The 144,179-nt window shown below is 44.5% G+C and overlaps 2 protein-coding genes across 2 annotated transcripts; one reads left to right on the top strand and one right to left on the bottom strand.

The window, feature by feature from the left end:
• The first annotated feature begins 48,597 nt into the window (after positions 1-48,597).
• On the top strand, positions 48,598-122,434 carry LOC144761559 (uncharacterized). Its single transcript, XM_078646865.1, has 3 exons — positions 48,598-48,787; positions 121,139-121,288; positions 121,908-122,434. Exons 1-3 carry the CDS (start codon positions 48,598-48,600, stop codon positions 122,357-122,359), a joined length of 792 nt encoding a protein of 263 aa, XP_078502991.1. The 3' UTR covers positions 122,360-122,434.
• A 726-nt stretch (positions 122,435-123,160) lies between these two features.
• LOC144768830 (zinc finger BED domain-containing protein 6-like) lies at positions 123,161-125,770 on the bottom strand. The gene is made up of 2 exons (XM_078652813.1): positions 123,505-125,770; positions 123,161-123,228 (listed from the first exon to the last, which is right to left on the bottom strand). The coding sequence occupies exon 1, from the start codon at positions 125,702-125,704 to the stop codon at positions 123,833-123,835; it is 1,872 nt and encodes a 623-aa protein (XP_078508939.1). The 5' UTR covers positions 125,705-125,770; the 3' UTR covers positions 123,161-123,228; positions 123,505-123,832.
• Between the last annotated feature and the right edge of the window lie 18,409 nt (positions 125,771-144,179).

Raw genomic sequence — 144,179 nt, 5'->3', positions numbered from 1 at the left:
CAAAAGCTAGCAAATTTGGGAAAAGTTGGAAAGTAACCATATACACTGATAGGCAGTATGGTTACTGGGTTGTGCACTACTTTGGACAGCTTTGGATGCAAAGTGAGTTTCTGACTTCTTCAGGTACTCCTATTAAAAATGGTCATTATGTAAAAGATTTTCTTGAAGCAATCCAATTTTGCCAAAAGAAGTGGCTGTGGTCAAGTGTGCTGCTCGCCAATCTGGAAATGACAAAGTGCCAGCTGGTAACCGATATGTTGACCAATTAGCCCAACATTGTGCCAAATTTAAAATGGCTGTAAACAAGAACATTGAAGCGGGTGGATACAGCTGCCAACTTGTGTTGCTTGATGGTGTGAGAACGTGGGAAGAAGTGAGAGATTTGCGAAATGAATCTGAACGAAAGGAAAGGGAAGATTGGAGAAAGATAGGTTGTCAGAGAAGGTATGAACATGGTGTCATTGTTTACCTTGATGGTCGGCCTGTGTTACCAGACTGTATGCTTGCTCCTATGGCTAGGATGTACCACGGAGACTCTCATTTGGGAAGAGATGCCATGATACGTTTGTTCAGACAGTCATGGTTCAATACGAAATTCAGGAACATAGCAGAAGCACTTTGCAACAGGTGTTTAATTTATCAACAAATGAATCCTGGGAAGAAACCTGTAGTGTTACTAGAAAAGTTTGGGAAGGCAGAGGGTCCCTTCATATGATTACAGATTGATTTCATTCAGTTACCCCCTTTTCGAGGACTAAAATACACTCTTGTCATTGTCTGCCTATTTTCAAAATGGGTGGAAGCTCACCCCACACGTAGGAATGATAGCATCACTGTAGCCAAACTCCTACTCAGAGAACTCATACCTAGATTCGGTTTTCCAGTAACGATTGAATCAGACCGAGGCTGTAATTTTAATAATGAAATAATTGGCCTAATCTGTGAAGCATTCAACATTAAGCAAAAGCTGCATTGTGCATACCGCCCAGAGGCTTCTGGAATGGTAGAACAACTGAATGGCACAATCAAGTAAAGATTGGGGAAAATGTATGAGTCTACCTGATTAGAGTGGCTAGATGCTTTACCTCTTATTCTGATGAGATTCAGAAGTATTCCAGATCGGAACACGGGCTTGAGTCCTCATGAAATACTGATGGGAAGAGCAGCGAGGCAAGCATGGGTGCCAGGATGCAAGTTGATAAATATATCTGATGATTTAGTACTGGAGTACTGCAAAGAACTGGCTGACCAAGTGCCTTCTATCTCTCACCAGGTTGGGGAAGACACTGTCGCCAGACAAGCAACCCCAGCACATGACCTGAACCCAGATGATTGGGTAGTGTTCAAGAAACACACTCGGAAATCTTGCCTTGCACCAAGGTGTGGAAGGCCACATCAAGTAATCTTGGTTACCACCACAGCTGTAAAGTGCGAAGGAGTTCCACACTGCATTCATGCCAGTCATATGAAAAGAGTGACTGAACCTGATGAAACTGAAGCTGAAGGTTGTGCAGCTGAGGGGTCTCAAGATATCCATCCTGAAGTAGCTGGAGAGGAACAACCGAGCATCACTCAGGATGATTGGATTCCAGTAGTCGACATACCTGCAGAATACGTGAGAACCAGAAGTCAGACTTATCTAGACAGTCAGAGTGATAGTGAGGACGAGATAGATCTAGAAGAACGTACTCAGATTACAGAAATCCAAGCCAGTAGTAATTCTGAGGATGACCAGATAAGGAAAGATCAGAATACTCAGACAAACAACACTCCACCAAGAACTCCAGAGTCTGAGGGGGGACAGATAGGTAATAGTGCGAGCGCTCAGGCAGTAGAAAATGAAGGGTTTGAAGAGCTTGAGCAGGACCAGTGTAGAAAAAAGTGTTCAGGAAGAAGTAGGTGAAAAACATGAAAATCAAAGTCAAATTCAGCAGACACCTGAACAAGGCCAGATTAGTAACCAGGCAGAAGAGACATAAATAAGACCTGGACCTAGTCAGATAGAGAGGGATACAGAAGACAGCATTGAAAATGATGTGAGACAAATTAATGAAAATAGGAGAGCACTTGAAGAAGGGCAAAGCACAGTGCCAGCTAATAGACTCAGAAAAGGAGACAAGTACCCAAGGTTTGTCAAAGACTGAAATTTCGTCTAAAGACAATAAATGAAGAACCAGAACAAGTAAATGAAATAACAAGTCAAACTGAACAATCTACAGTACAACCAAGAAGGAGAAGTCCATGACTGAAAAGACTGAATAACAAATTCAGAGGACCTGAATGGACTTACATCGTACTTGAAGATTTCGAGAACTTAGAAATAAGTGCCGAAAGTGATGACAAATTAATTGCTGATCAGACTGACGGATAAGTGAAACCCACTTGAGAAATTTCACAGGTAAAAAGACTGTGTAAAAGCTACAAAGAGGGGTTATTCTCCTTGGTCAGAAATGGCTGATCATACTGTTAATATATATATATAAATAAATAATACCGGATCTATTTTTGAATGAATGAATGAATGACAGATAGCTCAATAAATAAGAGTCAAAATTCGAGGTAGTAGGAGTTTTGCAGGTTTAAAACAGCATAAGGACAGGAACGGGACAACCTGCATAGGAATAGGATGACAGGGCCCAGCAGCTGCTGGGGCTGGGTCTGGGATGAGCGCGCTGCCTTTTAATAACAATACATGAGCATATATACATAACGCAAACACATAGCATTACATTGCAGTAGGCGTAGCAGTGGGTGGAGCAGAAGGCGTGACGCGTAGCAGTCGCGAAAGATAAGAGTAAAAAGAAGGTGTTACTCAGACATGTGATACAAACGTAACAGAATATGTCATGAATGGGCGGAAACATAGGAGGGGGCTACCTAAGGAGCCGGGGCCTCTAACCTGGTGGTGCGCGCAAACTGGCAATGACGTGTTACGAGGAGAAGCTGGGGGCTATGAACTCTGTGCTAGGAGCAGAGACTAAAGTCTGGAGGGTCGGAGCGACATGTACCTAAACCCTATCTAGTATCTGATGTTTAGGGAACATGTTGATATAAACTAGAAGTCATGAGGGGAAAAGCTAACTGACTCTAAGACTGGAGCATGCATTTATTCTACATGTAGTGCGTGATGAAGAATATTAAATGACCATTAAATACAGTATTTCTCTTAACATGGAGCCGCATAGGCTAGACAATGACGGAAACTATTGATGTAGTTCAGTAGCTTAGGAATGCAGAGAAGGAGGACTAAACTGATAACTGGAATCATAACATATTCTTGGCAGACTCAGAGACTGAGCCAAGCTGCACCGGGCACTGCGAGGCAGGAAGTAAGTGAAAGGTCGAGGATACAGGTGGGGGCTGGATCGCTCCTCAGCGAGGGTTCAGGAGACAGGAGCTGAATCTGATGTCCGGGCCCTGTTGAGGCCTGGAAACGGGGACTTTATAATGAAATAACGTGCACACTGAGAAACGTGGCAACGTAGCTTTACATAGGCCTGATATTCGTAATATTCACGAGGACTGGAAACTGGCATACTAGAGGAGGACACAACTGTAATTGCGTCTTGAATCGGACATGGGGAATAACATATGCATATTGGTCATGCACACATAACATATGATGGATGACACGTAGGGACACAGAACATGACAAAATTTACTTTTCCACATTCCCTCCTTGTCACTACGTTTCCATCAGGAAACATCAATATTCATGATACCATCTATCATTTCATACAGTACCATTTGTTCATCTCGAATTGTCTTGGAACGGGATTTAGAACGGGGCTTGGGACTAGGAATACAAGTGGTAGCACACATGCCGCAAATCGCAGGGCCACATTGTATACAGAGGCAGCAGCTGAATATGATCGCTACTGCGATACCTAGAAAGGACAGGACTTTCCATCCCCAGGCGGAAATTATATTCCAGAACCAACCGGACCATGTCCAGGTGCCTGGATCCTGGTGTAACAGATGGGCAATTTTATGGAGTCTGGTTATAGCTGAATAAACAGACGGCGCGTTATTTGGAATGAAAATGCAACAACTGGATCCGATGACTCTACAGGCCCCGCCCCTATCGGCCAGTATGACGTCAAGGACGAGACGATTCTGGAGCACAACAATTCTCATAAAGGATTGCTCTTCGGTTAAGTTACCTAGAGCGGAGGCAGTCTCATCTACTACAGCTTCAAGGGTTCTTGTTAACCTACGGATTAGCTTACTGTTTACAACTGTACCTAAATAAGGGAACACACCTTTATCAATATCAATGAATTGCTCTGCAGCAGTTTCAGTATAATCGACAATCGGGAGGTTTCTCTTGTGTCTAGTATGTACTAGGAAGGAATTCCTATGGTAGTCAGGTGGGGCTAGGAAAACAGGTGGCAGTAGGAAGGCAATGTAACAGGTTCCCTCCCAATCGAGGGGCAGACGAACATATGCGGTTTGACCACAAACAAAATAAGAATGACGTGAAGCTTTAAAAATAGATTTCCCACTGTCACTATACTGGATAATAGTAGTACAATCACTATGTCCTACGTGTATAGAACCATAATTACGGACACATAATTCGCCTTTGACTGGTAATACTGAAATAGCAGGTGAGTCTGGAGTAGTATCAGACTGAACATTCAGGACCATGAAATTCGAAGAATAGTTACCTAAATTATACACTTCATTTTCTAGATCTAAACCTGTTCTGTGGGGGAAACCTTGCTTGTCTGGGAAACATGTGCTGTTAAGAAAAGACATATCTGTTAAGGATGACGTTAACGTGGACCATGCTCCACACGAACCATTATGTGAAAAAGGATAAGGAAAAAGTGGCAGAACTCCCTTTGACGTCTGGAAAGGGGGGAGTCGACCACACACCCAACAATTAGTGGCATTGCTGGTCTGGTGTGAGTAATGTAACATGCGGATAAATGTATTGTTACGCATAGCGAGGCGGTATGAATATTCGTGAGGAGGCAGATCACTAAACGTGTGCTCTACTGTAACATTAGAAGGCTTATTTACATGAGGAACTGGAAAACACAGAAAAAATGCGTAACTAGTGCAGGAAATCAAAAGGCTGAGAAATAATATGAAACTTAGAAAAACGATACATCGGATTGAGTTTTGACTAACTCTCTCACTATGGGGGTCTATTTTATACATGTCAGAAACAGTCTAACCGTTTCACCTAGGGGAGGACTTAGACAATCAAACTGGCTGACTTATTTTACTAGACCTTAATTTCTGTTTATACTCCTGTTGCGGAGTTTTCTCTAACAGGGGAGGGGTTGTGTCAATGTCATTTGCGGGACAGTCCTTAGAAACAATGTTTTGACAAGTCTTGATATCCTGGGAAATGTTCTTGGAGACCGGTTTCAATCCGTAGAATTTCTTGACGTGCGAAAGGTGCACCCAGCCACGGCGTCCTTCCAGTTTCACAGCTGTACGGGTGGTGAGGAGGACCTGACGGGGCTCCTTCCAACGTGGCTCCAGCGGACTTGATCTGTCAAAGTTACGTACGAGCACCATCGAACCTGGAACGATTTCATGCGGTGCCACCTCGGTATTGTCTGGAAATGTGGCGGCAACCTGTGAACGACATGAGTTGAGGGCAGACATCAAGGAAGCTAGGTAATCTGTCAGCATATTACATGAAACATCAGTAATACTTCGGGGTCTAGGAGTACCCCACATGTTAGGGGGGCGGCCGAATACGACCTCATACGGGGACAGACCTGATCTGGAATGTGCGACCATGCGCATATAAAACAAAGCGACTGGCAGAGCTACTAGCCAGTCCACACCCTTATCTTTACATATTTTGGCAATTCGAATTTTCAGAGTCTGATTATGTCTCTCGACTAGACCGGCTGCTTCAGGATGGCGTACACAATGAAACTTCCACTGGTACCCCAACAACAGGGAAACGTGCTTCATCAATTCAGATGAGAATGGCTGACCGTTATCAGAATATACGACTCTAGGGAGTCCATATCGAGGGAAGAATTCACGAACTAACTGCTTGGCAGTGGTCGCGGCTGTGTAATCTGGGACTGGATATGCTTCTGTCCACCTGGACAAAGCGCATACAACTACAAGGACATACTTGAAACCTCGACATCGCTCCATCTGAATATAATCCATCTGGAGGACCTCAAAAGGGTGGTCAGGAGGCTGGAAACCACCTTGTTCCACCGGGACACTTTTACCTGGATTAAACTGACAACATATCATACAGGTACGGACTTTCTGCTTGGCTGCAGCTCGTAAATGCTTGTTGAACCAAATGTTCTGGATACTGTCTAACATAGCTTTTTCTCCTAAATGTGCTGGACTATGTGCGGTATTAATGATGACTTGAACCATAGAGTCGGGGAGAAACCATGCGGTCCTACCCTTCGTCACCCATCCTTGATCTGTCTGGACCCCTCCTTGTTCAGACCACTTCTTGGTTTCATCGGGAGTAGCATGTAACTGGATATCTATGACATCTTGAGTAGGGTCCTTAACTGTCATACATGTAGTCGGATCTGGAGTATGTGTCATGTTAACTGGACTGTCTAGAGTCTGTGCTGTAAGCTTGGCTGTGCGATCTGCTAGATCATTACCTTGAGAAATAATGTCAGTGACTTTCGTATGTGCTTTGCATTTCATGATAGCGATAGATGTCGGTAAATGTATTGCATCTAACAGAGCTTGGATAAGGAAACCATGCTGAATCTTGGTTCCATGAGAAGTCATGAAACCTCTCTCCTGCCAGAGCACTCCAAAGTCGTGTACAACTCCAAATGCGTAACGTGAATCTGTGTAAACATTAACTTTCAGGTTCTTGGCGTGTATGCAGGCTTGTGTCAGAGCAACTAGCTCTGCTGCTTGAGCGGACAGGGTATCAATACGGTGTGTTTCAATAACTTCGGTGTCAGTAGTCACTGCATACGCGGCGACTAGTTCTCCTGTACTAGTTCTCATACATGAACCATCCACATAAAGTGTCAGGTCAGGGTCTGGTAACGGAATGTCTGTCAGGTCTTGTCTTGGCTTTGTCGTAATGTTGACTACTTCCACGCAATCATGTGTGGCTGGATTTGAATTAACTGATGGTAACAGTGTAGCAGGATTCAGGATGTTGCAGTGTCTAATATCTATGTGTGGCTGGAACAGTGTCAATTCATAACCTGTTAAACGTGCAATTGTCAAGTGCTGTGTTTGTGTTCGGTTTAAAAGAACTTCCACGGAGTGTGGGACTTGTACTGTCAAGGTATGTCCTAAAACTATGGAATCACTTTGTCTGATAGCTAGTGCTGTGGCTGCAACTGACTTGAGGCACGCAGGCAGAGCCTGGGCTACAGGATCTAGTGTGCTCGAAAAATAAGCACAGGGCTTGTATTGTCCTGCTTGATCTTGTGTAAGAACAGATAATGCTGTACCTTCGCGTTCAGTAACGAAAAGTGTAAAAGGCTTACTGTAGTTCGGCGTAGCTAGAACTGGAGCTTGACATAAAGCTTTCTTTAACTCGTTGAAACTAAGTGTATGTTCAGATGTCCAAGGGAGGACAGTCGGTGCGGCTGCCTCCTGTGTCGTTAACTGTATCAGTGGCTTGGCTAGATATGCGTACTGAGGAATCCATTGTCTGCAATAAGAAGTAAGGCCGATAAAGGCACGTACCTCCTTCTGGGTCCTGGGCTGGGGAAGACTCACTATTAACTGGATACGGTCTGGTGTCAACTGCCTACCCCTCTTGGACAGTAAGTGTCCTAAGTAGACCACTTGCTGGACACAGAATTGAAGCTTCGAAGGGGACACCTTGTGCCCCATCTCGGCTAGAAAATACAGAACCGTCAGGGATGCTCGCTCGCAAGCACGTTCAGAACGGGCTGTGATCAGTAGATCATCGACATACTGGAGCAGCGCAGTGTCAGTTGGCATGTGAATATTATCTAGTTGTCTCTTAAGTGCTTGACTGTAAATACTAGGGCTTTCTGTGAAACCTTGAGGAGCTCGTGTAAACATATAGCTCCTTCCATTTAAACAAAATCCGAAAAGAAACTGGCTGTCTGGATGGATGGGAACACTAAAAAATGCGTTCTTGAGGTCGATTACTGTAAAGAACATGGCTTCGGAATCAATGGCAGTTAACAGGGAAGAGATATCTGGGACAACTGGGTACTGCGGAATAATACATTTATTAAGTTCCCGTAAATCAATCACTAATCGATATACTAGGGGTGCATTTGGATCAGTACGTTTCATAACTGGAATGATCGGAGAGTTACATACATTGGAGTCAGTTTCTACAACTACTCCTTGAGCCATGAGCTCGTCAATAATTTTGGATAAGGCTGCTACAGCCTCAGGTGGCAATCTATACTGCCTGATTCGTGGTAACACTACACCTGGTTTGAGAGTCACACGATGGGGTGTGATTTGCATGTAACCTACATCAGTTGGACCTTGCGCCCATAAATGCTGCGGAACTTTAGACAGTCTGGAATCAAAATCTCGTAATACATAGTGACCCTTAAAGTCACGCAGGAACAATCGTATTCCCTCTGGGGAACAACATATAACTGCACCTAACTCTTTCAGTGTTTTAATGCCTAATAGATTTTCTGGACATGACTTAGTAAGTAACAGATCAGTAGTGCGGGACAATGGACCTACTTCTAGAGTAACTGGCTTTGAAATCTCATTAACGATAGGCTTTCCTGAAAATCCAAGGGAAACATTTCTTGAGCCTGAGAGCGGAGCCCCTGGAACTTCGGCATGACTAATTGTGGTCCTACTTGCCCCTGTATCAATCAAAAACTTTCTGTCTTTCCCTAATACTTGACTGTGAACATAGGGACCTTCTTGATCTACAGGTATCTCGATGAGAGGCAAGCCTACCTCCCTCTCTAGGCTGTTTCATGAATATGGCTGGTACTCTGGATACTCAGACTGTGCATACTGGTACATCTGCGATGTAACATGCTGTGTTGCAGCAATAGGCTGCGGTACTGTAACTGTCTGTTGTGCATTCTGTGACGGAGGAGTCTGTGAAACTTGTTCTTGTCTAGGCGGACGTGGTCTTTCTTTAGTCTTACCAGTAGCTATGTTGTGTTTCAGAACTGCACACTCATTTATAAAATGACCTGGCTGTTTACAATAATTGCAGTTCCCTTTAACGGGAGCTGCAGGATGACTGGCTTGATTCGGACCCCTCTTCTGACTGTCTTGAGGAACAGATTGTGCAACTAGTACTTTCATTTTCGTGTCTTTCATACGTTTTCTCTCGTGTTCTTGCTCTTCCCTGATTCTATTCTGGTGGTACTGGAGCATCTGGAGCATCTGGGACGGAGTATTTGCTTGCCAGGTGCTTTCGACTTTCAAAACTCGGTTTTTAACTTGTGGGCTTGAATTCTCAACTAATTTAGTAACAAAAAGGTGAGGGTATGACTCACTACTTGTCTTGAGGCCACTGTTGATACTAAAGCACTTTTCAAACCTAGAATAAAAATCACTAATATCTTCATCTTGTTTCTGTTTACAGGCTGAGATTGCATCCCAGTCTTCTTTTCTCGTTGTTAATAATCTGGGTAAAACTTGAATCAATAATTCTGGTAATTCTTTACATTTCTCTCCAAGACCAGTACCTGGTACTCGTATCTTATCTTCTGCTTCTAGGACTGCCCAATCTATCTTTTTCTCTCCCACCTCCCATTCTTTTTCCTTTAGCTTTTCATACACCCCTGCGGGTAGCAGAACCTTTAACATTTTAATGATATCTGGGTAAGTGTATTCTCCCATACGGAGCATGTCTTTTAATTCTCTATGGAACCCTGCTGGATCTTTGTCATGACAGGGAATTAATTTCTTCATTTCGAGGAGTTCCATCTTTGTGATCGGAGTGTATACAAACACTCGCTGCATTTCGCCACCCGCTCCTCTGACTGGGTGGACTTCTCGTAACGGATTCTGTCTGTCTATGTAGAATGATTTACTTTCTGGGGGTGAGACATGAACAAAATGCGGGTTTAAGAATGTTCTATATTTGTGGCGCTGTTCTAGAATGACACTAATTAAATCGGTACCTAGACCTCTTCATTTGTACTGGAGTAACTCGTTCAAGATATCATGTAACGGGCCTGGATCAGAATGTTGACCCTCATACAGAGTAATGAGGTGCTGAATCATATACATACCCACCAGTCGCTGCTCGGCTGGGGGCATTTTCAGAAACATTTGTGCCACTATTTCGTCTGGAAAAGTGGTAGAATCAGTAATCCATCTGACTGCTGATCGGACTAGTTCCTGTTCATGCATAGTACTTAACTCACTATAACCGATTCGTGATTTCAGAATGTGATCGGTAGCTTGAAATACTTGTTCTAGGGAACCTTGTTCTGCTGCTGAATGATGGAAAGTAGACTTGTGTTCTAGGCGTAAATGGCGATCTGGAAATCTAGGTTTTCCTACATACGCTATTCTGGCAGTATTCTCGTCGTCTTCCTCTTCAGGATCGGAGGTACTTTCTTTCTCGCTTACTTGTGCTGCTTTACGTTGTTCGTGTATCTTTATTATCTCTCTACGGATTTTCTTGTACATACTTTCCATGGCACCAATGGTATTGTGCTTTCCTTCGGCTATATTATCACTCCACTTTGTTAGAGTTTTCATTTCTTCCGGGTCTTTAGACGGGTAATCCTGTTCTCTTATTAGACAGTTAATTAAGAACTTTAATATCATGCCCTGAATCTCGGTTTTCCTTTGAGACATGGCATCACTAATACTTTGTGGGTCATCCCCTGTACGGATGAAACAATATATCCTGTCTAGATCTTCTTTCATATTCGGCAGGGTGACTAGATACTCGGTCACTCTCCTTACGCGTACGGAATATAAAACCATATTAAACTCGCCTGGAACTGGGTCATAGACACATTCGCCAAGGGTTTGCCTGATCTCTGCAACAGATTTATTACTTTTAGGAGTACGCTGTGATGCTTGAGCATGTAATTCGAGTGCTGATAAACGCTTGTATGGCGGCGGGGTTTGAGGAAGACCTCCTCCTGCGGCCCCTAAACTAGAATCATCAACTGATGCTTTTCGTCCTGGCAGGGTCGGTAATTGTAACGTGGGCTGGACTTGTATGGCGGGCTGACCCGGGGGGGCTGTTAAGGGCACCCCGGTGTCTGGAGGAGCAGGAATTACCTGATTTACAGGGACTGGCGGAGCGCGGACAGGATTTGCATATTCAGGGACTGTGTCGTCCAAATAGGACGAGATAAAAATATCAGCTGCGGTCGGTTTGTGACGTAGCTTGGTCGGAACTAATGGTGGCGGGAAATTACTGGATGCCTCTGGGGTCGCTTTTGGCAAGCCCTCATCAAGAAGAGGATACATACCCTTAATAAGGGCATGCCTCTGTCTGTCTCTCTGTTCAGTTTTGACTTGTTCACCTATCTCGATCAATTCTCTTTCTTGGGCTCGTTCTTGGGATTCTCTACTTAATTCTGATTTTCTGATTTCTTTTTCGGTTCTCTTATGAGCTTCTTTGGGCCATAACTCGATGGCATCTTTCTGTGACTGTCTGGCTTTCTTTTTCCATAATGCTTCCTCTACTCGCATGATGCATTCGGCATCCCATGTACCCGATACGGGCCATCTATACTTTTCTTCTAACTGTTTGGTATATTCTACCCATAAATCTAGATACAATATGGCGCTTATTCCATGCTTCTGATACATAAAGTGACCTGGACTGTCCCTGGGCGGGACGGGAACTGCTGCTTCCAGCAGACCCTTTCTAGTTTTTAACTGACGTAACTTGGAAAATATGGGCATGACTGAACTGTAATCTAGACACAATACAATACACAATAAACACGATACTTATTTCCCATTCATACCACGACATTAGAATACATGAAAAACATTTAAAATAACAGTTCGAACAGAATACTACCTGGAAATACTTGAAATTTCTCGAGAACAGAACTGACTAGAACAGAAACTAGATGCACTGCTGAAACAGCACGAAACTTACCGGTCTCTTTAAAGAGACACGTCAGGACCCGCATCCACCGAAGTGGACACTTCGTTTGTGGGACTGTGTACCACCAACCCACAGACCAGAGTCAATTAAATTGACCCTGTCTAGATACCACCCCAGTAACGGTACTCACCGGGCAGCAAGAACGGAAGGCCTCGGACTGGACTGGACTGCTACGACGACGAACTTCGGACTTCAGTTACGGGTGGACCTCCGGATACCTCGGACCTTGGACTCTTGGCTTGGGCTCTGGTCGGGACTCGCCGCGTTCCTCCACCGTCTCGTTTGGATGCTGGACCGCCTCCTCCGTCTCCTCCGTGGGCCTGAGGGATACTTGAGCAGAAATATCTGCCACTGCGCAGAAGAGTTCCGTCACGACTGCAGAGGGTCAGGGGGTCGGCGTGGCTTCACCGACGCGTGGGGAAAGGGCAAGTCCCTATTCGGGCGCCATTATGTGGTATATAAATAAATAATACCGGATCTATTTTTGAATGAATGAATGAATGACAGATAGCTCAATAAATAAGAGTCAAAATTCGAGGTAGTAGGAGTTTTGCAGGTTTAATACAGCATAAGGACAGGAACGGGACAACCTGCATAGGAATAGGATGACAGGGCCCAGCAGCTGCTGGGGCTGGGTCTGGGATGAGCGCGCTGCCTTTTAATAACAATACATGAGCATATATACATAACGCAAACACATAGCATTACATTGCAGTAGGCGTAGCAGTGGGTGGAGCAGAAGGCGTGACGCGTAGCAGTCGCGAAAGATAAGAGTAAAAAGAAGGTGTTACTCAGACATGTGATACAAACGTAACAGAATATGTCATGAATGGGCGGAAACATAGGAGGGGGCTACCTAAGGAGCCGGGGCCTCTAACCTGGTGGTGCGCGCAAACTGGCAATGACGTGTTACGAGGAGAAGCTGGGGGCTATGAACTCTGTGCTAGGAGCAGAGACTAAAGTCTGGAGGGTCGGAGCGACATGTACCTAAACCCTATCTAGTATCTGATGTTTAGGGAACATGTTGATATAAACTAGAAGTCATGAGGGGAAAAGCTAACTGACTCTAAGACTGGAGCATGCATTTATTCTACATGTAGTGCGTGATGAAGAATATTAAATGACCATTAAATACAGTATTTCTCTTAACATGGAGCCGCATAGGCTAGACAATGACGGAAACTATTGATGTAGTTCAGTAGCTTAGGAATGCAGAGAAGGAGGACTAAACTGATAACTGGAATCATAACATATTCTTGGCAGACTCAGAGACTGAGCCAAGCTGCACCGGGCACTGCGAGGCAGGAAGTAAGTGAAAGGTCGAGGATACAGGTGGGGGCTGGATCGCTCCTCAGCGAGGGTTCAGGAGACAGGAGCTGAATCTGATGTCCGGGCCCTGTTGAGGCCTGGAAACGGGGACTTTATAATGAAATAACGTGCACACTGAGAAACGTGGCAACGTAGCTTTACATAGGCCTGATATTCGTAATATTCACGAGGACTGGAAACTGGCATACTAGAGGAGGACACAACTGTAATTGCGTCTTGAATCGGACATGGGGAATAACATATGCATATTGGTCATGCACACATAACATATGATGGATGACACGTAGGGACACAGAACATGACAAAATTTACTTTTCCACAGGAAGACCGAAAAGAAAGTGTCTAAAGACATGCTGTAGAATATGCACATGCAGTATAGTAATTGTACTCGTATTATGGTTAGGATTGACAATAGCTATCCCCTATCTAATGAGTAAACATGTACAGAATGACACTAACATACATGAGACGGTAGATGCACTTGAAAAGATAGATACACATGAGAAAGCACTTAGCATTAAACAACAGAAGGTAGATTTAGAAGCATCGGATGAGGAAGCATTACATCATACTAGAATTAAAAACAGAACTCACTTAAATGTATTTGCAAATCTATTAGTACACTATGTAGAAGCTATGGAAATAGAAGATTGTTATGTGTGTATGAAATTACCTACATCAGTTGCTGAGGGAGTTACGTATCATCATTTACCACTAACATATGGTATTTAATGTAGTATTTTAGCTAGTTTATTCTATAAGAAAGGACCTTTGCAGTATTACTACTCTAATTCAGATGTGATATTTTCTGAACTTCCTATACGTAGTAACCTGAATCCTGTCCATACTAAAAGTGATGTGACACGCTACATGGGTGAATATTTTCTAACAATAGGTACAATAGATATAGCTGAAGCACACAAGAATAATTTAACATGCTTATTACGTGAAAAAGAGAAAATATTTTTGAATAAGGTTGAGAAAAGGAGAGAGAATTTCGAAAGAAAGGCAAATGATAAAAATCATAAAATTCCTAAATGGGCTTAAAATATAGGGTTCACCCCAAATGGCAAAACTCATGCTGCTATGTTGCTGGATTTTGAAAAGAAAGAGAAACTCTGTCTCCACAGAGAAAGAACGAGTTAATATAACAATATATTCATTGGTTTCAGTGAATGTGAACACAAATATAAGGTAATTGGGGGTTGGGGTTTCAAAGATGGAACTGAACCTGTGTTTCCTGGAATTTATTTTATATGCGGAAACAAGGCTTATTACAAACTTCCAGATCATTGGTATGGGAGCTGCTATTTTGGAATAGTATTCTCAAAGATATATCATGTAGTGGAGAAGTGTGGCTCAATGGTTAGAGCGGCAGACCCATCGTAAACAAAATCACTGGAAACAATGAAGAAACTAATGGATTAATACGTAGCAAAAGAGCTAGTTTTGGAGAAATAGTAGGTGATATATTTAGTGCATTAATACCTACAGTGGGAGTGGCTCTGAATAAGCAAAGAATTTGAAAATGTTCTACAGTAGTGGATCGTTTATTGACTGATACTGCTGGAGGGTTCTTAATGGTCAATACCGAATTGGTTGCGATCAGATCAATGGTTTTACAAAATCAACTTGCTCTTGATACATTATTAGCAAAAGAGGGCGGAGTCAGTAGAATGTTGAAAGTGCAACATTGTTGCACTTACATACCTGACAAAAGTGTAGAAATTAAGGGATATGTAAGAAATATTACTAATTTGGAAAAAGAGCTTAAACCACTGGAGGTTGATAGTGCATGGAAGAGACTTACCAATGGTTTCTCTTCTATAGGTAGTTGGTTTTCTAATGTAGGAAAAAGTTTTGTAGCTAGAATACTGATGCCAATGGTGGGAATAGGCCTACTAATTTTAGGGATAATGATTTGTTGCAAATGACGTAAACACAGAAAAATACATACAGTAAATGAAAGAGGAAAGAAAAGAAACTGCAATGAAATGGAACTCGAAGAATTAAATGGGAAAATATATAAGAAAATGAAAACCTTTCATTTAAATAATAAGAAAAATCCTAGAAGAAAGATTGAAGAAACTGAGTTGGGTGAAATGTGAAAAGTTGGCATCTGTTTAATTAATTAGTGATTATATAAAATATCATCAAAGAGCGGATTGATGGAGCAAGGTTGCGTATGTAAAGCGACTTGCTCATAATCAACCCTCTCTTTAATAACTCGTAATATACTAATCAACCTGTTTGTCTTATTAATATTATATTACACGACATCTAAGTGAAGCTTGCATATGTGCTTTTACTAACAATAATTCGCTTACACTAAAATGGCCGCTGCTATGCGGGATTCTTTACTCCGCATGCGTCTGTCACATTCACGTGACATGACGTACTTTCTGCTTTGGAGGGAATCTTTTGCTTCTATGTCCTCACATGCAAGAAGTTTGCATCGCTGCTTTTGCCAAGCTGTTCGTCCTGCCTAACCTCTAATGCAATAGTTAACATAAAGTAATGGGAATAGAGTAGAGATAAGTGGTATACAGTGCATTCAAGTATTCTTAGTTCTAAAACCGTTTCTTTTTTTCTACTTTACTATCAGCTCAAGTTTGGGCCTCAGATGTAACCGTGCTTCCTTTTTGAAAATCAAGCCTGCACATACGCACCAGTTTGCAGAAACACTTGAATCATGGTATTGACTGAATTCCAAGGACAGCCTCGACTGAGATGCGCCTTGGAAGATGACCTGCTGAACTTTCAAGAGAACAACATTGTTGAAATGCTAAAACAATGTATTTACTATTAGAACATTCATTGCTGGGTGGAATAAAAGTGCATGGGAAAATAAATTGATGGGCAGGAATGCAAACATTAATATTCATTCTAAAAGTTTCATTTTGGTATGGTGTGATGACCTCTCCTCTTCTTTTGTCCAATCAAAATTGGGGATCCTTACACTTGCAACATTGGGGGGTGTTACACTTCCCTGGAAAATAGTATACCTAGAGTATGTTTAGTTAGTTAATTTGTCCGACTTGTCCGAATAGCTGACCTGTCACTGACCCATTGCACTCAATAGGTGATCGTGAGCAGAGGTGGAGGCGGAGCACTCTGTCAGAAGGTTCGATAACCCAATCGGGGTTCGGGAGTAATGGTGCTGTCGGAGAGAATTCGATAACCCAATCGGGGTTTAGGCTGTTAGCTGCAGAGAGGGTTGTAGCGCTGGCGTAGCAACTTTAACTGTGGGGGCCGGTCTTAGCCTGTGATGGTCCTGTTTTGATCCAAATCTGGTTGCACCTGTTCTGATTTCTGGTCGGCACCTGTTATCTCACTTGCACTTTCGGGGTTCTATCCTATAACTGACCCGTGGCCAGGGTTAGTTCTTCACACCATTCTAGGTAAATATTCTATGTGGGTATGTCATCGTACTGTTTCCTTCTCTCTTCCCACCCTAATGTCAAATGCGTAAAGACTGCCTTATAAAATCTCTGCATATTTTCATTCTAATCATTATTTTCCTAATTGAGAATTTTCTATTTTTCAATGCTTGGATTATGATATTTTAAATAATTTAGATAAAGAGTTTAAACCTTTTCCCGAGTTTGTGGTTATTTTATGAGTGCAAATTATATTATTCTACCTATTAATCTAACACCTTTGATGCCTTAGGACTTTAGGTACCGATGACAAGCCATTAGTAAGCCAATGGTATAGGTCCTAAATGAATTTTATATATCCCTGATTACAGCAAGTGCACAAGTTACCTGATTAAATCTCATCATATGTTGTTTTATGGGCCCAGGTGAGTTTGGTAAACCGAGTCGGGTGACCTGCGCTCTCTATCAGGTCCCACAGTGTGTAAGGCTTTACAGGCTTGTGTGATGAGCTTGAATGTGATTCTTTTGTTGACTGGGAGCCATTGGAGGTCTCTCAGGTGGCTGGTGATGTGGCTGTGGTGGGGGATGTTCAGGATGAGTATGGTGGAGGTGTTCAGAATGGTCTGCAGGTTCTGGATGAGGCCCGCGTAGAATGCATTGCTGTAGTTGATTCTGCTACTGATAAGTATGTGGGTGACTGTCTTTCTGGACTCGGTGGGGATCCATTTGAATATCTTTCAGAGCAGGTGTAGTGTGGGGAAGCAGGATGATGAGACAGCATTGATTTGGGAGCTCATGGTGAGCAAGGAGTTCAGATGATCTTATAAACATAACTGCCGCTGGAAACAAGGTAGAAAAATAAAGTTTAGTATGTCTGGACTCGGAATGTTAAAATGCATCTTTTAGTGAAGATGATGTTTACATTCTGTGTTTGAAAATACGACTTTTGGAAAGTTGGTATTTTGTTACTCAGCCATCAAGTGTGCCTTTGCTTTGGGATGACAGGGGATGGGGAGGAGCATTGGCTCCCGAGACTATAGATGGGCAAAATAGACCTGGACTGCATTCAGAGTAGTGGGAGGGATTTTCAATAGCATCTGAATAGGCCTGGTCTGCATTTAGAGTATGGGGAGGGGATTACTTTCACAACTGAATGGGCCTGGTCTACCCGAGATAATGCTGTCTCCGTCTCCTGCTGGGCAGCTACACTGAGAAGACAGAACTGGTTCTGGCTGTACATATGGATTCTTTGCCACCAGAGAACACAGGAAGTGTGGGTATAAATACTGGGGCCCAGAACTTTAGAACTCTTTTGGAACCAAGAAGACTGCCAAGAAGAAGAGCTGGAGAAGCTGTGAGGAGGGACCACCACTTTGCTGTCTGCTTTGCTGTGTTGGCCTGCAGTGGCTTCTTCTGCCTTGGGCAGTGAAAGGACTGGATTGAACTTTCTTCAATTTCTATTTGTGTGTCTCTCCAAGGGCTTGATGTAGAGCTTGGCCCCTCTTCACGAAGTCTCAGGAAAAGCAAAGACTACAAGTTCTTTTGCCCTTATCACTGGGGACTGTGTGTTTTGTGCTGCAACAGAAGAAAAGTAACTAGATGCCGTCTACCACGCCAAGGGCATCGCAGAGGGCACCACCACAATGCCGCACCACAACCCTGGTCTTACCAAAAATGCCACTTGATGCTGCCACTGAGTCGCTGCTTGCACCACGACCTATGGGCAATGCGCTCGGCCTCGCTTCATGACGCCGACTTTATATCCCTGACGATGACGCTCCACACCACCATTGATGTAGTTGATTGCACTGGGGTTCGAGGGCACCACTTGTAAGTTACACAATGAACATCCCTCATCCCGCACCGCAGCCTTGTCCTACCGACGCCGGCACCATCGACTCCAGTTTGCCAGCCGACTTCAGCAGCGATGATGGCACTGCTTGCACCATTACCTGCCATCACCGTGATGAGCACTACATCACTTCGCATCGCAGCCCTGGTGTCACCGAAGCCGCTGGATGAACGTCACCGAACCACTGCCTACACCACGACCTGAAGGCACCTAACGCCGCACGGCTGCACTTTGCACCGTAGCACCAGACGCCTGCTGAGGCCGGCACTCCTGACTTCAACCACAAGGAGTTCGATCTGCAATGCATGCGCATGTGACTTCAAGGGCCTGATGATTCCTACACCGAGCCGCTGCCTTGCAGCGAGACCCTAGGTCACCACATGCTGCACCACTGCACTTCGCACCGCAGCACCCAACACCTGCCGGTGCTCCCAACTTCAACCATGAGTAGTTCAATCTCTAACGCGTGTGACTTCAAGGGCCCGACAACTCCTGCACCGACCTCCAGAACCGACGCCTGCAGACGCCTTGCTTTCGGAGCCCAACGAGAGGTCATCAATGCTTTGCATTTTTAAAGGTACTGTTTTGCGGATCTTCCCAACACCGTAGCTGGCCTGCAGTGCTGCGGTCATTCAGAACATTTTTAATTTGTTGTGAACTACACCGTGATATACCCAGACGGAGCTATCCACTACAAGGAATATTATTTCAAGTTTATATTGATAAGTGAAGATTTCTAAGTACTGTATTGTGGATTTTATATTATTTGTGGTCTTGTCTTAACTCCCTTATCCTGACTAGAAGGAGGGGTCCCTACTTGGACAAAAGTGCAAACAATTCCCAAATAGAGAACCCCATTTCTAACAGTGGGTCTTAGGGAGGAGTCCTGAGGCACGCTGCAACTGTTCCCTGTGGTGTCTGAGAGGAACAGATGTAGTTTGACTCTCTGATGTCGGGGGGGTGAGGAAGGGACATTCCAGGGCTTTGTTGCGAATGCCGGCGTCGTGGAATCTGGTGTATAGGGTGCAGTGAGAATGGTGTTTAAGGTGGCAGATAGGTCCAGGAGGATGATGGCTGCTGTTTGTGCCTTGGTTGAGGAAGGCGCAGACTTCTTCTGTGGCAGCGAGGAAGGCGTTCTCGGTGTTGTGGTTGCTTTAGAAGCAGTATTGGGAGAGTTCCAGGATGTGGTTCACTTCGATTGACTTGGAAAATTGGGCATTGATGGCCTTCTCCATGACCTTGGCTGTGAAGGGGAGAAGGGAGATGGGTCTGAAGTTCCTGAGGTCTGTTGGGCCGGCAGAGGGTTTCTTCAGAAAAGGAGTTAATCTCAGCATGTTTACAGTCTTCCAGGAAGGTGGTGGAATTGATGGAGCAGTTAATGGAGCACCTAAGTTTGGAGGTGGTAGTGGTGCCTGCTCTCTTGAAGATTTGATGTGGACAAGGGTCCGAGGGTGCTCTGGAGTGTATGCTGTTCATGGTTTTTAGGGTGTCATCTGCGGTGAGGAGAGTCCAGGTCTGTCGGGACCTGGTGTAATAAGGTATGGTGGGGTGGGAGGGTTTTGGATATCGAGGCTGTCAAAGCTGTCATATACCTCCTTGATCTTGCGGTAGAAGTAGGTGCTGAGGTTGTTGCAGAGGTCTTGTGAGGGGGATATCAGCTCTCTGTACTGGGTCTGGCAAGTTATCTGACCGAGGCAAAAAGTTCTTTACTATTGAGTGCTTTGGTATTGATCCTCTCTTGTAGGGCCACTTTCTTCATTATTCTGATGAGGTGGTGGTGTGCAGAGACAGCGGTTTTGAAAGCTGAGTGGTCTTCCGGGGTCTTGATGCGCCTCCATCTTTTCTTGAGCTGTCTACAGGTGTGTCTGGACTCATGAAGGGTGGTAGAGAACCATCTGGCTTTCTTGGAGGGTTGTTTGCTTGGGGCTTTCTTTTAGGGGAGCCTGAGTTGGCCCAGTCGGAGATCCATTGGTGGCGGTTGAATGCTGAGGTGTTGGCGTATGTGGATGACGGTGGAGGGGTTTTTCTGAGGGTGGTGGTGAGCTGGATGCAGCAGGGGGTCTGTCTACTGGAGATTGGTGATGTGGCTGGTGTGGAAGATGGGGTTGACCTGTGTACTGCTTTGAGGGTTGGGGAGGTGACCAGTTGTCAGACGGTGATGAGGTTCTCTAGCAGGGATGAGGTGTTTTTGTTTTTTTGTTTTTGGAGTTGTCCAGGTGAAAGTTGAGGCCGCCGAGAAGGATGTAGTCTGTGGCAGCAAGAGCATGGGGTGCGATGAAGTCTATGATGGAATTGTGGGCATGGTCCAGGGGTCTGTAGATGAGGGTGCCACTGATTGTGGTGCTCGGGTTGGTCTGGACCAGGAAGTGGAGGTCGAGGAGTTGTCTGTGTGGGTGAGGCAGAGAGTGTTTTTGTGTACAATTTCCATGCTCCCTCCTGGTTTGTTGACACAGTCCTTGTGGATCATTTTGCAGCCATATGGGATGGTGGTGGCGATGTCCGGGGCAGAGGTAGAGTTCATCCAGGTTTCTATGAGGAAGGTGATGTCAGGGTTGATGGAGTCGAGCAGGTCCCAGATCTCCACAGCATGTTTGTGGTGGGAGAGTGTTTTGAGCAGGATGCAGTTGAGGTGGCCGGGGCCGGTGTTTGTCGTTCATGCGCTGGGTGGGGCTGATGAGCGGTGGCAGGAAAAGGTGCTATTGCAGTTCTGACATGAAAAATAGCGTTGGGCGTCTATCGGTGATATCCGGCAGCAGGCGGTGTGGCGTCTGGTGTTGAGGGCGTAGAGGGTGCTGGTGTCATAGCTGTGGATGGTCCAAGAACCAGGGCCCATGGTGCAGGGAGCAGTTCAGGCGTGGAAGGATGCAGACAGGTTTGCCTTTGGCTGCCATAAGTGGGGGAGTGCTGGGCAGATGTGAGACAGGAAAGTAGAAATTAGCGCTTGAGGGTGGCACAGCCACAGGGAACGTGCAGTGGCAGGGTCATATAGGAAAAAGGTGCAAAATGAGGCAAGAGGAGAAAAAAGAAAAACATGAAAAAAGCAAAGAAAAATGAAGAGGAGGTGAAAAAAGATCAGTGGGCAGAGAGAAAGAGGGCAGAGTAGCGGCAGAACAGAGACACTCAACATCTAGACCACCAGGGTTGAGGCACAGGAGGGAGCCTGCGGGCGGAGGAGGGCCTCAAACCACTCTCCAGAGGACCAGCAGCAGCTACGGGGCAGTAGCTTCCTTAGCCAAGCTGGTCAGGGAACGAGCAGTCCACTGACAAGATAAGGGATTGAGTATCCTGTGGCCTCTCTCGATAGTGGAAGTACTATTTTTCTTTTCAGACATCAACTTTAAGTCCAGAAATGAGAAAGACACTGCCAATGACTACCATTAGGCAAAGGAGAAGCAGTTCCAGATCTGTCAGATTGAGAATATTTGTATCAATATACAGCATACTTTCAAAATCACCGATTGGGGTGCATATTTCTTTAACAGCGCATGCTTGCCATATGGCAACTGAGAGGAAATCCAGTTAATGCAGAAACAAGAACTAGGGAGCTCCTGTTTATTTCTCCTAGTTTTTTCCTCTTTCTATGTGTGGTGCATTTTGGAGCACACATGGAAAGAGGAAAATGCCTCTTAGGATTGTTTCTGTCCAGGAAGGTTTCCCTTCCTGCACTAAAGCAATCATTCATGAAACAGAGGCACCCTTGCACCATGGTGCAAGGGTGCCTACTTTTATACTAGGCTGACAAAACTGTACCAGGAATGCACAGTAACGCACAAATACAGTGCATTTCTGCCCTTACACTTTGGCGAAGGGCATCGCAGCAAGGTGACGTGCTGCCCTGCTCTACACCAAAACCCCGTGAATGAGGGCCTGGGTTAGGTAGCAGCTCAGTGTGTGGCCTTTTACATGGGTAAAACCTTTGCCATAAATCCATTGCAGGCAATTTGACTAAAGGGTGCAAATGAAAATATAATAATCTTTCCCCAATCTATACAATGGAATGCCTTTTCCACATAGGAACCCATATTCCTAGCACCCATATTTTCTGGATTATCCCCAATTTTCCATTTAATGTAGGAGATAGTGCATAAATACAATTTGATGGGGACAGATTCAACTAAGAATCATGAATAGGATTAGGGATTGGCTGGAAAAATCAATTTACTAGTACTTTGGCCAGGATTCTCACTTACCCATCAATGTAGGAAAAAGAGCAGTACGTTGAGTGTTTCTAAGATTTTTATGATGGTTCTATTACCTTAAGCTGGTGATTTCTGCCTCTTTAAAAGCAGAGTAATTTATATTGAAATAGATGGCCTGTTCTTTTTATAAAAGTTTTTGGGTAGGATGCCATGTGTGGGGCTTTACAAGTGTCCATATTAGAAATCACTCCAGATGTTCCTTTAATTATAAATCCACCTTTAAGGATTGGTCTGCCCTTGTCTGTTACGGTTGGTAAAGTAATATTTGTAAGGAGTGATTCTTTAGCAAAATGATCTTCTCTTCTATTGTCCTGATTAATAGAGGAAGTGGAAGAAAGAAGGAGCAGATTTTGTCACATTGCTGGGGTAGGCAAAAAGGATGTGAGTCGCTCTTGTGGTCCTGATTCACAAACTGGATTTTGTAATACGTTTGGTAGTACTACAAAGTATGCTAAAAAATGCAATTACAAACTGCATGCATAGGTTTAGAACTCTGCACTCCCTATACTTATGGGTCCAGGGAACTCCACTCACTTATGTATAGGGAGTGCAGGGTTGCAATACTCTTCATGTAGTTTGTGAATACTGAAAAGTAGTACACTTAAACATAAGTGAAAGTTTACATTTGTGAATCAGGCCCTGTGTCCTCAGTTGTTTCTAGTAAGCAGTGTGCCTTCATTCCTTCCTCATTTTGTCACTGCAGGGACATATGTGACTAGCTCACAAAGATATTTTTCACTGTGGCATGCCTAGATCTCTTATGTCGCAAATTAAAGTACGTATTAAAATCCTAATATTTTATATTGGGAATTGGACTAGCTAGAAACATAATTATGCAACTATTTAAAAGTTAATTTTAATAGGTATTAAAAATCCAATTCAATGTCGAAGTCGGGTTTGTAATGCATATTAGGGAAAAATAACTTTTAGAAAGTTAGCCTTTTCACTACCTGAAGTTCCTGAAGGCTAATTTGAATTTTCTATCCAACTTATCCCAGCTAGTGATCTGCATTTGAAAAGGTGTGAATGAAGTGTGAAATTCATCCCAGAAGCTACACAATTGGTCAATGTGGTTAACAGGTCGAATGCAATGGGTAGAGATCAGTCATCTGAACCTCACAGAATCTGTTGGCTGGGTGTGTGCAATCTTTTTGACATTACAGTGGCAAATCCTACCGGAGTGTCAATCTTGGTTGATAGGTATGCTAAGGTGTACATATATTACTTGGGACACACTTTAAAGGAGGAAAACCAAATGCCAGAAAATTCTTGAGTATCCAGTATTTGGTGGCTGGATAACCCTGATGTCGTCCTACCAGATGTCTGTTTCTGGGTTTATTGTGGGTGCAGCGGCCATCCCACATTGGATTTTAGAACATAGCTGTGGAAGGGTACTAGGATTCCATTAGTGCATTTTCCACACAGACCCCCAGCCCTTAAAGCACAAGTAAGGCTGAAGACTCTTGTCAACTTGAAAATGCCCAAAGTGGATAGGAGTGACTCCATTATTGAGGGCATGCCTAGGATTCATTCCTACTTCACAACACTGCTGGACCTGAGGACCCACTCTCAGTCACCTGAAAACGACCCTGCAGAACTGCATAAACTCCTTCTTGTACCCAGGACAAGGAAGTGGACACCAAGGTTCATAAGACTGACCTCTTGTTCAAGCTACTGGAATATAGCAAGCTACAAGAGACATACCTGCAACTGCCCAGCTGACCAGTGGGGAGTGGGCCGTCGATTGGTCTGTGATCTTGGGGCTTTAGAAGGGTACTCCTGTGAAGGATTGGGACATAAAGAACTAAGCCATAAGGCAAACCCTTTGACCAGGATGAAACTTGATGGTGTCTGCAACCCATGCTTCATCAGGTTCAGCATTAAAAATGTGCATAGGTACTGTCTAAATCAACCATTGACTATTTTTAGGGCTTTGTGCTTCTTGGCACTATTTCTACTTAACAGTTTTGAAAATCATATCTCGGGTTCAACCTATTTAATTCTTGTCTTTTTGGTGACATTTGGTTAACTATATTTTACTAAATTTTTCTAATAAAGTTTGGAATTTTTATTGTTTTGCATTTTGACTTCATTAATGTGTTGGTACTCCATAAATACTTTGCCCTATGTTGAGCCTGTATGCTTTGTGCCGTAGCTACCAGGGGGCTGAGTTCAGGTTTGATTTATTAATTTAAAAGTTTTATATAATCCGAACTTCACCCAGGTGGGTATCAGAGCACTTTACAATTGTGGGTGGGTATTATAAGAGTATACATCATTCAACAAAATAGTCATGCAACATAGATAAGGTATGTGGGATCAAGACCAAAGAGATGAAAATTTGATAGTCTTTGCAACAAAAAAATGAGCAAGTCAGGCGAGTACTGGTATTCAAAGGTGTCTAGCAATCTCATTGTAAATCAGGTGGTAATTAGTGTACAGTGGGCCAGAGCTGTTTACTGCAGGAACTTGGCCACTGCGTTTTTTTTTTACTTCCTTTTTGAAGGTAGTCAGGGAGGAAATTTGTCAGACTTTCCGGTGGAAGAGAGTTCAACATCTTTGGGGCTGCGCCTGAGAAGGCTCTGTGACTCGTTCTCATTTTTTGAAAGATCTGTGATTTTAAGAGCCATGAACTTGCACTTCTAAGCTGTCTACAGACAGTTCTAGTTTTTGAGCCAGATACGTGGGAGTCCTGAGATGTAGGGCTGTGGAGATGTGCTTGTTTCTTTTTGAACCAGAGAGTAGTCTAGCTGCTGCATTTATGGATATTTTAGTGGTGCCAAGCTGTATTTGGGGAGTCCATAGAGCATGAAACTACGATAGTCTAGCATAGGCAGCACCAGGGCTTGCATAACCATCTTGAAGTCCTTTTGTGGAAGGAGAAGTTTTAGATTCCTTAGGGTATTCATCTGGTGTTTGGCCCCCTTGCTTCAATTGCTAATATGATTCTGCATGCTAGGGTGCTTATCCAGTGTGATTTGGAGTGATTTCGCAGAGTTGATAATGTGGGGAGTAGAATTGAAGTCCGTAAGATGATTCAGTTAGTGGTCGATCTTTGCTGGTGTGATTAGGCAGTGCAATGAGGAGGAATTCCATTTTGGGGGTGTTGAGCATCAGATGGTTTTCCTTTAAACCAGTTTTGAGTATCCAAAAGGGTAGAGTTGAGTGAAACAAAGTCCTCAGGGGAGGTGATTTCCTGATAGAGTTGAGTGTCATCTGCATGCATATGGAAGAGGATGTTTGCGACATTCAGGGCATTTGCCAAGGGTTCTAGAAATAAATTGATGAGTAACGGTGATAGTTCCGACCCCTATGGAACCCCCATCGAGACTGAGGAGGGCTGGGATAGGAATTGATTCATCTTGACTTTTTGTGATCGATTATGGAGGAAGGAAGTGAACCATCGCAATACCAGCCCTGAAAAAAACCATCATATGTTCAAGGTTAAAAAAGATATTGTCATGATTAACAGTGTCAAAGGCTGAAGAAAGGTCATGTAGAATCAGGAGGCATGATTCATTGTGGTCTAGCATAATCAAAATATCCTCCAAAATATGAGTGAAAGTAAATTTCGTGCTGTGGTCTCTTTGAAATCTTTATTGATGTTTATCCAGGTTAATTTAGTGACTTCGAGTGTTCACCCCAACACAAATTATATTCTATACTTTTAAGTGGGTGGTCTCCCTCCTCAATTATTACTCCAATTTCTTACATTTGCCACTTCAATGTGTGTAGGGCTTAGTTGGCCATAGAGGTGAAGAGTGAACTATGGTAAAAAATATCCATTATTTGCCCACATTGCCTTTCTCTGAACAAGCTGACATCCAGAGGTGGGAGAATTTCTATTCATGTGACCTATTATTACAACCTTTTCCACCACCCTTAATGTCTGGGATGATGAGACAAAGTCTTTATTTAGATCCAAAAACATGGTGAATCGAATTACAAGGAATATTATATTTTGTTATGTTGTGTCTCCACCTAATTGATGGAAAAGTAATCATACCCAGATCTCTGTAACACAGCACCTATCTTGAGAGGCTCCATGAATAAAACAGAGTTATGCCCAGTTTCTCATGCTATGTATTGAAAATCTGCAGACAGAAGGCTCCCCAGACAAAAGATCCTGAACTTGAGATTCATCAATAAGCAATATTGGTAGAAAAAACATTGCTTCTTGATCCTCTCTAAAACTGAAAACTGTTGTAAGAGACTTTAATAACAGGGTTTAACTCTTCGCCAAGTTATTTTCTAATCAATTAATATGACAGTAAGATACAGCCTAATTGCATTCTGACAACTGCTTTCAGAAAGGTTTATGTACGGAATAAGATGTTCATTTAATTCAATGCTTATGGACTTTTACTATTGACATTTGGTTAGAATAGCCTAAAGGAAACCTTCATAGTTGAGAAAGAGCTCTTTGTGTTTGGAGGCATCATTGAACTTCCAGCAAGTAGATCTGATTTATTAAACAAATTAAGGTCCAGATTTACTGAGGGCTTGCATCACCATTGTGCACACAAAGCAACAGCAGGCTTCAAGTCAGATTTGCTATGCCATGTCGAACCACCTGACGTGGCTCTGGTTAGCATAGTAAATCTGGAATATTGCAAGGCAGCACAAGTAGTTGCCTTACGTTACTCAGCACTCATAAGGCATTCCATGGGAGGAGCATGAGTGTTCCCGCACATTTACCCACTGTTTTCGGCAAATTCCCAGATTTACTACCTCTAGTAAACATATTAATGCTAACGCATTAAAATGCTACGCCTTCCAAGGTGAGATGTAGCAAGGAGAAATATGTGTATTTCTCCTTGTTGTTTCCTCTTTCTGAATGTGCAGGATTCTGTAGCTTACATATAAAGAGACACATGCCTCAGAATACTATTTTTCGGCAAGAAGGTGCTCCTTCCTGCACAAAAACGATCCTACCTGTAAGGTACCTGGGAATGACCCTGAGGATAGTGATTCAGGTTCTACCGATCAGAAGGAGGGGGAGGTCTTCAGTGACCCAGAGAGGTCCCAGAATAGTGGGGGAAGAAAAGGTTGCCATATCCCTTCCAACGATAGGAGTAGAGATTCTGTTGGGTGGTTGCCCAGTGCACCCCCGATTGCCTTGATTGCCCCCAGTTGGGGCACAAGCAAGGTAGCCTGATCTGTACTCTACAGAAAGCTGAGATGGATCAACTTTTTCAAAAATGTTTTGTGAAAAATATATATGTGTGTGTGTGTGTGTGCATATGTATGTACATATATGACCACCAGTAGGTAGTTATATTTACGATCTAGTTTCAATAGCAAAAGTGTTTTTTGTATTGCCTTGATCTATAGCACCGTATGATGAATCTTCACAAAATGTTCCTTCAAAAAGTGTTAAGTTGCATCTTGTTGGGCATAGAAAGGTTTGGGGTGATCTCTCAAGTGGGGACTGAGAAAACGGGGGTCAAGAAAAGTGAGTTTCCCACGTTGATTCCCATTGAGATTTTAGACACGGCTACAGCCCGAACCGCTGAACAGAATTACACCACATTTGACAGAAATGTAGATGTTGGTCTAGAAAGTGAACTATTTGTAAACTGGTGTAAACCTGATTAGTAATTTTTGAGCTATTAGGGAAAAATACATTTGTATATATATAGGGACGTAGATACTACGAGGATCCGACAGTCCCGGTGGTGATATCTGAATGGCTGTCACTATTTCATCCAGAAAGTGTTGGCAGCCAATCCTGGGACTCGGCCTCAGCTGAGCCCCCCATAAAAGGGTAATAATAAAGAGAGGGGGGCTTGGTTGGAATACCCTTAGCCCCAGGATCTGGGGCTGGGGTCGGCTAGGGCAAAAAATTAAAAAAAATGTTTGCCCCAAAATCATGATAAGTTGTGAATCCAAGGGAAAAAAATTCAAAAAACAAATGTAATCTCCTGCAATTGTTTTTATTTAAGATCCCAGGTGGGCCAGGTCCCGGGGGCAGGATGTATCATATATTTTGATCCCCCTACCCATGGCCAATCTTGGTGCAGGGACCGCCACCTCACCAGGGCTGGCCAAGTTTAACAAAATAAGAAAGCAGGTCTGTGAAGCCCTCCTCCTGAAGCTGGAAATACCCCAGGCACCTCCACCTCCCCAGGGCTTCATGACAAAAAGAGCAGGGGGCTACATGCACCCCCTCAATACCCTTAAAGGCCATGTATATAATAGAGGGAGGGGGGCCATACACCATCTCTCCTGGGGTTTACCTTATGTTTTACAAGGTGGAGACGACATCGCACTGTCCCCCTCCCGGGCAGTTATTGGCCCAGCGAAACACCATCTCCCAGAGGCAGGACCTTGAAAATTAAAGGAGGATTCCCCTCCTGGAGCCATTAATAAACCTGGGTACTGCCACCTCCTAGGGCAGGCTCTCTATGTACCTGCGTGCTCATCCCCGGGCCTTAGCTGTTTGCTCTGACCATGTCATGAGTGATGTAATATGTGAGGTTATAAGCAGTGCATTGCAGTGGTGTATGTTATAGTTAGCTCAGGTAACTATAACTGCTGAATTTCACTGCTTTTGTACAAGTGAAATCTGAGCCTAACTATAACATCTCTCAAACCTTTGTTTTTTTCAGTGGATTTCTAAGGCTTTTTAAAATTCTATTTTCTAACTATAATGTCCCTCTAACCTTTGTTTTTTTCAGTGAATTTCTACTGATTTTCAAATTCTATTTGCTAATTATAACATACCAGTAACCTTTATTTTTATGAGTGTATTTATATGGCTTTTTAACTATTAGTCACGTTTTCAGAGTGATGGAGAAAGGGAGTCAGACCTCAGACCAGCTCTCAGGTATCCCACTGAGTCGGACTTACTGAAAATAACAAGTGGGCTTCTTGGCCCCCAAGGACCCTGAGCATCCAAGAGGACTTCATCCCCCTAAAAGTAGTGCACCAGGAGGCGTGTTTGCAGAATGGTAGAGAAAGGGGGTGGGACCTCCAACCAGCTCCTTGCGATCCTGCTGTGTGGGACTCACTGGGAGTAAAAGGAGGGGTTCTTGGTTCTGAAGGATCATCAGGCTTCACTGGGACTTTATTCCCCAATCAGCAGTGTGCCAGTAGGCGCATTTGCAGAGTGATAGAGAAATGGGGCAGAGCCTCAGGAGACCTCTCAGCAATCCTGCTGTGTGGAACTTACTGGAGGTGACAGGAGGGCTTGTTGGCTCCATAGTCCCCTAGTCCCCTCAGCAGCCAAGGGGAACTCATCCCCCAGCCAGTAGTGCACCAGGAGATAAATAAGCAGAGTGGTGCAGAAAAGGGGCATGGCCTCTGAAGAACTCCGAAGCCCACCCACACCACGGGGACCACCACCTCCCTAGGATAAATATCAAATGAATGCAAGGGGCCTGCAGGACATCTGTGCAGTCCTGGGGGCCATCACCTACCAGGGGCAAGAAATGCAAGGAAGAAGGGGCCACACAGTCCCCCTCCAGGACAAGCTTTGACAGCTCCCCCAGGTCACAGCAAACACTCTGCTTTCAGCAAGGGAGAAAAATGCTCTTGATTACTGGAAGTGGATATTTCATCTGTTTTCCTGCCCACAATTGTTGCATTCCTCTTTAGGTGGCCGTATATAGGTTTTCCTGAAACCTGTCCTTATATAGGCACAATTCGCATTGCCCTTATATAGGCATACTATCCCAGTCCTTATTTAGGCATTAGCCATGCTATCCAAATACAGGCATGGTCGCCTTAATGCGTCCACCCCAAAGTCACAATGAGCTCTTAGAAACCAGACCCTTAAGCTCTTGGGGGTTTCCACTAGCACAGGATAATTGCTTTCTCCAAGAACTCATTTATTATGCAAGAACCGCTATCCCTTAATTGTTCATTCCTGGCGTCTTCCTCTGCCCGACTTTATGTCAATGCTAACATTCCAAGGCACCTACCAGGTTTGAATATACCTTCCCTTGCCCAATCAAGTAGGGGGAGACCTCAACTTTAGAAGAGCCTGTGTATCGGCCTGACGCACTGACAATAGACCCTGTCATCCCTGCTCTCAGAGAATCCACTTCGAATGTTCTGACTCCCTTCGTGTGGTGTTAGAGTTCGAGACCCAGAAAGAGATTGCCACCTCTCTCATTCTTAAGGTATGGACCTGACTAGAACCTAGAGGGACTCTTGGCGTACCAGACTTTACAGGCTATAGCATACCTTAGGTGAGGTACACTGGGGTAGAACTAGTTAGTAAAGCATCTTCTGAGTACCCATTTTTAGCTTATGGTATTTATGTATATGAATATATGTGTCATGGCTAAAAGATAATGCTGTGCAGTCTTATTTCTTTCTACTGCTTAATCTGTACATAATATATCTTGCATACTGTCCTCCGATTCTAACAGCTCACATCTCTTACACGAGAACCAAGACTGTTCAATAAATCCTTTTATTGAAATGCCTGTCTATTCTTTCTGTGTAACTCCGAAGAAACTAAGCATGTAGGATTTGCTGAGTGAAACTGTTATCTGTTGTTTCCACGATTCTGAGAGTGTTCTGATTCTAAAGGGAAACAAAGTTGTCATGTTTATGCGGTTGCCCGAAAGTACTCCCTTCTTGTTTGCAAGAAGTTTCTAGTGGCCTTTGAGTTAGCTGGCACACAAAGTAATTAAGTTTAGTACACTCAATAGGGGCATACTGACCTCAGTACTATGTCAAATCTATAGGGTATACTATTTCAATGCGCAGAGCCTATTAGGGAAATAGGAACTACACTACACTATCAAGCAAGCAGGGAATCAGTTGAATTGCTTTCACACACATTAGGCTGTATATTTACCAGTTCCCTGCGTGTCAAATCAATGCCGATTCCAGCAGCAGTCTGGAGCCAGGTGGGACCAGAGGGGTCTTGAGGCTCACCTCACAGTCCTGGGGGAGGAGGAGAAAGGCAAAATAAAGGTCAGAAACAAACAGAAAAAAGCAGAATAAAGGTCAGAAATAAGCCAAAGATGCAAAATTAAAGGTCAGCAATGAGCAGAAAGAGGCAAGATAAAGGTGAGAAACAAGCAGAAAGAGGCAGAATGGTCAGAAAGAGACATAATAAAGGCTAGCAACAAGCGGAAAGAGGCACAATAGAGATCAGAAATTAGTAGAAAGAGGCAGAATAAAGGCCAGCAATGAGCTGGAGATCAGACAAAAGAAGAAAGAGGTAAAATAGAGGTAGAAACACGCTGAAAAATGCAAAATAGTGATCAGTAACAAGCAGAGACAGGCACATTAAAGGCCAGCAACAAGCAGAAAGAGGCAGAACGGAAAAAAGAAATGAGCAGAATAAGGCAAAATAGAGACCAAAACAAGCAGAAAGAGGAAGAATGCTGGTCAGCAATCAGCAGAAAGAGGCAAAGTAAAGGCAAGAAACAAACAGAACGAGGCAAAACAGCGATCAAAAATGAGAAGAATGAGGCAAAATAGAGGTTAGGAACGAACACAAAGAGGCAAAATAGAGGTCAGAAACAATCCGAGAGACACAAAATAAAGGCTCAGCAAAAAGCAGACAGTCTCAAAATAGAGATCAAAAAGAAGCAGAATAAATGCCAGCAATGAGCACAAAGAGGCAAAATAGAGATCAAAAACTAGCAGAACGGTACAATAGAGGTCAGAAACAAGCAGAACAGGGGAATATTGTGGTCAGCAGTGAGCCAAAAGAGGCAAAATAAAGGCCAGCAATAAGCAGAAAGAGGCAAAATGTATGTCAGAAACCAGAAGAAAGAGACAAAATAAAGGGCAGCTATAAACAGAAAGTGGCAGGATAAAGATAAGACATGAGCAACAGGTTAGACATGAACAGTAATAGTCAGCATAAAGGTCAGAAACATGCAGAAGAGGCAAAATAAAGGTAAGAAAACAAGCATATTATGGTAAAATAAAAGTAAACATCAAGCAGAAAGAGGCAATATAAAGGCCAGAAGCAAGCAGAAAAAAAGTAGAACAAGCAGAGAACAAGCAGAACAGACTCAGGAACTCATGCACCTACTCCCGGAACAACTCTCGCACCCACTCACATACCCAGTTAGACACCCATGCACCTACTTACAGACTCATGCATGCTCTCTCTTACCCACTCACAGATCTGCTCAAGATCACCACAAATCACAAACCCAATCAGAGACTCAAACACTCACTCACAGACCCACTCAGAGACTCATGCACTCACTCACAAACCCACTCAGACACTCATGCAGTCACACACAGCCAATTAGATACTCATGCACGCACTCACAGACCCATTTAAATACCCTTGAATTTCTCACAGACTGACTCACACTCTCATGGGAGGCAGTTGAAAACCCATACACAGACCTACTCATATACTCATGCACCCACTCAGACACTCACACACCCACTCACAGACCCACTCAAACATTAATTCACCTACTTACACACCCAGTTAGACAATTAATTAGCTGCTTCCAGGCTCACTCTGGGCCATATGTATCAAGCTAATTAGCATTCGCAAAGGCCGAAATTCTGGGAATTTCGGCCTTTGCGAATGCTAATTTGACAAATGGTATGTATCAAACATGTTTGATGCAAAATAAGGAATAGCAAAATTTGCAATTCCTTATTTTGCGATTGCACTTAAGGAATCGCAAATTTTGCGATTCCTTAAATGCAATGTATCAAACAAAAAATATTCAAAAAATGCCATTAAGGATTCACAAACTACCACCAACTTCTAGTTGGTGGTAATTTGCAAATTCTTTTCAAAAAGCTTTTTTCCAAAAAACAGAAGGTGCCATATGATGCCCATACATGCCCTTAGGGCATGTATGTGCGCCATATGCCCCCAAATGTCTTTTTGAGGGGTGCAGCAGGGTGTTCTTGAGACACCCCTGCACCCTTGAAGAAATTCCTAATTTGCGATTAGCTAATTGCTAATCGCAAATTGCACCTTCATTCCTTTGGGCCTCCTGGCCCATAGAAATGAATGGGTAATTTGCGATTTGCAATTTGCGAATCGCAAATTAGGAATAGTAAAGAATCGCTATTTAATAGCGATTTTGTACATACATACCGTTTTGCGAATTCCAAATAGCGATTCCTTAAAATTCGCTATTTGGAATTCGCAAAACGGTAGTATGATACATATGGCCCTCAGTCACTCATACACCAACTCACACACATTGAGACACTCATACACTCTCTCGCACACCCTCTGATACACTCATGCACTCAATCACACACTCACTCTAAATGGTTACAGTTAGGAAATAAAATTAAAAAACCTTGGAAATTAACTTTAAAAAAAGGTTACCGGGATGTTATTGTTAGGAAATAGAATCTTAAAAGCCTTAGAAATTCACTGAAAATACAAAGGTTGCAGGGGTATTATAGTTAGATTCAGCTTCTACTCCTACAAACCAGTGTAATTCAGCAGTCATAGTTACAGTTACCTGAGCTAATTATAACTTATGTGTCAGAATCCGTGCTGCATACTTTAAGATTCAGCCTCCTGGTGTCAAACGCTTGTCCGCAAGTAAAGCGGCTTTGACTCATCCTGTTCTGAATTGGAGTCAATTGGTGGCACAGCAGCGTATGGCTTAGACCAGGTTGGTTCCTGGTTGTGCAATTCCGCATTCCAGTTCACGTTCTAGTGGCCAGCGTCTAGCGGCCATTTCATGTGCGCGAGTGCCTGGCTCCGCGCACTTCAACTGAAGAACTTTGGCGGGCAGACGCGCTTCTCGTGTGCGCTTCTGTGTCTCCGCAATTCCTCGCATTTTGAAACCCAGTATTAGCTCTGTAAGGCTCTTCTACAGCAGCCTCATTTGTTGGAAATAATTCTCGGCAGCTAGTTATCTGTTCGTCGAGTTCTGTTCCTGTCATTCCGAGTCCTGTCATCATTTCCTGAAAGACGTCCTGTGCAGAGAGTTACCGGCTGGGGCTCCTGTTTCCTGTCAGCGGTGTTTCAAGTAGGATTGAACCAATTATCTTTTTGGAAGTCTTTGTGAAACTCTAGTGATATTATTCTCGTTATAAAGACTTTATGACACGATATTTACATATTAATGATAAAGAAAGACTCAGTGAATGTAATATAGTTACCCAGAAGCCCCTTCTTATCTCTGCTGGTCTATGACAAGAAGCTTGAAAGACTTTATTTCTAAGACTGTTGTTTGGCATTCTGCAAGTGATAATTCCCTACGCCAGTTCCTGGGTGTACCTGCGCAAGCAAGTGGTATTTACAAGGAGTGACTCAACTTCTGGAATACTATCTGTATTCGCAACGCAGAGCTTCAGTTAGCACCATAAACTGTCTTCAGCAGCACGTAGTAGAACGGGGTATTAGATTATATGCATATGAATAATACAACTGTTTACCAACAATCTTCTAAAGGTTCCTGGAGCAACTTCTTTGGTGCATAAGAACTATATTGCGAATACTCTTAAATACTAATTTTGGAGAGAAGCAAATTCCACACTAGTAAAAGGTACAATAATAGTCTGGGGAAAAAAAGGTATTAAGAGAAATCAGGAATTCTGGGGGGAACTGTATTAATCTTGTTCTTAATGTTCTAGGTGCAATTTCCTGAATAGAAGATTCAGAAGACACCTGTGTGGCAGTCTCTCTTTTGTCTTCCACTTCCCCTTTCCCTTTCACTCCTGGCCTTAGAGAGATCTGGGTCCAGGGGAGTGGGGGAATTGGGAAATAATCCACAAGGGCCTTCCTTCAAGTCGTCTGCTTCTACGGAACTACTGGAAATTCAGGTACACTTCTGACAGATTGAAGTGCTGTGAAATTTCTTCCGTCCGAGCAAGATGGCTGAAGGTTTAGATGTTAAGGCATTAGCCTCTGTCTTGGAAGGGTTGCAGAAACAACTTAGTGAAACCAGGGAAGAGGTTAGAAAATCTAATCAGGAAGCTAGTTACCTGCGTCAGAGGTTAGATCAGATATCAGTAAGTCCTAGTCCTAATTTTGGGGGTCTAAGGGCGCCAGTTTTTGATCCCTCTCCAACTTCATCCTCAGCCCTTACCACTCAGGTTGTGCATGCCATGTCCCCCACCATTCCTTTAGCAGCCCCTGAAAGGATCCAAGGTGACCCACATAAAGCCCAAATCTTTATGACCCAGTGCTCTTTGCATTTCCTTTGTAAGCCCATTCTGTTTAAGGAGGATCAGTCCAAGGTGGCTTTCGTGCTCTCTTACCTGAGTGGAGACGCCGCAGCTTGGTCCATGCCATTGGTATCCTCTAATGATCCGGTGTTGTATAAGTTTGAAGATTTCAAGGCCGAATTTTTACGGATTTTTGATCGCAGAACAATTTCGCAAGCCACCGACAACGAGTTGTTGGATCTGAAACAGGGCAATAGGGAGTTGGTGGCCTATCTGGAGCAGTTTAATAAACTAATTGTGTAAACCAACTGGCCGTCGGAGAAAAGAGCCGCCATTTTTTATAGGGGTCTCAAGGATGAGTTAAAGGATGGGTTATCTCAAATTCCAAAGAGACCTACTGATGTGTCAGAACTCATTGATCTTGTGCTGCAAATTGATCAACGTCAAACGGAACGTCGTGGTGAGAAGAGAAGAGAGTTCAAGCCTTTCCCGCCTCGCTTAGACCGATTAAGAGTGGAGTCAGTAAAAACTTCGGAAGGAAGTGTGGTAGAAGAACCTATGCAGATAGGAACGGTCAGAGGTCCTCTCTCTAAGGAAGAGAGAGAGAAGCGTCAAGCAGGAAGACTTTGTATGTATTGTGGACAGCCTGGTCATTTTGTCCGAGATTGTACGAAGAAACCAAAGTCCAAGCAGTGGGTAAAAGACAGGCTCCACCAGTAGACGGAGTTGCTCTGGTGGGAGCTCCATTCGAGTCAACTCCCAAACTTCAATCTCTAGCTAACACTCATCAGTTAGCCGCTCCGCATCTGATTATATCTTGTAAGATTTGTTTTGGAAAAAAACGAGTGGAAGAGGTCGACATCATGTTGGATTCAGGTGCTACAGGGAGTTTCTGCGATATTCAGTTCGCTAAATCTTTGAAAATTCAGTTCGAAAAGAAACCCTGTCCGGAACCAGTTCGAGCAGTGGATGGTACCAGTTTATCCTCCGGTCCCATTATCTTTGATACCGAGGCCATTCAGGTACTAGGTCCAGGAGAACATCGAAGTGAAATAAGTTTCAATCTCATTGATGCCCCTCAATTTCAGATGATTCTAGGATTACCTTGGCTTACTGAACACAACCCGCATATTGACTGGGCTATGCGCACCGTGGAGATGAATTCAACCTTCTGTAAAGAGCATTGCTTTCATGACCGAATCGAAGGAGAGCAGACTACCTTGTCATCTAGTCTGGCAGATCAAATACAGATGATTTGTGCCATTGAGGTTCCAGAGATTCCGCAAGAATATCGGGATATTTCAGAGGTGTTTAATGAACAAGAAACTAGAAAATTACCGCCTCATCGGGATTATGACTGTCGAATTGAACTGGAACCTGGGGCAACTTTACCTTGCAGTCGGATCTATGCACTGTCCGAACCAGAGAATTTGCATTTGAAAGAATACATCGAGCAAAGTCTAGCTTGTGGATTCATTCGACCCTCACAGTCACCTGTTTCTTCCCCCCTTTTCTTCATTCCGAAGAAGGATGGCTCCTTGAGGACCTGTATTGACTATAGGGCCTTGAATCTGGTGACCAAGAAGAATCGCTACCCCTTGCCTCTCATTTCCGAACTTCTAGATCAGGTGAAAGATGCTTGCATATATACCAAGTTGGATTTGAGAGGAGCCTATCATTTGGTGAGAATGGCTGAGGGAGAGGAATGGAAGACAGCTTTTCGGACACGGCTTGGGTTGTTTGAATATCAAGTAATGCCATTTGGATTATGCAATGCCCCAGCCGCCTTCCAACATTTTGTAAACGACGTCCTTCGAGAATACTTGGATCGATTTGCTGTTGTATATATAGATGACATCCTGATCTTTTCCAACAGCCTAGAGGAGCATATCGGTCATGTTCGAGTAATTTTGGAGCGTCTGTTGGAAAATCATTTGTTTGTGAAATTAGAAAAGTGTGTTTTTCATTCGTCAAAAGAGGAATTCTTGGGATTTATTCTGTCTCCTAAGGGAGTTTATATGGATGATTCTAAGTTACAAGCAATTAGGTCCTGGCCTGCTCCAAGATCCGTGAAGGAAATACAAAGTTTTCTGGGATTCGCCAATTTTTACCGAAGGTTCATTCAGAATTTCTCTGAGAAAGTCAGTCCCATCACTCGATTGCTAAAGAAGAATGAGCGATTCGTTTGGGCACAAGATTCTGAAGAAGCCTTTCAATCGTTGAAAGAAGCCTTTGTTTCAGCTCCGGTGTTGCGACATCCTGATTTAAAGGAGCCTTTCTTCATTGAAGCGGATGCATCCAATCTGGCCATTGGGGGAATCCTTTCTCAACGGCATAAGCAGACAGGACAGTTGCACCCAGTCGCTTATCATTCCCGAAAATTGTCTGCTGCAGAAATCAATTATTCCATAGCCGATAAGGAATTATTGGCAGTGAAGGATGCCTTTCAGGTTTGGAGACATTATTTACTCGGAGCTAGACATGTGATTACAGTTTTCACAGACCATCGCAATCTGCAATCCTTGAAGTCTGCACGAACCCTTACTCCTCGCCAATTGCGGTGGTCACTGTTTTTTGCAGATTATGATTTTGTCCTGACCTACAAACCAGGTTCTGCTAATGGAAAAGCTGATGCCTTATCTCGACTCAGTTTTGAAGGAGGCGAAGAGAAAGACTCCGAAGGCTTTATCATTCCTCCCGAGAAGGTCGCAGCAGTGGTGGCAGAGGATCATTTAGGAAACCGAATCAAAAAGGAATTTCAAGGAGAAGAATTTCAAAATTGGCTAACTGAGGGTCAGGATCGAGAAGTCAAGGATGGAACACCATATGTGCAAGGGAAGATGTTTGTTCCCAGTGTGGATTTGCAGATGGAGGTCATAAGACTGTTTCATGATCATCCTTTGGCAGGGCACAAGGGAGGAGTCAAAACCCTGGAACCGGTGAAGAGGACTTATTTTTGGCCTGGAATGGAAACTCAGGTGAGACAGCACGTAGCCACTTGTGAGCAGTGTATCAAGGGAAAAGTCTCTAGGCAGTCTCGACAGGGACTACTCATGCCATTGCCTTCAGCCCCATCCCCTTGGCACACAATTTTTATGGATTTTATTGTAGATCTCCCATCCAGTCAAGGGTTTTCTGTAATCTGGGTAGTTGTGGATCAATTCTCAAAGATGAGTCACTTTATTCCTTTAAAATCATTACCCACAGCTCCGCAATTGGCCACCTTGTTCATTCAGCACATTGTCAGGCTTCATGGAATCCCGAAGGTGGTAATTTCAGACCGGGGTCCGCAATTTGTTTCTAGATTTTGGAGGTCTTTTCTGAAGGGTCTAGGGGTGGATTCTCGTCTGTCTACCAGCTTTCATCCTGAGACTGATGGACAGACGGAGAGAGTAAACCAAGATTTAGAGCAGTACCTTCGTTTGTACTTGATGGATCAGGAAGGGGAATGGCCTTCTTTACTCAGTACTGCGGAGTTTGCTTATAACAACTCTAAACATTCTGCAACTGGTTTCTCCCCCTTTTTCTTAAATTCTGGTCGACATCCTAACATGTCAGTGGGAAGGGAGGAGTTGGAGGTCCCCGCTGCTGAAGAGGTGATTCGGAGTTTGCAGAAGACTTTTCAGTCAGCAGCTCTTAACCTTTCTAAAGCAAAATTGGGATATAAGAAACAAGCAGATAAGAAAAGAAGAAGGAGCCCAGTTTTCAAGGCAGGGGATTTGGTTTGGATATCTACCCGTCATATGAGGCTAGTGGGAAACCGTAAGTTTCAGCCAAGATTTGTAGGTCCATTCCCAGTGGAGCGCATGATCAATCCAGTTAGTGTTAAGGTAATCCTTCCAAAGTCAATGAAGATTCATCCAACCTTCCATGTCTCTTTAATTAAGTCTAATCCACCAAATGTTAGACGGCAGTTCCCACCTCCGGCAGTGCAAGTGGAATCAGCTGAAGAGTTCAAAGTGAAAAGAATTTTGGACTCCATATTGAGAAAGAATAGACTGTTCTATCTGGTAGACTGGAAGGGTTTTGGCCCAGAGGATCGTTCTTGGGAGCCTAGTTCTAACGTTCATGCTCCAAGATTAGTGGCAGAATTTCACAGGACTTATCCTCAGAAACCCAGAGAGGGGGCTTTGGTGGGGGGTACTGTCAGAATCCGTGCTGCATACTTTAAAATTCAGCCTCCTGGTGTCAAACGCTTGTCCGCAAGTAAAGCGGCTTTGACTCATCCTGTTCTGAATTGGAGTCAATTGGTGGCACAGCAGTGTATGGCTTAGACCAGGTTGGTTCCTGGTTGTGCCATTCCGCATTCCAGTTCACGTTCTAGTGGCCAGCGTCTAGCGGCCATTTCATGTGCGCGAGTGCCTGGCTCCGCGCACTTCAACTGAAGAACTTTGTCGGGCAGACGCGCTTCTCGTGTGCGCTTCTGTGTCTCCGCAATTCCTCGCATTTTGAAACCCAGTATTAGCTCTGTAAGGCTCTTCTACAGCAGCCTCAGTTGTTGGAAATAATTCTCGGCAGCTAGTTATCTGGTCGTCGAGTTCTGTTCCTGTCATTCCGAGTCCTGTCATCATTTCCTGAAAGACGTCCTGTGCAGAGAGTTACCGGCTGGGGCTCCTGTTTCCTGTCAGCGGTGTTTCAAGTAGGATTGAACCAATTATCTTTTTGGAAGTCTTTGTGAAACTCTAGTGATATTATTCTTGTTATAAAGACTTTATGACACGATATTTACATATTAATGATAAAGAACGACTCAGTGAATGTAATATAGTTACCCAGATGCCCCTTCTTATCTCTGCTGGTCTATGACAAGAAGCTTGAAAGACTTTATTTCTAAGACTGTTGTTTGGCATTCTGCAAGTGATAATTCCCTACGCCAGTTCCTGGGTGTACCTGCGCAAGCAAGTGGTATTTACAAGGAGTGACTCAACTTCTGGAATACTATCTGTATTCGCAACGCAGAGCTTCAGTTAGCACCATAAACTGTCTTCAGCAGCACGTAGTAGATGGGGGTATTAGATTATATGCATATGAATAATACAACTGTTTACCAACAATCTTCTAAAGGTTCCTGGAGCAACTTCTTTGGTGCATAAGAACTATATTGCGAATATTCTGAAATACTAATTTTGGAGAGAAGCAAATTCCACACTAGTAAAAGGTACAATAATAGTCTGGGGAAAAAAAGGTATTAAGAGAAATCAGGAATTCTGGGGGGAACTGTATTAATCTTGTTCTTAATGTTCTAGGTGCAATTTCCTGAATAGAAGATTCAGAAGACACCTGTGTGGCAGTCTCTCTTTTGTCTTCCACTTCCCCTTTCCCTTTCACTCCTGGCCTTAGAGAGATCTGGGTCCAGGGGAGTGGGGGAATTGGGAAATAATCCACAAGGGCCTTCCTTCAAGTCGTCTGCTTCTACGGAACTACTGGAAATTCAGGTACACTTCTGACATTATGACACCACAATGCACTGTTTATGATAAAACATTAGATCACTCATGCCATGGCCAGTGACATCTCAAATGATATCACTGATGCCATCATCCACAGGACCACTGAGACACCCACTCACACCCCCATAGACCTCTTATATCCCTAGTTCCCCTGCCACACAACACCTCACATACCCATTCACAGACCAATACCAGTATTCACAAAACCAATCACTCATCCATAGAGCCACTCATATATCAACTCACTCATACAGCCACTCACACACCTACTACCCCACCCATACAGTCACACAAATAGCTACTCACTCACCAATATAGCCACTCACACATCCATTCATACAGACACTTACACACCCACACATATACCCTTACAGCCACTCACATATCCACTCAATCCCCCATACAGAAACACACACAGCCACTAACTCACCCATACAAGTACTTACACACCAACATACTCACTCATACAGCTACTCATACTGCCTCTCACTCATCAATACAGTTACTCACACAACAACTCACTTACCCATACTTCCACTGACTCAGCAACTCACTCACCCATTCAACCACTCACACACTCACATAACCACTTATGTATCCATTCACACATCCATACAACTATTCACACACCCACTCATTCACTGACCTATATATCCACTCACACCCACTCACTTACCTATACACATGCACTCAAACAGCTACTCACTCACCCATACAACCACTCATACACCTATGCCCTTACCTATGGAGCCACTCACACATCCACTCAGTCACCCATACACTCACACTCCTACTCACACACTATTCAGACATTCACCCACCCAGTAACTCACCTATACTGCTACTCACATACCCATTCACTCTTCAATACAGTCACTCACACTCCCACTCCCTCACCCATACAGCTACTCACATTAATACTAACACATATATACAGCTACCCACATACCCATACAGCTACTCAGACATCTACTCACACACTGATACAGCCACACGGCCACTCAGATGAGATGTTTTAGAAATAGTATGACTAGTTACTAGTACAGAAGCAATAGCTATTTAACTCATTCTGTAGCTTAGTATATATCTTTAATTCTCAGAAACATTTATGAAATACCCTCATGGGATAATGTCAGCTGTAATGTCTTCAGTGATGTCATTTGAGATGTCATGAGTGATGTCATCAATGATGTCACTGACCATGTCATGAGTGATAAATATGTGAGGTTATAAACAGTGCATTGCGGGAGCGTAAGTTATAGTTAGTAAAATCTGTGAAATTCCAAGGTTTTTAAAAATCTATTTCTTAACTATAATGCTCCTGTGACCTTTGGTTTTTTCAGTAAATTTCAAAGGTATTTTAAATTCTCAATTTTAAAAGGCTAGTCCCTGTAGCCTTTGTTTTTTTAACTGTAACTATATTGTAAGAAATTATGGGCGCTCCCCTTGTGTCATATCTGGCATTTAAACAATTAAACCTCTGTTTATCCGAGAAGAAGAATTTGTATTTCTTTGTGATTTTTTGATATTTTAGTCCTTGCTAATTAATTGTATGTAACATTTATTGTTTAGTTAATTGAAACTATACCAAATAGACATCAAATCATTAAATTCAGACTATATGAATCACTTCATCATCTAGAACTCATTAATTGCTGTAGTTGCAATATGCCATTCTTTAAATAACCTATACAGTACCCTAAGTAAAATACCAAGGGGCAGATTTATGATGCCCTTGCGCCTCCTAGCGCCGCAATTGCGTCACTAAATGTGACGCAACGGCGGCGCAAACAATGTGCCCTATTTACAACGTGACGCATCTAAGAGATGCGTCACGTTGGAAAGCCCTGCGCCATAAGGAGGCATTCCTGCGCAGGGGGGGGCGTTCCTGCGCAGGAATGCCTCCTAAAAGTGGCTGAGTGATATCTATGAGATTTCACTCAGTCACTTTCTACGTCAATTCCTTTCGCCTGCTTGAAGCAGGCGTAAGGGTGACGCAACATGCAATAAATAGGAGGCTCCTGTGCATTGCAGGAGTCATGTCGCACTTGCGACATGACTCCTGCAATGCGCCGCCCGTACGCCGAGAGATGCGTCACGCATCCTCACTGCCTTGCACCATGGTGCGCCGCATCATAAATGCGGCGCACCATGGGTGGCGGAGCAGTGGTGCACTGTGGCGCATGTTAACTGGCGCATCCCTGGGGATGCGCCAGTTAACATAAATCTGCCCCCAAATGCCTTGTTCTATTCCAGTCGAACAGGGTCAACTCCATCAGTAAATTGAGCACACCCTCATTATCATTAAAATACATGTACAATATAACATAATCCTAAAACAAAGTCAGCTCTATGTACACAGGCTAGGTTATAATAACTTGGGCTCAACTAAAGTAATGTGGTAGACTTTACTTATGTTTTATTTTTTTATTATTGATTTTCATAAAGTCTCATACAGCATACAGTTGAGGAGAAAAAACACAGCATTTGATAAAACCATATGCAAAGATAACCAAAAAGAAAAAAAACAGCATGTGACTGTAAATTAAGCTTACATGAGAGAAGAATTAAACATACTGACATCATTACATACAGCGTGTGGTACGTGTATTCACAGGGACTCATTATCAGGGGGATCTGGCTGGGCAACAGAACGCAAGTATACCAACTACTCCTTTTTGAGTAGTGTGATGATAAGTGCCTCGCGGGGAGACAGTGGTAACATACCTAAATTGTACGCTTTAGCATACATTTCTAATAAATAAGGGGTGAGTTCCTCTGCATAGGCTTTGTAAAAGTTGCAGGGAAACTCGTCTGGGCCCAGTGCATTCCTATTGGGTAAGGCATTTATCGTCATTCGAATATCTTCCGCCATGATCGGTTGATTGAGGTAGTCCCTCTGACCATCTGAGAGCCATGCAATGGCTATCTGCAAGAGATAATCATTGAGGTTGGCAATGTCACCCTCACCTTGGGAGGTGTACAATTTCACATGGAATTGCCGGAATTGGTCTGTAATGTCTGGAACATTATAGTGGTCTTGGTGTGCATCGTCCGTGATCTTTGTAAGGACCTCCCTCTCCATGCAGTGCTTTATCTTAGTAGCTAAGTGATGTCCCGGCCTATCACCCTCTCCATAGGCACGAGCTACATGGCGTTTGGAGACATACCTCGTCTCTTCCCCTGATAATTTCGCATGCTCAAGTGGGGCATCTTTAATAGAAGCTAGGGTCGCCTCACAAGGCACCGCTTCATAATCCTGCTCCAATTTCTCCAGAGTTGTCTCCACTTTAGCAACCTGTCCTCGCAGGTCTTTTACTGTACCAGCTGCCTTGCATATGCTAGTGCCCCAAATAGTGGCTTTAAATCCCTCCTAAAGCACCCCAACACTATCCACAGACCCCTTGTTGTGTGCAAAATATTGTGTGATGGCCTCACAAACCATCTCCATGTAGATAGGGTCCAACAGCACTTCAGGTCAAAAGTGCCACGTGAAGAACCTAGGGACAGTTTGCGGGATAGAAAGGGTGAGGCGGGCAAGACAGTGATCCGATAGTGTATGCGGCAACCCAACCGCATCCGTTATCCAGCCCACTGCCCCCTCCCTCATTCGTCAGTAGTCAAGGCAGGACCAGCTGCCATGTACTGTGGAAATATGTGTGCCCTCCAGAGTCTCAGGATGTCTATGGTGCCAGATATCCAGCAGTCCCAAGTCCGCCATTACATCTTTGATTGCATGAGCCGCCCCAGGAGAGTGACCCTCCCTGCCGCTGGATTTTTCCTTAGTTGGATCCAACTGTGTATCTAGGTCCCTCCCCAAAGTACTATAGCTTCGGGAGCCCATGGCGAACTGCAAAATACGCTCATAAAGTGCAGGGTAATCTATGTTGGGACCATAGGTATTGACAATAGTAACAAGTGTTACCATCATCTTCCAATGTATAATGGCTTAGCGACCTGTAGTGTCGGAATAAGTCTGGATTGTGTGAAAGGAGGCCTTTTTGACAAGCGTGAGAACCCCACAGCTATAGGATGAATAGGAAGAAGCAAGCCGGTAACCATCCCAATGACTCCCCACCAGCCTATCAGTAGTTTGTGTCAGGTGCGTTTCTTGTATAAGGGCAATGCTAATCCCAAGTGCGCTATTAACTGACAAATTTTATTTGGTGTGTTAAACCCCTTACAATCCATGTTAAGCAAGAGATGGACATCACATTGGTGTGTATAATTGCAGCTAGTTATCGTGATACTAAGCCTGGGCGTAGTTTGCATAGCAGCACTACACGTAGCTTCACGTAGTATACTTTAAACTTTGCGTACACGTAGTCTGCGCAGCGTAGCTGAAGACACTGTGAACTTGTCTGTACTGTGCTAAAATTGCAAAAAGCTTCCTGTACATGACCAGAAATGATACAATAAGCTTTTTTATCTTTATATGCTAAAGTGCATATAGTACTGTCACAATAGTGTATATGAAAAATTGGCAAGCAGTAGGAGATGTGATGATTTTGGGATCCTCCCTAACCTAGGGAGAGTACCAAACAGATGCCTTGAAAACAAAAAAGCACATCTTATTGAACGACTTAGTTGTGGTCCCATCCTGTTAGGACAAACCCAAACAGTTATTGGAAAAAAGAAAATTCCCAACCAAAGGCCCTGCAAAGCATTATGGGATGAAATTAGCAGTGGGCAGTGAATATTATATAGTACACAATATCAAAAGAATTCGACAAAGAGCTGCAGTTCCAATGGTCCTCCCTAGATGACCCTCACCAGTCAAATGCAAATGCTTGATGAAAGGGTTTCAATGGTTTTGCATTTGACTCGTGAGGGACATCTAGGGACGACCAGTGGAACTGCAGCTTGATGTAAGAATAATTTCAATGCTTTGCATTTGACTTGTGAGGGACATCTAGGGACGGCCAGTGGAACTGCAGCTCTTTGTAGAATTATTTTGATATTGGATACTATAATATTCACTGCCACTGCTAATCTTTGTCCCATAATGCTTTGCAGGGCCTTTGGTTGGGATTGTTTTTTGCCAATAACTGTGCTTGGGGTGGTCCTAAAATGATGAGATCACCACTGAAGTTCAATAAAATGTGCTTTTAGTTTATGCTCTTTGTGTTCAAGGCATCTGCTTGGGGCTCCCCCTAGGTTAGGGGGGACCCCAAAATCATCAGCTCTCTCATTACCTAATGTTTTCATTGTAACAGTTTGTTTTACGTGTAATTCGCAAAGTGCAAATTAGTACAAACTTTGCATGCTTTGTCAGGGTAGCAGTTTTAAGCCCAGGGTTACCTGATACAGAAATTGCCCAACTCCTCAAAACAGCCTATCTCCTCCATGTAGGTGAGTGATGAAATGTTTGTTTCATAGTGCACACATTTATCCTTTAAAAGATTTAGAAAAGAGGCAATCATGTCAACAGCCCCCCACCCACTAGCATCCCCTACCCACTTCAGTGGCCCCAACATTGCAAAAGCTTTCCAGTTGTGGGGAATACTCATAAGGTGGGCACCTGAGCACAGTATCCCTCCCGGTGAAAAAGTAGGTGGCCAAGCCATCGTGATGACACTCGCTGGCTATCTGTTGATTTTACCTTGCCTAAAAAGCAAAAAAGTCATCAGCGCAGAGCAAACATAGCAAAAACATCATAGTCATCAATATATCAATACATGTCAAATATCAACAGCACTGGCGGCAGAGTTCAGTATGGCAATGTGGCTGATGGACGTCATCTCAGTCATAAAAGTAACACAAGAATCTAAATCAGAGTTATCACTTGCGGTCTACAGGCATTATCGCTCATCTGTCATTTCACTAGGGTCCCCGTCATCACTCCCTGCTACAGATTTTGGGGATCGACTGCGTCTTGGAATGTTCTTGGCAAAGTCCATCTCCGACTTCGGTTGGGTGAAGATCTTGTTCTTTCAAATCTCTTCTATGCGCAGTTGTGCAGGATACAGCATGGTGTAAGGTATTTTTGCTGCAATGAGGAACTTCTTTACGGCTGGTACTCTTTCCGAGCCTCCTGAACTGCTACTGTAAAGTCAGGGTAGAAGGCAAGGTTATTCCCGTGATGTGTAATGGAGCCCTTCTCACGAGCAAGCCAGAGCACATTGTCACGGTCTCTATAATTCAAAAGGTGGGCAATGATGGGGCGTCGTGGCTCACCCGGAGATTGGCGGCAGCCAGAGAATGGTGAGTCCACTCCATGATCAGGACCTGGGACAACTGCTCTGCCCGAATATCTCACGGAGGAGATTTTCCATCAAGGTTTCCAGGCGGCCCATGTTCGTGGACTCTGGTAGTCCCGTAATGCACACATTGTTGCGACGCGATCTAGCTTCCAAGTCTTCGTTACGGGCCTGTATGACTGCCAGCACCTTTTCCATGGATGTCACTTTTTCATTAACTTGTTGCAGACTGTCATCCGCGTCTGAGATTTGTGTCTCCGCTTCTCCAAGGCATTGCTCGTGTTTGTCCAGTTTCGCAGACATATGATCCATGCGAAAGTTCAGATGGTCAATCTTCCCATCTATGAGCTGGAGACGTGCCTGGACTGAAAGGAGGGTTTTATCAATGTTAGTGAGGTGGTCAGCGGGAGCATCCACCTCAGAACCAGAGGCTGCATGTTGAGAGGCCCGGCTGGTGGTTCAAACTTGAGATGCGGCTGTCTCAGTCCGTGGTAATCGGAGCAAAGCCCCTACAGGAAAACAAAAAAGGAATTGAGTCCCTCTCTGTCAGACGGCATGACACAGGGATGTGAAGAGATGGCGAGAGGAAGGAGGCACAGAGTAGTCTGCAGCACCAGATTTTTACAGTGGACCAGCAAATCGCTACCAATATCAGCAGCCCGATACTCACTAAGTATAAACGCCAGTCAGACAGCAGGTCTCAGATCAAAACCGGGCCAGCAAGGGAGGTGTAGTCACTGCACGTGGCTGGTATAGTGGCACAGCTGTGTCTAATAGGATTGAGGCTGTAATGTTAGTCTGATCATTAACAGGTAGTCAGTGAGTCACAGGTGGAGGCCAGGCAGGGCAGCAATGTCTCAAACACCAGGATAAGCAAAAATGGAGGGCTGCAATCCAGCACGATACCGCCACCACAGAGATGAAAGGGAGGGGGAGCAGTAAATCAGTAAATCAGACCCACATCTGATCAGCACTTCCCAGGGGCGATCTGTTCCTGCAGCGTCACCTGGCCGAACCACCACAGAAGTCACAGCGCCTCAGTGATCAGGAGCTCCAGAAGCATCATGGAATACAAATATGTCGCCAATGTGGGGCCCACAGTTCACTGCAAATCTCTGCTCAATAATGGTGGTGCCGTCCATGCAGTGCGATACACAATGGGGCTGCGCAAGGCCAGTAGCAGACGGCGTCCACAGGCTCTCAGCAGGAGACCGCTCCATGCAGCAATGGTCGCCACAACCCCCAGCAGGAAAGGTAGGTCTGCGGCACTGATACCCGGGGGCTGCAAACCCGCCTCCCAGCACTAGACTGCAGGCAGCCCCACAGAGGCCCGGTCACCGGCCACGATCGGAGAGGGGTAGCCCAGGCTCCCACAAACCCACACCGGCAGGTCGCAGGGCAGGGACCTAAGGGCGGCTCGCTCCCTCATTGCTATTTACACGCAGAAAGGAGCCCACAAGCCCCAAGCCCGCACCACGCAGTCTCCCGGGTACAGGTCGAGTGGCGCAGCGCCCCGCGCACCGACCACAGCCCACAGCCGGCACCCCTGCAGCCTACCTCAGTTTACACAGCAAGGCTAATAACGGCTCGCCGTATTGCCGCTGCAGGCCCGGAGCTGCACTCGCCCTCAATCAGCATCAGAGTCATCTCCACAGTCTGCAGTTGCTGGCTAAATTGTTCCGCACGACTTCACAGAACAGTGCCTGCTGGTATGGCAGTGATCAGAGCCAGATGGTAGAGTATATTGAAAGGATTATGGGCTCGGCCGGCGAAGCTACTCTACAGAGCAGCCATCTTGCAGTCCACCCTCTAGCGCCCCCAATGTGGAAGTCTTTACTTGGGTGCCGATGTGGCAATTCAATTTGAAAGGACGATATATTTGAACAATTCGAAACTTGCTTAACTTAAAGCTTCAAATCCTTCTTTACGGGCCATGCCTCCCAAGAGTTCCATCTAAGAAGAATTAAACCTCATCACCAGGCCCCATCTGTCCTAAATGTCCACTGTCATCCAGCTCGGCTCAAACATACACATCTGCAAAGTGGCTTAGATAATCGCAGGCATTATTTCAGAGGAAATGCGTTTGCCTGAGTGTTAAACAGTTATTCACAAATTTAGCACATCTCCCCAGTCCACCCGCAGAGCTGCTGCTAAACCAAAATGGCCTAAGCACAAGAACGAATGCCCTCTGCCAGAAAAAAAATATTTTATCAGGAGTCTCCTCTTTTGATCCTGGGCCGGGCAACGGCATAACAAATGAAACCATGATTCCCGATAATTGTCGCATAGCCTGCAATTAAGGCTACCCCCGCTGCCTGCCCAACACAGATTAAAATCTCTTATTGGTAACACAAGCACTCTCATATTTATAGGATTTGGTCCCGAGTGTTTGCGTTAATAAGAGCCGAAAAATAATTTGTATGGCTTCCCAACGCTATAGGAATCCATCAGGGGCTGAGCCCATCCTTGACTCTCACTCAACTGTAAATCCTGTTCCAGGAGAACTCTTTCAATTGCTTATTTATGGATGTCTTCCAAGCACGATAAGGGATGGCACAGACCCCAAAAGCAGACTCCTCAGTCTTGAATAACTGAATCACCTCATTAAGTTGGCTAGACCATGGATAACCCATTTTTTCATACATCGATTGCAAATAATTTTTTAAGGAATGCTTGGGGGCCCTTCTACACTTGATGTAATATTTTAACAAGGAAGCCTTACAATCAATCGATTGAATTATTAACCCAAGCTCAAGTGTTAACCTGCAGCATCGGACATGTCGCGGTTCTTAGAATATGCTTCAATATGCTCTAATGAGGCATAGCTCTAATGCTTTGTCCATTGCGCCTGGATAGGCAAATTAATTAATTTATGAACACAAGATTCTTGTATCTTAATTAATTTTAATAGCTTTCATTATTTCATAAGTAGGTATGATACCTCTTGCATATTTAAGTCTTGAATTAAGCCATGAAAGCTGCTATTTTCATAGAAATCACTTTCAATATTGGGGTACATCTTGCAAGACAAACTGATGTTTTTGGCATCTATGCAAATAAGTCCTCTTCAAAGATGACTGACAAAGACAGTCAGCAAGTTATGCGAAGACCATGTTTTGTCCCAATGTAATTTTTATAAAGCAGCCTAGTTCGTAATCGTGAGCACTTTTTTAAACCTTTGATTGTCCAACACAAGCATACAATCTCAATGAAGATATGGAAGAATGAGGCAGCTTATAAAATATAAGTGGTGTGTTTTTCCTACAGTAACTGATGCATTATAATTTCCCTTAAAAAAATTCTGTTTAAGCAGATGTTCAGTAAACTTTCCACTCTTGTATAATAGGTGTTGCAGGTCTGTAATAAGTAAATGGAAGTGGGTGCCAAACAAGACCTAAAGTACTAAGGCTTACATGATGCTTGATATTGCAAGCCTATCCAAACTCTTCAAATATAAATGACTGCCTGTTGTGCACAAGCTGCCAGACTTGAACCTTCAGTTTCCCCTCTCAACAAGAAATTAAGCACTGTGCATAATGGCCAAGAAATGACAAGAAAACTGGTGCAATTGTTTTCCCTGGTGCACAAACTCATATTAGACAATAATACCAATCACAATTAAAGTTGCCATTGCATCATGGCTATTCATGTAGTATTTGACCCAATGTGTTCCTTTGCATAGGGTCTGAGGACTTAATTATTATGTTTGCTAAGTTTCATGCTCTCATTGTTATCCATTCCCATGGACAATTCTGTGTCATCGATAACTCTTTTTGAGTTCAGAAGGGTTGGAGTGACGGATCCTAAGCAGGATGAGGAATGTGCAAAAGGTATGTAAGCTCATTGCTATTTATGAATGCATTGTTTCTCAGTTAAACAAACCCTTTAAGTTTAAACACAGCAATGTTTAAATGCCATGATGCATAGCACCTACTTCATAATAAACTACAGAGCCACCACATAGGGGGCCCGATTCACAGAACTAACTTAAGACAAAATCCTAAACTTACTACTTTTGATATTCACAGAAGTTAGGATTGTGTCTTAAGACAGACTTAAGATAGACTTAAGACAAAATCCTAACTTAAGTCTGTCTTAAGTCTGTCTTAAGACAAACTTAAGACAAAATCCTAACTTCTGTGAATACCAAAAGTAGTAAGTTTAGGATTTTGTCTTAAGTTAGTTCTGTTAATCGGGCCCATTATACCTGGCATCCCGGTGTGGTATCCCCATATTTCTGTCCTTTGCTCCCTGATTTTGCTAAACCTGTATTTATTTTTTCTTTGAACGGGTTTGAACCTTTAGAGTCAGCTGGGATGGGCCACTATAAAATAAAAAAACTTCCAATGTTCCTAAGCTGAAATTATTCAATCAACACTTTTTCGTAAGATCAACTAATTCAATTTTCAACATTCTAACCAAAATATAGGTCAATTTTCACAGTTGTAAGGCCTAACTCTCCATTGATTAACACTGGACTACTCTATTGCATTTAATACAAGGTAACTTCAGAGTGGAATCAGATATTTCTCATTCACAAACAAATGTCATTGAAGATCTGGCGGGCGGAGCGCAGGAAGGTGGTGAAGGGGATGTGGATGTGTTCACTACTACTTTGAGAAAACTTGGTGCCCATTTTAAGGATATGGTTAAAGCAGTGTTGGAGTGCCATAAGTTATTTCAAAGGGTGCAAGGAAAAAATGAAAAGGTAGCATCCTATAAATCCATTTTGAGGGGACTCTCTGCCACCTGTGAATTTGGTGATCTTGCTGATTCCCTTATTAGGGATCAGCTGGTCCGTTGTACCAACGACCATAAAGTTCAGGAAAGATTGTTAACTCTCAGCCCAGAATTAGAAGAAGCTATAGCTATAGCCAAAAGTATTGAGCACACAGCTTTTTGCGTCAAGGAAATGAAAAACAGCAAAGAAATAGCATCAGATGAGAAACATAAATGAAATTAAAGAAGAGGATACAGTTTTAAAAGTAGAACACAAAACCACTGTGGCCAAACCTAAAGTTAAAAAAGAAAGTTTTAGATGTTATAAATGCGGTAATGCCAATCACCTCGCCAATTCTCCCAGGTGTCCTGCCACAGGTGTGCAATGCAGAAAATGAAATAGAATAGGACATTTCTCAAAGGTGTGTAATACCAAAGAGGTAGGCAAAAGTGTGCATGCTGTATATGATAAGCCACTGAAGCTGAAGATAACAAATGTATTTTTCAGTTACACAATAAAGATGAGGTAATCAACTACCTGGTATGTGAAATTCAGTTGAACAGGAAAAATTTTAAACCATTTTCTGATTCTTGTTCCCCGTACACCCTCATTGAAGAAGAGTCTTTTACAAAAATGTTTAAGGAAGAGGAATATACTATGGAGAGCCCAGATGTACACCCAGGGGGGTACAACAAAGATCTAATTCCTCTAGTAGAAATGGTGAAGATGCGCATCACGTTCAAGGACAGAGACACTTATGGCAAAGTTTACATTACTAAAAAGTCATTTACTGGGGTGGAGACATCAGAAGGAGTTAGGCATTAGGCTAGACCCCAACAATGCAGAACAAGTGTTACTAGTTGACAGATCTTTAACTGAACTTCCGAACTTCTGGAAGTATTCTCCGAAAAGTTAGGTGGGTTAAAGAGCTATATGCATAAAATCAAACTAAAAAAAGATGCAATTCCAGTCTCACACAAGACAATGTCCATACCTCTAGTAATGCAAGAATCTATAAAAAGAGAACTAGAGAAGTTAGAAAAGCTGGGCATAATACAAGCTGTAGAAACCTCTGAATGACTAGCTCCGATTGTGATCACTTCAAAAAAGGGAAGTAACAACATAAGGTTGTGTGTGGATCTCAGGAGCCTCAGTGCTAACATTTGGATAGGCAGGTACCCCCTGCCCAAAATTAATGAAATATTATCGGTGATAAATAACACCAAGTACTTTTCGGTACTAGACCTCACCTCTGCATATCATCAAGTGGCACTACATCCAGAATCTGAAATCCTCACCGCGTTCACCACACCTTTTCGAACCTACAAATTCCTGAGAATGCTGTTCGGGTTGGCCTCGGCGTAGCAGCATTTCAAAGGATAATGCAACACCTCCTGAAGGGTACCAATAAATCCATCTGCTTCCAAGATGACATTCTAGTGTATGGATCAGATGAGGAAGAACACAATTGCAATCTAAGAGAAGTATGCACAAAACTTAATGAGGCAGGATTCACTATTAAAAGATATAAGTGTAAGATTGGAGTAGCATCAGGGGAATTTCTATGACATACTTTATCCAGGCATGAAACCAAAATTAGATCTCATTGAAGCAGTTATATATGCTCCGGTTCCTACCAACAAAGAGGAAATAAAATCCTTCTTAGGCCTGGCAGAATATATGTCCAAATTCATTAAAAACTGCGCCCAACGTGTCCAAACCATCAGAGACCTGTTAAAAAAGGAAGCAAAGTTTGAATCAATCAATCAATCAATCAGGTCATTTGTAGAGCGCACTACTCACCCGTAGGGTCTCAAGGCGCTGGGAGGGGGGGGGGTGCCGCTACTGCTCGAACAGCCAGGTCTTGAGCTTCTTCCTGAAGGAGAAGTGGTCTTGGGTCAGGCGCAGATTGGTCGGAAGTGAGTTCCAGGTCTTGGCGGCCAGGTAGGAGAAGGATCTTCCTCCTGTTGTCGCTCTTCGGATGCGGGGGACGGCGGCGAGGGCGTGGTTGGTTGATCTGAGGAGGCGCTTGGGAGTGTAGAAGTTGATCCGGTTGTTGAGGTAGCTCGGGCCTTGGTCGTGTAGGGCTTTGTGCGCGTGGGTGAGGAGCCGGAAGGTGATTCTCTTGTTGACCGGGAGCCAGTGCAGATCTCTCAGGTGTCCGGAGATGTGGCTGCGTCGGGGGATGTCGAGGATGAGTCTCGCCGAGGCGTTCTGGATCCGCTGGAGTCTCTTCTGGAGTTTGGCAGTGGTTCCGGCGTAGAGGGCGTTGCCGTAGTCCAGTCGGCTGGTGACGAGGGCTTGGGTGACCGTCTTCCTCGTCTCGGTGGGGATCCACCGGAAGATCTTACGTAGCATGCGCAGGATGTTGAAGCATGACGAGGAGACGGCGTTGACTTGTCTGGTCATGGAGAGGGAGGAGTCCAGGATGAATCCCAGGTTGCGTGCGTGGTCCGTCGGTTTGGGTGCGGTGCCCAGGGCGGGGGGCCACCAGGAGTCGTCCCAGGCGGAGGGCGTGGAGCCCAGGATGAGGACCTCCGTCTTGTCTGAGTTCAGTTTCAGGCGGCTGGTCGTCATCCATTCGGCTACGTCTCTCATCCCTTCGTGCAGGTTGGCTCTGGCGGTGGCGGGGTCGTTGGTCAGGGAGAGGATCAGCTGGGTGTCGTCGGCGTAGGAGATGATGTTCAGGTTGTGTTGGCGTGCGATGGCCGCGAGGGGGCTCATGTAGACGTTGAAGAGGGTTGGGCTCAGCGAGGATCCTTGGGGTACGCCGCAGATGACTTTGGTGGCCTCTGACTTGTACGGTGGTAGGCGGACTCTTTGTGTTCTTCCGTCGAGGAAGGAGGTGATCCATTCCAGTGCCTTCTCCTGGATTCCGATGTTGCTGAGGCGCTGTACTAGGGTGCGGTGGCAGACAGTGTCGAAAGCCGCGGAGAGGTCCAGGAGGATGAGGGCCGCTGTTTCTCCGTTGTCCATCAGAGTTCGAAGGTCGTCGGTGGCGGCGATGAGGGCGGTCTCGGTGCTGTGGTTCGCTCGGAAGCCGGACTGTGAGGGGTCGAGGGATCCATTCGTCTCGAGGAAGGCGGCCAGCTGTTTGTTGACGGTCTTCTCGATGACTTTGGCCGGGAACGGGAGGAGCGAGATGGGACGGTAGTTCTTGAGGTCGGTGGGGTCTGCTGTGGGTTTCTTGAGGAGAGCGCTGAGTTCGGCGTGCTTCCAGCTCTCGGGGAAGGTGGCGGAGTCGAAGGAGGTGTTGATGATGTCCCGCAGGTGGGGTGCGAGGACAGCGTCGGCCTTGTTGAAGACGTGGTGAGGGCAGGGGTCAGTCGGAGATCCGGAATGGATGGAGTTCATGGTGTGGATGGTGTCTTCGGTGCTGATCGGGGTCCAGGTGCGGAGGGTGGTGGATGGTGGCGTCGTTGCGGTTGTGGCTTGCGTTGGTTGGTTGTTGAAGCTGTTGTGTATGTCCGTGATCTTGTTGTGGAAGTAGGACGCGAGGGAGTTGCAGAGGTCTTGCGACGGGGTGATGTCGTTGTTTCCGGCGTTGGGGTTGGAGAGCTCTTGCACGATGTTGAAGAGTTCCTTGCAGTTGTGTGCGTTGTTGTCCAGCCGGTCCTTGTATGCATTTTTCTTGGTGGCGCGGATCAGTTGGTGGTGTCTCCGGGTGGCGAGCTTGAGGGTGGCCATGTTGTCCGTCGTTGGTTCCCTTCTCCAGGCTTTCTCGAGGGCTCGACAGTTCTTCTTGGAGCACTTGAGTTCGTCGGTGAACCATGGTGTTTTTCTGCTGCAGGATCTGCTGGGCGGGGTCCTCAGAGGGGCGAGTTCGTCCGCGCAGTTGCTGATCCACTTCGTGAGGTTGTCGGCGGCCTGGCTGGGGTTCGCTGAGTTGGCGGGCGGGTGCTGGCTCAGGGAGGCGGTGAGCTGGTCGGCTGTGATCTTGTTCCAGCTTCTTCGAGCAACCTGTTGCTGGAGGTGGTGGATCGTCGTTCTTCTGAAGGTGAAGTGGATTGGCTGTCCAATCACAATAAAGCATTCATGGAGCTCAAGAAAGCTATGGCTGAAGCGCCCTGCATTGGAAATTTTGATAGTACCAAAGACACAATCCTCACTACAGATGCCAGCAATAGAGGCATTGGAGCCACTCTATCCCAAATGCAAGAAGGAAAAGAGAAAATCATAGCCTTCGCTTCAAGGGCACTTAAGGATACAGAAACAAACTACTCTACTATTGAAAAGGAGGCGTTTTTAGACCACAAATCATTTTACATTTTTTCTATTAGGCATACCATTTGTGCTGAGAACAGATCACAAACCGTGGTATCCCTATTTTCCTCCAAGGACATAGAGAAAGCTACACAATTTGAAAAGAAGGGGACCCCTACTATTAATGCATTCACCACTTGTAGGGAATAATATGAACTCTTTTTTTGCAAAGCAGACAGTAGTGAGCTAAATTAATAAGCCAACAAACCCAAGAAATCCATACAATTGAATAAATAAGTATTGTGACATGCAATAACAACTAATAGAAGCAAAACTACTTTTTATGTATAAATTGATTTTTTTTGCTTTATTTAAATCATTTTCTTCATTTTTGATAAACATTTCCTATATATAAATATACATATATTGCTTTAAAAAGTCAGTGATAAACATATTTATACTCCTAAATATATGTGAAGACATACTATATTACAAATAAGAAAAGAGGGGGAAAAAAAGGAGACAACACAAATGACTCCGATGGTACTAGGGGCTAATGGAGTAAGCAAAGCGGTGGATGGAAACTCTACGCGCGTTTCGGCATTTGCCTTCTTCAGGAGTCCGTCATTTGCTATAGGACATTGGACACAACACTGAAAAATAATTAAAAACATATCACAAACTCATATTCTAGTGGAGTTGTACAATTATCATATATACAGTGTAACAGTCTTGGGCTTAGGTCAAGTTTATATTGAAAAACACAAAACAAAATTATCATGTTCATAGTACTCTTGATATTTACATATGATACACCAGGGAGCAGCTTTATATACAAACGAGAATATTACTTAAAAACTCATAAGGTGATCTGTTATACACAATATATATATAAATGCTATGAACATACTTTGATTCAAGAAGATCGTTTAATCCATTACCTAAATGATTCAATGATCTATACATATATAAAAATTAAATCAACTTCATTTTTAGATTTTCTTCCTTTTTTTCTAGAGAGAGAGATATTCCTTGATCTATTATATGAAAGATTGGTATTCTGAACATACATTGATTTAAGGACATGGAGTGATATGATAACTAGTTAACTTAATACTCTGTACATATATACAATTACATCAGTTTCATTGTCAGGTTATCTTCCTTCATTCTAAAGAGAGAGATTCCATGAATAAAATGGATAGCAGAAAAGACAAAAAGGAGAAAAAGGGAAAAGAAAAGGAATCTGGTGTGAATACCTAAGAAGTACTACATAAAGCATTAAGTTATGCTCTTCTTACCCCATGGTGAATGAATAAGGAAATTTGAGCTTTGAAACAAAGGTTAGGTTGGAGATACCTTTGTATTAACTACTTACATAGAAATATGGAGGCACACTATTTTCGTGGTTTTATTCAGGATAGATAGTTCCGCTAGGGGATATCACTTCCATTACTTTACTGGGTTAAGGAAAGAAAAAATTCATAGTATAATCAACCTTGACAGGGATGGAGTGGACAATTTATAAAGAAAGTCCTTTTATCAGTGGGATGTTTAGATCACCGACTTACAATTGAGTTACCTATTACTCTCATATTTTTGGTAAGTATGATACTCTAGCCTCGTCATGCAATATAGATTCACTTACTGCACTACAGCTTGTTTATATCTATCATAATCAGCCTACAGTTTTAATATCAAAAGAGAACTGGTTGTAAATGAGAATGACTATTATATAACATAATAATGTATACAAACCAAACTGACATAGGAAGACATAATATTATAAATTATGTTTATTGTACCTTATTGTCATATAATTCTTATTTATGCGCTTCTTCGTGAACTTGCTGACATTATGGAGTTGATAAAAAAGAACAAGGCGCTATAATAAGTGAAAAGATATGTATATAATATTAGTAATGAGGGGAGAAAGACAAGATGCCAGCGTATCGGTATTCTGGATATACATGAGTAGTTACCCTATAGTAATTACCTTATTCATAAGTAGCTGTGCCTTGATGTTGTATGATGTTTATGAAGAGACAGAATAGGCAATTTGTTGAAACCTACGACGACTGATGTGTCAAATAAGATATAGTTTTGTCAGTTGTCGGGATGAAATTAACTATTATTAGGTAAGAATAGAACTGTATGGCATTTGTAACATTTAAACTAACTATAAATCGCGTACGACCTGCTGCAATTAAGGTAAACGAAACCTATTTACCTGTAAAAAAATGTAGATAGTTCTTAATAGATAACTGAGGGGCTCGAAGTACAGTCAGCCTTCAAAATTACTAATCAGTAAAAATAAGAAAAAAAGACAAAGAAAGCGTTTTATCAGAACTGCATATCGAGTCAAGTTGAGAAATGTAGTTTGTTAGACTAAAGCTCGGAGCATACCTTAACGTCAACAAATGTCATGATATAAACAGGATACCGAATGTTATTAATATGGGGACTGGAAGCGCTGGCAGTCCTTTAAATTTGAGGTATTTGCAAAGAGAGAGAAGAAAGAAAAAAGCATCAGTATATTGAACTACATTTATATAAGACTATAGCAATGCTATTGCTAGCACGAAGCGTACCTTCTCGTCAGCTAGACGCCATGGTGTAATGGGGTTCTGGATCGTGTCCGTCGTCGTGGCCAGACCGAGGGAAAAGATGCCCAGTTTTTTTGCTACTTAAATATCCCCTGTGCTCTTAAATGGAGTCAGGTGTGTCTGTTATCAAAGAGGGCGTGTAGCCGAATAGGGGATAGTTCCGTGCTCGTAGGGCGTCACAAATTACCAGCAGGGACTAATGAAGATGCCCTAGTAGTTCAATAATAGAACTACTTGGAAACGAGAGATATTGGGTATCGCGAGGCGTTTTCCGTCCTTGTTTATAACCAGGAACCAATGAGCACATGTCAGTAGTTCATTAATAGAACTACAAAAAAACGAGAAATGTTAGTTCTCGCGAGATATTATGAACCAATCCGCACAATCGAGTAGTTCTAAGATAGCACTACGTGAATAGGGTGAAGCTATTAATTAACGACCAATATGGTGAATATTTAGAGAGATGTAAAGTAATACTTAAAGTAGCATTACATGTAGATTATTGTATTTATTTAGATTAATTACGGTATGTTAAAGCAAACCGACCGTGCAACAAGGTATGCTATGGTAAAAGCCATAATTTTACAGTGGTGGATCAGTAATGCGGAACAACCTGAGAATATGAGAATATAAGGCTAGCTAGGTGAGCTGTACTATATGGCTAAGGAATAAGAGAGTGTTATATTGTTTATCTGATCTATCAGTCTCCATCATTGTCAGTATGATTGTTCTAGATCTATGAGTCATCGTGCAAGCTAGTCTGAACGTGCAGAGAGGTATGCAGTAGTAAAAGCCATAATTTTACTGTGGTGGCTAGGTGATATGGGGCAACCTGAAAATTCAGGACTGGCTAGGTAAGCTCTAATATAGAGCTTAGGAAGCAGAGAATAATACATTGTTTATCGGATCTATCCGTCTCCCTCCTTACCAGTATGATTGTACTTGATATATGAGACATCATACAAGCTAGTCTTTTAAATTATTGCCTGCTCCCAAGGGATCTCTAAATTGAGACCCGTAATAGTTGTGTCCAGAGAGAAAATCCAGTACACCTCTCTCTTTCTACGAATCTTATCTGGGCATAGTCCTACTCTGGGGTGCACATTTTCCAGGATATACCATCTTATATCCTCCGGGGAGTGACCACATTCTAAGAAATGTGCCACCAGAGGGGCATTGATTTTCTTTGTGCGCACTGCAGATTTATGTTCTGTTATTCTTTTATTGATTGCTCTAGACGTTTCGCCTACATATCCTTTTTGACAGGGGCATAGTATTAAATATACTATGTTTTGTGTTTTACAGTTTGTCATTGTTTTGCTAGAGATAGTCATATTATTGAATACAAGGTCTTTCCCTTCTATAGCTTGTGGGCAAATCTTGCAGTTACCGCATTTGAAATTGCCTGTAACTGGGGTTTCGCTGGTTATACTTCTTTGCGCGAATATCTTTTTCTCTGGCATTCTTGATCTTACAATTAGATCTTTTATGTTCTTGTTCCTTTTATAGGCAAAAACTGGTTTAAGTATGTGATCTTGTTTGGACTTATTCACATTTAAGAGATGCCAGTTGGAACAGATAATTTGTCGTAACTTGTCATCCAGCAAGGAGTGTCTGGTGACAAACACTAATTTGTCATTTTGTTTCGTGCATTTTTCTTGTAGGATGGATTGACGATCAAAAAATCGTGCTCTTTTGAATGATTCCCGCACAAGCCTGTGTGGGTAGCCACGATCCTCAAATTTCTTTTTCATGACTATAGAGCGTTCGTCATAATCCTGTAGTTTAGTGCAATTGCGCCGTAATCTTAAAAATTGGCTGAACGGAATGCTATTTTTTTGAGATGCAGGATGGAAACTTTTATAATGGAGAAAGCTACACCTCGCATTGGTAAATGGATAGTGTCCCTACAAAATTTCAACTTTAAACTCGAGTATGTGCCCGGCAGTAAAAACCGAGTTGCAGAATGTATTTCACTCTTACCTCTAAACAAACATGTTGAATAGACTAATGATAGCTGGAAGTTCTGCCAGTAAATATTCCCGCCATCCTAGAAGAAGAATGGTATTCTGAAATGTCCATTGATAACACCCTAAGAAGAGTGAAAGAATATATCAGTAAAGGTTGGCCCAAGAAATGTAATGATCTTGCAGTTCAGCTACAACCATTCTGGAATGTCAGAGATGAATTATCTCTTGCAGGAAACAATGTGACTAAAGCAGACAAAGTAATCCCCCCAGAAGAACTCAGGAATCGCATCTGTGAAATGGCTCATGAGGGGCATCTAGGCAGAAGCCTTAAGAAAAGCAAGCTCAGATCCGAATATGGACAACTGCATAGAAGAATTGGTAAAGAATTGCCATGCCTGTGGTCTCAGCGACAAGACAAAATGGACTCAAAAAACACCACTAGAACCGGTTCAAGTACCCATCAAGGCGTGGGAAAAAATAGGTATGGATATTATTGGGCCCCTTCAAATTTCAGGCTTACAAGAAAATGTCAATATAGTTTTGATAGACTATTTTTCTAAGTGGATCAATATCAAATTTGTCAACAAAGCAGACACTAAAACGATAATACTCTTCTTGTCTGATGTGTTCACAAACAAAGGCATTCCCCATACTCTCATCATGGACAATGATGTACAGTTAGTTTCTGAGGAAATTAAAGAATTTCTCAAAAGATTGGCTATAAAACATATTTGCACCCCCCTCTATTGTCCCCGTGCCAATGGGTTGGTGTAACGCTGCAACAGAATGATCAAAGAGTCCTTGCAATTAGCAGTGGTTACACGCAAACCCATAATCCAGGCCATTGCAGACACAATCTGGTCATATCGTACCACGGCCTATGACAGGCTTCGGTACCTGTAACGCCATTGGAGTCATGAGGCCTGTGACTACTTTTCCCAACTATATTATGTGGTTGCAGGTTGTGTTCTTGGGAGACCCTCCTGTCGGACACCAGTTCGGGTTTATAAATTGCATAAACTCGATGAGTAACGTGACGGGCTTTTTCACTACGGCCCGTTTGAAGAGTTGATACGGTTGAGATGGGTGGATTGATGGTAAACACGGAGTGATGGATAGCAGGTGTGGATGCATACAGTGGATTTTATATATGACATACACCAATAATATTAACAATTAACGAGTGATATGGGCTTCGAAACCCGAGGGGGCATTTTTTAGAACCCGTGTTAGAAGCAGAGTGAGTGTATTGTCACTACTTGGATCATATAACTAACCACAAGAGTGAGGTCTTGAGGTGATGGGGGGAAGAGATTATATCGAGTGTATTTACAGAGTGCTTTTATTATCTCTGTTTGTTCCCCTCCAGTTAATGTTTTCCTGGATTGCTGGAATCAACCTCGACACGTAACAAGAGGGGCACGGATCTAGGTAGACCGTCTCTGTTCTTGGTGCCCAACAACCGAAATACGGTAGGGCCGTAAGTGACACTGATTGCGACAGTCCTGATGAAGACCGGAGTGACCTTTTGAGGCATAACTAATCGGTCGAAGCATGTTGACTATCGCAGTATGAGGAGGGAAGTCTAGAGAAACATTGTTTTCCTCATTAGACATTACCCATCCTGAGTTCTTAAGTTTTAAACCTGATAGGGGTACCAAGGAACGTTGAATACATTATTTTTCTTTAGTTGGCACCCTTAATCAATTTTAACCACTTCTAATTGACTGCCCCCCTTTTTGTCGGACTATCAGTTTTAGACACTTGGTGATGTGCACAGTCTTTCATCACATTATATGTTACATGTAGTCTGTGTTGAATTATATGGTCGTACGTTTTGTTGTGTGGAATGTTCCAATCAAAAGACCATAAAATTGTACTAACCGATACAACAAATTCTATGGCCGGTTTAGGATAAAAGAAGTCAAAAAGAATGTGGTTATTTTGTCAGATGGTAGGATGTGGAGTATGGACAGATTAGCTTCATATCCTGTACATAGCTGTGACAACAAAGGAGAGCGTAAGTCCAATGAGCATATCAGCATCAGAGTCCAAACGTAGTGACAGGATTATAAGACCACTCAAGTGGCATAGGAACTACGTCATGAAATGTGTGTCATAGTTTTTTCCTTAGGTTAATCCTGTCATAACTGTCTTAAACTGGACTTTGGATCCATTTTGTATTGATACTTCTACAGAGGTTATTTATAAAGATGAGTGTTCTCTGTTCCTTTTGTCCCCCCCCTAAATGTCTGGTTCCTTTCTTGTCTGTTTCACCTTGTGGTGAGGAGGTGTGTTATAATCTCTCCTTCCCTTGTTTTGCCCTAGTGGTCCCTTCCTACCCCCTCCCAAGTTGGTATGGCTCAACCTAGATGACAGGAGTGCACCTTAGAATGTTGAGAGTGAGAAAGCTGAGGAGCGCCAGGTAGGCACCTTAGAGGGATGTTGCCAATAAACGCTGTTCAACAACTATCGCTTGAAGTTTCTTCTTAACAACGTTGTAACTCCACCCCTTTCTCCTATTGAGTGTCCTTATGGTCCTTGGATTAAGGTAGGAATTGATATCATGGGTCCTCGTGAGGTTTTACCCCCTGGATGCAAGTACAATTTGGTACTTACGGATTATGCATCAAAATGGCTTAAAACAAAGTTGGTTAAAGAGGCTAGCTCGACCAGAGTCATTACATTTTTGAAAAAAAGTGTTTCTGCAGGAAGGCTTTCCGGAGTTCCTTTTTCTGATAATGGGTCTCAATTTGTAAGTGAAGAGTTTGAAGGATTCTTGACCTCCAGTGGTGTGAAGCACTTAAGGAGTTCTCTTTATCATCCACAAATAAACCATTTAGTGGAAAGGGTGAACCGTGTGTTGGGTGAATGCTTCAAGTGGGCAGTGGCTGGAGAGCATGACATTGTCCAATCTCTAGAGAGGAGGCTATGGTTTCACAGGAGCATACCTCATTCATCCACAAAAGTTTCCCCTTTTGAGCTTTTAAGTAAGCGTGGGCTGAAAATCTGTTCCGCTCGCGGAATTTGCGAATCTTTGGCAATTTCGCAGTCCGCGATTCCCGCAAATTAGTCAACAAATTCGCAATTGAAAAGCTGGCTGATTTTTTTGCTTGGTCGCGCTTCAAAGAAACAATCTTGCGCGCGCGGCGTTGACTTACCGTGATTCTGAGTTCGCCGAGTTGTTTTTCCTCCCGGTTTGCGTGCGCTGCGCTAATTTGGATCTAGCTGCGTGATCGCGCAAGACTTTTCGACCGCGAGTATGTCATAGCGGTCCGCCGTCTTGCACTGCGAGAGTTTGAGAACACGACTACGTCATAAGGGCCCGCAATCACGCATCGCGGGAGTAAACAATTGCGAACACGTAGATGCGACGCGCAGCTGACTTCCGGCGGGAGATTTGAACAGCTCGCTTTCCCGAACTTGCAAAAATTGCAATTCTGCACAAAAAATCTACCGCAGGCAGCATAAACCTTCTGAAAATGATGATTTGGATTAGAATAACTCCTCAGATTGACATTTGGCTGCACTTGTTGGTGCAAGGAGTCCATTTTTTGGGGGGTGGGATGAAGGAAGTGCCCCAGAGTCTCCTACTTTCTGTTCCTGTCCAGCAGGCTCCTCCCATTGCTTTGTCCATGTCCTGGTCACTTTTCATTTGAATCTGGAGCTGGAAGGATTACTTTTTGTGGCTGCTGCTGGATTTGTATTTGAGGACTTTTTGTTTGGATCACTTTTGGATTACTTTTGGATTTGAGATTTTAACAAGTAAGTTGGTGTTGTTTGTTTGGGGCATTGCAGTTGCTGCAACTACAATTTTTTAACTTTTTCACAACTTTAAAAAAAAAATATTGTGGATAGGCACAGTATCCAGTAGGCCCAGGGTTAGTCATGGGTGCATGATACAACTGTTTCTGTGAGTTTTGTTGAACTTAAATATCATTTATGTCATGGAATTGAATAGCACACTGTTATATGTGGATTTTTTTTTAAATGTTGGGGTGCGTGTAAAGACTCTCTCTTGAATTTAAACATCATTTAAGGCATGGATGGCATTGGATTGTGGCGATTTGTGTGTGTTTTTCAATTTTTTGGGGTGTTGTTGGGGCCTGGCCATGTGGGTGGGAGCCATTTTGGGGCCTGCTCCAGACAGGGCCTGGCCATGTGGGTGGGGGTCAAGGGGCCATTTTGAAGTCAGGCAGTGTGCTTTGTGCCATAGGCCTGCACCCAGTCTGCCTTCCTATCTTTCACCCATTATATGCCCAGGTGTAGTCAGTGGTGCATGGACCAAGTCTTTCTGTGGTGGTGTCTTGAATTTAAACATCATTTAGGGCATGGATTGCATTGGATTAAGGTGATTTTTGTGTGTTTTTTTATTTTTTGGGGTGTTGTTGGGGCCTGGCCATGTGGGTGGGGGGCATTTTGAGGCCTGGTCTATTCAGGGCCTGGCCATGTGAGTGGGGGTCAAGGGGCCATTTTGAAGCCAGGCAGTGTGCTTTGTGCCATAGGCCTGCACCCAGTCTGCCTTCATTTCACCCATTATGCCCAGGGGTAGTCGGTGGTGCATGGACCAAGTCTTTCTGTGGTGGTGTCTTGAATTTAAACATCATTTAGGGCATGGATGGTATTGGATTGTGGTGACTTGTGTGTGTTTTTTGATTTGTGGGCTGTTGTTTGGGCCAGGCCATGTGGGTGGGGGCCATTTTGAGGCCTGGTCCAGGTGGGGGCCATTTTGAAGCCGGGCAGTGTGCTTTGTGCCATAGGCTTGCAGGCAGTCTGCCTCCTTACATCCATTATGCCCAGGGGTACTCAGTGGTACTCGTTCTAGTGTTGATGCAAAGGCCGCAGATGGTACGCAAAGTTCAGCACCCCTGTATGACCTTGAGTGGATGGTGCAGGCCTATCTGGATGACCCAACAGAGGTCTACATTTATCGAACCCATTGCTGTATTGGTATGGGAAAAGGGGTCCACGGCCACCAACCTGCCTCTAAATGATTTGTCTTGCCCACTAGCAAGCTTGTCTTCGGAACGTATTTTCAGTGCTGCTGGTGCCATTGTAACTTCAAAAAGGACCCGCCTCTCGCCCAAAAATGTGGAGAGGTTAACAATGATCAAGATGAATCAGCACTTCATACCACCAGATTACAAAATACGTGAATCGACGCAGGAAGAAGAGGACACCGACTTAGGTGACGGAAGTTCTTCTCTGTTAGCTGACCTACTCCGGTCTCAATTCACAGAGTTTGAGGACGAGCTCTACTTCCCTGACACCTAGGCCTGAAACTGACTTCCTCTTTTTTTTGTCCTGATTCCTTATTCACGTTTACTCCTGTGTGTCTTTATTTGTTTTGTAACTTTTACCACAACAAAACTCTAATCACAACAAATCCATCAGCAGCATTGTCTTCGTCTTATTTTCTTATTGAAGGTGCCGCTGTCTGCAATCCTGAAGTTCACAAGTTCACAACTCAATCATGCTCCTCTATCCTCCTCCTCCAGACTCCCCCTATCCGTTTCCCTCAAGGCAGATGGCTGGATTAAGCAGAATGAAGAAACTGTCGCTTCGTTGAAGAGTCCCCTCAAAAGAAGTTGGACTGGAATTACTGACTATATGCTGATTGCTGACAGTTACTTCTGAAATTGACACGAGAGGCTGCCCTGTGGGCATTCACTTTAAGAACAGGATGAGGACAAAAAGTGGAACAGGTAATGAATAATGAGATGGCATGCAGTGGACAGCACTGGCTGTCTGGCTCTGCTGAAAGCAATTGCTGTTTGTTTGTTGTGCATGAAATGAATCATCATATGTTTCTGTTATTATTTAATCTTTTACACACTAAATATAACTCAAGTCTACTCTGTTTTTTTACCTTGTTTAATTCAAATTCTACTTCTACTGCAGGGGCCACTACGTTGCATTTTTAATATGCAAAATGACCTTGGACTCACTGTGTGTGTAGACTGCGACTGCATGGACAACATTGACTTTACCAATATACCATGATGATGATGAGTAGTCTTGATGATCAAAGTTACATAATATCTTTTTTCTTTACAGTCACTCACTGGGATGGATGGATGGATGGATCATCATCATCGGTTTACGGAAGAACTATAGACATTTCGTGAGTGGCAAACAGGTAAACCAGTCAACAACAACTACAGTAGAACTAAATGTCTGTCTAGTCGTGGTATGGAGTGGTCGAGCCAGTGTAGTGTTGTTATGCCAGAGTCCAGACAGCAGTTCATGTACAATTGCGGCTATTTGGCTTGCTGCATACAATTAGATATGCTTTGTCTGTCTGTGTCAAAGAGGTATGCTACATCAGGTTGCTTCACTCAGTGGTGCCTGCCTTGAGCGTCTGCATGGCCCTGGCCTGCTGTGTGGCTTACTATCTTTGAAAAGGAGACTCAGAGTACGCACTTTAGAAATGATGCTTGTATGTAATGCTGTCGCCTCTGAAACTGAAAGTGTTATTTTTGCACTAAACACCGTACCTTATATTTTTTTCTCCATGGTGTTTTATTATCACTTCCTGTTTTTCCATCAACAATTACAGGCCGGCTTTTACCCTGTGCGATGGGAAAAACGATTAACTTAGGCTTACCAATAGCGATCCGCAATTCCACATCCGCCAGGCAGGTAGTGGACAGTGTGTCTGGTCACCAAGATTGATCGACGGAGCGTCAGATGGAATGGAGGAGTACCGCGAATAAGAGGAATGGCTGGATGCATGCAACTTTCCAAATTGAACAGGACAACAACAACATACAGTTACAGTATCCTCTTCACTTCTTACTATCTTTTAAATAATGTTATTGTTGTGAACTCCTATGCGTGTGACTGTGTGCGTTTGTTTGCTCTCTGCTTCAAATTCATCCCTCCAGCTATTTGATAAGTTTCTTTGCTATTTTTAAAACTGATTTAATGTACTAATAAGTGTTTATTCTCACTGAGGGCAGATAGGCAAGTGAAATTGCGTAATTACTGCAGCCCTGTACTGTCACATTGTTTCTTCATAGTTAGTAAGTTGTAGTAAGTACTACTTTTAAGTAACCTAACCATCCATTTAGCAAACAACTTCATGCATGCAGTAGTGCATGCACTTCCTTTATGTCCCTTAAAAGATTTATGGATATCTTCGTATCCAAAGATTTGTTTTTCTTCATTTGTTGTTTGTCCATGCTGTGTTTTTTTCCTCTCTCCACAAAACTTTCCCAAAAACCCCCATTCCCATCCAATTTTCAAACACTAACCCCATTCCCCCGGGCTATGTGGTTTTCATTGAGGTGTGACTAAATGACAACAATAATTCCACACACTTGCTGGGGAGGATAAGGTGCAAGCAAACTCCTCAAATCAATTTTAAGGCAGCTAGATGAATCCTAGGATATTGTAATTCTGCTTAAAAAAACACCAATGAGTATTTTGAACTCAATTCTGAATTTCATGCCCACCATCGATTGGATCCATTGTCAACAGCATCCTCCTACACGTGAAGAAAGTTTACGCTGCTGTGTCACTGTTCTTGTTGTAGCCATAATCATCCATGCAAATATTTTTTTCCCATACTTATCTTCAGCATTGCTTAGGATACAAATATACTGTTCCTTCTAATACTCCTCTCAGGCCACTCAATGTCTCATTTCCTTTTTTTTCATATGCTGCTACTGCTAGTGTGGTACCACTCCTACTACCACCACAACAATGGAATTTCTGTCCTGGATGGATTTCATGGGCAACCGTAATCGCCATTTGCCATGCAGCCAGTGCTGTGCCTATCTCTATTCTCAAACACGAATCACAGGTAAGATAAGCATTTTGGGGAGGTAGAATAATGGGCTAGGACTCGGAGGAGAGGAGAGACTCACAGTAGTACTAGTAAAGTACTAGTAGGGCAATTGAATTCACTAACTCTGTTAGTGGCACTTTTGTAAATTTTTGGACGTTTTAGATAATTCATGCTGGTAAGTTTGAGGAAACCAGACGTACAGAAACCCCAGCCCACCACCCCACATAATAATATGAACGCATACACTATGTTGAAGTATGTAAAATAAATAATTATATTTCTCCTAACAAAAATAAACTATTCAAAAGACCCAACACAACCCACCCCCCTCCCTAACCCCAACCAATGTCCATAAGAATGACCCTCAAAAAGTCCCTCTGAATCCCCAACACCCCAATTCCCACCCCCCCAACAGTCTTTAAAAAAGGGGCAAGGGACAGTCACTTTCGGCGGTGTCCTGTGGACAGGTGGTGCTGCATCTCCTTATGGAGGTCCTGGAGCTGGTGCTTCAGCTTCTCAACAGCGCGCTCCAGGTAGTCCACTCTTCGGCGGAGACGGCGCTGACGTGCCATCCAGGCTCTGTGGGGGGCAGCTGCTGTTTTTTCGCTGCTCCGCGGCGGTGGCGGGAGGCTGTCGGACCACGGCGCCGTACCACTGGAGGCTGCTGGCTGGTGGACCCAGGGGCACTGGAGGAGGATGGAGCTGTTGCCGCCTCCTCCTCCTAATCCCGAGCCACCAGCTGCCGATATTTGGCACAAATGGCCTCCAGCTTCCGGGCCCTGGTCCGGATAGTCATCTCCTTCCGGCTGAGTTTTTGTGGAGCATCTATATGAAGAAAGAAAGAAAAATACTATAACTAATACTCTTTAACATTAACACAAAATAATTCAACAGAAAGTTGTCTCATAGTAACACTAGCAACTTGCAAGCACACTATAACATTTTGGCATGTATCTTTCTGCAGTCTTTGTAGGCCTGTAACATTAGTGGGAGTTTCAGGAATTCTATTAGCAGCACTATGGACTCACTACATAGTCAGAGAGTCAGAGAGTACACCAGTCTTCAACTTTTTTTCTCTTGTTTTGCAAAGAAAATTACTTGTACGTGAACTTGTGGTAGACGGCATAATGCCAGCTCAGTCAGCTTACACCCAGGAAAAACAGACACAAGCCATGATGACACAGACTCGCATTACTTTAAGCAGTACATGCAGGTGGGGATAGGGAAGCTCTTACTTTTCTTTAGGGGTAGCACTGGCCATACTCGGTTACATCAAGGGCTACTGCTCTTTGCTTATATGATGGATGACTTTAGTTGCTTTGTTTTGATAGATTGAGTGAACAACAGCGATAGGCCACCCATGATTGACACAGCTGAAAGAAAATTATTAACATAGGGAGTGAGTGTGGTACCCGTAATTGCTGGAGGAAGGGACTTGACTTGATATAATGTGAATTATACAATACATACACAATATGTGCTGTGCTTGCAAAGTAAACTACTGTACTGTTAATCAAGGGAGTATTTCTGAACAATCACAACTTCTAGTATTTGGATTTCCTCCGCTTTGCTACTCTGGCAGTAACACTCTTCATCCACTGAGCGTCTGCTCTACATACACCTCTGCTATCTATGAGGAAGAAGATACCATACAGACTTCCAAAGTAAACGTCTATCATTCTTCTTAATGTCTCAACTGGACCAACTTTACTTTTTCTCAACAACCAACTACTAACACCCTTTTGTATTTTATTTGGTAAACCACCGTCTTGACTTGCATTTGAGTTTCACCCAAATGATATATTGCAATGCACACCACACATGTATTTTCTGATTCACCCACACAGGCAGTCATCTTTTCTTTCTCCTCCAACCATCCTTGCTTCAAGCAGCCATGCATCTAATTCCTTCCTATCAGCCACCTCTGCATGCATTCAAAAACACGTATCATTCTTTACAGTCATAAATGTTACGACTCGCTCGTCCTTCCTTACACCCTTCTTTCCCTTGTAGTTCATCACATCCCTCAAGTTCATCTGATCTGACTTTGCTTCACGATAAAAGTTTCACAGCTGAGTTGAAGTCAAATAGAGGGGGACATTGCTTTCTCGAGAACTACCGCCGCTAATGCTATTGGTAAGTCAAGGGTGACTGTCTTCTCCGTGATTGGCAAAAATGTAGTTTTAAATTAGTAACTGTTTTTAACAGTACAGTGTACTTGTACTAGTGCACTGTCTACTGTACAGTACATCATACACCCCTTTGCGAGCCTACTCTAAAATGATAATAAGTAAGGAGTAAAATACCTTACCACCGTCCGCCGCTGCTGAGCCATCCCCCACAGCAGCTCCTCCTGGTGGCACTTGTGGCGGTGCCGCATCAGCCCCTGGAGTGGACGCCTCCACGCTGCTGGCCCCGGCAAAGGTGGTCATTAATTCTAATGGGGTGGCCCAGTGACCCTCAGAACCTGGGATCAAAGCTTTACACAAAATCAATGGTTCTGTTGGGAAATGCGACAATTTCTTTGTTAAACTCAATTATTTTCGATATTCTTGGTATATTTCACATTATTATTCATGGAAATAATGTATGAGGCATTTGTAAAAAAGAGAAGAGAACGGAAAAAACACACACACCAAAGTTTTAGCTTTTGCAAGAGTTTTCTTGTTTTTAAGTATCCTGCATGAGTTAATCACTGGAAAAACTCAAAATGGGTTGTCCAAAACAATAGTGACATACGAATCACAGATAAAGTGAAGTGCTCAAATGAGTGATAGTGACAGGTGATAATCTGACTGTGTAGTGACACAATTACATATAGAGACATAACATTACATCAGTCCATAATTTATAATCAATTGTTTCAACAAACACGATTATTATTTCTTCTCAGTTGAAACTTGGTATGGACAGATTGAAAACACAACGTCGACGTTTCGACCCTAATAAGTGGTGCAGACTTTCTGGCAACCGTATCGGGTCTTCATCAGGACAAAAAAAGGGGGGGACAACCTGATGTTTTTAAAGGTTTAACAGCTTCTACAATCGTCTGAGCAGGCGGGGTGCCAGCCGACACGCACGCAATGGATTCTCAAGATGTGGTATCTTCTGCAGTGTATGCTGATATCTCCACCAGCCGGTGAAGAAATGGGGGGGGGAGAGGGGGAAGGTTGAGTGCCGCAAAAGCGATCACTAGAGAGTCGAGCAGCAAGCGTCTGTCTCTGTCTCGAATCGGCACTGGTGGTGGTAGGTGCCGCATCTGATGTTGTGATGCCTAGAAAAAACATGTCATATTTTTAGATGCCATACATCACCCCCTATTTCGGCTCGTAATAGAAGAAAAGTTTAATACAGAAACAATTTATAATTATTGGGACTGAAAAAAAGTGATGGTTTTGGGGAGGGTGTTAACTTTTTATATGCTTAGCCATAACATGCAACACTTTTTGGCACAACTGATGAATGCTTGCTTTTTAAAGTGCACCATTTTTCTAATTACAGACAGAAGGTTCCATTGCCATTCTGCCAACAAGAGCTTTTCAAGTTTCACCACCTACTCCTCATCACCACCAGTACTTGAAGTTCAAACAAGGTGAGGTCTCCCGCACAGTTATTATAATAATTAGATGTGTTAAGTTGAAGTACATTCTAGGGAAGGGTGTTTAAACTTTAACGTCATCTATCATCACTGCTCGCTGGGAATACTGCGCTATTAAAATAAAGAAATTGGTTTTTTTATTTCTTATTTGAAAATAAAACTTTAAAACTAAAAAAACTTTGTGTGGTTTTTGTTCACGAGTGAGTGAGCGCAAGGGTTTGCAGTTGCACTACTGCACTTTGCAAGCATGCTTCCGTGACTCTGATAGGTCAGGACTCTGCAGTCTTCTTCTGTTCTTCTGTGTCGTATAATCATTGGTCAGACACACTAGATAGTCGGTCAGGGGACTGGGGGTTCAACTTCTGTTCTGACTGAGGTATGTGGAAAGCCAAACTGCACCTATCATCAACAATGTCCTATTTCTCTTGTCCATACTTCTGTATGTGCAGAATAGTCCCTGAAACACTAGCGGTTTGGTATGTGCTCCTATCAAATCAAAAAGCCAACTACTCGCTTATTCTTGGTGGACATTGACATTTTGTTGTTGGAAATTGTCAAAGCACTAACATTAAGAAGACTGGAATAGACAGCAAGGGCAATCCAGAGGACTGCACTCAGTGCCTAGAGCTATTGCTGGATCAGAGTTTTGTTTAACACCGCTTGACGACTGGGCAAGCTTAGCTACCTACACAGACCAACTCATAATAATACTAAATAGTAGTAGCACAGAGGTAGAGGCAGGATAAGAATGTAGAAACAGTCTACAAGAAGATGAAAGACTATTTTGTAAAAAATAGAATTAGGAAACAGTTTGGAATGAATAGGTGCTGTAAAAGTTAGGGAAGTATAATTATTAATTTTAACAACAGAACAACTTACTGGAGCCAGCAGGAGAGACCTCGGAGGATCGATCCTGCCCACCTTGTTCCGCCGGCGTCTCTGTCATCATCTTGCCCCTGGGAGGTGCTGATGATCACGAAATAAACACAAACATGGATGATTGTTTTTTGGAAATATTTGATTTCTTTGACCACAATCTTAAATTATCTCGGGGAAACAAATTACCAACAATTGCACTACATGTATTGACCTATCTGATCTGGTCAACTAGGAGGATAGTACAGTTTTGCTGGATTCGCAGACCGTCTACTTGGAAAGTTATGTAAATCACTAACTAAACCAACAACATAAAGGTTCTACTACGACTGCGAGCACTCAGCAGCACGCGACGTGACAGACACAGTCTGTCATCATGATTGCAGACCACTAAAAAATGTCCTACTACTAAAAAACAAGTCATAATATACTCAACCTATCAATCCACCACTATCTCTTCTTAGTGGCATCAGGAGTACAGAGGAAGAACTAGACTTGAGTAAGCATGGGCGTAAAATCCGTTCCGCTTGCGGAATTTGCGGATTTTCGGCAAATTCGAAATCGGCGAACTGTAGCAAATTTGCCGAAAATCCGTAAATTCGCACGCAGCGGATTTTTTTTCTTGGTGAAACAATTTTGCGGCGAGCGGCGTTCACTTACCGTCATTCAGCGTTTGCCAAGTTGTTTTTCTCGATATTTTGCTAGTGCTGCGCCATTTTGGATCTTGCTGCGGGATCCCGCGGGAGTTTGTCGACCGCGATCACGTCATCGCGCCTTGCCACCTTGCACAGCACGCATCATGAGAGTTCGCAATTGCGAACACGTAGGTGCGGCGGGCAGCAACAATCTCGCACTCGCAAAATACAGATTTTGCAATTTCGCACAAAAAATCCACCAGCAAACAGCATAAACCTTCAGAAAATGATGATTTTTATCAGAATCACTCCTCAGGTTGACATTTGCCTGCACTTTTTTTAGCAAGGAGTCCATTTAGGAAGGAAGTGCCCCACAGTCTCCAACTTCCTGTTCCTGTACAGCAGGCTCCTCCCAGTGCTTTCTTCATGTGCTGGTCACTTTCATTTGGACCTTGACCTGGAAGGATTACTCTTTGTGTATGCTGCTGGATATTTGGATTTAAGGCCTTTTTGACTTTCTTTGGATCACTTTTGGATTAGAAATCAACTTTCACAAGTAAGTTTGTTTGGGGCATTACAGTTGCTGCAACTACAATTTTGGAACTTTTTCAGAACATTAAATAAAATATATTGTGGGTAGCCACAGTATCCAGTAGGACCAGGGTTAGTTATGGGTGCATGATACAACTGTTTTGTTGAATTTAAACATCATTGAGGCCATGGATGGGCTGGGATTGTGCTGAATTTTGTGTTTTTTGTCGATTTTTTTGGGGCTGCTGTTGTGACCTTTTGCCCAGGGGTAGTGAGTGGTGCATGGACTGAGTCTACCTGTGGGGTCTCTTTAATGTAAACATCCTGGATGGCATTGGATTGTGGTGATTTTTGTGTGTTTTTCGTTTTTTTTGGGGTGTTCTGTTGATGTGGACTGGCCATGTGGGTGGTGGTGGCCATTTTGAGTGCTTGTACAGGCAGGCCCTCCACATGTGCTTGGGGTGCAAGGGGCCATTTTGAAGACAGGCAGTGTCTGAGGACTGCACCCATTTTGCCTAGCTTTCATCCATTATGCCCAGGGGTAGTGAGTGGTGCATGGGCCTAGTCTTTCTGTGGGGTGTCTTCTTGAATTTAAACATCATTGAGGCCATGGGTGGGCTGGGATTGTGCTGAATTTTGTGGTTTTTGTTGATTTTTTGGGGCTGCTGGTGGGGCCTTTTGCCCAGGGGTAGTGAGTGGTGCATGGACTGAGTCTGCCTGTGGGCTCTCACTCTCTTTAATGTAAACATCCTGGATGGCATTGGATTGTGGTGATTTCTGTGTGTTTTTCGTTTTTTGGGGGGTGTACTGTTGATGTGGACTGGCCATGTGGGTGGTGGTGGCCATCTTGAGTGCTGGTACAGGCAACATGTGCTTGGGGTGCACCCATTTTGCCTAGCTTTCATCCATTATGCCCAGGGGTAGTGAGTGGTGCATGGGCCTAGTCTTTCTGTGGGGTGTCTTCTTGAATTTAAACATCATTGAGGCCAGGGGTGGGCTGGGATTGTGCTGAATTTTGTGGTTTTTGTCGATTTTTTGGGGCTGCTGGTGGGGCCTTTTGCCCAGGAGTAGTGAGTGGTGCATGGACTGAGTCTGACTGTGGGCTCTCACTCTCTTTATTGTAAACATCCTGGATGGCATTGGATTGTGGTGATTTCTGTGTGTTTTTCGTTTTTTTTGGGGTGTACTGTTGATGTGGACTGGCCATGTGGGTGGTGGTGGCCATCTTGAGTGCTGGTACAGGCAACATGTGCTTGGGGTGCACCCATTTTGCCTAGCTTTCATCCATTATGCCCAGGGGTAGTGAGTGGTGCATGGGCCTAGTCTTTCTGTGGGGTGTCTTCTTGAATTTAAACATCATTGAGGCCATGGGTGGGCTGGGATTGTGCTGAATTTTGTGGTTTTTGTCAATTTTTTGGGGCTGCTGGTGGGGCCTTTTGCCCACGGGTAGTGAGTGGTGCATGGACTGAGTTTGTCTGTGGGCTCTCACTCTCTTTAATGTAAACATCCTGGATGGCATTGGATTGTGGTGATTTGTGTGTGTTTTTCATTTTTTTTGGGGTGTACTGTTGATGTGGCCTGGCCATGTGGGTGGTGGTGGCCATCTTGAGTGCTGGTACAGGCAACATGTGCTTGGGGTGCACCCATTTTGCATAACTTTCATCCATTATGCCCAGGGGTAGTGAGTGGTGCATGGGCCTAGTCTTTCTGTGGGGTGTCTTCTTGAATTTAAACATCATTGAGGCCATGGGTGGGCTGGGATTGTGCTGAATTTTGTGGTTTTTGTCAATTTTTTGGGTTGTATAACTGATGTTCCTCTGTCTTCCATTGCTTTTAGGTGCAGAAGAGAACCACCAGTGCCAGGAAGAAGTCCTGCTGCGGTGTGTGCAGCACAACGTCACGTGTGGCCACAGACAACTCTGCAACTTGTGCAACTGCGGCCTGCTGTTCTGAGTGACATCTGAAGAAGATGGCCCCAAAAAAAGTTCCCCGTAGCTCCTCTAGCAAGAAAGATGCCAGAAAGGAGCAGAAGAAGCAAGTTACCAAGCAAACTGGTGTGCCGCCCGCCACATTTTTGGGGAATAAAAAAAAAAGTACGCCTGCAGCAGCAGTGGGATCTGCTGGGGACCAAGCTGGGAGCAGCACCCCCGCTCCATTGGGCTCAGTGCCACCACCCCCACGCCAACTTAAGTCCAAGCCCTTGAGTGCTGCAGAGGCAGCCAGTCTACTTGTTCAATCACCATCGACCAGTGATGTTGGCTCATCGCAAGAAAGTAGCAGCAATGTCCCTCAATCAACACAGGTTGTTGTAACTCATCTGACGAGTGTTGAACAACCACAGCCGCAACAACAACCACATGTGCAAGTACAAGCCAAAGTACATGTGGAAGGAGAGGCGACGCAAGGAGAGGAGCAAGCAGAGGTGCATGGAGCGGCACAAGTGCCCACAATAGTTGTTCCTCCGGAAGTAGGGGCACATCTGGAAATCGACAATCAAGCCGAGGTATCATTCGAGGAAGCCACTCCTCCTGATGATCATTCATTGTCTTCCAGATCCCTAGCAAGGAAAAGATCAAGGGTGGTGTCTACATCTTCTTCAAGCCCACCTCCTTCTGATGATATGGATCTTACTTGGGAACCAGCACCACTGCCGTCTGAGAGTGAGGCTGAGGCACACCATGATCTGACAAAGGTAGCTAAGCGTAAAAGGAAGGTCGTCGAAACTCTCATAGTTATGGAGTGTGATGACGCTCAACAAGAAGTGGCGTATACTCCTGCTGCTGAAGACTCTCATGACGACGACGCAGTCATCACTAACGTCACTGAAGCACCAGCGGGCATGCAGCAAACAGACATTTTGACCCTAGCCCGACAAGCTGCTGAGCGTGATGATGAAGTCGACGAGGAGGCAATGGGAACACCACAATCATTGAAGTTAACTACTACACCACCACCTACCGCTTCCATATTTCTTCCTCGCCAGAAGGGACCTCCATCCACCTCGACCTCAATTAGTGGTGGGCAAAGTGCACAACGTAGTAAAGTTCATCAATACGCATCCTCCACTTCATCTGGCAGTAGCAGCATGACCACCACCATTATCGCCTCCTCCGGCCCCCCAGACATTTCAAGTCCGCAGTTTGGGACTTCTTTAGTATTTGCCCAAAAAAGGAAAACCGAGCCATTTGTAGCATTTGTAAGCTTGCAGTTAGTCATGGTAAGCTTGGTACCAACTATGGGACTGGAGGCCAGAGAGGTCATCTTGAGAGACAGCACACTGTCCAATGGTTTGCACACCTAGAGGAGATAAAGGAAGCCCGAATTGCAAGTCGAGCAAACGTTGATGTTCCAGCTGATGATGACGAGGAGGAAGAAGCGTTACACACTTCATTTACACCCAGTACCCCTGTCAGCACACCCCCTGTGAGCCACACTAAGAGTGTGGGACAGAGTGAGACACCAAGGCGAAAAAGTTCATCAGCGAGCGTAACTGGGTCGAAGAAGTCATCATCATCATCCCGTAAAATGGTCCAGGGCAACATTAAAACCATGTTGTTTTCAGACGCGCCATATGAACGCAACCACCCGACGGCGCGTATGTATAACACTAAGCTGGCTACAATGCTAGCGCTGGATCTTCTCCCTTTTTCTTTTGTAGAAGGTGTTGGTTTTCTAGAATTAGTGGCAGCGCTCTGTCCTAAATGGAAGGTTCCTAGCCGGTACTATTTTTCCAGAGTTGCGGTTCCAGCACTACATCAAGATGTGCTGGAGGTGATTGGGGCAGCTTTGCAGTAGAGTGCTGTTCACACTATACATCTGACAACAGACATGTGGACCAGTGGCGCAGGCACTGATTACATGTGCATCACTGCACACTGGGTCTCTTTTTCAGGGGTTAAAGCAAAGCTAAACGCAGGTGTTTACCTGGACCAAGTTTTTAAAGCTGCTCGGAAACATGCAACACTAGCCATGTTTGGCTTGGAGAAACGTCATACAGCAGAAAACATTTTGAATGAGTTTAATACAAAGGTCTTACACTGGCTGTCCCCCAAAAAACGCGAGATTGGTTATGGTTTCACGGATAATGGCGCCAATGTAGTTAAGGCCATGGATCTGGGTAACTATTTCAGAGTGCCGTGTTTGGCGCACTGTATAAACCTGGTGGTAAAAAAATTCTTGGATAAAGACATTCCAGCATGCGAGTTAGTGGTCACCTGCCGAAAAATGTGCAACCATTTCAGCCATTCTTTTAAGGCCCGGAAGCATTTGAGGCGCCTGCTACATGAACGTCGAATGCCAGTGAAAGCACTCATCCAGGAGGTGCAAACACGTTGGAACTCAACCTTCTACATGCTTGAGCGTCTGTATGAGCAGTTGACGGTACTCGATCAGTATTTCCTTACACTGGGTACAGCTGTGAAGGACCTAAGGTTACATGCGGAGCAATGGGAGATAGTTAAAAGACTGACAGACATGCTTCGTCCTTTTGAGGTCTTCACGCGTGCAGTCAGCAGGGAGGACTGTAATTTGGGAAAAGCTATCCCATTGTTGCGCATGCTGGAGCACAAACTGAAGGCGGTGTCTTCTAAGTTTCAAAAAGATGATGAAAAGCAAGAAGCTTTTGTTTTGGCGGAGAAATTATTAGAGCGCCTACTTGGCCATGAACGTCTTCAAAAGATCCACTCAGAACAGCATTACATTTGTGCTACTATTCTGCATCCACGCTACAAAAAGGCGCTGGCAGGCAGTGCATTATTTCCTTTTGCTGATGAAGATGTTACAAAGTACAAACATTGGCTAGCCTTGTCAGCCATGAGGTTTGAAAGAGAACGGCAGACAATTGAAGGAAAAGGCAGTACATCAGCATCAGCAGGCCATCCCCAGTCAAAAGACTCCACTTCTGCACCTGTGGCTGTGGCAGAAGTGACCTCTCAGCCGTTAAAGACACCGGCAACCGGATCATCTGCACCAAACACAACAGAAATATCGGGTGATGATAGTGAAGAGGATTGGCTAGCTGAGCTTGGGTTTGGTTCTCAAAAGGTCCGAGCAAAAAGTAAGCAAAGTGGAGGAACCGTGGAGAACCTTGAGTCGATGGTGCAGGACTATCTGAATGACTCAACAGAGGTCTATGTTAATGCTGACCCATTGGCGTATTGGCATGGGAAAAAAGAATTGTGGCCAGAGATCACCAACCTGGCTATAAATTACTTGTCTTGCCCACTCGCAAGCGTGTCTTCTGAACGTGTTTTCAGTGCTGCTGGTGGCATTGTAACTTGCAAACGGACCCGCCTCTCGCCCAAAAATGTGGAGAGGTTAACAATGATCAAGATGAATGAGCACCTCATACCACCAGATTACACGACGGAAGAAGATGAGCAGGACAGCAACTTAGATGAGGGAATTTCTTCTGTGTTAGGTGACACTGACCTACTCCTGCCTGAATTTGCAGAGTATGAGGACGAACTCTTCTTCCCTGACACCGAGCCCTGAAAATGAGCCAATGAATCAAGAACTTTCTTTTTCCTACTTATTCACTTTTATTCCTGTGTTTCTGTCTTTCTTTGTTTTGCACAGTTAATATAATTAAAACTTTAATCACCTGTATTTTTGCTTTTTGGCTGTTTGGGGGTCTTCTACTTGTTTTCGCCTGGGTTGACGGCTCTGGGGCCATTGCTGGGAAGGTCTAATACCGGATAAAACTGGTTTGGACAACATCCATGAGGAAAAAGTTTTTGCATTTTCTGACATTTCGCTCCATGTAGCGTTTTCGGGGGCCTGTTTGGGGGGCTTCCTGGTGTTTGTGGGTGGGCTTCGGGGTCTGGGAGCAACGCTGGGTATGGATACTTTTCATTGCAAGAGGTTTGAAGGGAATCCATGAGGCAGAGGGGAGTTAGGGCCTAGCTGCAGAGCGCGCACTCAGGGCCCGATTCACAGAACTAACTTAAGACAAAATCCTAAACTTACTACTTTTGGTATTCACAGAAGTTAGGATTTTGTCTTAAGACAGACTTAAGACAGACTTAAGACAAAATCCTAACTTAAGTCTGTCTTAAGTCTGTATTAAGTCTGTCTTAAAACAAACTTAGGACAAAATCCTAACTTCTGTGAATACCAAAAGTAGTAAGTTTAGGATTTTGTCTTAAGTTAGTTCTGTGAATCGGGCCCTGAGTGATTTTGGAAATTTTCAGGAAAGTGACAAAGTCCACATTTTAGTACTTTTGCTTTTTGGCTGTTTGGGGGTCTTCTACTTGTTTTCGCCTGGGTTGACGGCTCTGGGGCCATTGCTTGGAAGGTCTAATACCGGATAAAACTGGTTTGGACAACATCCATGAGGAAAAGCCTTTTGGCACTTTTTGTAACTTAGAGTTCGTTAGGGTTAGCCCTAGCAGCAGGATTGCATGTGTTTCGGGGTGTTCTTGATTTTTGCAACTGAGTTCTGGGGTCTTAGAGCACTCGTGGGAATGTGTAATTTTGGTTGCAAGAGATTTGAAGAAAATCCATGGTGGATAAGGAGGGATCACTTACTCTGTGAGAGGCACTTAGTGTTGAAAACATTTAGCCATTGACATTTAAAGGAAGAAAATGACACAGACTTAAGTTTCAGGAAAACAAACTTACTGTTAAACCCCCACCCACCAGACTCAAAAGCAGTAAAAAACAGGTATGCTCAGTTAAAGTTTCAAAAAGTATATTTCTGTTGCTCTGTAGCCCTAACAAAATAATCTCCCACAAGTCCCTCCCTAACCCCAACGATTGTCCTTCAAAAGTCCCAAAAAGAACCCAACTCCCAATTCCCACCCCCCAAAAGTTTCTAAAAAAGGGGCAAGGGACACTACGGCAGGATGCTGTTCACTGTAGCGGCCAGGGCATCATACTCCTTGCGGAGGGTGGCATGGTCGGAGCGGAGGCCCACCACCAAGTTCTTATAAGTTAAGACCTCCTGCTCCAGGTAGGACACTCTGAGGCATAAGCGGCGCTGGCGTGCCTTGCAACTCCTGTGGGGGGCAGCTGATGTCTTTGCTGCTCGGCGGTGGCGGTTGGTTTTGGTAGCCCGGCTTCGTACCGCTGGAGCACTGCGCTGGCTGGCTGCCCGTGTGGGCCCGGAGGAGGATGCAGCTGTCGCAGTAGATGTACTAGTAGACTGCGTGTCCTCCTCCAGGGCCAGCAGCCGCCGATATTCTGCGACAGTAGCATCCAGCCTCCGTTGCCGGGCCATTTGAGCCTGCTCCTTCCTTGATGGTTTGTTGGATTTGGAAGGAGCAACTATATAAAGAAAGAAAGACATAGTCTGTAACCAATGCTCTTAAGATTAACACAAAATGATTGAGCAGAAAGTTGTGTCACAGTACAACTAGCAACTTGAAAGCACAGTACATAACTATTGGGGCCAGTATCTATCTAACCTCCCACTTCTTCATCCTTGCTCTAACATTAGTGGGAGTTTAAGGAACAAATTCTACGAGCACTATGGACTTCCATTACAGTCGACTATGACAGTACACCAGTCTTATTCTTCTTCTTCTCTCTTGTTTAGGAAAATTGGTACGTTATCTTCTGCAAGCCGGCATAATGCCAGCGCAGTGAACTTGCACCCGAGAAAAACAGACGCACACCATGATGAGTGAGACAGACTTGCGTTACTGTACCGGTACAGTACATGCAGGTGGTGAAGCTCATATTTTTCTATTACAGGTGGCACTGAGAATACTCTGTTAAAAGGGCTACTGCTTAATTAATTTAACTTTCACCCTACAATGCAAATGAGTACTAGAGAAGGAAAAAGAAGAAACTAAATAATCTGATTATCTATCACTTCACATGGGATGTATTTGATTACATATGGGATGACTTTAGATGCTTTGCTTTTTATTGAGTGAACAGTGATACACCCACACATGAATGACGTACTACTACTAAACTAAAATTATTAAGAGAGGTAGGGAGTGTCCACCGTAATAACCGGATATATGCTGTGCTTGCAGTTGCAATACAAACTACTGCTACTATTCATGGTAGTATTTGGACAAAATTACAACTTCTTTTCCTTGCCTTTCCTACACTGGAACGGACGTGCGGGTGCGGTGTTACATGCTCTTCAAAGTAACACTTAGTTCATCCAGTGACCATCTACTCTCTCTAGATACACATATGCTATCTAAGAGTCAGATAGTACCATGATCCAGGCATCCATCCATTCAAAGTATATGCACATATACAGTTTCTGTTTTACCCAGCAAGGCTGTTCTCCTTCCACCCATCCTTGCTTCATCATTCACCCAGCCATGCACCATACCATATTCTTTCCTTCTCAGCCACCTCGGGGACCAAGCAAACACATATCATTCTTCTTTGCCAGTCATCATTAAATTTCTCGTCCTTCTACACTTACTTACACCCTTCTTTCGCTTTTCGTTCATCCCATCCATCAAGTTCATCTCAGATCTGATTGGGATTCTTCTCGCCAAAAACTTCACAGCTAAGTCGAAGTACATTTAGAGGAGGCTACTACCTGGTTGATTTATAATACACCCGTGCAGAAAGCACCCTCTGCAGTCTTCAATCTCAATAGGTAAGGAATATATAGCTTACCTCTGCCCGCCATCACCGTGTGAACCCTCACAGGCACATTGGTGTCGTCCGGCACTTGCACCGCCTCCTTTCCCAGAAGTGTCCTCCTCATCCAGTACCACCACCTCCGCGCTGGCCCCGCCACCAGATGTTCAACCTACAAAGTACATTTAAGATTGTTAGAATACACCACTCACTACTATATAATATTTGGTCTAGGAATAAAGAAATGTGAAAAAAACAGAAAACAATGTAATCATTTGTGACTGTCTAATCTAAAGTAAAAATGTTCCTTTTTCCAGGGAAGGCTCAGTGCATAGAGCTATTGCTGACTAGAATGGGAGTCCTATGGAATTGCCAAATGTGCAATCTTAGTTAGCTACATAGACAGACTAATAAGAATAATCTAGTAATACCACAGGGAGTCATAGTCGAGGCAGGATAAGAATTTAGATACAGTCTACAAGAAGATCAAAGACGATTTAGAAAAAATCGAATGAGGAACGCTAGGAAAAAATAGGTACTCTATATTAAAATGAAAACTTACTGGGGCCAGTAAAGGAGCCCTCGCCTGGCCGATCCTGGCCTTCTACAGCAGCAGCAGCAACCACCTCCTCCTCTGTCCTCTTGCCCCTGGGGGGAGCTGATGTACAACATGAAAGAAAGAAAGACCCGAAAACATGGATGATTGTTGTCAACCAAATCAAACATTTCAAAAGAACAATAACAAAATATTTTGGCGAAATAGCAAATAGACAACTATTCCACGGGATATATTGACCGATCCCATGTGGTCTACTACGTTATTAGTATTGCTTGATTTGCGGACCGTCGACTTGGAAAGTTCTTATGTAACTCACTAAACAAACTACTAAAAAGGTTCGCCTAGGACTGGCAGGCAGCAGTCCGCAGCACGCAAAGTGACAGACAAAGTCCATCGTGATTGCAGATCAGCGACAACACTAACAAGTTTCCTACTACATTAACCAGTCATTAAAATACTCAAACTATCAATCCACCACCACTATTTCTTCTTATCGCCATGTGTACAAAGGAAGGACTAGACTTGAGTCTGTGGGGGCTGATTTAGAAGCCCCTTGCGGCTGTTTTGCTCCATTGTTGCGTGACTTTTGTGACGCAGCGGCAGGACAAAAGAGGCGGCATGGTGCGGCGTATATTAACAACGTGACACATATGGGAGATGCATCACGTTGTAAAGCCCTGTGCCATCAGGGGGCGTTCCGGCGCAAGGGAGAGCGTTCCTGCGCAGGAACGCATCCTAAAAGTGGCTGAGTGACATCTACAAGATTTTAATCGATCACTTTGAGGACAATGATCCGTGACTCAAACCCTGCACCTGCTTGAAGCAGACGTACGGCTTGACGCAGCATTGGGGAGATAGAGCACCCCAGAGCATTGCTGGAGCTGCACCATTGTTGCGATGCAACTCCAGCAATGCGCCGCCTTTACGCCACACCTTGTACCGGGCCTGCCGCCTGCTGCGATGGTCTTCGGGAAGTGGCGCTGCACATAAAAGATAAGTGAGGCCACATCCACCACAATAAAGTCCTCCCTAGCTGTGGTATCCTCTGACCTTAAGTGCCCGCAAGGGAGCCGGGTACAGGGTGCGGGTCACCCCCTTGCTCACTCGCCTGCTGTTCCTGCTAGCCAGCCTCCTTGCCAGCCTCCTGCCTGCCTGCCTGCCTGCCTGCCGTCTGCCTGCCGCCACCGCCGCCCCCCCAGCACCCCCGAGCGGCCCAGCCACAGCTGAGCCGCCCGCTCACCACTTTTCCCGCCGCTGGCCCCCTGCGGCCCCGCCCACCACCGGCCCATTGGCCCAGACGCTCGCCCAGCCCAGCAGACCCGCCCTCCCGTCCCCCTTCTTAAGGGGAGTGCCTGGGTGCCCGCGGGAGTGACCACTGTGCCTCTCGAGGCCGGGTCACCCCCTTGCTCACTCGCCTGCTGTTCTTGCTAGCCAGCCTCCTTGCCAGCCTTTTGCCTGCCTGCCTGCCTGCCTGCCGCCTGCCTGCCGCCACCGCCGCCCCCCCAGCACCCCCGAGCGGCCCAGCCACAGCTGAGCCGCCCGCTTGCCACTTTTCCCGCCGCTGGCCCCCTGCGGCCCCGCCCACCACCGGCCCATTGGCCCAGACGCTCGCCCAGCCCAGCAGACCCGCCCTCCCGTCCCCCTTCTTAAGGGGAGTGCCTGGGTGCCCGCGGGAGTGACCACTGTGCCTCTCGAGGCCGGGTCACCCCCTTGCTCACTCGCCTGCTGTTCCTGCTAGCCAGCCTCCTTGCCAGCCTCCTGCCTGCCTGCCTGCCGCCTGCCTGCCGCCACCGCCGCCCCCCCCAGCACCCCCGAGCGGCCCAGCCACAGCTGAGCCGCCCGCTCGCCACTTTTCCCGCCGCTGGCCCCCTGCGGCCCCGCCCACCACTGGCCCATTGGCCCAGACGCTCGCCCAGCCCAGCAGACCCGCCCTCCCGTCCCCCTTCTTATGACGCCCCCAGAGCGACCGCGCAGCGGACGCGCGCAGCGGGGGCACCGATTGAGCGCCGAAGGTGCACCAAAGGTAAGCCCGTCTGCGCCCGTCCGCGCCTGGCCCGCGCCCAGTGCCAGGACCCCTGGCCCCCACCGCCGGAAGCCGACCAGACGAACCTACGACTCCACCGAACTCAACGCTCTCAACACCGGCCGAACCCCGGGCTGCTACCGAGCCACACCGAGACGCACCCACGGACCCTTCAGCTGCCACTCCTGCAAGTTCACCTGCGACCGGACCCACGCTACACCAGCACCCACCAAGCCGAACTCCAGCAGCAGCCACCTGAAGTGCATCCTGCTCAACACCCGCTCCGTCCACAGACACGCCGTCGAGCTTTGGAACCTTCTCGACACCACAGACCCAGACGTCGCCTTCCTCACGGAAACCTGGATGAACGCCTCCTCAGCGCCCGACATCGCCATCGCCATCCCGGACGGCTACAAGATCATCCGGAGGGACCGCGTCAACCAGACAGGAGGAGGCATCGCCATCATCCACAGGAACACCATCCGCATCACGACCAACACCGACGACAACCTCGCACCCGCCGAACACCTGCACTTCCAGATCCACGTAAACCCCAAGACCACCCTCAGAGGCACCCTCATCTACAGACCCCCGGGACCACGCACACAATTCAGCGAGGACATCGCCGACTTCGTCAGCCCGCTCGCCCTCCCCTCAGCCGACTACATCCTCCTCGGAGACCTCAACTTCCACCTGGAGAACAACAACGACCGCAACACCACCACCCTGCTGGACAACCTCGCCAACCTCGGACTCAAGCAACTGGTGACCACCCCCACCCACTACGCCGGACACACACTCGACCCGATCTTCTCTTCCAGCAAGGACATCGCCTTCAGCCACGCCACGGGACTCCAATGGACGGACCACAGCTGCGTCCACTTCAGCTACAGAAGGACCATGCTCCACCATCACCAGCAACAGGCTCCCCGCAGAAGCTGGAACAAGATCACTGCAGACCAGCTCACTACTTCCCTGAGCAAGAACCCTCCCACCAGCACAACGAACCCCAGCCAAGCAGCCACCAACCTCACGAAATGGATCAGCGACTGCGCAGACGACCTCGCCCCGCTGAAGACCCCGCCGAGCAGACCCGGCAGCAAGAAAGCCCCATGGTTTAACGACGAACTCAAGAGCTCCAAGGAGAACTGCAGAGCACTTGAGAAAACCTGGCGCAGAGACCCAACACCGGACAACATGACTGCCCTCAAGCTCGCCACCCGAAAACACCACCAGCTGATCCGCGCCACCAAGAAAACCGCATTCAAGGAACGACTGGACAACAACGCACACAACAGCAAGGAACTCTTCAACATCGTGAAAGAGCTCTCCAACCCCAACGCCGGAAACAACAACATCACCCCTTCGCAAGACCTCTGCAACTCCCTCGCCTCCTACTTCCACAACAAGATCGCGGACATACACAACAGCTTCAGCACTCAACCAACGCACGCCACGACCGAACCACCGCCCCCCACCACCACCCTCCGCGCCTGGACCCCAATCAGCACCGAAGACACCATCCGCACGATGAACTCCATCCACTCCGGATCTCCGACAGACCCCTGCCCTCACCACGTCTTCAACAAGGCCGACGCTGTCATCGCACCCCACCTGCGGGACATCATCAACACCTCCTTCGACATCGCCACCTTCCCGGAGAGCTGGAAGCACGCCGAACTCAGCGCTCTACTCAAGAAACCATCAGCAGACCCTACCGACCTCAAGAACTACCGCCCCATCTCGCTGCTCCCGTTTCCGGCCAAAGTCATCGAGAAGACCGCCAACAAGCAACTGGCCGCCTTCCTTGAGACAAACGGCTCCCTCGACCTCTCGCAGTCTGGCTTCCGGGCCAACCACAGCACCGAGACCGCCCTGATCGCAGCTACAGATGACATCCGAGCCCTGCTCGACAACGGAGAAACAGCGGCCCTCATCCTCCTGGACCTCTCCGCGGCCTTCGACACTGTCTGCCACCGCACCCTAGTACAGCGCCTCAGCAACGTCGGAATCCAGGAGAAGGCACTGGAGTGGATCACCTCCTTCCTCGCCGGAAGGACACAGAGAGTCCGCCTCCCCCCGTTCAGATCGGAGGCCACCGAAGTCATCTGCGGCGTTCCTCAAGGCTCCTCGCTCAGCCCAACTCTCTTCAACGTCTACATGAGCCCCCTCGCAGCCATCGCACGCCAGCACAACCTGAACATCATCTCCTACGCCGACGACACCCAGCTGATCCTCTCCCTCACCAACGACCCCACCACCGCCAGAGCCAAACTGCACGAAGGGATGACAGACGTAGCCAAATGGATGTCTAACAGCCGCCTGAAACTGAACTCGGACAAGACGGAAGTCCTCATCCTGGGATCCTCACCCTCTGCCTGGGACGACTCCTGGTGGCCCCCCGCCCTGGGCAGCGCACCCAAACCAACTGACCACGCACGCAACCTGGGCTTCATCCTGGACTCCTCCCTCTCCATGACCAGACAAGTCAACGCCGTCTCCTCGTCGTGCTTCAACATCCTGCGAATGCTACGCAAGATCTTCCGATGGATCCCCACCGAGACCAGGAAGACGGTCACCCAGGCCCTCGTCACCAGCCGTCTGGACTACAACAACTCCCTCTACGCCGGAACCACCGCCAAACTCCAGAAGAGACTCCAGCGGATCCAGAACACCTCAGCACGACTCATCCTGGACATCCCCCGCCGCAGCCACATCTCCGGACACCTGAGAGACCTGCACTGGCTCCCGGTCAACAAGAGAATCACCTTCCGGCTCCTCACCCACGCACACAAAGCCCTGCACAACCAAGGACCAGGATACCTCAACAGCCGCCTCAACTTCTACGCTCCCACGCGCCAGCTTCGATCGACCAGCCACGCCCTCGCCGCCGTCCCCCGCATCCGAAGAGCCACCACAGGGGGAAGGGCCTTCTCCTACCTGGCGGCCAAGACTAGGAACTCCCTTCCGACCCACCTCCGCCTGACCCAGGACCACCTCGCCTTCAGGAAGCAGCTCAAGACCTGGCTGTTCGAGCAGTAGCGGACCCCCCCCCCCCAGCGCCTTGAGACCCTCCGGGTGAGTAGTGCGCTATACCAATGCTCTGATTGATTGATTGATTCCCCATAAGGTTCTTTCCGGCTCCCTTTGCCATGGTCCTGGACAGCTGAAGAAAAAAATAGGAAAGAATAGGAAAAAAGTAAAGAAAAGAAAAGAGAGTTAAAAAAAGTAGTTTTAAAGTAACCAAAAGTAGGAAAAAAGACAAAATATAGATGTACAAAAATAAAGAGATAGTTAATGAGTAAAAAAAGTTTAAATAAGTTCAAAGAAACAAAGGATTGCAAAGATTAAGGGAGGATTGAAAAAGCATGCCCAGAACCACAGCAACGAATGGAAAACAAGATGGCCGGGCCCATTGCGACCACGTGGGTAAGTTTGCGCGATATTTCCCCCGTGAGCATGCAAAAACGCACGCAAACACGTAACTGCGCCCCGCACGTAGGAAATGCCCAACGCGAGCATGCAACTAGCGCCCGAAAACGTAAATACGCAACGCGAACACTGAAAACAAGATGGCCGCGCCCATGTACGACCTCATGGGCACCTTGAGGGTCATTGCAGTGAAAAAAAAAACACGAACACGCAAAGCGCCCCGCGAACACGCAAAAAAAAGCCGCAAATTTGCAAATTTCACCCATACTTACTTTTAAGGGGGAGGAGGGCCAGTACTTGCTTCCTGCCCAGATGGGTGAGCAGATGGATTAAAGCTGATTCTAATGTGGTTTCCCTTATGAAAATTGTCAAAGTGAATTCTGAAATTGTCCAGACAAACAGAAAGTCTGGTTTGATAAAAAAAGGGTGCTAAAGTGGTTCCTTTGGTTGTGGGTGATTTTGGTTGTATCAAAATTCCTGTGCATGTCAAGAAAGGTAAAGGTAAATATGGTAAACCTGTTAAAGTTGTTAAGATCAGAAACAATGCTGTTCCGGTGGAGGGATGCCATTGGTGGAATCTTTCTAAAATTGTCAAGGCAAGGTTATTCTCATTGTTTTATGACCAAAATGGTGGTAAAGGTATTGCACTACTCATTTCTTCTGAATGCAGAAGGAGTTCAAGGGTCATTGTTACTCCTGGAAGATTCAGTGAGTGATCTTTTGGGGTGACTTTTGCTTCCTTTTACTCAGTTTTTCTTTTCCTCAGTTTTGATCAGTTTTTTTGTTGTGTTTTGCTGGAGAAGGGGAGGTTGTATGGTTACTTTTGGTCTGATACGATGATGTCACAGTATCAGGTGCATGCTTAGAATGTTACTGTTCAAAGGTTGGAACTGTACCTGCAACTTCACTGTGATTACTTTACCTGGCAAGTGATGACATGCAGCTGTGTAGGTCCTCAAATAAACCTCTCTTTCAACTTAATCCTGCATTGCATTATTACAAAATAGTGCTTGTACTTTCTTAGTCAAACTTTAGCAAATTAATTAGTAAGTGATTGATGCCTGGCAGACAGTGACAGGCATATACAGTTTCACTTGGGCACCTATACAGCTAATGTCAGCAAGGCAAACATGTATGCTACAATAGGATTTCATGACATCATATCATCAGTTGACTGCACCTATGTGCATCTGATGGCCTCAAGTACGCAGGAACAAGTGTGCTGAAACCGTAAAATGAAGCCCACTATTTATGTGTAAATGAATTTGAAAGGTTTCTTAATGTGAGAGGTTACAACAATCCACGACAACACGTGTTGGAAAATCTGATCTCATGTGTTGAGAAATCTTGCTGGGAGTTGGATTTTTCTCACTTGCTCTCGGTAACTTTAGTTTTTCGGATCTCCGCCTACTCCACAGAGTGCAGAAAACATTAAAAACCCAGCAAATGGAGCGGTGTTCACCAGCCAGGCCTAGTCTGAGGGACCACTGCCTGTTCTTAAATAATATTTATTCAACCATTCTCAAACGGGAAGAGATCCTTTGGGGATCCCTTCCCATTTGCAAATGGCTACCACCAACTTTTAATTTGTGGTAACGTGAATGTTTTGCGACTGCATTTTGGTCGCAAAACATTCATGCGCACCATTCAAATTCAATATTAGTAAGGGATGCCCTCAACAAGCCCCATCCAAATACTGATTCGCAAAACACAAATTGTGATTCAGTATCAGGTTACAGAATCACAATTTTGACTTTGGAAATGCCTTTTTACATTACCAAATGACCCGATTCGGTGAAAAAATGCGAGGTAAAATCAATTTTCAGATTCGGGCAGTTCATTTTGGAAAGCCAAACTCCTTCTTTCACCTGGAAACAGATCTTAACCATTTCAGAAAACATCTAAAACTTCTTTTAAAAGATGGATTTTTATGGCTAAATACCCTAAATAAAAAGTTTTAAAAAAAATAATTAATTATTGTGCGATAATAACAAAAAGTTGGCAGTGGTTGAAGTGTTTTAAAAAAATAGCAAGACATATTGAGGGGAATGGTAGGGTCCTGGGGGCGGAGGGAGTGAGTGTGGAGGCACGGCCATAGGTGTGTGGCTAAATGGGGAAATATTCTGTTACGATTTAGCCGGCCTTTAATCTCTAAGTTCAACTATAACTTTTAAACATGTTTCCACTTCGTACATGCAGATAATTGAAACAGTTTTCAGTTTATGTGTGACTCAGAAAATGGCGTTATTTTATGCACATCCTCAGAAAGTGAAAACTTGCAGTATGAGTTCAGTGGTCTCTTATGTTCCACAGAGCCTAACAGATTGTGATTGGAACATGTTACACATAAGACAAACAGAGATCTTTTCTGGGTGATACATTAACCTGCATATTCATCTCACCACTAGAAGATGTGACCAAATATGTTCTACACATATATTTACAGTAGGTGCATTAACCCACTGATTGCTCCCATTAGGCTCAAAATATGTGTCTCTTGGAATAGACAAAGATTTCTGCAATAGCTGTATCAACCCACTGTATTTTCTGACAGGATGTAAAATCTGTTGGCTACTGGTTACACAGATGGTTGTGTGCACATAGTCTATGAACCTAGTAAGCTATCTCGCAAGGACTTCGGTCACGGAACTGTAGATTACACATAATACTAAAACATGCAGTTACTCTTTGTTTTTCTGGTGGTTTTATTATTTTTACCTAGTGATACCTTGTAACTATTTTTGCTTGATTGTTTCCTTATTTCTCCTTTTATTCTAGTGCCCTTATGCTATTGATTTTTGCACTAAAAGTAATATCAATGAACAACAGTGAAAGCCAAAGTAAAGAAGACTTGCATACCACCACCAACAGATACTAGTCTAATTGACAACGGAGGCTTTTAGGCACAGACAACTCACATGTTGATTTCCAAGCATCACCTTGGATGCACATTGTGTCGGATACTTCATTGTGCTTCACCAGATACAACTACAGGTCCAGTATATCACGCTACAGGTAGAAGGAGCTCTAACATATACAACATAGTGAATGCTTGAATTAATCTCAACCACTGGAAATTACTCAGGCCCGTATCCAAATCCATTGTTGCTTTCCACATCATATCACCTCAGGTTGGTCTCAGCTATATGCAAATTAGTCTTGACCATGCTCCAATTGACACAGTCCATCCTGAACTGCCAAGACAGGTCCTTCAAGCAACTCAGGATGGGGTTCACCCTAATTATGGGATCATCAACCAGGTACAGCTTGGTTTCAGTGACACATTTTGCGCAGGACCTAAATCTTCATTGAACTTCTAGCATTATCTTTTATTCTAATTTTTACTCTTGGCTTTGCTACTCTAGAACAGTTTATTATTTTTCTTTCACATTCTATCCATCCAGTCTCCACCTATGCTATGATTGAATACCACCTGGGCATCCATCCATTCAATGTAAACGTAGCTATAATTCTTCTTAATTTCAACAAACCTTTCACCAACAACATACATTTATAATTTTTTTATCTATAACCCATGCGTCCGTGCTTGCCTTTGAGTTTGACCCATCAAACCCCCCGGTGGATTCCTTTCACCCAGTTTCACCCACCCTGTCAGGTATTCTTTCTTTCACGTTTCACCCATGCTTCAATCACCCATGCATCCTCTCAGCCAACAATGCATCTCGTCCCCCCTTCCTTCACCCATGCAGTCATATATTGCATGTCACCCATCCTTCCTCCTTCAATCCTTCTTTTGCTGTTTGTTCAAACCATCCATCAATGTCCTCTGACTCTTAGTCTTCTTCATAAAACTTTCTCAGCTGAGTTGAAGTCAGATAGCAGAGGCCAGTAGTTACTCAACTCCTGCTGCTAATGCTATTACTAAGTAAAGGGTGTCTTCTTAAACTGTTGTTTTCAACAACTCAGTCTCTCTCAACAGTAGAGTGGATAACCTTGTGTTGTATGGCGTTTTAGGTTCCGATTGAATTTTCCCGATTCATACCCTTATATAGGTACAATTCACGTTGCCCTTACATAGGTATAGAAATCAAGCCCTTATTTAGGCACACCCCATGCTACACAAATACAGTCATGGCTACTTCCACTTGTTCACCAAACGTCACAACGATTTCTTGGCAAACCATACTCATAAGCAGAAGGGACTTCCCCCAGCCTGAATATTGATTTCTGCAAGAACTCATTTATTATGCATGAAAATCTATTCCTTAGGGGTTCATCAATGACATTCATATGCCCAACTTGATGTCAAAGCTGGCATTCCTAAACACCTTCAAGGTATAAATATACCTTCACTTGCTATGGCAAAGACGGTGTGGTTCGGTGCAGTTCGACTACATACTTGACCGATGCAGCTCGCTACAGCAAGTGCCGAAGGAAGCCAACTCTCCAGTTGATGCACTGACAAGAAGCTGTCCTCGTCTGCCGAGAATCCAGCTCCAGTGTTTCGGACTCCCCTTGGCGGGTGTTGGGAAATAGAGTCCGATACAGAGATACCAAACCTCCTTCATTCTAAGGTGTGGAGTTGATTAGAACCTAGAGAAATCTTGGACAGAATTCTTGGCAAAACTAAACCTTTGCTACAAGACCATACTTACTCTTCCCTCGTACTAGACTTAAGTTAGGTACATTGGGCTAGGCGTATTTTAGAAACACCAGTTGAGTATTTTAGCCTGTGTTATTTATGTATGTATTTTTATATGGCTTGGAAACCATACAATGATATTACTGTATTATTTTATATTACTGCTTATGCTGTACGCATTATACTTTGCATTCTGTCTAACAATTGTAGCAGTTCACCTCTCTTGCATGAGAAAGAAGACTGTTCAATAAATCCTTTTATTGAAAACGTCCTTCTCACTGTTTCTCTGCAACTCTGTAGAAACGAAGCATGCATGATTGACTGAGTAAAATAGTTATCTATTATTTCCACGACTCAGAATATAGTTATTCCAGTCCTAGAGAAACAAAGTTGTCATCTTTATGCGGTTGTCAGAAACGAATCCCTTCTTGTGTATTCGAGAACGTTTCTAGTGACCTCTGAGCTAGCTGGCACTCACAATTAAGTTTAGTATCGATAGAGACCTAGTGACCTAAGTCCTACGTCATATCTATAGGATATATTATTCCAATGCGCACAGCCTATTGGGAATATAGGATTTATACTACACTTGGAGTGAGTGTATTGTCAATAAGTAAGGAATATAACAAACCACCACCCGCCACTGCTACTGGCTCATGCCCTGCAGCTGCCGAATCTGCTGCTCCGTCCTTACTGGCATCGCCTTCGCCGCTGGCCCCAGCACTGGTGGTCTGTTTGCCTAGAAAAAAGTAAAGCTGCACATTTTTAGATGCCATATATGCCTCCCCCTATTTCTTTTTTTTCACTAGCAAGATTGGAAATGCAATACATACATACACCACCCACACCACTAGTACAATTTGGGTACTTAAGTGTAGTAGACAGTTTTTTAAAAGAAAAAGAGTAGCCAACTGGGTGGACAATTGGACATGAGGTCTCCTCTCTCTTGGTTGGAAAATATAATGGTGCCCTCCTCCTCCCCCATTCTTCCTTCTAGCCATGGTGCATGGTAATCAGCTGTTCACCATTAACTGCTACTAATAAAAATAGTATGAGGCCTAGATGAGAAAAAGTAAAATACACCACTTTGGGGTGTCCAATGGAACATCTTTTATTTACTGATAGAGCATGAGAAACTAAGTAAAAGAAAGCTTCTAATTTCCACAAACATGCCATACAAGCCTCCCCCTATTTTTTTTTACTAGCAAGATTGAAAATACAATACATACACCACACACATCACCAGTACAATTCGGGTACTAGAGTAGAGTAAACAGTATGTCCTATCTAAGAAAAAAGAATAAAAAATCTAGTTTTGCATTTTGTTGGTGGCAAATTTCAAAAAGCCTCTCAAGATGAGGACAATCCAAAGGACTGGACTCAGTGGCTGAAGCTATAGGTGAATCTGAGTTTTTAAAAAGAAAAAGAGTGGCCAACTGTGTGGACAATCAGACATGAGGTCTCCTCTCTCTTGGATGGAAAATATAATGGTGCCCTCATCCTACTCCTCAAACTTCCTCCCAACCATTATGCAAGGCAATCAGTTCACCATTAACTGCTGCTAATAAAAATAGTACTAGGCCTACACAAGAAAAAGAAAAATGCATGAGAAAGAAAGTAAAAGAAAGTCTTCTAATCTCAACAAGCATGCACAGACCACCTTAGTTGGGCATGCAATCTGCACAGCAGAGTAGTAGTAGTAGTAGTAGTAAGGACCAATGTGTTCTCTAAGTCTTACAGTAGTACCACCACTAGGTAGTCCACAAAATATAAGGGGAGAGGGAGAGCTGACTGAAAAACAGAACAAAGCAAGCTACAGACAGACTAATAGTACGAAGTCAGAGGAAGTTAGATTTGATGTAAATAAAAAAGAAAACAGAAACTAGACATATAAATAACTAAATTGGTAGGTAATCCAGGGATAACAAGAATTTTGCAACAGACAGATCGAAGAAAATTTGGTAAAAAACAGTATAGGAAAAAGGAATAATATCTCTTAAAAAAAAAAAAGCAGTAAAAGTTAGTATCCCGGTCGCAAAGCGTCCTATCTTTATAATTTCACAGTTTCATTCCGATTCCAGAATCCTAAACCAGGTCCGGACTGGGAACCACAACCGACCCTGGCAAAGTGCTCGGCCGGCCTCCCTGCCTCCCCCTCAGGGGGTTGGGGGGGGGAGGTTGGAGGTGCCGCCGAGCTCTTTGCTGGGGCCAGTTTTCGGCCGATTTTGGTACAGGGCCGCTTTTGCAGCTATGCTGCAAAAGCGGCCCTGTAACAAAAACGGCCCCCAGGGGCCCAAAAACGGTCCTCATCCATGGGGCCCACCAGGGGATTGCTCGGTTCCCGATATGGCCCGTCCAACCTTGTCCTAAACCTAAGTACCACCTAGCACGCCTATTCCAAATAGCCCAAAAATTATTTTTGCTTCTTCTAAGATCTCATTCGCAAATCTTCAACCCTCTTTGACGGGCCAGTCACTAAGTCTGCATTTATTTTAGTTCTCTAAATTGCATAGATGGATGCACGCATATTGCATACACCAAATTGGTTGGTTTCTGAGTTGTTATTTTATTTATTTATTTATTAATAACATTTCTAAAGCGCGAACAAAGGCCTATTTAATTACTAACAAACTACAAAAGGTTCCACTTAGGAGTCAAAAACAGGTGAGAAGAGGACGCGTCACGCGGACTGCTAAAAGATAACCCTCTAATACTAAGTAACTAACTAACTAACTACCAATATCTTAATGATAGGACAAAGAAAAAGAGTTGCTCTAGTCTGAATTACCTAACTTAAGTTCTCTAGCCTCTCTTACATAATCAGCCCAAGTAAACACAAAGTTGCTGTCAGAAAACCAATCACCTGCATGTTTGTAAACTCACCTGGTCGGAAAAGAGGCAATATAGCCCTGTATCTGCATTGGCTAAACAATGCCCACCTGCTTGGCTTTTGTTGCAAAGACTCATGCAGTACATTGTATCAGAGGAACCAACACTCACCGAACATGGTGGGCGTCATGCACCTGAGTCTGAGGTCAGCCTTCTAGTTCTTTTGATCCTTCTTGCCTGACAGCGCGTTTGGAGTGTGCGAGCGATAGAAGCCTCGCACTTCAACTGAATTTCTGTGAGGAGAGCATTGTTTCCAATTTGTGCCTGTTCTGAGGAGATTCTGTGTGTTCCTTTGAGCTTGCTCAGGAATAGAGAACTATATTTTGGCTCCTCCTATTGAGGACTGGTGTGCACACCAAGAATTTTCTTTTACTGGAGATTAGTGTCTCCGGTTATCTTTTGGAGAAAGAAAATGAATTACTTGTGTCTCAGGATCGTAGATGAAGACTCAACATCACCTGTACAAGGGCAGTAACACTTTCTGATTTGAAGACATTGTTTACAGGGGTCATTTGAAGTTTCTGAGCATCTAACGGGTGTTCTTTTGTTTGGTTAAGACATTATTCCAGTATAAATTCCCTACTTCTACACTCGAGTTCTGAAGCAGTATAGAGGCAATTTTCAAAGAGTATCTACAAGGTATTTTAATTACTACAGAGAGGGGCAAGCCTGTCCAGTATTCAGGTAGAGAAGAGTGTGTTGTGAATGAACATGAGTGAGTGATGTGGAAGTTAGGCAGGATGTTCTTATTTTTTGTTTCCCAACTATTGATTCCATCACAGTATGTTCCCTGACTGTGAGTGGTTTGTCATAGCACAGAAGTAAAAGACTATTCCAAGTATTGAGGGAAGATTCTGACAGAGTTCCTGGACCTGGAGGCAGTCTCTCTTTCTTGTCCCATTCCCCTTTCCCACTAGTGGTTGCAGGAAGCAGATTTTAATTCTAAGCCTTTGCTTGTAGTTGCGAGGAAGATTTGAGAAATTAAGTATCTACTCCAGTGGAAGTACTGGCACTAAGTAAGTGGTTTTGACATTTGCAAACAAGTGATATTAGCAGTGCCGAGCACCTGTCTAGAAGAATAACAGTCACATAATATAAGATTTTTAAACATAACTTACCTGCAGGTAAACAGCAGCAACATTCTTGCTATTTGGTTTAAAAATAATATTTGCAATAACACAGAACAGAACACATAATAGTAATATAATATTTACTCACCAAGCCCCACAACCTTAACACCTTTCAGGTCCAGCAGGTCGTGCTCCCGGTCCAGGATGCAGGACCACTGGTGCATCAGTTGGTTATGGGTTCGCCAGGCCTCAGTGTAGTGAAGCACTGCCTGGGGTACCATTGCCCACTGTTGGTGACGCTCCTGGTTCCCCTACCCGGAACCAGGCCTGCCCCCTGCTACCAGGGTTAAGGGGAGGCAGTAGTAATAGTAGTAGTAAGTTTATTGTACATGATTAATTAAAACCTTGACTAACATAAAACAATATTAAAATTCATTTAAGCGAATTCATAAAAAAGGACAGACAAACAATTTGAATTTGTTACACAATTCAATTGTAGTCATCAATAGGAGATAAAGTACAAATGCATCAAGGTCAGACAGACAATTTGAAGTTGTTCTTAATCAAGGGGATTGCAAAACGCTTGTACTTCTAGACATGGTCTGGGCAACAGCTCTACAAAATCAGGGTAACATTTAGATACCTTCCTTTATTATGATTGTTGGACCTGGCCGTTTTGGCAGGTTCACCCCTAAACTTTTTGCTTTTTCCTAGCCTGTTTCTGGAACCTGGTGTTGGTGATTTTAGGTCTTGGAGCACTTTTTCACTGTGGTACAGTGTAAAGTGTGTGAGCTCTCTGTGTATGTGTGGTGAGTGACCTGCCCTCCCATTAGAAAGAATGGGGAATATGTATGGCCATGGTATTTCCTGATGTGTGGGGAGTGCAGGGTCGAGTTTGGTATGTACGAACTCGTGAGATTGAATGCTGCGTAATGATGTATGCGGCATGAATGTGTCTAGTGCGGAAGTGCCACTTCTAGACATGTGGGTGCATGTGTTGTGAGTCTGCTGGCACGTGATTGGCTGGAGCCTGGCTCCAGGAGTGCCTGGGCCTGCTTGTGGATTGACTGTCTGGTTTGAGGATGACAGGGGCTGGGCAGCCCCCAGGAGGTTGTCTGAGTCAGCCCGTGGATGAAAGGCTGCATCTGCTGCCAGGGAAGTGGGAGGAGATAGCACCTGGGAGTGAATGAGGCTGTGCCTGCCTGCCACAATGCTGGCTCCCCCTCCTGCTGGGCGACTGTCGCCTCTGCCCCTCACACTGAAAGAAGTTCCCTATAACCAGTTCTAGCTGGTTCTCACACTGCCTGCACCCTTTAGACAAATGATTTTTCTGTATAAAAAGGGGCTGTGTCCCCTTAGAAAATGTTCTTGTTTCTGACTTGAATCCTGCCAGGGGCGTGCTGCTGCTTGGGCTCAGGGGAAGGCTTGCCTCCCTGAGCCCTGCCCAGCCCCTGGATACCTGATGAATGCCTGGAGGACTTCTGGGGGACTTTGCTTTGCCTGGGATCCTTTGGACCTTCTAACTATCCCCTGAAGGACTTTGCTGGCCATTAGCGCTTGGGAGCGCTGATTTATGGCCCTTCTAGCGCTTTGGAGCGCTTTATTTCCCCCTAGCGCTGAGGAGCGCTTTAATTGTGGTATCTTTGCCTACGTGCCTGGAAGCGCTTCATTTGCCACTTGCAGCGCTTGGGGTTGCTTTTGTTGGTGGCCCGATCGAGTGCCCACCTCGATTATTTTAGAGAAGCCGGTGCCCACCCGGCATTTGCGTCCAATTCACCGCCGTTGCCTGGGGCTTGAAGTCACCAGAGGAATCCCCACCGGAGCTGCGGAAGAACCGAAGGCGCAGCGCTGTCATTGACGGGCTGCGGGAGGCTCGTTCTGTATACCCCGCTCTGATTGGGCCGCTGTTGGGGGCTCGCCCCGTGAGGCCGCGCTGGGATTGGCCCAGCCGGGAGCAGAGGGGGCTCGTCTGAGAGACGCGCTGGGATTGGCCGAGCGCTGGTGGAAGCCCCACGTGATGGAGGAAGAATGATGGCGGCCGGTCGACAGGGCTCCCGTGAGCTGAGGGAGCCCTGCCGCGAGAGGAGAGGAAGCCGCGAGTGAAGCGGAGCCCCCCGACCAGCCCGGTGAGTGTCGAAGGGCTGGGGTTAGGCGGGGAGCTCCGAGGGTGGCAGTGCCGATCAAGGCAGTGTTCGAGCGGCCCCGTGGCAGCGGGCCGCTCCTCCGCGATGCGGTTGAGAGCCCCGAGAGGCTCAAGGAGCACATTATTGATTTAAGAGCCTGCGAGGCTCAGAGGGGCCTTACTTGTCTTTGAGCCTAGTGCAAGGCTCCGGGGGCATTTTTGCTAATTCGAGCCCCCCCTTCGAGGGACTCCCACGAGGCCCCAGAGTTATGTGTCGAGCCTAGAGAGGCTCAGGGGGCCATTTTTGTTTCGTTAAAGCCCAGAGAGGCTCCGCAGTGCCACAGTTGATTTACGAGCCCAGCGAGGCTCGAGGTGCCATTGTTTGCAGAGCCTGAGGGCTCCATGGGCCATAATTGTTTTAAGAGCCTGTGTGGCTCAACGTTTGGGGCATGTGATATGCCCAGAGCCTTTGTGGCTCCAGCATTTGGTCGCAGTGTTTGGTGACAGAGCCTGTGTGGTTCCAGCAGTGGGCGCAGTTTGCGCCTAAGGGTCAGTGAGGACCCTGTCGCAGTTTTGATTCACAGCTGCCCAGCAATTAGTGGGCAGCTGCACCATTTAGGTCTTGTGATGTTCCCAGGTGCCCAGCAAGTAGTGGGCACCTGCACCGTTTAGGTTTTGCGCCAGTGACGCACCCCTGACTGGCGCTGCAAGGCAGCGCGCCCTGACATTCTGGACACAGGGCTCTTTAGTCCCTTTATTAGATGGGGGCTGGTATGTGATTTTATTTAGGCGCAATTTGATTATCTATGTGATGGTAATTGCCTAATGTGAGTTTGGCGCAATGTGATGTGGTGCTAGGAAATGTAACGAGAGTATGGGGTGCGCGAGGAGCACTCTCTGTTTAAAGTTTAAAATCACTTTTAAATTGGTGCTATGATTGTTAGGATTGTCACTCCTAAGTCAAACTGTGGTTTTGACTAGCCTATAGGTTAGTCCAATCATGCACTTTTCACTCAGTGCTTTCCTACACCTGCTCAGTTTCATACATCAATTCTCAATATCATCAAAGTTCACTCTGTTTAATTTTCTTAATTTTGACCACAATTCATTTTATAATCCATGAACCATTAGTTCTTCGAAGTTATATCAACAATGTAAATTGCATTTTCATATACAGTTGTACATAGCATTATATTCAATGTTACATTTCAAAAATAGTAATCAGCATTGATATTTCACACGCCCGATGCATTTCGGTACTTAGTACCTTCCTCAGGGGAAAAAATTACAAGACAAGAAAAATAATAATATGTACATTAATACGTGTGCCCACAGTAGCTCTTAGTTTATCAGTTTCCTCGTTATGATTATGCATACCTTATTATTAGTGATTTCTTCGTTGAATCCCTATGAAGTGGAAGCATTTCTAAATATTATTTGTATATTTAATGGTTCCTAGGTGAATTGAAAGTATTATCGTTTTTATCTCTTACCTAAAGAGGCTGTAAGTAAAGACCGATTCTGCAATAAAAATGGTGAATGCATTGTATTTAGTGCTTCATGTCTACTGGTAAGGTTACCGAGTGGGTAATAAAAATTAGAATAAAAATGAAAATGGCTGAGCCTACCTTTATTAGGCGGTTACTTAAGCGAAGACCTGTTCGGTAAGATAAAAAGCAATTCAAAATTGCATTAATGCTCAGGTCTTTAAGTCGACGATGTTAATGCCGGTTGCTTAGCGTATACTCCTACCTTTCGGTCAGTCTTACTGGTGCTCTCTGCAAAAAAACAATAATGCGCACATTTAACCCGTGATACTCTGTAATTTCGACTGAGTTGTTGGTCTTCTAAAAACCATTAATTCATACCGCATAAAACGTACCTAATGCTGAAACCGCTGTCGACTATAAACACGGACGCCAAAAATCCCGGAACGCTGTCTTCCTTGTAATCCTCTGTATAAGAGCACGTCAGTCGGCATGATCACAAAAAACGGACTAGTTTGAATTTGAAATGGGCGCCATCTTACAGTGGAGTGCCCCTTATTAGTTTAACTGCTTGTAACGATACCTGTATTGTCTTGTGATTATATTAAATAGATCACTTAATCAGTGTGATTTTTGCCGATTTTAGGTCGAAAAAAGACGTTTATTGAGGTCGGTCGAGTTAGGGTAATCCAAATAACCGGCGAACTCGGTCTTAATAGTTTTAATAATCATACCTGTATGTGCTCCATCTAGGAGCTGTGTTATGTACATTAATACTAACTCACCGATGCCAGGATTAGATGTAGGAAATGTAATGCATTTAATATGATTACGCACCTTGATCTTACACCTCTGAATGTTTTTGGGTATCATGTGTTTCTGCGCTATTAAGTTAAGTTCTGGCACCTCTGAATGTTTTATGCATCATGTGTCTTCCTTGATTTTACACCTCTGAATGTGTTGGTTTATGCATCATGTGTTTTTCCTTCCCTGCACCTCTAAATGTGTTTATGATGCATCATGTGCCTTATTACACCGCTGAATGTGTTTTTATGCATCATGTGTTTACCTGTTCCCTACACCTCTGAATGTTTTTATGCATCATGTGTAATGTGTTCTTGCTTACACCCCTAAATGTATTTTATTCTTAGGTGGTTGTTCTTTCCAGTACAGGTGGTCCTAGTAAGGTCCTGGTCCCCTGCGTGGTATTCTCCTAAGGTGGTTAGGGTTGCGTAGGTGGTACTTACATGTTACCAGTAGTTACTGGTTGTGATTTATAACTGGTATTTTGTGCTATACTTATTCTAAGTTCTAAAAGTGCTATTTCTAAAAGTGTTGATTCTGACAGTGGCCCATGTGGCCCTGTCCTGTAAATAATCCCTTGTGAATATTGCCCGTGCCAGTTGGCACAATGTACATGTGTGATTTCTATCTGATGTGTTTTGACAATACAGAAGTTATTTTTACATAACCTTGTGTGGAGTTCCTTTTGTGGTGTGCCTAGGATGTTGTTGCTGTTGTGTGCTGGCGCAAATGCTTTACACATTGCCTCCGAGTTTAGCCTTACTGCTCGTGCCAAGCTACCAAGGGGGTGAGCAGGGGTTATCTTGGCGTGTGACTCCCTTGCCCTGACTAGAATGGTGGTTTCTGCCTGGCTTTGGCGTCAGCCTTAGCCTACCAGAAATAGCCAGTTCTAACAATGATGATGAATTAGGCAATTCAATGGCGAGTTTATCAATAGTTCATAAGGTGCTAGTGTCTCATAGCCCATGGGGTTGGATAGAGTTCCTTAAGTGGGCTAGTCTTTAAAGTGCTTTTGCTTCTCTATTTAAATCCTAATCATGGATATCCTAAAACTCGCTCTTCAGTTTGTTTGCAATTGTAGCAATCAAGTAAAGAGATTTTTTACGTTTTTTGAGATTCTTCCCAAAGTGGAGCTAGTGCTGACATTTTCCAATCTAAAGATGGACTATTCAGTTCCATGTTTTGCTATTATTACTTAGGCGCTGTAAGTCCATAGATGTGAACTTGGGTGCTTCAAACTGCCGTTGTGCAATCCCTGGTCAGGTTATATTTTGTTGGTCCATGGACAGCATCCCCTTGTGCCTTTTTGTTACTAAGTCGAAGAACTTTGTAAGTCGGTAGTTTAGTTTTCTCTCAATTGGATTAAAGCACAGTTTTACTTCCTGCCTGCAGGTTTGAATACAATGCAGCTTAAAGAATGGACGTAGTAAACTATGCCTAATATCCTTCAGATTGGGGTTAATACAAACAGAATAGACGTAGTAAACTATGCCTAATATCCATCAGATTGGGGTAAATACAAACAACATGAATAATGTCTTCCTTACCGACTCCACATAGGCGGCAGAACTGCGAGCTGTTTTTCCTTTCCTATGACGGCAAATGAGGGGTGATCAGGATTACTCCAAGGTGTAGCTTTAAAAACTTTTCTTTCGTCTTTATTTCGACTCTGTTTTTAAGATAAGATTGAGGTTGTGATATTCCGTAGTCATTACGCGTTATGTAGCAATGCGTTCTTTTAGCAAGTACCTCCTTGTCCTCAATGGTGGATATGATTTGTGTTGATTTTTTCACAATTTTTTTAAAGGACGAAATGTCAGTAGGGGTTCCCCGGGGATCTGAAAGTCCCAATACTTGAAGTGAGTCAAACAAATAGTCCCTGGCGGAGGATTTACTGTGGCGGAGTAGCTCTTCCCAGAGGTTGGAACGTAAAGATCCAATCTCCGCGCTGCAGATTTTGTGCCAAGCGATACCAAAGGGGATGATGGACGGAGTGGTTGAGCAAATCAAACACTCACCCCCAGACAACTGATCTGGGTTTAGTCCATCATCATTCTTTAGCTCACTCCACCACCCCAGTTCAGACATGGTTATATGCAAATCAGTCTGACCCTGTGCCTCATGGGAACAGTCCAGCCCGAACTCCCAAGCCGTGTCTTCCCTGGACCGGAAACAAGCATCCTAGGACCAGTTTCGGGTTCATAAGCCTCATCAGCCAGGCTATCTTGAATCCAGTGGTAAAGATAGCAAGGGACCCATGTCTGGGCATACCCTGCCAACTTAGTGCGAACAAAGCAATACCAAAGGGGATGATGGATGGAGCGCTTGAGCAAATCACTCACTCACCCCCAGTCAACTGATCTCTGGGTTTAATCCATCATCATTCTTTAGCTCACTCCACCACCCCCAGCTCAGACATGGTTATATGCAAATCAGTCTGATCCTGTGCCTCATGGGAACAGTCCAGCCCGAACTGCCAAGCCATGTCTTGATTTTGTGCCAGCTGATTACGAACGTGCTCCTTCTTTACAGCGTATCTTTAAGGAGGCCAAATTCCTGCCGTATTTGTGCTGGGGAAACGTATTTTTACAAGTTGAAGACCGCTATGTATGAGTTGGCTATCAGTAAGAGGTGAAATGTTAAATCAGACAGTTTGACCTTTATTGATTGTATTGCCAGGTATGTCGCAGTTCTCTTCCCCCGCAGGGACTCCAGTTGGGGTTTGAATGTGTTTTTGTTGGTCCATAAGTATTCCCATGTACTTATAGTTGATTACCAAGTCCAAGTCTTCTCCGTTTGGATGCCAATTGAGTTTTTTCTTTTTTAAATATTTACTGCCATGATATTAGTTTTTTTTTAATTATTTGCAGGGAGTTCCTTTCGGAGAAGGTGTAGGTTGCATTTAAGAGAAGTTGAAGGCTGATAGGGGTTCAGCCTATCAGTACCAAATTGTCCGCGTACAGCAAATTTGACAGCGGTATTTTCCACAGTTTTGGGGCGTGGCGGCACATTTGTCGAGTTCTTCTGACAGGTCTGCAAGAAAAGGATTGAATACAAGCGGGGCTAGGATGCAGCCTTGCTTTAGCCCTTTTGTAGTCGAAATGTGTTCAGAAAGGTGCATTCCAACTCCTAGTTTGACCTTGATCCAGGTGTTTGTATGCAGTTTTTTTAACCGGTCCAGATGCGATTTCGGTATTCCCAAATTTTCCAGTTTCTGCCAGAGCTTGGTGCGGTCAATGTGATCGAAGGCAGCAGTGTAGTCTATGAAAATGAGGAATTGAGGGGATTTTGTAGTGTAGTTCCTATATTCCCAATAAGCTCTGCGCATTGGAATAATATAAGCAGCAGTGTAGACGTAGGACTGAGGTCGACTAGGTCTCTACTGACTATATTAGACTTAATTACTTTTGCCAGCTAGCTCAGAGGTCACTAGAAACTTTCTCGAATAAACAAGGAGGAGTTTAACTTCCCTGGATAGACAAGAAGGGATTAGCTTCTGATAACCATGAACATGACAACTTTGCTCCCTCAGAATAAGAGTGTATCTCTAGAGTCGTGTGAAAACAATAGACAGCTATTTTACTCAGTCAATCGTGCATACTTAGTTTCACCAGAGTGCAGAGAATAGAGAGACGGGCGTTTTCAATAAAAAGGTGTTATTTATTGAGCAGTCTTCTTTCTCATGCAAGAGAATGAATTGCCACAATTGCAATACTTAGTATAAAGTAAAGTGCGTACAATAAAAGGAGTATTATAAAATAATACTGTAAAAGCATTGATATGGTTTCTTAGACATATGATACTTTAAAATGGATAAAATATATACATACATATATACACTGACTGACGTACTCAACTGGTGCTTCTAAATATGCCTACCCCGGTGTACCTGACCTAAGCCTAATACGTGGGAAGGAGTAAGTAAGTAGCAGTTTAAGTTAAGTGGGCTCTTGGGCAAGTAGATAGCCGCTCTGCTCCAAACCACCGTGTGTTTGCTTAAGGCAACGTTGGTATATTTATACCTGAAAGGTGCCGGGTTTGACGTAAGGTTGGACATAAGACGTCACCAAGAACTAACAGTTCTTTCTGACTCTAGGAGTTCTTGTGCAAATCAATACAAGAGCAGGGGGATTTCCCGGGCTGCTGGAGACTTGGTTTGTTTAAAGAACTCGTTGTACTCTCTAGGAGCCTGGGGAAGTAGCCTTGCTTAATTTGGACTGCATGGGCTACGACTAAATATGGATATGATTCTTATGCCTTTATAAGGATATTATTTATTATAACCACATAAGGGGATAAATCAGGAATATTGAATTAGGGTCCTAGATAGAATTACAACACCCACTCCACGATCTAATGTCCCTCATTACTTAAAACTAAGCAATAGTAAACATATAATGGTGCATGTGTTTTCCAACCCACCCCAAAATACATAATTCGCATTTGAAATGGTATATGGTAAATACACGAAAATGAGTATTGGTACTGTACACTTTTCAAGCAGTGGTATCATTCAGTTAAAAAATGCATATATATATCAGCTGAATGAATTGCGAAATTTACACATGAAATGGCTCTTAATACAGAAGAGAAGGTCGAGACCATTCCATCACATAATAATACAAATTTGCTGTACATGTGCTAGAGGCTGAGGTAAATATTGTCTCTAGAGTTCCTAAAAAAGAAGCTCTGTTCTCTAAGAATAGTTCTACTTTAAGTAGAGTACATGTGCCAGAAAAAGGTAAATATTTTGGAAGTGGAAAAAATATATAATTTCATTTTCAAGGGAAAAATAGTTCCAAATGTTTTCAGTGGCTTTTGTTTATCAAAGCTGAAGGCCAAATTCAGAGTTCAGGGAACGCTGTGTGCTCGTTGCTTTAAAAGTTATTCTTTCTGTTCAGGGGAGAACATCATTTTAGACAGACTCGCAAAAAATTGGTCTACGACATCAGGTGAAAGTTCGACCAAGTTTGAAAATGCTGCAACAGTGCAGTCGTGAGAATGATTGCCATCATCGATGTCATGATCAGCAATGCTCATTTAACATTGTACCTGTGTGATGCTGCTCTCATCTCGTACTCCACTGCCACATACTCGTAGTGGTGAAGTCTCAACGAATGCCGTCATCAGAATAGGTAGCCGCTGGGGACAACATGATGCATGAGCCGTTACAGGACCTAGCAAGTTATCTGTATCCATTGGTACTGCTGATGCTAGTGTAAGACAGACGTCCAACACGCATTCTTCTCCGCATAGCATACATCGAACCACAGGTAAGATGCAATTTTGCCAGATTCGTCTGAATGAAAGAAACCAGGTCATATTCAGATCTCTTAGCCGGGCTAATCCGAGGAATTTAGTTATGCGTCCCGATAGCATATAGCTAGGATTGTTTCTTCCATCGTTGCTGGAGTCTTGTCTGCGACTTGGCTTGCCATGTCGGAGCAGAAGGATCAAAAATAAAATTCCTGCCACGAGTCCCAAAAGTAGAGGTAGGCCGCCAAAGACAGAATGGACAAAATTGAGAAAGATGCCCAGAACTGTTTCAAATGATGTTAACAGTCCAGAAAAAATTGGCTTAAATACATGTGCGATGCCACTGGTATCTGACATGTTTAGGATTTGGCTTAGCATTTCTACGAAATGCACGGGGCAATTTGTTGATAAAAGGGTATGTATCTCTGCCGTTGTCCTTGCGACTTGCAGATCATACGTTTCCTTGGACGAGGTCAAAGGCACAGTTGTCTGTAAAAGAATAGACTTCATTCTGCTTAAAGTATCAATTCAAATAGAAGAGATATTCAAACGAGGCCATATTGCCACCTCCATATCTGGAGTGCTGTTTGGATACAATACTTGCATACAGCAAGTGACCATGGAACTAACGCTGATGAGATAGGCTTTCCCTGGCACCATGCCACAACAGCTGTGGTCATTTATTAGAATATAACTCCCGTTAGAAAGTTGTCTAAAGAATGTCTCTATCTGTGTTGCGGGAGTGCCTAGCAGGTGACATGAAAGGTTATTCAAAGACCCTTCGCAGGCTCCATGCAAGTTAATACCTTGACACAGAAGTGTACCGCTTAGTGATCTTTTACAATTTTTACCACTAAGAAATACATTCTTTTTCTTTTCACTGTAACATGTGTGTGTATAAGGTAAATTTCATGTTGACTTGATGTACCCTTTACCCAACCTTTCATACTGGCCTGCTGGTATATACTCTTGGCAATATTTAAATTGGAAAGTTGTTATCAGAATTGTGATTATTCCGTGTATTATCCATTCAATGACAGGTCTTTCTGACATTGTCAATGGTAATCTCTCAAGTTTTTCAATGCTCAGAATCGTATAGTCTGCTCCTTTTTGTGCCAAACTGATTTGTTTATCAGTAAGGTTAAAGATAGAGAATAATGACGTTGTGTTGATTAAACGCCATGGCACGTAGCCCGAACGCATATTTTGTAATGTCCAGCCAAGCTGTACAATAGAACGTAATTGGGACTGACCATGTTGTAACATTAGTAAGTCTTGCTCAATTATATCAATAGCAGATGATACAATACTGTCCAGTGAATATATTCTGTCCACAACAGAAAGTGATTTTTCCAAATTAATACGATCAATTTCTCGTATTTTTTCTACTGTTTAAATTTTCATTACTTTCCAAGCTTTGTTGTACGCAGCGTATATACTGGCTGCTATGAAACGTATTTGACGCTGTTTGCGTGGTCCCAAAATGAAATGACGCAAGCCTGCACTGTCTTTAAGTAAAGTCAAGTGTTGCTTAATTTCTGCCAGTGTGGATTTTTGTAGCCATTCGAGGCATAGTTTCCCTACACTGTATGTTGTAACTATCCCTGGATGTTGTCTCTGGGAGTATCTTGGGTCTGGCCTGGTCATTTTGAACCCCTGTATTTTGTTCAGGAATCTATTTTGACAGTTATTTGTGTCTGTGGGCCAGATCAACCATTTTTTCCAATCAGGATGTGTTCTGTTTTGGTATGAAATATGGGATATGTCTATCTCCATATCAGTAGTGCTATTACTATCAGGTATGGGCTTTGGAATAGACGGTTTGTTTAAGTCTTTAATTTTGGCTAGGCCAAGACAGGTAGGTAGTCTGTTGAATGGTGTCATTCAAGAATATTAATTGTTCTGGGATCATGCAGGCTCTAAATAATGCTTCTAAACCTTGAACCTGCCATTCTTTTGTACCCCAGATGGTTTTTGTTTCAATGTTGTCTTTCCAGAATTCAAAACCAAATGTAATCATTTTTTCATAAAATGTTTCAGAATAGATCAATTTAGTATTTGTCAGCATTGTTTTCATTCCTGTCTTATTTAACATTTTAAAATAAAACGTTTCTGCATCACTTGTGTTAAACCCTGAGAAGTATGGGAATTTCTCATAATATGTTTTTGAGCTGCCTTTTGGCGGAGTTGCACAATGTTCCCATTGGTTGTAATTAAAAACATTTCTAGGTTGAGCAGATTTATGCAAATAGTGATGTCCAAAATGATTGTAGCAATACATTTCTTCATAATTTGATGAACTCTGTAAGTAATCATGTTCTGTAAATTTTGCTGACATTACTAAATCTGCCATCATATTATTTATGTTTTCAAAGTCCCAATCATCAGAGAAAGTACTTGGTTTTACAAATTCACTTAATGAAACCTTGAACTGATGTAGATATTTCAAGAGCTCAATCGGGCCAAAAATGTCAAATTCAGTTCTGTCCCATGCTACCCCGCCAGGTATTGGATTGGCTGTGACGTTCACTGAAGATAGTTCTCTTTTCTCGATGTGAGATGACTTGTGAGGCTTTGGGACCAAGTTGATGTTCTGACTTGCTGTGTCCATTGTACTGTATTTTCCTTCACTGAATTTTCCCAAACAAAGAACCATGATGAGCCAAAGCAGGAGGAAAAGTACACCTAACACAATCCAAAATTCAATCCATGGAGAAATCAGATAGGTTTCTTTGAGTTGATGAATGAGTTCAGTTACTTTGTCTTTGAATGTTTTTGTTGCTGGCGTTTCTTCATGTTTGCTTGGATCTTCAGAAAAGTCATCGAAATTGATGAAGTAGCCAGACGCAGTTCTGTCAATTGTTGGAATTGCTTCCGGATTTTCATTTGCTTTTGGATTTTTCTTTGTTTCATTAGCATAGTCTGAGGCTACATCGTTGTAGACTGGTGTTTCTTGACGAACTGTTGCAATTTGGATTTCAAGAGGCACAAGTTCCATGGCATTGTTGCATAGTCCTTTTTTATTCACTGCAGGGGTTTATCAAATGTGATTAGTCTCTCAGTTTGAACCTCTTGTATTGTAGCAAATTATGGTACTCTGCTATTTCTTGGGAGTCCACTGGGCCTACTACTTATTATTGGCCACATGATTGTGGTTTTACCAGGTCGATGGATACAACTCGGTTCTCCTTTTTACCAGCAAGGGGCGGTAGTACTACTGATCTTGTTCCGTTGACAGCTAAGACAGGTACTGCTTTTCTGTAGAAAGGCCCAAATTCCTTCTTTACTCCAATCTTCTCTCTGACCAGATCCCCAATCTTTGGAATCCAGACAGGTCTTGCTGGGACAAGTGGTTTTTCTTCAGTGGCTGTTGGCTGTTGTTTTAACTTTATGTTGCTCAGGTTTCGTCTTGTTACATTTAATTCCTGTAAAACAGCCAAACAGTCTTTGATATCAAAGCATTTTTTAATACCACTGAAGTGTGACTATCAAGGTCCTGAATACACATTCTAGTACTGAACAATAGTTCGTATGGAGTGAGACCTTTTAGAGAATTTCTTGCCAGATTATTAAGACTACGTTGGACACTTGTTAGATGTTGGACCCACCCAGCACCCGAACCTAATACCCTCGCCGTTATAGATTGCTTTATGTCCCGGTTTTTTCTTTCCACTACCGCATTTCCCTCAGGATGAAAGGGACAAGAGTACCGCAATGCAATGCCCATGCTGGCCATGTCCTCTTTGTAAGCCCTAGAGCTAAACGCAGGACTCTGGTCAGAATGTAGCATGCCAATTGCGTATGTGGAGATAAAGACTCGCAAATCCTTTATAACAGTTCTGGCGTCAGCCGAGCGCTGGTGTCTACATTTTAAGTGAATCTAGTCTTTAAACATTAATGGGACGCATTTTGCGTATTAGATAGCCTTATGCTTTCTAAAAGAAGTGTCCTGTCAGTAGTCTGGTCCGGTTCACGACTGCGATCTCGATTGCAGTCTGGACAATCCTTTGCAAATTTGTAGTTTTGCAGGCTCATCCCCGGCCACCAGTATTCTGATTGTAATTCTTTTAGAGATATCACGATCTCTTGGTGCCTTAGACCCTCTCCCATATGTGCTTCTTGAATCAAGAAGACTCTCCGTTTCGTGTTTGGAATTACTCTATCCCCCACTCCAGGGATTTGAGCAAAAGGAACGGAGTTTGCATCAATTATGTATGTATATTTGAGTGTATAGTTCACAGGTAATGCTGCACAGTCGCCTTGCAAAGACGTTTTTACCGCCAGCATTGTTTCCCCGTCTATGTATTTTTCTGAGCGCTTTTTTGTGGCTACGTAAGCCGGTAGAGCTGCTTCCGCTGTGGCTCTGCGAGCCAATGAATTCCCTGCAACGTGAATGCCATCACATTGATGACTCAGTGTATGTATCACGTGAGTCTTTTGTAGTTCTTTCTGCAAAAGAACTACCTGTTCCCAAAGCTTTTTATGCTTTATTGTGGCACCTGTGTCATCTTTGTAATCGTTTTGAACCCAGTTCTGCAAGTCATTATTGTAAGATTTGACGCAGTAATGTGAATCGCACACTATTAGTGTGGGGAATTCGCGATCGGCAATATCAAGCGCCATCTTAAATGCTAGTATTTCAGTTCGTTGAGCCGAACAATCTTTTACAGATTGAGTTATAGAGACAAGTGGTCTCAATTTTCCTTCGTGCCACCGGCATTTAACAACCGCTCACGCAGCACTGTAAGCTTGCTTACCCCCAACTGCGGGTTGTGTTGATGCATCTATATATATTGTACAGGCGTAATGTTCCAGAGGCGGAATTTCAATTGGCAGAGGATATTCTTCTTCATATTTTAGATTTTTTAATTTTTTCATTTTCGGGTCAAAATAGTATTTCACGTCTTCTGCAGCAAGAGAATTTTCCCATTGTATCCATTTTGGATCTAATGCCACAGTAGTCAAATTGCGTGGGCTTGTTAATGCCTCAAGGGCTGATTCTGCTGTTAAAACAGTTATTCTTCTGCCTTGGGCTTGGGCTCTTTCTTTTGCTACAGCAGTTTGAACCGCTATTAAAATTTTTTCAGTAGAACTGAATTTCATTTCAGCTTGTGTGTACAAGTGTGATTTGTAAGCTATTGGTACAGATTCTCCCTCATTAGAGGTCATGTACGTGAATCCGCATCTTCCTGGGATGACTCGGATTACAAGGTTGCGTACGTTCTCGCGTGTTTGCAATTTTGTTTAAGCTAACATGTCTGTTTGCAATGATCTTAACATTTCTGTATGTGTCGGAGTACAATTTATTGGTTTAAAATCAGGTTTTATTAATTCATAGAGAGCTTTAACCCTCTCTGCATAATTTTGAATGTATGTTCTTCCAAAATTCAGGAAACCTAGTATTGATTGTAAGTTCTTCAGCGTTTTAGGTGCTTGGAGTACAGCACACTTCTTCAAGAAGTTGTCTGCTAGGCTTTTGCCTTCACTTGATAATTCATATCCTAGAAATAGGACAGTTAGATGGGCAATTCTTGACTTTTTAAAGTTGAATTTGTAACCCTCAGCTGCGAGCCCAAGTATTATGGTGTTCACTCTTTTCAAGTGCGTATCCAGGTCATCATCTGTGAGATAGATTTCATCGATATAAGATAATGCTTCATCATCATACATTTGTAGTAACTCTGTTACTCTTGCTGCGAATAATCCTGGGCTATTCTTGAATCCCTGTGGGAGTCGACAGAAGTGTTGTTGCGACCCCATTATTGAGAACGCGGTCAAATACCTGCGCTCAGGTATAATGTTTTGACAAAAGAATCCATTAGAGATGTCTAATGTCGTTTTGTATTTTTTGCGCACGATGTTATTCTTTAGTGCTGCACTGTGTTAGTTTTGTACTGCAAATATTTTGCAACATGAGTTAAGGTGTCTGTAGTCCAAAACTAGACGATATGAATCGTCTGGTATTCAAGTTGATCTAAGATCTCCCTGACTTGTTTTTTAGCTTCTTGTTTAACTGGGTACTGCCTTTGTGCAGTGGGTTGACATTTTAACTGGATTTTGTGAGGAGGAGAGACCTTATCCCATCCTACATGATTTTTATATAATGCAGGAGCTTGGGCTACTGCCCATTTTCTTGCAAGTGTACATTTTTTATGAATTGGAATATCATTTGAGAAGGCAGGCATAATCATTTATTCGCCATGAGGGCACTCCCTGACAAACTCTGGTGGCCAGTCTTTCTCAGCTAACAGGATGTCATAGCCTTTCGAAAGGTTATCCCAAAAGAGACCCCTTACTTTCCTGGTCTTGTCCCCCTCTATACGCAGTGTTATTTCGTATATTTTATGAGGTTTGCTAACTCTGGTATCTGCAGTTTCCACCTGAATGTATTCACTCGTGTCCACTGTCTCCAGAAGATTCATCAGGATCTTGCGAGCTATGGTCACTTTTGCTGCGCTGTCTAGCATTGTCTGGGCCCACTCTCCGTTTTTCAGTTGTGTCCTTAGTATCCTCGGCATGTTTAATTATTTTAATACTGGCTACCTTCTTTCTTGGAAATTGTAATTCTTTACTTTGATGAGCAGGTTCCTTGTCTTTGGACTTCACGTGCTCTTCCTTGTGTTCTGACCGTCCTCTTCTTTCCGATTTCTGTGAGGAAGTCTGAAAAGATCGAGAGGGACGTGTATCAATATCTTGATATCTATCATGTTTTTTCAGATTATCCCTATTTCTGAGGTTGTATCTTTTCTCAGAGGGCTCCCTCTGGGGAGACTTGTGTCCTTGGTCCGGAGATCTTTCTCTCCGTTGAGGAGACCTTCCTCTGGACTGGAAACGTTTTTCTTTGGGAGTGGATTGTTTATTTCCATCCCAGCTCTTTTTTGGCGTGTTTAGATTATTTTGAATAAAAGTTTTTTCAGGATTTTCAGTTAGTTGGGATCTTACTGGTTTCCCACCCAAACTATCTCTACCTAGTTCTTCATAGGATTTTTCTATGATTTGGCAAGTTCAAATGGTTGTTCTGCTATATCTGTTTTTTTAAATTTCTGGCAGTATGTTATATCCTCCATTGCCAATTGAACTAATTCTCTATATGCCTGTGTTAATTCTTTTATTTAAACTAAACGTTCTTCACTTGACATTTTTCCAATGTCAGGATTTGGTGTGTAGCTGGCTAGAACCGGCCACGTTGCTCCTGGTCTACCTAGTGGACCGAGCCTGGTGATGTGATTTTGATGTTTTAGGGCACCTTTAAACCAGAGCAGGTGCTCTTGGTAATTTAATGGGATTTCAACCTCCTCGAAAGGAGTGTATTCATCCGAAGGTTCCTCTATTTTGTAATAGTGGAATTCGTGTGTTACAGCGTTTGCTGCTGGAAAGTTTATCCATGAATAGAATACCTCTGTCTGCAAATATTCATGGGCCTCTACCACGAATATGACTGTACCACCTCTTGGTGTTAGTCCATTTTCTATAAGTTTAAGAGTTATAGTTCTTCTTATATTTGCCGGGATGATTATAGCATCCGGGTCATTCTGTTGGATAGTAGTGTCATCCAACAACTGGTGAGATGCTGTAGCATTTCTTTCTTCGTCTCCGTCAGGCATTTTACTACCTGAAAGTTTTTTTTGGTTGCAGATCAAGTTTCAAAGAATACAAAGATTAGGTGCACAATATTTTGGAACACTGTATCCTTCAACGTTGGCTAAACCAAAAACTACACATAGGAATCTCTTCCTACTAAGTTCCGGCGGATTTTAACCTTTTACCCACTCCAGACGTCTTTTGGAGTATTCACGGGAAAAAGAGTTCTGTGTAAAAAAGCACGACTGAGTTACTCTAGTGTCTTGCGTTAGATTATCGCCTTACCAAACGTTGGGCGCCATATAGTGTAGTTCCTATATTCCCAATAGGCTCTGCGCATTGGAATAATATAAACAGCAGTGTAGACGTAGGACTGAGGTCGACTAGCTCTCTACTGACTATATTAGACTTAATTAGTTTTGCCAGCTAGCTCAGAGGTCACTAGAAACTTTCTCAAATAAACAAGGAGGAGTTTTGACTTCACTGGATAGACAAGAAGGGATTAGCTTCTGACAACCATAAACATGACAACTTTGCTCCCTCAGAATAAGAGTGTATCTCTAGAGTCGTGTGAAAACAATAGACAGATATTTTACTCAGTCAATCGTGCATACTTACTTTCACCAGAGTGCAGAGAATAGAGGGACGGGCATTTTCAATAAAAGGTGTTATATATTGAGCAGTCTTCTTTCTCATGCAAGAGAAATGAATTGCCACAATTGCAATACTTAGTATAAAGTAAAGTGCGTACAGTAAAAGGAGTATTATAAAATAATACTGTAAAAGCATTGATATGGTTTCTTAGCCATATGATACTTTTAAATGGATAAAATATAGACATACATATATACATTGACTAACGTACTCAACTGGTGCTTCTAAATACGCCTACCCCGGTGTACCTGACCTAAGCCTAATACGTGGGAAGGAGTAAGTAAGTAGCAGTTTAAGTTAAGTTGGTTTTGCCAAGGATCTGAATCAAGAATTCTCTTTAAGGGTTTAGTCAGCTCCGTACCTGGGTAATAGAAAGCAGGAGGTCTGGTATCTCTCTCTCAGGACTCGAAATCCCAGCAACCCGCAAGGGCGGCTGGAAACACCGGAGCTGGATTTCTCGGCTGGAGAAAAGAAAGCGTCTCTCTCAGTGCGTCAAAAGGGAGGGGCGGCGTCCGTGGGCTCTCACATCAGCGGGGCTCTCGGGCAAGTAGATAGCCGCTCTGCTCCAAACCACCATGTGTTTGCTTAAGGCAACGTTGGTATATTTATACCTGAAAGGTGCCGGGTTTGACATAAGGGTTGGACATAAGACGTCACCAAGAACTAACAGTTCTTTCTGACTCTAGGAGTTCTTGTGCAAATCAAAACAAGAACAGGGGGATTTCCCGGGCTAATGGAGGCTTGGTTTGTTTAAAGAACTCGTTGTACTCTCTAGGAGCCTAGGGAAGTAGCCTTGCTTAATTTGGACTGCATGGGCTACGACTAAATATGGATATGATTCTTATGCCTTTATTAGGATATTATGTATTATAACCACATAAGGGAATAAATCAGGAATATCGAATTAGGGTCCTAGATAGAATTACAACAATTTGACCTCTTTTGCTGCATCCACTAATGCGGTCAGTGCCATGATAGTATATGTGAGTAAAATACCCAGGCAAATCCTCAATCGAACACTAGGACATGAGCAGTGACATTAACTCAAAAAAATATTTTGGGGGAAAATAATCAGAAAAACGTTTTTGCACATTAAGTGGATTTTAATTTCTATTATAAAACATGATTCAATAATAAAAAAAGATTTTAAGTACATTTGTATCGATACATGATAAAATATTCCAGCATTATACCATATGCGTGAATTTAGACATGAGTAGGTACATATATATTACAATAAAAAGATGGTTTCCTGTCTACGCGTTTCGACACAACTGTGTCTTCCTCAGGACTGTACCATCATATTTCTGTAAAAAATATATATAAAAGATATTTACAAGTTTGTATCTACAATGCAGAAAAACGTTTATAATGTACATTTTGACATTTCATAAACAGTGCTAGTGTTCTGATTATCACAAGGTCTATTAATACCGCTAGACATTCATACATGAGAGGCATCATTTATGTACATATATACAAATCTATATACATATCTGTAGGAACCTATTTACATAACTGCTACAACAATTCACTATACATCCACATGTGTAATAGAGAATGGTGGACCATGTTTATGATTTACCAGGAAAGATAAGAGCAATAGAGAGAGCCTGTCAGGGATTGTGTATATGCGTTATCCTCAAAACTTTGTTTATCCTTGAGCTATCTTATTAATAATACATGGTAACTGCTTACAGGTTAATGTCACAGTGTTAACAGCATTTTATGACGGGTCCTCTAGGACCATGTTGGTTAGCTGTACACTTTATTGTAAGCATGGGCGGATTTTGCGGATTCGCAATCCGCGAATTTGCGGATTTGCGTATTCGCGGATTGCGAAAATACGCGAAATCCGCGAATTCTCGCGGATTAGCGGATTTTTTGGGGGTGTGTATGTTCGCACGGGTTTCTGCAAGTTCGCGAGGGTTTTGTACTATTTCGCAAATTGCGAACTTACTTGTCGGGTCGCCAGTTTAGCGAACTTGTTGTTTCTACGTGCCCAGCCTGTTTGCTAAGCTTTCTTCATCACTGCCACCCTCTGTCACCACTGGCACTCTCTTTGGTCACCCATGCCACTCTCTGGCTCACCCATGTCACCCTCTGTGTCATCACATCACCCTCTAGTTCACCAGTGTACATTATTGGGGCAAAGCAAAGCACTGCCATCCTCTGTCAACACTGGCACTCTGGTTCACCCATGCCACCCTCTGGCTGGCACACCCATGCCACCCTCAGTGTCATCACAACACCCTCTGATTGACCACTGAGTGAACAAACACCTGCTAAGTGCCTTAAGTTTTGCAAACAACAACACCTGCCCTGCCCCAACTGACATTAATGAAGGCTGGCACCTGCTTGTCTGCTCCCTTTCCTTTTTGTTGCAAATGCAAAGTAAATAATTTTTTTTAACAGGATGCAATGGCATACTTGTAACTATTCTGTGACTGTCAGAGCAGGGTCACACAATAGTTGCAAGTAGGCAACCGGATTCTGGAGGGCCCCTTCAGGAAGCACTACAGGTAAATGGTTACAAATGATGAGCTCGAACTTTTGCACCTGCTCGTTCGTTTTGCTTTTGCAAAACTCGTTTTTCGGTAATTTCGCCCTATTCGCGGGGCGCGTCGTAGTGCGAACTGGCCCGTGGAGGCCGCGAACTCGTGCGAGTTACCTCAAGGTTGAGTATGGGCGCCGCCATTTTGTTTGCGTGACGTATTTCCGTTTCCGCCCGCTAAGTGTAATCTCGCCCGACTCGCGCCTTGCGAATACAAGTTCGCACGAGTTCGCGAGAGAAATCGCGTGCGAACTTACTTACGCGCACGTGATCGGGCCGACATCTTGTTTTTCATTCATTCCTATGTGTCTGGGTATGGTGTTTCTATCCTCTCTATATCTCTGCCATCCTTTGCTTGTTTTACTATTTTTTTGATCTATTTAACTTATTTTCTATCCCTGTATTTTTCTAGATCTATATTTTTGTGTTTTAGGCTATTTTTGTTTACTTTTGAACTACTTTTTTAAACTTTTACTTACCTTCTTCTCTACTCTTATTCTTTTTCATTTTATCTCCTTACCTGCCCAGAACATGGTGAAGACAGCAGTCAAGCTGCCCAAGACGGGCACCGCAGCCCGTGCCCGGCTCCCGTGTGGTCGATTGAGGGCGGAAATGGTGGTGCCCCGGGAGATTTTCAGCCCTGAGGAGGTGGGCGCACTTGTTTTTTACGTGCAGCGCCGTCTCCCCAGGACCATCGCGGCAGGCGGCAGGATTGCTGCTGGTTACACCAACAGCCAGGAGCGACGGAAGCGGTGGGGGCAGGTGTGCCGGGCCCTTTTTAAGATCACGGGGGTCCAGCGCACCTACAATCAGGTCACCCACCGCTGGACCGACATCCTTGACCGAGAGCGTGACCTGCTAGACGTGCTGGGAGTGGAGGTCCCCGGTCTTGGTGAGTAGTAGTAGCAATTTTTTCATTAATATTTCAAAATCTTCTGTGCATTTCAGGTGCACTGTTCTCCTTCTCTGTGCCGGTGCCACTGCTTATTTGTTATCTATTTTGTGTTCATTTAATTGGGCTGAGTATGAGTGTATTTTACAGAACTGCGTAATGCTAGACACAAAGGGGCAGATTTACAAGCCCCTTGTTCCACGTTTACACTGCCTTACCTGACGCACAGCGACGTAAACGTGGTGCATCCCTGCGAGTCATGTACAACGTGATGCATCTAAGGAGATGCGCCACGTGAATGCCTGGGCCTGCGCCTCAATGGGTGCGTTCCCACGCAGGGGGGGAGTGGGGGGTGGGTGGTGCCGGTCAGGCAGATGTGTGCCTCGCAAAAGTGCCTGCGTAAAATCTACAAGATTTAGCGCAGGCACTTCCGCGACGCTGCTATGTCAATTCTTTATGCCTGCTTGCTTGAAGCAGGCGTAAGGACTGATGCGGTATGTAGAGTATTGGGCAGCCCTGAGCACTGCTATAGTTGCATTGCGCCCACGAAGCGACTCTAGAGATGCGCCCCTATTTCGTCACGAGATGCGTTACGCATCTGCCTACCCTTGCGCCAGGGTTTGCCGCATTGTAATAGCGGCGCATCTGCCGTGACGCAAGGTTAGTTTTGCGTTACGTATTTGTTCTGGTGCACATCTGGAGGTGTCCAGCTCAGAACTCGTAAGTATGCCCGTAAGTGTCAGATTAGCAATTACCTGCGCATCCCTGCAAAGTGTGTGGCACGGCAGCACCACCCATGGTGCGCCGTATTTACAATGCGGCACACCATGGTCCCAAAACGTCACCGAAGCGTTACGCATCGGTGCCGTAAAGGCGGCTCTTTGATGGAGTTGCGTTGCAACGATGGCGCAGCTCCAGCAATGCTGCGTCAAGCCGTAAGTCTGCTTCATGCAGGCGCAGGGTTTCAGTGACGCATCATTGTCCTAAATGACTGATTGAAATTTTATATATTCCCCATAGCCACTTTTAGCATGCGTTCCTGCGCAGGAACGCCATCCCTTGCGATGGAATGCTCCCTAATGGCGCAGGGTTTTAGAATGGGATGCATCTCCCATATGCGTCACGTTGTTAATATACGCCAGACCATGGCGCCTCTCTTGTGGCGCTGCGTCACAAAATTGACGCAAGAATGGAGCAGAAGAGCTGCAAGGGGCTTGTAAATCTGCCCCTAGAGTAGAGGCTCAGGTGCAGTCCTTCCATTGTAGCCCTCTTTTTGGCTGAAATAGTAGGTTCTTGTTCTTTCTAAATGTTTGATTTGGTTGACAAGGACATCGGCAAGCAGCAATCATCAATGTTTTCTGTTATTTCTTTCATGTTGTACGTCAGGTCCGCCCAGGGGCAAGCGGGCGGAAAAGGAGGATGCAGCAGTGGCTCCAAAGGAGGAGGATGCAGGCCAGGGCGGCGAGTGCTCCTTTGCTGGCCCCAGTAAGTTTTCATTTAAATATAGAGGACCTATTGTTGTCCAAGCATTCCTAATTTAATTGTTTCGAAATAGTGTTTAGATAGGAGCAAAATCCATAATACTACTGTTGCAGGGACACTTCTCCACAAACCGAACTATGGACACCAAAGACCAGAGTAATAATATTTCAGAGTGGCGTGTTTGGCACACTGTATAAATAAACCTGGTAGTGTCAGCAGCACAGATTCCTCCTTCGAAAAATTGCAAAACTTTTCGCTCAGTCACTCTAGTCTGGACTCTCTGGAGGAAAAACTACAGAGTCAATTCAAGTTTAAAAGCTTTATTAAAAGTTTAAGTAAACACATATATTAAAATAAAGTTAGTTGGAAATGGAAAAGTGCTTGGTGCAGAGTTGATGAGTACTGGATTGGTAGAAATTTCTTGTGGTCGAGCCGAGCTTTCACCTGGTTTCAAGTTGATGTTCCTCTTGTCCTTAGAAGTCCAGTTTCTGTCTGTTCAGAGAAAAATAATGTGTGTTAAAATTAAGCAAGCATTCAACAATTGTGACAAAAAAATTAAGCAAGACAACAGCTTTCCCTGGAAGGAGGGACATTTACTTTAGACTAGAGTAGACAGTAAATTACTTTTTCAGTTGTTTTCACATTTTTTCATTCATAGACCAAATACTAGTGGAGTGGTGTAATCTAACATTCTTAAATCTACTTTGTAGGTGGAACATCTGGTGGCGGGGCCAGCTCGGATGTGGTCATCATTGACTCGGAGTCCGAGGGTCAATCTGGGGAGGAGGCGGCGCTAGAGGAGTCGGACCAAGAAGAAGTACAGACTGTGAGGAAGGAGACAGTGGCGGTGGCGAGTACAGGTAAGCTGGATCATGGTACTATCTGACTCTTAGATAGGATATGATGTGTATCCAGTGGTGGCCCAGTGACAAATTACAATATGGTAATTACAGCAGGCTGGGACCGAAAGACAGATAGAGGCAGAGACAGAGAGAGAGGAAGACAGAAGGAGAGAGAGAGAGAGAGGGAGGGAGCCAGAGGGAGGGTGAGGGAGGGAGACAGAGAGAGAGAGACAGCGAGGTAGAGGGAGACAAAGGGAGAAAGAAAGAGGGAGACAGAGAGAGAGAGAGAGAGAGAGAGAGAGAGAGAGAGGGAGGGAAACAGACATATCGCCTGGGCCTGGTGCAGATGATACGGTTGCTGGTGTGGTTAACAGCTCAGAGGAAAAATCACTCACTTCTGCCACATCTCTTTCATATGAAAGAGCACCAAACCAAGGATACAAGAGAGTTGTGGGAAGGGAAATGGTGATTCAAGCGCCCCTCCCTGCGGACGCCCATGATACTGGCCTGAATAGTTTTGTACTGCCCTGGCTAGTTGCTAGTTGTACTGTGACACAACTTCCTGCTGAATCATTTTGTGTTAATCATATTCCTAAAGAGCATTGCTTACAGATTATGTCTTTCTTTCTTCATATAGTTGGCAATACTAAAACCTCCAAACCAACGAGGAGTATGCTGGCTGTACTGGCCCGGCAACGGAGGCTGGAAGCAACTGTTGCGGAATATCGGCGACTGGTGGAACTCGAGGGGGATGACACGCACTCCAGTGCATCCAACTTAACATCGTCTACATCCTCCTCTGTTACCCCACGTTCTGCCGGTAAGCACAGTGCTCCAGCGAACCGGAGCCGTGCCGGAAGACGCCACCGCCGAGCAGCAAAAGCTGCACCTCGCAGCACTGTTAAAGGTCGCTTGCGCCGTGCACTCCGCAGAGTGTCAGACCTAGAGGCGGAGGTCCAGAAATGGCACAAATTTCAAAATGTGGTGGAGGGCCTCCGCCTAGAGCAAGCCATCCTCCAAGAAAAATATGATGCCCTGGCCCTAAAGCATGATGCCCTGGAGGCCAAACTTACCAGCTTGCATCCCTAGAGTGTCCCTTGCCCCTTTTTTTGAGACTTTTGGGGGGTGGGAATTGGGAGTTGGGTTTTTTGGGGACTTTTGAGGACTATTTGTTGGGGTTAGGGAGGGTCTTGCGGGAGATTATTTTGTTAGGGATATAAATATACTTTTTCAAACTTTATCTGAGCATACCTGTTTTTTTACTACTTTTGAGCTGGGTGGGTGGTGGTTTTGCAGTAATTTCATTTAACTGAACACTGTCATCGTGTTGGTTCACGTGCAATAGGCCAAATGTTTTCCTAAGTAAATGCCTGTCACAGAGTTTGTTAATTCAAGAGCCCTAGGACTTTGCTGCTAGTACCACTGTCACTCTCTCGCCTCTCCGAATACTCCATTATACTACCTCCCATCCAAAAGCTTATCTTACCTGTAATTTGTGTTTGAGGGCTGGCTCCACCTGGAATTCACAGAGTCCTAACGCGTTCTGCAGCAGGGCCACAACTGGAGTTTCCCGGCGTGGATTTTCTGCAAAACAAAAACAATCAACATTAGAAATGTGGTAGCGGTGCTGACACAACCCTAAAACCTAGAAGCCCCAGAGACAGCACCCCTGAGACAGGCAAGCGAGCAATATAACGCCTACACGTTCACGTGCAATAGGCCAAATGTTTTCCTAAGTAAATGCCTGTCACAGAGTTTGTTAATTCAAGAGCCCTAGGACTTTGCTGCTAGTACCACTGTCACTCTCTCGCCTCTCCGAATACTCCATTATACTACCTCCCATCCAAAAGCTTATCTTACCTGTAATTTGTGTTTGAGGGCTGGCTCCACCTGGAATTCACAGAGTCCTAACGCGTTCTGCAGCAGGGCCACAACTGGAGTTTCCCGGCGTGGATTTTCTGCAAAACAAAAACAATCAACATTAGAAATGTGGTAGCGGTGCTGACACAACCCTAAAACCTAGAAGCCCCAGAGACAGCACCCCTGAGACAGGCAAGCGAGCAATATAACGCCTACACGTTCACGTGCAATAGGCCAAATGTTTTCCTAAGTAAATGCCTGTCACAGAGTTTGTTAATTCAAGAGCCCTAGGACTTTGCTGCTAGTACCACTGTCACTCTCTCGCCTCTCCGAATACTCCATTATACTACCTCCCATCCAAAAGCTTATCTTACCTGTAATTTGTGTTTGAGGGCTGGCTCCTTCATTTCTTCATTGTGCAGAATCCAGGCATCAGCATTATGGGTAATGGATAGGGTGAGTCTGGAGGAGGAGGACTCAGGATAGACGACCAGGACTGAGTTCTTGTCAACTAACTGTTGTGAACCTGAGGAATGCTGCGGCATCAAAATCAAGATAGTTCTGTTGATGGGCTTGTTGTTTTATTGGTTGATTACAGTTTTGTTGGGAATGTGATGAAGCACTTGCTAAAGAAAGGCAGACACACAGGAATAAAAGTGAATAAGGAGGACTATTTACAATTAATGAATGATTGAGTCATTTTCAGAACTCGCTGTCAGGGAAGCAGAACTCGTCCTCATACTCTGCTAACTCATCAGTCGGGGTTACTTCTGGTAACTGAGGAGAACTTTCCTCGGGTAGGGCGGTGTCCTCTTCTTCCTGCGTGCATTCTCGTACTCTGTAATCTGGTGGTATGAAGTGCTGGTTCATCTTTATCAAGGTGAGCCGCTCCACATTTGCGGGCAAGAGGCGGGACCTTTTGGAAGTCACAATGCCACCAGCAGAACTAAAAACACGTTCTGAAGACACGCTTGCGAGTGGGCAAGACAAGTAATTGATAGCCAGGTTGGTGAGCTCTCGCCATATTTTTCTTTTCCCATGCCAATACGCCAATGGGTCCTCAGTAATATTGACCTCTGTTGAGTCATCCAGATAGGCCTGCACCATTGAAAGAATGTCCTCCCGGATTCCTGTACTTTGCACTTCTGTGTCCTTTCTAGGACCAGGAAACCCTAGCTGAGTTAGCCAACTCGCTTCAGACATATCGCATGCGCCTGGTGGAGATGATACGGTTGCTGGTGTGGTTAACGGCTCAGAGGAAAAATCACTCACTTCTGCCACAGGCACAGATGGTGAAGTGCTTTTTTGGGACGCCTGATCGCCTGCTGATTCACTAGTAGTACTGTCTTCTCCTACAGTTTCCTTCCGTTCTATTTCAAAACGAATGGCTGACTGAGCTAGCCAACCTTTGTACTCTGTAACATCCGATGTTTCAAAAGGAATTATTACTTTGCCAAACAATGGCTTTTTGTAACGTGGATCCAGAATAGTAGCACAAATGTAGTGCTGTTGTTTCTTGATATTTACAAGCCGTTCATTGCTAACTAGGCGTTGTAATAATCTCTGCGCCAACTCATGTGCTTCGTTCTTTCCAACGTCCTTTAATTGTGAAGACACCACCTTGACTTGGTGCTCGAGCTTCAGCAACAGTGGGATAGCTTTGCTCAAAGAACAGTCCTCCCTGCTCACGTCACGCGTGAAGACCTCAAAAGGCCGAAGCATGTCTGTCAGGCTTTTAACTAGCTGCCATTGCTCCACCGCTAGTATCATTCCTGTCGTATCACCACCCAGGTTGTAGAAATACTCATTGACTACTGGAAACAGCTCATGCAGACGCTCAAGCATGTAGAAGGTTGAGTTCCAACGTGTTGCCACCTCCTGGATAAGTGCTTTCACTGGCATTCTACGTTCATTTTGCTTGCGCCTCAGCTCCTTCCGGGCCTTAAAAGAATGGTTGAAATGTGTGCATATTCTTCTGCAGATGGTCAGTGTTTTGTCGACTGCAAGTTCTTTTTTCAAAAAATTTTGCACAACAAGGTTGATACAGTGCGCCAAACACGGCACTCTGAAATAGAAACCGTCCTCCATGGCCTTAACTACATTCCTGCCATTATCTGTAGAAACATAACCAACCTTGCAATTTCTTGGGCGCAGCCATTGCAAGACCTTTTTGTTAAAGTCAGCCAAAATGTTGACTGCAGTATGACTTTTCTCCATGCCAAACATGGCTAATGTTGCATGTTTACGAGCACCCTTAAAAATCTCGACCAAGTCACCACCTGCATTTATCTGTTTAATAACCCCTGAAAAAGAGACCCAGTGTGCAGTGATGCACATGTAATCAGTGGCTGCGCAACTGGTCCACATGTCTGTTGTCAGGTGTATAGTGTGAACAGCACTCTTCTGCAAAGCTGCCCCCACCAACTCAAGCACCTCTTTGTGTAGTGCTGGAACAGCAACCCTGGCAAAATAGTACCGGCTAGGAACCTTCCATTTAGGGGCCAATGTTGCCACGAGTTCAAGGAAACCCACACCTTCGACAAACGAAAAAGGGAGAAGGTCCACCGCTAGCATTTTTGCCAGCTTAGTGTTATAGAGGCGTACAGTTGGGTGGTTGCGTTGAAATTGCGCATCTGAGGAGAACATGGCTGAAATGGTGCGCTGGACAAATTTACGAGATGATGCTGATGCCTTCTTCGACCCACTTCTGATCAGTGTTGACATTTTCCGCATTGGTGTGTCTCCCAGACTCTCAGTGTGCCTGCTATGTGTTACGGAGGGTGTGGTGCTGCAAGGGGTACTGGGTGCAACCGGACACATGTCTGACGCTTCTTCTACCTCCCCATCATCTTCAGATGAAACACCTACTATGGGTATATTTTGGCCACTTGCCCTTTGGGATCGCTTTCCCTTGACGTTTGCTAGGTGCGGAAACCATTCGACAGCGTGCTTTCTTTCAAGATGACCTATCTGGCCTCCGGTTCCATAGTTGGTACCAGTCTTACCACGGCTAACGCTAGTCTTACAAATGCAACAAACGGCTATGTTATCATATTTTTCATGGACACTAAAAAAGTTCCAAACTGGGGACTGAAAACTTCTGGTTTTGCCGCACGAGGTGATACTGCTGCCAATGCCAGATGAAGCAGTGGTGGATGAGCCTTGCAGACATCTACTGGGTTGTGCAATTATTGCAGCAACCTTACTTGAGGGAGTCGAGCTGGATGGAGTCCCCCTCCGGGGAGAAAATATGGGAGCTGTAGGTTTTGTTGAACTTGTGGTACTACTTGACTGCGTTGGTGGTGCTACCAGTGGCACGTCGCCAGGGTCACGCTCAGCATGACGTCGGGATAGGGTGTAAATGTCTGTCTGCTGCATGGCCGGTGTGGCTGGACTGACATGTGTGATGACTAGGTCATTGCTGTCATCCTCTTCAACAACATCAGAATGCACCACTTCATCAAGTCCGACGTTCGGATCCATAAGTATGAGCTTTCCGGGGCCCTTCCTTTTAAGATTTGATACCATTCGCAGCTCATGGTGTGCCTCCCTCTCAGACGTCGGAGATGATTGCCAATCCAGATCCAGATCATCATCTGATGGAGCGGGGCTTGAAGAGGAACTTCTACACACCCTCCTTGATCTTTTCCTTGCTGGGGAGCTGGGAGAAAATGAATCATCAGGAGGAGTGGCTTCGTCTTCCTGACATGATACCCCGGCTCCAAAGTCAATTTCCTCCTGTGCCCCTACTTCTGGAAGAACAACCATTGTGGGCACTTGCACCGCTCCATGGCCATCTTCACTGACCTCTACTTGCAAGTCTCCATGGACCTCTCCTTCTCGGCCTTCTCCTTCTCGGCCTTCTCCTTCTCGGACAGCTCCTTCTCGGCCTTCTCCTTCTCGGACAGCTCCTTCTCGGCCTTCTCCTTCTCGGCCTTCTCTTTCTCGGCCTTCTCCTTCTCGGCCTTCTCCTTCTCGGCCTTCTCCTTCTCGGACAGCTCCTTCTCGGCCTTCTCCTTCTCGGCCTTCTCCTTCTCGGCCTTCTCCTTCTCGGCCTTCTCCTTCTCGGACAGCTCCTTCTCGGACAGCTCCTTCTCGGCCTTCTCCTTCTCGGACAGCTCCTTCTCGGACAGCTCCTTCTCGGACAGCTCCTTCTCGGACAGCTCCTTCTCGGACAGCTCCTTCTCGGACAGCTCCTTCTCGGACAGCTCCTTCTCGGACAGCTCCTTGCGCATGTACTTCTGCTTGTACTAGTAGCCCATGCAGTTGTTGTTGCGGCTTTGGTTGTTGAATAGTACTTGTGAGATGAGTTAAAACCTGTGTTGATGGCGTGCTGCTACTTTCTTGCGATGATCCAACATCACTGGTCGTTGGTGATTCAACAACTAAACAGGCTACCTGTGCAGCACTCATGGTGGGCCTTTGTTTTTTTGGTTGTTGTTGCCCAAAAAATGTCTTGGTTGAGCAACCAGTCGCCTTGGTAAGTGGTGCCACTTGCTTCTTCTTCTCCTTAGTAGAGACATCTTTCTTGGAAGAGGACCTACGGGCACCTCTTTTTGGAGCCATCTTCTTCAGATGTCGGAACAACAGGCCGCAGCAGCACTTCTTCCTGGCACTGATGCTCAACGATGATGATGCGTAGTTTTGTGCACCTAAACGCAAACGAAGACAGAGGAACATCAGTAAATATAAATGTTGCATATGTAGCGCTTGAATAAACAGTTAGCAAGTAGGCATTTATGAATACACACGTGCACACCACACAATATGGAATTTTCAAAATTAGGATTTGCTAAATTTTTGGGAAACAGGAATTTAACATTGATCCAAGAGAGCACACACACAGAGGGTTGTGCTTTCATGTACCCCTGACTCCGCCTGGGCACAATGGGTGAAAGCAAGGCACACCTATGTCTCAAAGCTCACTGCCTGCCTTCAAAATGGCCGCTTGACCCCCCCATCCACATGGCCAGGACCATGCCTCAAAATGGCCACCACCAACATAGCCAGCACCCAACCCCTACTCCAAAAAGTGAAAACACACAACACAAATCAAATCACCACAATCCAATGCCATCCATCCATTTTCAGAAGGCTTATGCTGCCTGCTGGTGGTTTTCCGGTGCAAAATTGCATTTTTTACAATTTCGCGAGTGCGAGATAGTTGCTTCACGGCGCGAACGTGGCAAAAACCCACAAAATCCGCGAACAGACCGATTCTGGGCCCCCCTGGGCATAATGGATGACATCAGAGCACAGTGGGTGCAGGCCTATGGCACAAAGCACACAACTTACAAATGGCCCCTAGACCCCCACCCACACGGGACCAGACAATAAAATGGCCCCCACCCCCATAGCAAGCCCCCAACACCACCCCAAAAAGTCCTAAAACACACAAAAATCAGCACAATCCAATGTCATCCATGCCCTGGCCAGAATCATGTTAACAAAAATAATTTCAACAAAACAGTTCTATCATCCATGCACCCATAAATAAGCCTGGTGGTTTTCAATTCATGTGCAGCAGAATTGTAATTTTTACAATTTCGCGAGTGCGAGATTGTTGCTGCGCGGGACACGAGCAGTGCGAACACAAGCAAAAACACATCCTCAGCTCGCGAACTTGCAGATTTTCCCCCCAAAAAAGTCGAAAAAAAACAACACACACAAAAATCACCACAAACAAACAACATCAACTTACTTCTTTGTGAAATCAAAATTCGAATCCAAAAGTAATCCAAAAAGCCTCAAATCCAAATATCCAGCAGCAACCACAAAAAGTAATCCTTCCCAGTCAAAAATGATCGAAAAGTGGCCAGGAAATGGAGGAGCTTGCTGGACAGGAACAGGAAGTTGGAGACTGGGGCACTTCCTTCACCCCACCCCTATGGGAGGAGCTTGCTGGACAGGAACAGGAAGTTGGAGACTGGGCCACTTCCTTTACTAAGTAATTTTTGTACTTTCGCTAGTGCGAGATTGTTCCTGCCCGCGCCGCGGACCGCGAGCAGCGCGAGCAGTGCGAACACAAACAAAAAATCCGCTTCGCGCGGATTTTGCGTATTCTCGCCGCATCCGCGAGAGTTCGCGGATTGCGGATTCTCCGAAAATACGAAAAATCCGCGAGCGTAACGGATTTTACGCCCATGCTTACTTTATTGTTATATTATGTAGTCTGCTTACCTATAAATACCAACACTTGGTATCGGAATAAAAGCCAATATGAGGCAGATTACACCGGAATGGATCCCAGGGTAAAGTGAGAGTTGATAGGTTCTGCAGAGAAAAGGGGGAGTAAGGATCAGCGTGCCAATCAGTTACTCAAACACATGAATTTTCCCTTCTCAGTTCATTCTGAACTGTCCTACATACTTTTTATTTTGGGTATCTACAGTTTATAACTACCCAACAGCCTAATAAAACGTACTATTCTTGCCTAAATATTTTGCTTTATCTCATTAGCTAAATCACACATTAAGTGTAATAAATTTGTTTATTATTCCTATTGTGAAATAATGAGAACAAACAATATAGTTCTCATATTGAACAGCCGATTGCTGCCATGTCTAATTTAAAGTTTAAACCTAAAATGCTAAGATTTCGCCATTTAGATAGTGGAATATAGGCTAGCCTTAACGGTCATACCATGTCATGATTAAGGGGTTTTACCTCCAAAGATGATATTCTGAGATCAGCAGCTTTGTCACGTTTAAAAACAAATATTTCCTCCTGCATAGAGAGAAAATGCAAGGCAGAAGCGTGAGTGGCGTCAAAAATGTGGATAGATCTGCCAAAATGCTGTTTCATCTATTGTAAACTGGCAGCAATGTTTACCTGTTTTGGTGACAGTTATTGTGAGCCGGCTGCGTATGGTTCCCGGCGTCCTTATTTGTATATCTATAGGGGAAGCATTGACATGGCTACTGTTATTTTAAACTATTGGGAAAGGTAAATGCTGGCAAGATGCTACATTAACAGTATTTTGCAAAAAGACGCTTTGGTGGAAGCCGGTAAAAACAAGGTTGACATCACGATGAGGAACAAAAAATGTTTACCTGCTTACAAGGCAATTTAAGTATGGGCCGGCTATGCATGGTTTCCGACAACTTTGGTTCTACGAGGGAAGCATTAACGCGGTTGCTGTTACCCAAACTGCAGATTATTAAAGAATCCCAGTAAAATACCGCATTAGTAATCTTTTACTGACAGCGCTCTAGCGGGGGCCGGAAACAGTGTACGCCTCGTGTGCTTTTAATTCAAAAAGTGAAGATTGCTGCTAACAGAAATACCACATTTGCAGTTGTTATAAACACGCAATAATTGAAAGCGGCTGATCTATTATTGACAGCGCTCTAACGGGGGCCAGAAACAGTGTATGCCTCGTGTGCTTTTAATTCAAAAAAGTGAAGATAGCTACTCACAGAAATACCGCATATGCAGTTGTTGTAAAAACGCTATAGTAGAAAGCGGCTCACCGTAGTTAGCACCCTCTCTCTCAGTCGGTCAGTGCCATGATATTCATTGTAGTCCCTTGGCCCCAGCAGAAACCTGTTTGGTTAATGGGAATAATGGAGTTTTCTGATGCCCATGATGTTACTTCCTCCAGTATCGTTCCTGCATAATATTTTGCCTCCACATCAATGATAGCAATAAGACGGTAGTTGTTTGGAAGTTTCCTGTCACCATGTTTGAAAATTGGGCTTATTAATGAGCCTAACCAAGATTCCGGTAATAGTATAGAATCCTGTATGTCTTTAAAGACCAGTGTTAGTGCTGCACTCCAATATTCTGCGTCAGCTTTATACAGTATTGGCGGAATGCCATTTGGACCGGGGGCACCTGTTTGTATGCCCTTGGCTATTTGCCTCTTGATATCTGTGGGTTTTGGGTCTTGATGTTCAAATGTGGCACGGGGAGGAGATTTTAGACCTAGCACCTGTTCGCCCTCCCAGGAGGGGTTCGCATTTACGTCTGGGTCTTGCGGCATGGCCGTTGTTATCTGTTGCCTGTTTTTCCCATATTGGTGTTGCTGCTGCACTCTGACTCATTCCCCCTTTCATTGACATTCTTGTCTTTGTCGGCAGCTATACTATTAAAGTATGTGAAGAGGTATCCTACCCATGATTTCTCCCTTATATTGTAGTTCATACCAAAAATGTTTGGATTCTTGATTCTTTTATTATTTGCCAGAAACTGGCGTTATTTTTTTGTTTAACTTCATGGAGCAGCTTGGCCCGAAATTCATCTTTAGCAGTGCCTCTGTTTTCCAGAGAGCGATTTGCAATTCCTGATTTGTTGGATTTTTGCGTATCTGCCTAAATTTTTGATTCATAGTTTCTTTTATTTTTTTGATTCTGTACTAGCTGGTAATCTTGACAATGGCTTAGCCTCCAACTGTCTTGTTCAATAGTTTCTCACCAACAGTTGCTATAAAGCTTTGCCATGCGTTAACTGGTTTGGTTGTCAGAAGTGGGCCTTGGGTATATAGCGTTTTAGCTGCGAGGGACACTGCATTGATGTTGCTGAGGTCGCATCGCAACCGCTTAAGGTTTGAGGTCCCTTCGATGTTGGGCCCTGCATATGGCTCGAGCTTGAGGGCTGTGTCGGCTTTTATTGTCATTTCTTGAGGCAAGTGGTCAATATGTTCCTTAGTGCCTAACCTGAAGGTTGCTACTTTACCAAGCATAATTAAAGATGTAAATGTAAAGTCGAGGTGGGAAGATTGTTTTGTTGAATGAAATGTTGCAGCTTGTGTGTTGTCCCCATGAACGCCCCCATTCAAGGCTCTTAAGTTAAGATGTTCACATTGCAGTAGCAGGTATTTTGAACATCTTGTAGGTTTTTTAATTTTTGGAGAGCCCTGATGTGGTACTTCCCATGCAGTGCTGAGGTCTTGAACAAGGGTTCGTCTATTCTGGTGCAGATAAGATGCCCGTTAAAGTCGCCTGCCAGGATAATGCAGTCAGTGTCCTCCACATCCATTATCTTTTTTGTTGCTTCTATCAATTCCTTGGCTGCTTTAAACTTTTGTTTCAGGTGGATATAGGCAATAATTAATATGGCCTCTGGCGCACGTTATTGAACTCAAGAGCTATCTTTCTTGCCTGCATAACATTTGGGTATGCTACATGAGCCTCTATTTGCTTGATTTCTCCTATTGTTGTTCTGGATGCCAGGATCGTCAAACCCCCTGATCGACGGCCAGTCAGAGCCTTTTGTTGCTGGGATGCAACAGGAGGTGTAACCTTGAAGCTCAATGGCCTTATCCTCCCTTATCTCTTGGAACAATATTAAGTCTAATGATTTTAAATATTGCAGAAGCTCCGGGCCTTCACTTTTTCTGGCTAGACCATTGATGTTCCAGATGCATGTGCTGATGTTCCTGGTCTCATCTGGTGCCGCTCGTGAACTGCACCCCCTTTGTCAGTTTGATTGGTCCAGGATGATTGTGCGCTGAATTTGCCTCCAGTGTTGCCATGTAGCTGGCGAAGTGTAACATGATTCCCTTGGGTCTAACAGCCTGATTCATCAACGGGCCGTTTTGCGAGCCCCTAATAGCGAATCATAGCGAATCGCTATTAAGGACTCGCAAAACGGTATTCATGTAGGAATTGCTAAATAAATAGCGATTCCTGCACATTCCTTATTTGCGAGTAGCAAATTGCTAATCGCAAATAAGGAATAACTCCCCATTCATTCCTATGGGCCAAAAGGCCCATAGCAATGAATGGGGAGTATTCCTTATTTGCGAGTAGCAATTTGCTACTCGCAAATAAGATAGCGATTGAAAGGGTGCCAGGGGTGTCCAAAGGACACCCTGTAGCACCCCTGAAATGCAAATTGAAACAGGTGTTGCGCACACACATGTCCAAAGGACATGTGTGTGTGCAACATGCAACTTAGAAAAATGCTTTTACAAGCATTTTTCCACGTTTTTGCTATTTACCGAGAGGTCTGACCTCTCGGTAAATAGCGGCCCAAAATTGCATTTTCGCAATTTGAAAATGCTTCATGAATTGCATTTAAGGAATCTCTAATACAGATTCCTTAAATGCTAATCCTCGCATATTTGCTAATTCTTTATTAGCGATTTTTGCATTTGGGATGATGAATCCCAAATGCAAAAATTGCACTCGCAAAGGGCCAGATTCTGAGAATCTGGCCCTTTTGCGAGCGCATTTACAGCCTTATTCATCAACGGGCCGTTTTGTGAGCCCCTAATAGCGATTCATAGCGAATCGCTATTAAGGACTCGCAAAACGGTATTCATGTAGGAATTGCTAAATAAATAGCGATTCCTACACGTTCCTTATTTGCGAGTGGCAAATTGCTAATCGCAAATAAGGAAAAACTCCCCATTCATTCCTATGGGCCAAAAGGCCCATAGGAATGAATGTGGAGTATTCCTTATTTGCGATTAGCAATTAGCTAATCGCAAATAAGATAGCGATTTTAAGGGTGCCAGGGGTGTCCAAAGGACACCCTGTAGCACCCCTTAAATGCAAATTGAAACAGGTGTTGCGCACACACATGTCCAAAGGACATGTGTGTGTGCAACATGCAACTTAGAAAAATGCTTTTACAAGCATTTTTCCACGTTTTTGCTATTTACCGAGAGGTCTGACCTCTCGGTAAATAGCGGCCCAAAATTGCATTTTCGCAATTTGAAAATGCTTCATGAATTGCATTTAAGGAATCTCAAATAGAGATTCCTTGAAATTCAATTCTTCGCAAATGTGCGAATTCTTAAATAATGAATTTTGCATTTGGGATGATGAATCCCAAATGCAAAAATAGCGCTCGCAAAGGGCCAGATTCTCAGAATCTGGCCCTTTGCGAGCCGATTTCGGCTTGATGAATCAGGCTGCTTCATGAATCAGGCTGCATGTTCGAGGGTGATGCCTTTATATCTGAGGGATTTGCTCTTGGGTTGCTGCACTTGGTTCCCGTTAGTATTGAAATGGTGTTTTTTCATGGGGCAATCGTTCGGAGAGTAGGAAAGGTGTCGGATAGGGAGGTTTTTGTTTGACTTCCAGTTTTATCCCCCATTGTTTGAACATATTGGGCCATATGTATCAAGCCTTTTGCGATTCGTTAAGGCAGAAATTCACAGAATTTCTGCCTTAGCGAATCGCAAACTGCCTTTTTTCTGATTTTGAAATGTATGAAACATTCAGCCTGATTCATCAAGGGGCCGTTTTGCGAGCCCCTAATAGCGAATCATAGCGAATCGCTATTAAGGACTCGCAAAACAGTATTCATGTAGGAATTGCTAAATAAATAGCGATTCCTACACATTCCTTATTTGCGAGTAGCAAATTGCTAATCGCAAATAAGGAAAAACTCCCCATTCATTCCTATGGGCCAAAAGGCCCATAGGAATGAATGGGGAGTATTCCTTATTTGCGATTAGCAATTTGCTACTCGCAAATAAGATAGCGATTTGAAGGGTGCCAGAGGTGTCCAAAGGACACCCTGTAACACCCCTTAAATGCACATTTGAACAGGTGTTGCGCACACACATGTCCAATGGACATGTGTGTGTGTAACATGCAAAAGAAAAAAATGCACTTAAGTGCTTTTTACACTATTTTTGCAATTTACCACCAAGTCAGAATTGGTGGTAAATTGCGACCAAATATTGCAATTTCGCAATTTCTAATTGGTTGATGAATTGCATTTAAGGAATCTCTATTAGAGATTCCTTAAATCCAATTCCTCGCAAATATGCGATTTCGGTAATAGCGATTTTTGCATTTGGGAGGATGAATCCCAAATGCAAAAATCGCACTCGCAAAGGGCCAGATTCTCAGAATCTGGCCCTTTGCGAGCGCAAATCAGCTTGATGAATCAGGCTGATTATTTCTTATTTTGCTTAAGCATTTAAGGAATCGCAATTTTGAGATTCCTTAAATGCCATGTATGAAGCTTTTCAAAATTGCGAATTCAGGTTTAGAAATCTCAAATTACCACCAACTTGTAGTTGGTGGTAATTTGCGATTTCTTGTAAATATGCACAATTGTGCATTTGTGAGGGTGGCATATGACGCACATACATGCCCATTGTGCATGTATGTGCGCCACGTGACTCTCTTCGCTTTCGAGCTGAATGGTCGCTCCCCAGTGTCTCTGACGACACCTGGTATCGTAGTGCTGCGCTTTGTATCAGAAGTGCCTCGTTATTATTGCCTGCTGTCTGCCCTGCTTAACGCTTTTGCCCTGTATGCATTTTGTTAAATTGCCATTGTAACTTTTCAGTGTTTGCGCATTATCCCCAAGCGCTCGGCTGTGCTCACCCCTCCGCTGCCATTTTGAGTGTTGTTGTTGTCCTAGTAAGCCCGCCCCGCCTCCCAGCTGAGCCGCCCTCCCACAGACTACTTACAGCGCTCCATTCCCTCGAAGCGCTGTGACTCTCTTCGCTTTCGAGCTGAATGGTCGCTCCCCAGTGTCTCTGACGACACCTGGTATCGTAGTGCTGCGCTTTGTATCAGAAGTGCCTCGTTATTATTGCCTGCTGTATGCCCTGCTTGCCGCTTTTGCCATGTATGCATTTTGTTAAATTGCCATTGTAACTTTTCAGTGTTTGCGCATTATCCCCAAGCGCTCGGCTGTGCTCACCCCTCCGCTGCCATTTTGAGTGTTGTTGTTGTCCTAGTAAGCCCGCCCCGCCTCCCAGCTGAGCCGCCCTCCCACAGACTACTTACAGCGCTCCATTCCCTCGAAGCGCTGTGACTCTCTTCGCTTTCGAGCTGAATGGTCGCTCCCCAGTGTCTCTGACGACACCTGGTATCGTAGTGCTGCGCTTTGTATCAGAAGTGCCTCGTTATTATTGCCTGCTGTCTGCCCTGCTTGCCGCTTTTGCCCTGTATGCATTTTGTTAAATTGCCATTGTAACTTTTCAGTGTTTGCGCATTATCCCCAAGCGCTCGGCTGTGCTCACCCCTCCGCTGCCATTTTTGAGTGTTGTTGTTGTCCTAGTAAGCCCGCCCCGCCTCCCAGCTGAGCCGCCCTCCCACAGACTACTTACAGCGCTCCATTCCCTCGAAGCGCTGTGACTCTCTTCGCTTTCGAGCTGAATGGTCGCTCCCCAGTGTCTCTGACGACACCTGGTATCGTAGTGCTGCGCTTTGTATCAGAAGTGCCTCGTTATTATTGCCTGCTGTCTGCCCTGCTTGCCGCTTTTGCCCTGTATGCATTTTGTTAAATTGCCATTGTAACTTTTCAGTGTTTGCGCATTATCCCCAAGCGCTCGGCTGTGCTCACCCCTCCGCTGCCATTTTGAGTGTTTTTGTTGTCCTAGTAAGCCCGCCCCGCCTCCCAGCTGAGCCGCCCTCGCCCCTCCCCCTCCACTATCCATATATGACAGTTGTTCCCACGCGCAGCGTTTACGCGCAGCGATCGCGCCCCATTCGCGCCGAAGGTGCGCCAAAGGTAAGCCCGTCTGCGCCCGTCCGCGCCTGGACCGCGACTAGCGCCAGACCCCCTGCTCAATGCCGCTCCCAACCCCCCAGAGTAACTTATGATGCCGCTACTCTCCTCACCTTCAACACAGGACGCACCCCACTATGCTGCATAGCTACCCCAGGACGTACCCACGGCCCATTCTCCTGCCTCTCCTGTAAGTTCAACTGCCTCAGGACCCTCACCAAACACACTTCCTCCACACTCGGCTCCGAACCCAACGACTTGAAATGCATCCTACTGAACACCCGCTCGGTCCACAGACACGCAACCGAACTCTGGGACCTAATCGACACTGTGTCACCTGACATCGCCTTCCTCACTGAAACTTGGATGAATGCATCTTCTGCCCCCGACATCGCCATAGCCATACCGGACACTTACAAGATCATCCGTAAGGACCGCACCACTAAAAAAACTGGAGGAGGAATCGCCATCGTCCATAGAAACACCATCAAAATTACAACCAGCTCTGACGACAATCTTGCAACCGCCGAACACCTCCACTTTCAGATCCACACCGACCCCAGGACCACACTTAGAGGAACGCTCATTTACAGGCCCCCAGGCACCCGATCCCAATTCAGCGACGACATCACTGACTTCGTCAGCCCGCACACCCTCGCCTCCGAGAACTACATTCTTCTAGGAGACCTCAACTACCACCTTGACAACATTCTCGACAACAACACCACCACCCTCCTAGACAACCTGTCCAATCTCGGACTCAAACAACTGGTCAACACCCCCACTCACACAGCCGGACACACGCTCGACCCTATCTTCACCTCCAGCAAGCACATCTCCTTCGATCACACTACAGCACTCCATTGGACGGATCACAGCTGTGTTCACTTCAGCTACAAAACAACCCTGACCCACAACCGTCCACAGCCCATTCCCCGAAGAAATTGGAACAAAATCACCACCGACCAACTCCTCACATCCCTCCGCCAAAACATCCCCACCCTAACAACAGACCCAGACCAAGCGGCCACATACCTCAGGAAATGGATTACACACAGTGCAGACGTACTAGCACCCCTGAAAAAACACCAGTTGAAATCACTCAGCAAAAAGGCTCCCTGGTTCAATGATGACCTTAAAAATTCCAAGAAGACATGCCGCACCCTGGAGAAGAACTGGAGAAAAGAACCAACCTCAGACAACATGACCGCCCTCAAGACAGCCACCCGCAAACACCATCAACTGATTAGATCCGCCAAGAAATCGGCTTTTAAGGACCGTCTCGACAATAACTCTCATAACAGCAAGGAACTCTTCAATATCGTCAAAGAATTCACCAACCCCCCCGCAGCATCCAACGACATCACTAACTCCCAAGACCTCTGCAATGCACTATCCTCCTTCTTCTACAACAAAATTGCCGACATCCACAACAGTTTCAAGAACACTCCCAATGACCAACTCACCCCACCCCCCTCTGATCCCACCCCTCCAACTAACTACCTCAATTCCTGGAACCCAATCAACATTGAAGAAACCATTCACCTCATGAACTCAATCCACTCTGGCTCACCTTCTGACCCCTGCCCCCACTACATCTTCAACAAAGCTGACTCAATCATCGCTCCCCAACTCCGCGATGTCATCAACTGCTCCTTCAGCTCAGCCACCTTTCCAGAAATATGGAAACACGCCGAACTCAGCGCCCTTCTGAAAAAACCAACAGCAGACCCATCAGAACTGAAAAACTACCGACCCATTTCCCTCCTCCCTTTCCCGGCCAAAGTCATCGAGAAAGCCGTCAATAGCCAACTCGCAGCCTTCCTTGAATCCAACAACTCCCTGGACCCCTCACAGAACGGATTTCGAGCCAAACACAGCACCGAGACCGCCCTCATTGCGGCGACCGACGACATCCGAACACTCCTGGACAACGGTGAAACAGTGGCCCTCATTCTTCTCGACCTCTCCGCCGCCTTCGACACTGTCTGTCACAACACCCTCATACAACGCCTCAACAACATCGGCATACAAGGAAAAGCCTTGGACTGGATCATCTCGTTCCTAGCCGGGAGAACACAGAGAGTCCGACTCCCCCCTTTCTACTCAGAGCCCACCGAAGTCATCTGCGGCGTACCTCAAGGATCCTCACTCAGTCCCACCCTCTTCAACGTCTACATGAGTCCCCTCGCCCCCATCGCACGTCGACACAACCTCAACATCATCTCCTACGCCGACGACACCCAACTGATACTTTCCCTCACCAAAGACCCCAGCACCGCCAAGGACAACCTTCATGAAGGTATGAAAGAAGTAGCCGAATGGATGAAACAGAGCCGCTTAAAACTCAACTCAGACAAAACTGAGGTGCTCATCCTTGGATCCTCCCCCTCAGCCTGGGACGACTCTTGGTGGCCTTCCGCTCTGGGATCAGCGCCCACACCCACTGACCATGCACGTAACCTTGGCTTCATTCTAGACTCCTCACTCTCAATGTCCAGACAAGTCAACGCCGTATCGTCGTCCTGCTTCAACGTCCTTCGCATTCTCAAAAAAATCTTCCGCTGGATCCCCCTCGAAACAAGAAAGACTGTCACCCATGCACTGGTCACGAGTCGACTGGACTATGGCAACACTCTCTACGCCGGAATCACAACAAAATTGCAGAAAAAGCTCCAGCGCATCCAAAACGCATCAGCGAGACTCATATTAGACATCCCACGCCGAGAGCACATCACAGGTCACTTAAAAAACCTCCACTGGCTTCCCGTCCACAAAAGAATTACTTTTCGCCTTCTTACCCACGCACACAAGGCCCTTTATAATCTAGGACCAGAATGCCTCAACTCCCGACTGTCCTTCTACTATCCCACCCGCCATCTAAGATCATCCATTCAAGCCCTCGCCGCAGTCCCGCGCATCCGAAAAACCACCATGGGTGGCAGATCCTTCTCCTTCCTGGCTGCCAAGACCTGGAACTCACTCCCCACCCACCTCCGCCTTACTCAGAATCACATCTCCTTCAGAAAAGAACTGAAAACTTGGCTATTCGATAAACAATAAACCCCTCCCTCTAGCGCCTTGAGACCCTCTGGGTGAGTAGTGCGCTTTATAAATGCCTGAACTTGAACTTGAACTTGAACATGCACACACATGTAATTTTCTGGGGTGCAGCAGGGTGTCCTTGAGACACCCCAGCACCCTTGAAATAATTCTCAAATTGTGATTAGCAAATTGCGAGTTCGCAAATTGAGAATTATTTCAATTATTTACAGTCATTTCTATGGGCCTCCTGGCCCATAGAAATGAATGGGAAATGATTCCTTATTTGCGAATTCGCAAATAATGAATAATTGGAAATCGCTAATAAATAGTGATTTTCTACATACATACCATTTTGCGATTTCTAAATAGCGATTCCTTAAAAATCGCTATTTAGAAATCGCAAATGGTGATGATGATACATATGGCCCGTTATCTTCTAACATGATTTTCTTAACTACCTCGCTAGAGTTCCAGGTTGCTTTGGTTGCTTCTGGACATTGCGGGTTGTTAGGCGATTGAAACTCTATCATGAGGAGACCGGTATAGGTAATACTGTCAAGGCTTGCTATGGAATCTAAAATCCGTAATATATTCCCTCTATTCAGTATGTCACCTCACCCCCAAGATGCGTATTCGGGAGTAAAAATAATAGTGGTGGTCATGCTTTCCTCATTTTGCGCCTCCATTTTCTTTATGGGGGCACCCTTGGTTTTCAAAGGGTCTGGTTTAGAAGAGATGACTTGTAGTCACCCCCAGGTGAATGCTTGTGGGGAGAGATAGTTGCTGATCACTTTGCAGCTGTGAATTCCCAGGGTCCTGTGTTGTGTTTATAATCCCTCCTGCTGGCTGTTGTGATAACTTCATGCTGTTAATCTTGATGTTGTCGCGGGGTCTTACACTTGAAGTTTGTTCAAATTTAGTGATCTTTGTTGAATCTGGGTTGGATGGGGTTTGTCCTTCTCTACCTTGAGATAGCCCCTGCTTATTATCACTAGTTGGAACGTTCTGTGATGGGTCTCTAAGAGGTAGACCCAAGACCGTTGGCGAGGTGGCGTTGGATCCCATGAAGGAGGGCACATAGTTGTCGACCGGGAAGGAATGGGAGCCTGGGTAGTGTTTGCAGAAGTTGATCCATGGGCGGGTAAGGTTAAATGTGGCTGAAATTTTATGCGTAGACCTTCGCCTAAGGGGAGGTGGCGCTTCACATAAAAAAACAAGTGCAGCCACCTCAGAGAATAAACCAGGGGCTGCACCACTTCTGGGCGCCGCATTCTACAAGGAAGACGGCTCTTCCTGTTTCCCCGGGAACTGGAGAAAAGGGGAAGCACTCTTCCTAGTCTTGACCATGGTTCTGGGGAGGAGGGTCAGAAAAGAAAATGTGGGAGTAAAAAATTAAGGCAGCAAAAAAGAAGGGAAGTAAAAAAACAAAAAGCAAGTAATAGGAAAACCATCCAAACCGCAGTTAAACACACAAAAAGTAGACCCCCCCCCACACACAAATTATACACTTGGGAAGAGAGAGGCATAGATATTAAATAAAAAACCAGATAAGAAAAGCAATATAGCCACGCTCATGTGCGTCCACATGGTGCAGTTTGCGTGATATTCCTCTCCGAACATCCAAAGCATCTCTCAAGCATGCAGAACAAGCAACTCTGCATGCTTGTGGAACTCCACGTAGCGTTGCAGAGTTTTTTTGCTGCATTGCATTGAACTCCGCTCGGGCTTAGTTCCTGGGTTATTTGTTGTATGCAAGTATTGTTTCCACTTACCCACGCAGTCAAGGAGGCACCGCTATGGCCTTCATTGAATGTTAACTTTTTATGGTTTAATTCTCTGGGCAGACTGAAAGCCATGCTTTTACAGATGGATGTGGCCTTTACTTCAGCCACAGAGACTTTTAATCTCCAGATTGCATGGTCTTCAGTTGAGATACAGTCATTAGTCTGAACAACTTCCTGCTTCATTTTGGATAAGTGGTACATCGTGTCTTTAATATGTCTTATACTAGTGGGATAGTGTACCTATTTAAGCGCATAAGTTCTGGACTTTTGAGCATCTTTCAGGCTATTTTCAGAATAATTCCATCATTTATACAGTCCATGTGGGGAAGAGTTTTTGGAGGGCTTCGGCTGGCCCTATTACTGGTAGTGGGTATCCTCGTTTTCATTTTCCTGCTACACAATGGGCGACCAAATTTTCAAAGTGATGGAAAAAGCACTCCTGGTGTGACAATGCTGTGAACACTTGGTCCTCCATCTGGGCACACCTCGGCTTCAGGAACTAAGCAAGCATTGGTTCCTATCGTTCAGATTAGTCTGAGTTGTCTGAATCTTGCCTGTGTTCCGCTGCCTATTCTGCAGCTCTGAATGTGTGTTGGAGATATGTCTAATACTTCTATTGGTTGTGCCACCAGACTTAGACGTACTATTGGACTCCTTAAAGGCCCATGTATTACAGTGTCCTCTTTGTATTCCCATGTTGATGTAGGCATTCTTAGAGCCACCGCTGGTTGGTTCAGCTCCTGTCAGAATGGACACCGGCTCTGCAACAGGCTCACAGCTGTCGGGTGCTTCCTGGGCGGCTGCTGTGGGAACTGGAGAAGATCACCTTTGCTCCATGGACCTGATCCAAAAGGTGTTACAGGGACCGTCACCTGTGAAGGCAAGCAACAGCAATGTTGCATCTCCTACACAGAACACATCAACATTTGGCTCTCCAGTGGTGGGAACAATAAAGCCCTTTTTCAAAATAAGCCAAATTGGAATGGAAAACATGGTTTTGTTTTATTTCTTTTCTTTTGTCTTTTTTCTCTCACTGAGAACCATGCCTTTCGATGTGCTCAGTTGTTCTAAACCGTATATTGACTTTCTAGAGGACTTATAGAACTTTTTAAACATTTTTTTCTTCATTTTACATATGCCATTATTTCAGATGTTTTAACATTTAAGTTTTTTTTTTTTTAATTATGTTTCTTAGATGGGAATATTTTATCATTCATTTACCTTATTGTCCTTTGGATGAGGAATGGGTGTTATAAGCCCCAATCTACCTCAATATAGGAATAGGTAGATGCCCAAGCTTTTATCTACATTTGTCCTCCCTTGCTCCACATAATGTTTCTGGCGCGGACCTCTTACCTACTTATGTGCAGAATAAATGTAAACTGGTTTTCTTCTAAAACCAGCCTCACTTATTATGTGTGAGGATTCTTAGTATCACATAGAAGGATTACCATCTTCTGTATAAAAAGTCTGTAGAAACGTCACTGCTATCATCATCCTTGAACAACAGGCCCACAGTACCATTTTAGGTAAAACCCCTGGGGGTACCTTTTGAGTATATAAGCACCTCATCTTCTTTGGGCAAACCAGAGGAGAAACTTCCATGCTTACACGAGGCACTGGACTCCCTACACGCAGAGCCTCCACAACATTCAGCACGCAGTGGTATGACATCTCTTGCAGGTGTACAACTCCAGACCTCCAGGTACTCCCAAGGGCCCGATTGGGAAGGCTCAAGGTGCAGGGGGGCCACTAAAGGCCACCAAAGTCTTATTCCAACTGCTGATTTGAGTTGGATGGCCCAATTTGAAAAGGCTGTTCAAATCCTGCATTGTTCTCGTCATTTCGAAACACGGCCTGTAAAGACATAATATTCTGCTAAATACAGCTCAGTCATTCCAAATGCCGCAGGCTTTAGATTGGGATATTTCTATTGCTTAACTCACATCATAATCAGTTGGTCGGAAACCTTTCCAAATCGGTCAGAAAAACAAGTTCCTGATCCGATTTGGAAGGACAAATGCCCTGAGAAGGCCTTCCTAACAGCATCAGATTCAGGCCCCAAGACAGAGTCATTTGTTCTTTCCCATCAGGTAATGATGTTGGCTCTTTCCTAGGGGGAGTCTTGGCTTCACACCTACATATATGTTAGGTATACTTAGGAACACTTAGCTAGTGTTCGCATCTTAGGAGTACACTTGATTATTGCCATTTATCTATATGCCTGCATATATTCACTGTTTTAGCGCCATGGCAGAATTCTACCTTTGATTTACTCTGTTGGTGCTTGCAATCCTATATATTTGTTTCTGTCTAATGGTTGTTGCAGCCCATGTATTTTAAACTAGAACCACGCTGATTCAATAAATGCCTATTGAAAAACGTCCCCATCGTCTATTCTGTGTATGTGGCTGAGAAAAAGTGAGCACAAGTGACTGAGCAAAAAGTACTGTACTGTATCCACGATCCCAGAAGGATCAAGGGTTGTCATGTTCGATAGTTGCCAGAAACTATTCGCTCCTTGGTAAGGTTAGGGGCCTTATAGTGGCACTGTGAGCTAGCTAGTCGAAAGGCTAAAATATACTTTGGGGGAAGTCTGAAATCAGTCTGGACACCAATCCCTTAGTTTATGTTGTTTAAACGTGTAGATCCTATGTATTATTAGGAAATACACGTCACTTTGGATGTTTGGACTACATTTCTGACAATGCACCTGCCAAACCCTTTAAAAACCCATGGACGCCCTCTTGCTGGGTTCTTCGTGGTGGAGTTGATGCAGGTGGAGCTCTTTTAAA

Source organism: Lissotriton helveticus, chromosome 1_1 (genome assembly GCF_964261635.1).
Source record: "Lissotriton helveticus chromosome 1_1, aLisHel1.1, whole genome shotgun sequence".
NCBI classification, from domain to species: Eukaryota; Metazoa; Chordata; class Amphibia; order Caudata; family Salamandridae; genus Lissotriton; species Lissotriton helveticus.
Note: the sequence above shows the minus strand (reverse complement) of the source record. Positions and strands in the feature narration are given on the sequence as shown.

What these genes read in the sequence shown, in the direction of transcription:
- LOC144768830 (XM_078652813.1), bottom strand. Translation starts at nt 125,704, where the DNA reads ATGCTAGCGGTGGACCTTCTCCCTTTTTCGTTTGTCGAAGGTGTGGGT.
- LOC144761559 (XM_078646865.1), top strand. Translation starts at nt 48,598, where the DNA reads ATGGAATACAAATATGTCGCCAATGTGGGGCCCACAGTTCACTGCAAA. An exon ending in CACAACCCCCAGCAGGAAAG is followed by an intron (nt 48,788 to 121,138) that starts GTAGGTCTGCGG and finishes TCTACTTTGTAG; the next exon opens with GTGGAACATCTGGTGGCGGG. An exon ending in AGTGGCGGTGGCGAGTACAG is followed by an intron (nt 121,289 to 121,907) that starts GTAAGCTGGATC and finishes TTCTTCATATAG; the next exon opens with TTGGCAATACTAAAACCTCC.